At 42.5% G+C, this 144,179-nt stretch overlaps 2 protein-coding genes across 3 annotated transcripts in view; one reads left to right on the top strand and one right to left on the bottom strand.

Moving 5' to 3' along the window:
• The window catches only part of ALDH7A1 (aldehyde dehydrogenase 7 family member A1), a 25,133-nt gene extending 13,957 nt beyond the window's left edge, over positions 1 to 11,176 (top strand). Inside the window, exons 10-18 of the mRNA XM_074953044.1 lie at positions 101 to 142; positions 2,412 to 2,506; positions 4,196 to 4,280; positions 4,537 to 4,643; positions 5,896 to 6,012; positions 6,533 to 6,630; positions 6,808 to 6,881; positions 9,588 to 9,663; positions 10,660 to 11,176. Of these exons, the coding sequence (XP_074809145.1) occupies positions 101 to 142; positions 2,412 to 2,506; positions 4,196 to 4,280; positions 4,537 to 4,643; positions 5,896 to 6,012; positions 6,533 to 6,630; positions 6,808 to 6,881; positions 9,588 to 9,663; positions 10,660 to 10,714 (749 nt within the window). The 3' untranslated portion in view covers positions 10,715 to 11,176. The remainder of the gene's footprint in view (positions 1 to 100; positions 143 to 2,411; positions 2,507 to 4,195; positions 4,281 to 4,536; positions 4,644 to 5,895; positions 6,013 to 6,532; positions 6,631 to 6,807; positions 6,882 to 9,587; positions 9,664 to 10,659) is intronic.
• Positions 11,177 to 38,843: 27,667 nt separating this feature from the next.
• Positions 38,844 to 112,674, bottom strand: GRAMD2B (GRAM domain containing 2B). Of its 2 annotated transcripts, XM_074954032.1 has the most exons (14): positions 112,503 to 112,674; positions 70,041 to 70,163; positions 68,129 to 68,216; positions 66,530 to 66,596; positions 63,701 to 63,804; positions 54,596 to 54,691; positions 53,446 to 53,517; positions 53,243 to 53,323; positions 52,456 to 52,567; positions 48,916 to 49,038; positions 48,640 to 48,727; positions 47,922 to 48,026; positions 43,938 to 44,031; positions 39,949 to 40,120 (listed from the first exon to the last, which is right to left on the bottom strand). In XM_074954032.1, exons 1-14 carry the CDS (start codon positions 112,625 to 112,627, stop codon positions 40,079 to 40,081), a joined length of 1,320 nt encoding a protein of 439 aa, XP_074810133.1. In that variant the 5' UTR covers positions 112,628 to 112,674; the 3' UTR covers positions 39,949 to 40,078. The 2 variants fall into 2 exon arrangements, with proteins under 2 accessions (XP_074810132.1, XP_074810133.1); XM_074954031.1 differs by lacking the exons at positions 43,938 to 44,031; positions 112,503 to 112,674 and adding an exon at positions 91,016 to 91,255 and having other exon boundaries at positions 38,844 to 40,120.
• Positions 112,675 to 144,179: the final 31,505 nt, after the last annotated feature.

Genomic DNA, 144,179 nt, shown 5'->3' with positions numbered 1-144,179 from the left:
GCATTTATGGAGTAAGTATTAGTCACTGTACAGGGACGGTCTATGATTGTTACTCACAACTAGCTTCTTAACTCACGTTATTATTTACTTATTTTAACAGGACGGAGTCTGTTAGAGCTTGGTGGAAACAACGCCATTATTGGTAATACCCAATATAATAATCTCTTCTCATACAAGTTACTTTTAATGTTAATATTAACATAGTAGACTAATCTTTTTATCAGGAATTGTTGTCTTCTGTGTATGGAAAGTATCTAGCATACAGTGAATGCTATTACAGCTGAAGGCCCAGATTTAATAAGTTCCTTAAGCAAATGCCTGACTCGAAACACATGAAATACCCTGCTGAATCAGGCCTAAATAATATGTGAATAATGATCCCTCCCCCTCCACACACACCTCCCTTCTCATGAGCAGTCTTCTACCTCCCAGCTCTCAAGGCTCTACATCCTAGTCACTATCTTCCAGTCAAGGACTAGATGGAAATTCCTTTGGTTTGTCAGTGCCTCTCCTTAACTGGCTAGAGGGATCACTGTGGAACAAAACACCCTTAAAAAGCTGAACAGGCAGCCTCTGATCTTGGCATTGAGGGATGGGGATTATAAATTGCACTCAGGTGTTTCACATGGTTGTGCTGAACATAAATACTGGATCATAAGACTGCTATTTTATAGGGTTTCTCAAGCTAAAAATAGTAAAGCTACTACCTCTGTTCTCTAACTGAAAACTGTAAAATCTGAATTTATTTTTTCCAGTTGTTGCTTTTCCCAACATTGCTTTATTTATTTATTTTTGCATTGCACTCTATTTGGGCGGTAAGTCTAGATTGGTCATTTTTCCATCCTGGTTGTTGTGTACTAGTGCACTGCTGTTCTGGGTTTGCAGTATTCTGGGGGACAAACTAATTTAGGAAAATACAAGTGAAAGGTCAAGAAAAATTTGTCTATGTATTGGGCCGTGGGGATGTGATTTTATTTATTTATTCTGGTACATTCAAATGTTGGGCTGTACACTATCATTTGAGGACCATGTTTAAGGATGGCTTTAATTGCGGGTAGCTGTGTTTTTAGTGTTCTAGAATATGTTTATACTTAAGTTCCAGCCAGGCACATAATTCTGGGAAAACATTCTTAAGAAAAATACCTATTTTCCTCTTTTTACTGCCCAGTAGTATAGTTCAGATTTAAGTATCTTAAAGCCTGATCAAGTGCCCATTGAAGTTGTTGTGAGTCTTTCCATTGACTCCCAGGGAGTTGGTTCAAGGTCTTAGGGAGCAGCTGGGAACAGCTCGGGTAGCTATACACAGGCTACCTCTGCTCAAGTTAATGTGCTACAAGATCAGTGTGGCCATGGCAGCATGGTCTGCAGCTCAGGGTACGTACTTGAGTTTGTATTCAGCAGGTCAGGCAAGATTGTACTTGAGCAGCTAACCTGAGCTGCAGCTTGTGCCACTGCAGCCATGCTGATACTAACACACTACCTCATGCTAGCACATGTATGACTACCTGAGCTGGGAATTGTACCTCCTTGCTGCTATGTAGATATAACCTTAATGGGGGCAGGAGAAATGTACGCGAGTTAACACTTGATGTCTTGGTACACGTTTCCCCTCTATTGCACACTTTTAGCTTTCTTAGATTGTTAAATTTCTAACCATGCTAATGGATATCAAATCCTCTGAAACTTGTTAAGTTTTATTTCTATGTCTTGTGGCAGGAAGTAGCATAGATTCTCTTTCTGTTGTTTTAAACGTACTGCCTTTCGTGGTCATGGGCTTGTTTGTGTGACAAGTGTAAAAGTTGCCTGATTGCTCTTGCCTTTTATTTAATAATCTTGTAAACCTACAAAGTTCCTGCTGGCTAATCTGTCTGAAGGCATTTGGAACAATCACACCCCAGTATGACACCAGTTTGAGCTATATTAATTTTTAAACTTGCCCCTTCTCTTTCTGCTTCATGGTTTTGTTTTTTTTTTTTTTTTTTTAAATTTTATTTTGCTGCCTTGGCTCCACTGAATTAGTCACTTGTGCCCTTCGGCATTGATCCTCCATGCTATCTGACGGCCCTTTGGTGTTGTTTCTCCATGCCATCTGGGTTCCACTCAAGCAGAATGGAGAGGGGAGGGATGCAGGAAGCTGGTTGCAGCGTCTTGATTCACAATCAAATTGTGTTGCTTGGGAACTTTGTTCAAAGTGGCCTGGAGAACCAAATCTTTGTGCTTAATTCCAAATACATACAGGAAACTAGTTTTTAAAGTGTCCGTAACCTATACTATTCATTCATCTCTTTTCTAGTGCTATCTGAAAGGCCTGATAGAGTTTACTATGTTGACTAATTTGTGTCTACTGAATTTAGAGGGGCTTGAAACCAGAAGCCAGTAACTTACACCTTGATGTTCAATTCCTCTTTAAGCGTTTGAAGATGCAGATCTTAACCTAGTCATCCCCTCTGCTCTATTTGGTGCTGTGGGGACAGCCGGCCAGAGATGCACAACTGCCAGAAGGCTGGTGAGTAAATATGTATTGTACAGTTGGGATAGTTAAATCATCCAGTATGAAGTTGGAGAACAGGCAGTATTATTCTTAAAACATACTTCTAATGCATCTAAAGCCAGTGCGACAGGAAAAATGACTATTCACCTGCAGGTCATGATTGAAAGTTCCGGAACTATTTCCTTACATGTGTTTTTTAAAAATACCCAATGACACTAAAACTGTAAAATATAAAATCTAATATTTCTCATCCTTTATACTCATTGAATTTCACTTTGCTTTCATTGCCAAGGCAGTCATCTTCATTTATTTGAAATATACTGCAGTTCCTGCTAGCAAGTAGTGCAGCAAGTAGTACGGTGTTTGGATTACAGCATAGAGGGATTTTCTTTAGTTTTTAAACAAGTAATTTGTCAGATTAAAATTGTTTTGACCATTTCTGTTGATATTATTATTTTGTAAAAGCTTGTTTTAACAAAATCTAAATATTGGAGTCCTAATTTAACTGATGTCCCTTTTACATGAATAGTTACTGAACAAAACAATAATTTGAGCAGGAAAACTTCAGCTAGTTTGCCCAGTCTAGGATTCTAAAACTAATGTGTTTAGCGCTCAAATATTTTGTCTAATTATTACACTTCAGACTTCAAAGCAATTTTGGTAAGAGGAAGTTCTTCTCAAACTTGGTAGAAGCTTTAGAAAGACATTTATAATGAATGAGGGAGATCCATTCTAAATGAATGTTGCAAATTAACCATAAGCAAACAAAGCGAGAATAACATATCAATGTGTTTTCACCATTTATTTTGACTTGTATTTAGTTTTAAATTGATAGTTTATGTACTGGATTTTTGTGTAATCTCTTGATTTTTGTGTAGCATGAGACTTCACAACAGTAATTTGATATCAAACTTTGCTTGAGATGGGGAGTAGCACTTTTTTTCATAGAATCATAGACTATCAGGATTGGAAGGGACCTCAGGAGGTCATCAAGTCTAACCCCCTGCTCAAAGCAGGACCAACCCCAACTAAATCTGTTTTTTTTAAACTGACTGGAGCGTGAAGATTATCAAGGCTCTACTGTACATTTCAGTACTGTTGTAGTGAGAGAGGCTACATGTCTTCAATTTTCCATCCAGTGAGCTGGGGTAGGGTGGGGTGAGAGAAAATATTTCAGAGTTGCTAAATAGATTTAAAATCTATTTATCTTCTCTTTGTATTACTGGGGATTGATTCCTCTTCTACAGGCATTTTGTTGCTAATTCTCACAATGTTATCATGAGTCTTAGGATATTCGGAGGGTTTCTTCCTTAAAATCCCCAGGTTATAGCTCTGTGTGTGCGTGTGTGGGAGGGAGAGGGGTAGAGAGAGAGGGAATCTCAACTTTTCATTTGGAAAAATATGCCTTTTAGACCTTGTGGAGGAAAGCTTTGAAAATGTGACCTGCGCGTTCCCTGAAGACCCAGAAACCATAAGGCAAATTAAGACACACCCCCCCCCCCCCCAGTTAAAAAAGAGAATAGCTTTTAAGCCAATCTCTTGATTTTTGAGGCCTTATTTGCGCTTTTTTTGAACGCTTGAGGTTGATTATATAGCTCCTATTCTGCAGGGTTGCCCAAAGCTCAACACACAAAGTTTTTTTGCAAATTTCAACAGCTGTGACATATTACTAACTGTACATAAAACTCTTGTGACTCTATTTAGTTCTTGCATGAAAGCATCCATGATGAGGTGGTGGAGAAACTTGCTAAGGCCTATGCACAGATTCGCATCGGTGACCCATGGGACTGTAAGTAGGGTTTTATTTTATTTGCTTCTACTTATGGAGGGAAAAGACTGTTACAAAATGATCGAGTTAGCCCCTATTCTAACTGAAGCTGTGAAATAAGAAGGAGGAATCTAATTAATCCTAATTGTTTTGTTTATCTTCCTTTTGTTTGTGGCTATTTTCCCAGCTATCATGGTGATAGGCATGTTAGAAATGTATACAGTTGTCTTAAAATAATGTCTTTGAACTCTATGTAATATGCTCTTTTACTTTTCAGCTACCATTCTGTATGGGCCTCTCCACGCTAAACAATCAGTGACGATGTTCCTTGATGCAGTGGAACAAGCCAAACAGCAGGGTGGCTCGGTGGTGTATGGTGGGAAGGTGATTGTTTTTACTATCCCGGCTGTTAGAATAGAGCATCAGAAAAATGACCACAGATTGGTGGGTCATGGAGAGCATATTCCGACTGAATGTATCCAGTGCTGTCAGGGACTTCAAATATGTAAGTCTATCAAGTCAGACACGTGGAGGGTGGGGATGGCTCCACCTGACGTCTGAGGCAACATGTTTTAGAGAATCGAGGCGAGTCTGGGAAAATGAAATTCTGAATTCAATGTCAGCTCTTCCACTAACTCAGTGTCTGGCACTGGACAAGTCTCTTGCACTTTCCACAATCTGTGGAAAGAGGAGACTGCTTTCCTTATTCCTGTGTTGTTTAATTGCAGTTCACATTTTCACAAAAAGAAAAGCAGCTGCCCTCCCCTCCAAACCCTGGCCTCCTATTCTCAATGAAACACAGGAGTTAGGGCTCTGAATGACAGCCTGAGTCATGTAAGCATCCCCGTGGAGCAGGATAATAAGCTCTTATCCAGGCCTTCCATTTGGATTATTGCAATCTCCCTGACACCCATATTTTCCCAGGTTTCTGGCTGGTGGGTCTTGCCCACATGCTCAGGGTCTAACTGATTGCCATATTTGGGCTAGAGAAGGAATTTTTTCCCAGTTCAGATTGGCAGAAACCCTGGGGATAGAGGGGATTCGCCTTTCTCTGCAGCGTGAGGTACGGGTCACTTGCTGGTTTGAACTAGTGTAGGTGGTGGATTCTCAGTCTCTTGAAGTCTTTAAATTATGATTTGAGGACTTCAGTAACTCAGCCAGAAGTTAGGGGCCTATTACAGGAGTAGATGAGTGGGGGTCCTCTGGCCTGCAATGTACAGGAGATCTGACTAGATGATCATGATCATCCTTTCTGGCCTTAAAGTCTGAGTCTTTATCTCCACCTTCAGTGCATTCAGAACATCGCCAGTAAAGTGATCTTCCCTGCTTGCCATTCACAACACAAATGGGAAGAGAGAAGTTTACCTGGCTGTCTGCAATTTGATTTTGTGTGTATAATTGTGTGTAATTCTGTACATTTTTCTTTTCTATTCTAGATGTGTTACTGAGTAGAACTTGGTACAGTGTGTTCAGTTTAGCTACTCATAGAAGGTTTTCTGTTTCTCACTGCAAGATATAGTTACTGCATCCAAACCACTGAATGGGATGCAACTAAGTGTACCTAGTTCCTAAGCCAAAGGCTGATTTGTCTGAAGCAATAACTTGGCTATCACTTTTTTGTGTGTGTGTTTTGAAGGTTCTAAATCGCCCTGGTAACTATGTTGAGCCAACAATTGTGACTGGCCTTCCCCATAATGCATCCATCGTGCACACTGAGACATTTGCCCCCATTCTTTATGTGCTGAAATTCAAGGTAAAACAAAATAGGAGGAATTAAATGAGCTTTGGTTCAGTGTTGTTTCAATAGTGCATATGTCTTGTATGTTAAATTGAACCATGCAAGGGGGAGAGGGAGGAAGAGAGAAGTATTCCCATGTGTGTGTCATGTTCATGAAACGGTCCTAATAGGTGTATTATTGGCCAATTATTATGGTTCTCAACTGTAGGGGTATCCAGCATAACTGCATGGCTCAGGACTTGGTTATGTTTATATATCTTATTTAAAAAGCACCCAGGCTTAAAGATGGGAGTCTATACAGGACTGTAGATATTTATTGCATAGATTGGGGGGAAAAAAAGCTCTTTGTTATTGCCTTTCTGTACAGCCTGGCATGCTAATAGCTGTACACCTAGTCACATATTTGCCGTGTGATTAACAAGATGCATCATGGCACTAGTTTAAGTTAGCATTCTGTTTTTCATGGTACCATTTTGTTGTGTTCACTGCTTGTCTTCAGTAGTCCTGGCATAATTACTTATGTAATTCCTTCTAGACAGAAGAAGAGGTCTTTGCTTGGAATAATGAAGTAAAACAAGGTCTCTCTAGCAGCATCTTCACCAAGGATTTGGGCAGGATTTTCCGCTGGCTTGGGTATAACTCGTACATTCTTCCTCTTTCTAAAACACAGGATTGTCTAATTTGCAAATACTTAGTCAAATATTACTTCTTCAACATTTAAAGCCTCTTTTAGAGAAGACACCTGGCTCTTTTCCTTACCATGTGACTACAGAAGATCACATCATTTGTCTATCTTGTCTTTGCTCTTAGGCCAAAGGGATCAGACTGTGGTGTTGTAAATGTTAACATTCCAACCAGTGGGGCTGAGATTGGAGGTGCTTTTGGTATGTTAATTACATTTCCTACCTTGATGTTTTGGAACAAATTGATAGATTTAATAGCAGTAAGTCACCACGACCAGATGGTATTCACCCAAGGGTTCTGAAGGAACTCAAATATGAAATTGCAGAACTACTAACTCTGGTATGTAAACTCTCGCATAAATCAGCCTCCGTACCAGAAGACTGGAGGACAGCTAATGTGACACTGATTTTTAAAAAAAGGCTCCAGAGGCAATCCTGGCAATTACAGGCCAGTAAGCCTGACTTCAGTATCGGGGAAAATTGATTGACAGTATAGTAAAGAACAGAATTATCAGACACATAGATGAACATGATTTGTTGGGAAAGAGTCAATATGGCTTTTGTAAGGAGAAAGCATGCCTCACCAATCTATAAGAATTCTCTGAGGGTGTCAGCAAGCATGTGGACAAGGGGGATCCAGTGGATATAGTGTACTTGGGCTTTCAGAAGGTCTTTGACAAGGTCCCTCACCAAAAGCTCTTAAGCAAAGTAAGCAGTCATGGGATAAGAGGGAAGTTCCTCTCATGGATCAGTAATTGGCTAAAAGATAGGAAAAAGAGTAGAAATAAATGGTCAGTTTTCACAGGGGAGAGAAATAGGATCCCCCAAGGATGTGTACTGAGACTAGTGCTGCTCAACACATTCATAAATGATTTGAAAAAGGGGTGGACAATGAGGTGGCGAAGTTCACAGACAATACAAAATTACTCTAAATGGCAGTCAGCTTTGGACTTTATTAATAGTTACAAAGGGATCTGTCACAACTGGGTGACTTGGCAACAAAATGGCTGATAAAATTCACTGTTGATAAATGCAAGGTAAAGCACATTGGAAAATATAATCTCAACTACACATACAAAATAATGAGGTCTAAATTAATTGTTACCACACAAGAAAGTCATTGTGGTTAGTTCTCTGAACACATCCACTCGATGTGCAGCGGGAGTCAGAAAAGCTAACACTGTTAGGAACTATTGGGAAAGGGATTGATAATGAAAGAGAAAATATCATAATGCCACTTCATAAATCCATGGTATGCCAACACCTTGAATACTGCGTGCCGTTCTGGTCGCTCCAGCTCAAAAAAAGATATTAGAATTGGAAAAGGTACAATGAAGGGCAGCAAAAATGATCAGGGTTATGGAACAGCTTCCATATGAGGAGAGATTGAAAAGACTGGGACTGCTCAGCTGAGAAGAGAGATGATTGGGAGGGGAGGACTGTGATAGAGATCTATTAAAATCATGACTGGTGTGGAATAAAGAAGTGAATAAGGAAGTGTTAATTTGCTCCTTCACAACACAAGAACCAGAGGTCACCCAATGAAATTAATAGGCAGCAGGTTTAGAACAAATATAAGGAAGTGCTTCATGCAACACACAGACAACCTGTGGAACTTGTTGCCAGGGGATGTTGTGCAGGCCAAAAGTATAACTGGGTTCAAAAAAGAATTAGATAAGTTCATGGAGGATAGGTCCATTAGTGGCGATTAGCCTAGATGATCAGGGACACAACTTGGTGCTCTGTGTGTCCCTAAACCTCCAACTGCCAGAAGCTGGAACTGGACTAAAGGGCATGGATCATTCGATAATTGCCCTGTTCTGGTTGTTCCATCTGAAGCATCTGGCACCGGCCACTCAGAAGACAGGATGCTGGGCTAGATAGACCAGGGGTCTGAACCAGTATGGCCATTCTTATTTTATGATGCTTTTAGATGATCCTATTATACAGCAGTGGGGCCTATGGTATAAACCTGAGGTTCAGTTTTTTAAAAAAATACTTTTTTTTTTCTTATGAACACACTGTTTTCTTCTTGCATAGCTTCTGGTAAAGACTAGTCATAGCATTGCCACTTTAAGGATTGCTTATTTCAGGTCTTCTGACTTCACTTGGTTTTAAAGGCCAACATCTGCCCAATTTCTTCACTGTAAATATACAGAAATCAATGTTATTGCTCTGCATTTTGCTAGTGCAGCAGAGACTAGAATTTGGCCAGTGGCAAATTTTCTGTTCCATTAAAAAAACCCTTTATCTAATAAAAGAATAGCATATGGAACATTTATTGCTATGAAGGAAAGGTAACACCCATCAACAAGGTATTTTGGATGTTAGAAAAGATCTCACAGCTTAGGAGAACAACCTCTCACTGGGCTGAAAGCACAAACTGTTAAAACCAAAATTCCAATTGCTGCATGCATAAGAAAAATGGCTTTTAAAGATCTGCTGTGCATGTGTATACATCATGCCAACTACTGCACTTCTTCCTAAGGGGATCTGTAAAACATATATTCACCTTTTGCACTTCTCTCTCCTAAACCTCCCCACCCTGCAACAAAAGAAAATAAAACTGCCACAGCATTGCTCTCACACTACATAGTTATTTTCTTCAGTTAAAACCAACCATTCATATAATACAGTTATCAACAGGAAGGCAGAGAGACAAAGTGCGTGAAGGCCAGCAATTTGAACCTGAGTATGTGGAGGTGGGTCTCTGTTTTTCTTCTAAAGTTGGGGAAGGAGAGGAGCTTTTTTACTTCTGAGAGTTTTAACTGAATTTATAAAAAAAAACTCTCATTCTCCCTGCAGTACAAATATAACTTTGGTTGAAGTGTGGGAGCATAAAATAACCACAAAGGAGCTTCTATCCCACAGTGGTGTAACTTTTTTTTTTGTTTTTGTTTTGTTAAGGTGGTGAAAAGCACACTGGTGGTGGAAGAGAATCTGGCAGTGATTCATGGAAACTGTACATGAGAAGGTCCACTTGGTAAGAGCTAGGCTTACATAATTTAGATACAAATCAATGTAAAAATGCACAGGTAAACTTGCTAAGGTTGATAGCTTGTAAATCTTAAGTTGCAAGAGAACTTCCCACAGCAGCAGTAATAGTCCCTTAGTGGTAGTGTGGGCACTACTGGAACTTCCTAGCTAGTAGCAGTCTCAGAGATTGGTCAGTGGTCTGCTGGCTAGACTGCCCAAAGAGCTACAGAGACCAACAGATTATACCTGTAATTGGTTAACTATTTGTTACAAGAATCTGCCCTTTTTTAAAGAACGAAAAGGAGATATATTCTTCCAAGAAGGAAGTAGGGTATTAAAAACATCCAATACAAGGCTAAAAATCTAGATACATCCTTTTTGGAAAAGGGGGAAAAGCCCTGACATCTATAGAAGGTATTATCTTTTTAAATATATTCATTTTAATCTTCCTGATCTTGAACTTGACTGAGTAAAATATAATTGCTCTGATTTGTAAGGAAATCCGTGAGCTGGTCTCTACAGAGAGTAAGGTCACTACTGATAGTGGCAAGTATTTAGATAAATACTTAATTTCTATGAATGTCCATTTTTACTGGGTGACTATTGACACACAGCAGCAAACACATGTCCTAAACCATATGTATGCCAATAACTAACATCCTTGTTTCTGTATGCAGAGGACCACATAGTATAGACGAGGAAGTAGAAGTTGCTTTCAGTAGTAGAAATCTGTCTGCCACAACACACTTGGTTGGAGACAAATGGAGGATTATATCTTCTCTTCAGTCTGGTGAAGAGGAGGTAGTTAGGAAGGGGATGCAATCCTCCCGTGTTGCCCAATTTCTACACTATAGAGATTGGTAAAAATGACTTTTCGCCATGCTTTTTAATTTAAAACAAACTGGCAACTGTGTCAAGGAAGGCTTGTATAATTGAAATGGTTCTTGTAATTGGTTTCAATGATCAAGTCTATTTCCTAAATTCTTCTTGTTTTCTCTTTCAGTACAATCAACTACAGCAAGGATTTGCCTTTGGCTCAAGGAATCAAGTTTCAATAACAACCCTGTTTCACAAGGTTATCCTGAAAACTCCTGACATTTCAGAGCCATGCACTTTCTAACCTTTATGATTGAGATAATGATTTGAAACTATACTGCACCAAAATAACAGCAGCAGCTACCGTACTTCTATGCCAGAAAGCCAATTGTTATATTTTGCATCAATTTAAATAGTGTATCAAATTCTTATTTGATCTTTGGGGGAGGGGTTTTGCATTGGATTAAAGTGGCTTGCAGAATTTTACCATGCCTTTTCTATGTACTGCAATGTCAGCAGAATTTCTATGCCCTTGTCCAAACACTGATCTTGCTGCGGGTGTGGTTGTTAGATCCACGCTTCAGAAATGCATGTTTAGTGTTTAACCAGTACTGGTCCCATATCAGGGACTGTAGTACAGGGGCTGCTGAACCCCTCTTAAATGTATAAATAAAAGCACATTTCAGAGACTCATGATGCTTCTGACTTTTTTTTTTTTTTTTCCACGACTGACATCGGGATAGGACTCTTCACCTTACTGGTCCCATTTTCTCCCTGCTGATAGTTCAGTATCAGAAGTGCCCTTGGGCTGGATGGGCCATTTGGTGTTCCTTGGCTATTAGTCAGCAAGAAGGACCCCATCCCTTGTGTTGGGACACAGAAGATAAGATCATGGGAAATAGTTCCTGCTCCTGTACTCTGGGCTGCTCCAACTTTCCCAATAGTTCCTAACAGTGTTAGCTTTTTTGACTGCCGCTGCACATTGAGTGGATGTGTTCAGAGAACTAACCACAATGACTGGGGATCAAGTCGTGGGGCCAGATTGTCCTTTGTGGTATGGTCCACTCCACAAGCATAAAGAAGCCATAGACCTGACTGCTGGGGAATATCCTTAGGGAAGGAGGAGTCCCAAGGGAAGAGGGGTTTGTTGCAGAGAAACAGGGTGGCCAAAGTGCTGTTGCCCTCCAGATATGCTCAACTGCTGTAATGGCCACTGGTAAATTACAGCAATCTTGAGGGGGTCAGCTACAAGCTAGACCTAGAATCAAAGAGGTGCAAAGGTGGCTTTAAGATGGTCCCCTTTTCCCAATCCCTATGCTGAGCAGATTGTGGGCCAAGCAGGCACTGGGTTGGTGGTAATTTGGTCAGTGTTATAATATACGCAGCTGGGCTGAAGGCTAGTTTTCTTCCCAAACCTCCATGCAGAGGATTCCATAATTGCAGAACATGCAGATGTGTTCAATTTGGGCTTTAGCCCAGGGCCATAACATAGATCTATAAATCATGAGCTATCACATGATTTGGCTACAAATGTCACAATCCTGCTTCTTGCAGCACTAGCTGAGCCTGGGCTCTTCATAGCATATAATAATTTTATATGTAAAACAAGATAGATTATCAACTTAAAATACTTGATAGTTCTATAGCGTGGGAAGTGTTTTGGGTGGCACTTTCTAAAGAACTGAAAGCTGACCTGATTCTGCTACCTGAGCAGTCAATGGGAATTTTAGCAGAGTTAGGCCAATCCCAAACCTTTTTGAACATCTAGCCTTTGGGTTGAAACTGACTTATTTAAATTAGGACATAGCCTTCGTAGAGACATAAAGTGCATTGCTTGAGACATTCAAAACTAGACCACCCAGTCCCTGAGCAGCAGATTGATCACTAGTCATTACATGATTAAACTGTTTCCCCTTCTTGATGCTCCTCAGTTCTTGCAGAGACTTCAGGGAAATTCTCAGTTTCAAGCACCTCTGCCACTGCCCTTGTTCACTGCGGACTACTGCCACCATTTAGCTCCTTTATAGAGAATAAGTAACAAGCACCTGCATATTACTGGGACTATAATTCCATCTAGGGTAGGGGTTTGCTGATCTCACAAATCATGAGGTCAAAGCTCATGTTAGTGTAGTTGCTAGAATTTGATCTGGAATTACAGTTCAATCCTTCACCATATGACTGGCTGTATTTTAACACACTTTCATCAGATCCCTAGACTGCTCCTGCTACCCTTGGGTGATTCTAGCAGCTCTGTAAAAATGGGTAACTAGACTGTCTCTGATTTGGTCACCAGAGTGGCTTTCATTGAAGCTGGTCGCGGGAGGGCGTAAATGATGGTGGGGTAGTTTTTGGCATGGATACCTTTGCCATAGATTAGATGCCTATAGCAGCCATATATATGGTGAATTAATAAGTCAGATAAGTTCAAAGATACCGTGAACAAGCTGTTTCTTAATTTCTGTGGAATTACAGAGTTCACTCAGACTAAACTGTATTAACTGTCATTTGATTGTTGCATGCTGAGGAAGCCAGTTTGAATATTTATGAAATATATGTTGTAGAGCTGCTAGTGAGCTACATAATGCAGTTTGCAATATAATGCAACTGCTGTTGGTGGCTTCTGGTGCATAAACTTGATTACGATTGAATGTGAAACATCAGTTAATTGCAAATGTTATGTGGTCAATAATTAATTTCTTAGTACAGTATCATTTACTATGAAATGACCTTGAAGAGAAGACACTTGCAAATGCCTTCCTTTTTGGGGGGCATTTTTATTTGTAGCCAATTAAACATATACATGCTACTAATGCCTTTTATAAGCAGTGTAGCAGTGGCTTCTGCCACCAGCTAATCATGAAAAATCACCTACAAATCCATGGGAAAGAAATGCTGTTCCTATTACATTCCATTGTATCCTAGCACAGTTTGTAATAAAAGAATAAACTACCAGCCTGATGGCATTGGAATTGCTTTCAGGCTCAAGAACTAGTGGATACTACTAGCTAATAGTGATTGTATTTTTGAACATAGCTGCCCCACGATGCTGAATGTAACAACCTTGCAAGTTTTTGTGGCCATCTAGTACTAATACAACAGCAAATTCAGAATTGCCTATCTCACACATTGTTACACCACGCTGCTCTTGCTGTGATATCCTTCTTACAAATCTGTGTTTTGCTGCTGAACATCGTAGGGATTCAAAACCTTGGGGTTACCAGAACTCTAATTTGATGCCACTGTCTCTACTGTATGAGAAACCATACAACTTGTATTGAAATCAGTGGAAGTCTTTGCATTAGTTTCAATGGAAGCTGTCCCTAAATGGATGGTCATGCTCAAAAGCTCTTTGCCCAGCTTGTCTTGTGAAACATATGTCACGTTTTGTTGGATCATATTGAAGAAGTTCTGTATTAAAATCACAAATGAGTTTGATTCCCCATAGTTTAAGTTCCAGGGTATTACTAATTAACAGGCCTCTTGGTCTTTGGCACTGTTTCTCTCCCTCTATGTGTGAAACTTGCAAGCTGCTAATTGCGTTAGTACATTCTAAGACAGAGTCTGTTCTCAAAGCAATTCTTTGTAATAACAACTACTCACACAGAGAGAGACTCAAAGCAATACTCTGTAACAACAGAAACAGCACCCAGAGACTCCCCGCCCTTTTGTTGTATTCATCTTGCTTTGTTAACAATTGTGACTAAAATAGAGATAGAGGATGTATGTGGATGGATGCTTGGTGTGGATAATAACTGAATGATCAGGGAGGTGCCAGCCTAAGAATCTAGTGTCCATCGGCTGAAGAAGGCATCAAGTGGAAATAACCAGAGGACCCCCGGAGGGCAGACTGGAATCCACCCAACAGCCTCAAGACTGGGAGAACCAAAGAACAAGATAACATCTGGCAGCACGGAGCCATCAGGAATGTGCTATGTGCTGATTGATTCAGCAACAGCATGATGAAGCAATTCCCATAGACTGGCATAGGAAGAAATTCCTATAAAAATGGACTCTAGAAAGTGAGAACTTTGGGGGTCTGATTCTGCAAAGCAACTTCCAGGAGCATGAGATGAGCATCTGACAAGGCCCTGCTCCCGCCTCATGTCCAGGTCACCTGGCCAGTGGCTTGGCATGAGCAACTCTAAGGCTGGTAACTAAGATAACAACCTTGCAGAACCTGTGTGTGTGTGTTTGTATGAATGAATGTGTGAATAAATATGAGTGAATGGAATGTTATAGCTATAACTAACTGCTTACTATGATTCTGTCTGTATTTACAATAAATGTGGTATTTTGCCTTTTCCCCTTTAATAAGATCCTGCTGGTTTTTATTTTATTGGTATAACAATTTCTCCTGCATAATGTAGTTCACTAGATACTGTGACAGGGTCGGGCCAGATGGCTACAGGAGAGTAATTTTTTTTTTTTGAAGCAAAAAAGGTATTTTTTTATTTGCATAACACACTTACAAAACAAAACAACAGCATATTTAATGTGTAACACAGCAACCAATCACCATTGTTTTCTCATTAGCTTCAGGGGAGGGAAGTGTTCAAGCTTGCCTGGGCCCAGAGCGGGGGGCTTCCTCGACTCTTGTGGTCTTCCACCCTTCCGACTTACCTGGTGGTCCAGAGCGAGGGGGCTTCATCGACTCTCAAGGTCTGCCACCCCCTCGAGTTACCTGGCGCCACGCCCGAGTGTCACCAACAATTCCCTCCTCTGAAAGCACCCAACAAAAGGGGCAGGCTGTGGGGTGGACAACCCGGGGGGGGGGCACGTGCACCCACTTGTGAAAGGACCCCTCTAAGGTGGTGGTGTCCGCAGCAGCAATGGCTGGGGCTGGGGTCCCTTACTCTTTCCCCCAGTCAAAGGGTCAAAACAAAGGAAGCCGGCTGGGGACACTGAGCAGAGAGCCTCGGATGGCGCCCACCGCTCCTCAAAAGCATCAAGGGAGTTGGTGGACGCCGCCCAGAGGAATTCCGCCCGGATACGTGAATGGACCGAGGATCAGAAAACAGCCCCACAGTCACAGGAAACTCCATTGGCCAACCTCCGTGCTCTGGTTTTATAGATGGCCGTTTTAGCCAGGGCCAGGAGGAGGTTAACTAGGAGATCCTGCAACTTTGTGAGGCCACGGATGGGGAATGCATAAATAAAAAGGTGAGGGGAAAAATGCAACCAAAAACGTAATAAAAGATTTGTGAGAAGCCGGAACAGGGGCTGCAGCTGGCGCACTCCAAATATACGTGTGCCAGGGTTTCCCTCACACCGCAAAAGGGACAAGTATCTGGGATCAGGGTGAACCGCGCCAAGTACGTGCCCATGCTCACAGCTCCGTGAAGGAGCTGCCAACTGATGTCCCCGACGGGCCTCGGAACCAAGGTGGAATATAGGCTGGCCCACCAGGGCTGCTCACCCTCCAAAGGTGGCAGAAGGTCTCTCCGCTTTGTGTTGGGGCGGGGCACTAGGGTGAGGGTGTGAAGGGTGTGGAGCACGAGCGTGTATAGATGTTTCCTTGGCGCGATTGGAAGCATACCGGCTGCAGTTTATGCAGCTGGCTCGCTGTAAAGGGGTGAGGGGGTCCAATTAAAAGGTCCAGCGGGCCTGGGGTAGAGGGTGGGCAGGGAATGCCCTCGAGCAGGACCCGATCGAGGTAAGCTCTAGCAGCAGGTGGCAAAGCGGCCTTCACCTTCTGAAGTACGCGCCGGGGGGTACGAGGTCTGGAGAGCCCCATGTGCTGAGCGATCCAGCCAGTCTCCCCAGTCATAGTCCAGGAGGTCTCCGACTCTTGTGACTTCTGCCAGGAGCAAGGTCTGGCGCACTGAGTGGGACTCTGCCACCTGCACATGGAGCTGGGGGTCATGTAGCAGGGGCTCCGCGAGGAGATCTACCCCCTCCGTGGCCGCCACGGACCTGGTCGTTAAAAACAGTTTCCAAGTGCGGAGAAGGTCCTGGTAGAAGACCGGCAGCCCGGAGAGGTCTCGTGGAAGACCTCCCGGACAGAGATAAAAGAGCTGCCGGTCATATTGGAGCCCTCGGATGCAGCGCAGGATGGCGTGCGCCAGTATGCTCCACGCCGAACTGCCTGCACCATAAAGGAGCCTCTGTAGGGCCTGGAGGCGGAAGACGTGGACCTGAGTGTGCAGATACTTCAGGCCCTGTCCTCCTTCCTTCAGGGGTAGATGAAGAACCCCTACAGGGGTCCAGTGCATTCCTGACCAAAAGAACACCAGAATCGATGTCCGGAGGTTATTCAGGAAACCCGGGGCCGGGACCAGGGTGTTGAGCCGGTACCAGAGCATGGACAGGACTAGTTGATTAAGCACCAGCGCTCTCCCTCGGAGGGAGAGACATCGGAATAGTCCCGTCCATTTCCGGAGCCGCTCTATCACCCTGCCCTCTAAGTTTTCCCAGTTCTCCGGCGGAGAGGAATGCGTGGCAGAAAGGTAAACGCCGAGGTAGAGCAGTGGACCCGCGCTCCACCGGATGGTCTGAAGCATGGTTGGGAGGGAGCTCGCCTGCTGCCAGTCTCCTACCGCCAAGCCAGAGCTCTTGACCCAGTTGACCCAGGCGGAGGAGGCTGCCGAATAGATGGCCTGGCAAGCCTCCACCCGCGCCAAGTCACCCGGGTCCTGGACCACGAGGAGCACGTCATCAGCGTACGCCGACAGGACCAGCTGCAGCTCCGGCTCCTGCAGCACCAACCCTATCAACCTCCTGCAGAGGAGACAGAGGAAGGGCTCGATCGCCAGAGCATACAGCTGGCCCGAGAGGAGGCACCCTGCCGTACTCCTTGCCCAAAGTTGACCTGTTCGGTCAGGGTCCAGTTGAGCTTCACCAGACACTCTGCGGAAGTGTACAGCACCCGAAGAAAACCCACAAACTGGGGTCCGAAGCCAAATGCCCGCAGAGTGCTCAGGAGGTACCTGTGGTCCACCCTATCGAAAGCCTTCTCCTGATTTAGGGACAGGAGGGCGAACGACAGAACGTCTCTACACCCGAGTTCCAAAAGGTCCCGAACCAGAAATAGGTTATCAAAGATACTGCGGTCTGGGACGGTGTAGGTCTGGTCTGGGTGGATCACGTCTGCCAGCACAGATCCTAGCCGCAGCGAGATTGCTTTCACTATGATTTTGTAGTCCGTGCTGAGGAGCGAGACGGGACACCAATTTCGTAAATCGCGGAGGTCCCCCTTCTTCGGCAGTAAGGCGAGCACACCTGCTCGCCTGCACGAAAGAGGGAGGACCCCACTCTGCAGAGACTCGGCCCAGATGGTGACTAGGTCTGGGCCAAGGACGTCCCAAAACACGTGGTAGAACTCCACAGTCAGCCTGTCCATGCCTGGAGACTTATTAGTGGGCATACGATGGAGGGCTTCCGAGAACTCGGCCAGAGTGAGAGGCAATTCTAGCCAGTCTCGGTCGCTTGCGCTGACCGTAGGGAGCTCCTCCCAGAACACTCTGCAAGCGCCAGGGCCGGTCGGATCTGGGGAGAAAAGACTTGTGTAGAAGGCTCGGGCCCTCCCGCACATCTCCACCGGTTCCATGAGGGGGGTGCCGTCTTCTGTCAGGAGGCAGGTGATGTGTTTCTTGGCCCCCCCTCGTTTTCTCCAGGGCATAAAAGAAGTGGGAGCCGTGATCCATCTCCCGAAGGAGGCAGATGCGGGATCGAACAAAGGTGCCCCGGGCCCGATGGTCCTCGAGGGCCCGGAGCTCCTCCCGCTTCTCCCAGCATGCTCCGCAGAGGAGCGGGTCCTTGGGGCTGGCAGCCAGACGCCTCTCCAGCTCTAAGACCTCCCGTTCCAACTGCTCTATCGCCGCATTTCTCCGTCGGCTGGTTCCCCGGGTGTAGTCGCGGCAGAAAAGCCTGGCGAGCACCTTCCCCACGTCCCACCATCGCCGCGCCGAGGGAAAGGCAAGCCGCTGCCATTGCCAGGCCAGCCAGAATTCCCGGAAGGACGTCATGAAGCCCTCATCCTCCAACAGGCTGTTGTTAAAATGCCAGTAGGCTGGCCCCAGCCTCTCCGCACAGAGGGAGGCTGTCATGGTGGCTAGATGATGGTCAGAAAATGGGGCCAGCCGAATGCTGGAGGAGTGGGCTCGTGAGAGATGGAAGCGTGATAAATAAATTCAGTCCAACCGGGAGTGGCTCGACCGATGGGCTTCCACCTGGACAAAGGTGAACGTGGAAGTGTCATCCGGGTGGTGGTCGCGCCGGATGTCCACTAGGGAGTGATGTTTGACTATCTCCCGGAGGTTGTCTGTGGCGGCCGGGCTCTGCTCGGTCCCCGAGTGGTCCTGTTCCTCGAGGGTGGTATTAAAGTCCCCTCCCTGGACCAGGCACTTGTGAGAATCTAAGGTGCTGAGGAAGGCGGACACCCGCTTGTGGAATTGCAGCCGCTCCGGGCCCGATGTCGGGGCATAGACATTAACGAGATTAACCACGAGCCCCTCTATACGGGCCCGGAGATGCAGCAGGCAACCCGGCACGGCCTCGGTGACCCCTAGCACCTCAGGCCGTAGGTCGGGGGAGAACAGGGTCGCCACTCCAGCCTGTCAAACCGTGGCATGGCTAAAGTAGACCCTGTCCCCCCACTCCAGCCGTCAACTGTCTTCGGCAGTCAGGTCCATATGGGTCTCCTGCAGGAAATACACAGAGTACCCTCCCTCCCGAAGAAAGGAGAGCACCTGGGACCTGCGGAGAGCCATCCTACAACCCTGGGTGTTCAACGTTGCGATGGTGAGAGGTGTCATGGGGAGGGTCGGGGGGGTCCTCACTGGCAGGGAAGCTCGCATCTCCCAGCGGGCCACGCAGCAGTCCGTGACCCATCCCATAGGTGAGTAATTGTTCACGGAAGACGCGGACCCGCCAGTAGGCCGCGGCATCCTGCTTCCCCGTCCCTTTACCTTCCCCCCATGAGGGCCCTTGTGGCCCGGAGGATTTGCGATAAGTCCCCCCATCGCTGGAGAGCAAGTTGTACCTTGTTGCGGGAGCCACGGACATCCTCTAAAAACTTCTGCAGCTCTCCTCGCAGCTCATGGGGGGGTGGGGTTACTGTTTCTCGGTTGTTCCCCAGCGGGGCCCTTGGTGCAGCCCTGTGGTCCACTAAAACGGACAAGCAGGGTGCGGACGCCCGACAGGGTGCCTGATGGGCTGGAGCTTCTAGGCCCGCCTCAAGCTCTGGGGCGATGGGGGCGGTGGAGGGAAAATAGCGGCTCCTAACGGGTCGGGGCAGGAGAACACAAAGGCCGCTCCCTGGGGGTCATCAGTTGGGAAAGGGAAGGAGACAGCCCCGGGGGCGGCAGTGACATTGCAGGAGGTAAATTGGATAGGGGTAGGGGCAGGGGCAGAGGCGAGGTTCTGGGTTTTGGGAGGCAAGCAGCTGGATGGTGGCGCCTCCCGATCAGGCTCAAGGGTTAAGGGGGTGGGAAGGGAGCTCTCAGTGACACTGGGTGCGCGCTCTGTGGTGGATTTAGCAGCCACGGCATCAGGAGGTGGATTATTTTCTGTAGGGCCCCTGCCCGGGAAGGAAGTCGATTGCTCCGCACCAACGGGGGGTGCCCCTGGCGACTCATGTTCCGGCTGCGTGGCGCCGGCTGTCACCTGAGCAGGCTCGGTGGTAGTCAGCGGGGTGCCATCAGCGGCTGGGTCGGTGGAGGAGTCCAGGGGCTCCTCGGAGGTGGGAGCGGAATCAGCAGTTAAGGGGAGGGAGAATGGGGAAAAGAGGAGTGGAGTGAGGTCGCCCAGATCGAGATTTGCTGGCAAAAGGTCGTCCTCCCCCTTGGCGACCGGGGTCAGATCTAAGGCCTCGATCTCCTCGAACATGTAGGAGAGGACGCTTTCCGCCGCCCCGGGGTTCTCCCCGTTGGCACCCGCCACGATGCTTGCCTCGGGGTTCACGGGGGCTTCGGGTAGTCTCAGGACAGAAGGAGCTTCCTTGAGGGTCTCGGAGGGGAGGGTCTCCCGTGGAGGGGAGACACTACCCTCCGGTGCTGCCACGTCTTTCCCGGCTGCCACTGGTGGATGGGACGCACTCGTGGGCAAAGCGGAAAGTTCGGCATCTGTGCCCCCCCTTTCTGGTCTTCTGGGGGGCCTCCACCTCGGGTAGATGAGGTGGAGCTTGAGCCTTCCGCTTGCCTCGCTTCCCCTGGACTAGGGCCCAGCCCTCCATGGCATCATTTGGGGGCTGGTTAGCAGGGGTCGTGTCAGGGGGTAAAGGCGATGGCTCAGGGACTTGGCGGGGGAACGGTGGGGCAGCATAAGGGAGGGAGGATTCTCCCTGGGGCAGGCTCTCTCCCATGCCTGGTGGTATCTCTGCCACACCCTCCTCCATAGGCCCTGCTAGATTGTCAGCAGCGAGGGCGGGGCTCTCCCGCTCGTCTGGGCATTGTAGGGGAGGTGCCCCTTGGGCCTGAGCGGGAGTAGCAGTGGTCTGAAGAGGAGGCGGGGGCGGGTTCGGGAACCGGGCGGCCAGGGGCGTCGGCAATGACGGGGCCGATGTCCTGCCGGGTCTCGGGGATCCCAGGTGCCCCTCCTTGCCGGCTAAGGGACAGTCACTCCGGACATGCCCCGACGCCCGGCAGAGGTAGCACCGGGCTTCCCCCGTGGAAAAGTACACCCGGTAACGGGCCCCCTGGTGGGGGACTAGGAAGGAACCTTCGAGTGCCACTCCATCACTCGCTGCCGATGGCAGTAAAAGTTGCACTTGCCGGCGGAAGGAAAAAATGTGATGGAGGGTGGGGTCCTTGCCACCCAACGGGAGAGGGCTGATAACAGAGTTGGGAGGAGGCCATGGGGAAGTAGCCCAGGGAGTTGTAGCTGTCGCACAGCTGTTCCAGGAGGCACTCTAGACAGCTGCATTCCACAGGGCCCTGGGCTGGAACCTGGAGTAGAGGGCGGGCCCGGGTTCCTCCCAAACCTCCCAACTCCTGGTCAGACACAGGAGGAGTTGTCCTGGACTGTGGGATTCACGAAAACGGCCAAACTGAGGGCTGCCGTGAAGCTCCAAGGCGAGCAAATCTGCCAATAAGTGCAAGACCCACCAAGGTAGAGCCAGAACTTTGTCACAATACACACTACATAAATGTATACTGCTAATGACAAAAATAGACTGCAGGGTGCAGGGGAAGGGGTGGAAGGGAGGTATGAATGATTAAAGATGTATATATTGCAAAGGATGTTGTTCAAGAGGTTATTTCTACACGGGGCAGGTGGGTTGCAAGTACCTTTGCAGTATCCTTTACATAGTTCTCAACGTGTAGTGAGGTCTGGTTGGCTAGTGTTCGTGTATCAATGAAATCTTGCATAACGAAGCTGTAAAAGTGCAAATTCCTTTTCAATGAGAAAAGGAGACTACATCTCTTTATTGACCAGCAAAATTGTGCTGAACTGTGCATGCACCTGGAAGTCGAAAAACTATATATGAATAAATGAATTAGTTTGCCAATCCCAGCTGCTGCTAATATATTTTTTCCAGTGTTAGGCATCTGGCCTCAATTTGGAAGTGATCAGTAATGGATACCCTGTATAAACAATTTACACAGAGTTGTCCATAGCATCATTTTTACATTAAATATTTTGTGGGGGTAGTAATAGGAGGAAGAGAGTGAACTCGCCCACCTATTATGTAACATGGTCAATTTCCAATCTCCTGGAGTAAGGAAAAACACTTGTACAGTGAGCTGTGTGGACTTAATCTTCACTTTGTTGTCCTCTAGGTGGCACTGTTGGTCAGAACAAGACCTACTAAATAGAAGCAGAGTGCATTTGGTTTTTAAGTTCTCCTTCTGACTCATGAGGTCACACTGTGGAACAGCCTTTGCATTCATTAGGCAGATGGGTAAAAACACCAGCCTCTACTTTTATGCGTGTCTTTTACATTCTGCACAGCTGGGAACATTACTTCTTTAGCTGATAATTACAGCTACTTCACTCTGCTTAAGCCTCAGTTGATTAATACCATTCTTATATAAAACATTAGCTCAAAAAAAGTCAAAGATGAAAATACTATTTCAGTTTAATTGCAGTCAAGCACCCATCCTCCATGGAAAAGGGCAAACCAAATTAAATACCTTATTCCATGCTTTACTTCTATTTGTTTTGGGGGTTTTTGTCCCCTTTTCAGTGCAAGAATCCCCCAAACTGGGTTGAGCGCTCTTCTGTGTGGAATAGAAACTGAGAAAGTTCCACTTGTGTACCATAGAGGAAGGAATACTTTTCCAGGAATGCAAGTTTTATACCACCTATGTAAATTGGTAATAATAATTTACACTCCCAGAATATCTTCTATCCAGGGATCTCAAAGCCCTTTGCGAACTGTAATGAATTTAGCTTTGCCATTTCATTGAGGTAGGGAAGCATTATTATCCCAGTTTTACAGATGGTGAAATGAAGGCAAAAAGGTTAAGTAACTTGCCAAGATCACGCTCAGAGACAGAGAGCCAAGAATAAAGCTCTCTTGCCTCTATGGCCTATGTTTAATTCCCAAACCATTCTTGAGTTTTCAAGGTTTTCACCTTGAGGTTTAAAAAACAACCCCCCCCCAACCCCCTAATAGGCCTATGGTCAGCATGTGATTTAGACTAGGCTATAATGATACAATGTTCTGAGCACAATATGTGTCAAACGGAAATGGAAAGTGTCTGAGGATATTCCTATATATCACTGCATTGTCTTGAACTTTAGTCCTAATTTAGAGCAGGCTTCCTCCTTACTGATGCAACACTTATTTTTCATGGACCATTGATGAAATATTGCAATCTTGATTCCAAAGAGTGAACACTTCTAGGTTCCCAGCACTATCTTTTATTATTAAACAATATTTACATGTAGTGCCATAAGTGTGCATAGCACTTAACCTAGGCCCAGATTGTGAACCCCTTGCTTACTCAAGTAATCCCATTGGAGCCCATGGGACTACTCATGGAACTACTTGCTAGCATGAAAAAAAGGTTCACGATGCCAACTCCGAGTGAGTAAACGCATGATCCCTCCTCCGAAACTGATCACAACACGGGAGGGCTCTAAGGCAGATAACAGGCAGTAGGATGGAAGAAGAAATATGTAGATTAAGGTGATGTGTTTCTTGGGCAGTACATTATACATCCTGCTACAGTACCCAGCACTCTTTTTTTGCCTAGGGGGAGTTTTCGGGGGGGTTTTTGGCTTAAAAAGAATTTAGCAGATCATTGTGAAGAAGGACGATGCATGGCATACAGGATCAGGGAGGCCATTCTAAGCATAGGAGGCAGCATAAAAGAAGGCAGGAAAGAATTACGGGAGAAGCAGAAAAGGTGACATGGAGAGAGGTGGATTGATAAAGTTTGGGGTCCGAACACAAGGGTGAAGAGATACAGGCAAGGGCAGAACCTTGAAAGTGAGGATGAGGAAACTGAAACTGATAGGGAGAGAATGATAAAGGGGAGGATGTGGTCATAGTGGTATACAAGAAAGATGAGTTTGGCAGCAGTATTTTCGATAAATCTAAGGTTATGTTAGGAAGGCTACAGTGGAGAAGGTTACAGTAGGGCAAGTGAGAGATTATCAAATTTGGACATGGCAGCAGGAGTGGAAGGGATGGGACTGATTTTGGGTCTGTTAAAAAGGAAGAAATGACAAGATTTAGCAAATGCTTGAAAATGATGGTACAGGACAGAGAGGAATCAAGCATGACATGTAGGTTACAACTCTGGGGAGTGGGCAAAATTGTGGAACTATCTACCATGATGGTGAGAGAATGGGAGGACTTGGGACAGAGTGAATCATTCTGTTTTTAAGATGTATTCTGACCTTTACAAGAAAAATGACTGCAATATCTCTTAGCCCAAGGCTTGTGTAAGTTTGCTCTGTGGTTTTTGTCAACTCTGATGTACCAATCCATGTATTTCAAACCTGGCTATAGCTGTACATTTGCTAACCTTATACTAGCCAATATTTGCCTAAAATACTCCAGTTTGCATGCTGATTAGGTTGTTTGCTATTCCAGTTGATTATCACCAGCTCCTTAAAGAAAAACAAATAGATTAAACTGGGGGCTTAGCTCTGTCTATTCGATATGGCCTGTTCCAACAAAAGGACTAGTGCATGGGTTAGGTGTATTTGTTTTGCAAAAGTCTCTTCTTTTTTAAATTGCACAATTATCTGTTACCTACGGTGAAAAATTCATACTTAAATCTGAACATTAACTTATTTCTCCATTTTTTTTGTAGCTGGATTATGAAATTGGCAAGTGGAGCCCTATTAATTTTGCAAATCTTAAGCAACTTGCCCATAAAGTATGAGTTGAACAGGAAATAGAACATATATTTCCTGCCTTCAAGCTGTATGATTTAACCACTAGGGAAGCTGCTGCTTTGTCATAACGTCCGGTTAAACCACAAAGATGTCACAGTACTACTTTTTATCCCTGATGACAACGGGCCTGAGGCAGCTTCTACTAGAGTTAAGGGGAATTCAGGCCTTGTCTACACCATGCGTTAGTTAGTTTTCAACACACTGGCAGGCACTGGGTGATTTGCACCCAGATGGTGCATATTAAAAGTTCCCTAGCACACATCGATGTAGTCTCATTACAAAACTGCATTATATCAGTGCTTACTGGAGAGCTTCTAGTGTGTGCCAGTGTAACCCATGTACCTCCTGGGTGTGGTGTTCTGTCACATCTAGTGGCACCGAGACCACTTAGAGAGAGAGATAAAATGAGTCTGCTCTACTGCCTTAGCTAACTGCCAGTTGACTTTTACCTCATGCAGTAGAGGTTCATGCACTAAGCTCCAGAGGCACCACGTTCGATCCCATCCACCGACGACTGGGGTCTGTCGGCGTCACACCAGCAGGGTCCATGAGTACAGTTAGTGCACAATACGCTTGTGCACACTATAATTTGCGCCCCAACTAGTGCACACTAGCACATCCTGTAGACAAGTCCTCCAGTCCATCAGCACATTTTTTCAGAAGTCCTATAGACTGAAATACCTTGTCAACAGCAACTATTACATGCCTACCTTTGTTTTAAGCGCTCATAGATTCCAAGGCACCAGAAGGGACCATTTTGATCATCTAGTCTGACCTCCTGTATAATGCGGACCATGCAATTCCCCCAAAATAATTCTTCGAGCACCTCTTTTAGAAAAACATCCAATCTTGATTTAAAAATTGTCAATGATAGAGAATCCACCATGACCTTTGCTAAATTGTTCCAATGGTTAATTACGCTTTATTTTAAAAGTTTACACCTTCTTTCCATGCTGACTTAGTCTAATGACTGTAAGTAGAAGCTAGACAGTGTTTATACCTTTTGCTGCTGAACTGAAGTGCCCATTATCAAATGTTTGTGATTAGAACAGAGTGTTTGTTCACTCCAGTAAAGTGGTAAGTTGCTTATGTACTGTTTGTTGAAAGGGAACAGCAAACTTAACTTCTGTAGGTGTACCAGGAGAGGGCAGGACACTTCAAGGCAGATGGGTTTTGGGGACATTAGGATGGGGAGTGTGTTTGAGGTCACCTTGCATAAAATAAGTGGGTGACAGAGACTAGAGTGGGACTGTTTGTGTTGTAGGCAGGTTGCTGGGGGTCAGAGTGCTGAACCCAGGCTGCACAGCCCGCACACAGGGGCTTTCATGCTTGTCTGCTATCTGTTGGTATCCAGACTGTGAGCCACAGCAACAGAGCATTTAAGGCACCCAGGATTATAGGGCGCGTGGTGACACAACCTCTCACTAATCTGGATTGCACCCCAGAACATCACACCATTGTGTGCTTTATCTGGTAGAACACTGATCCATAAACTTTCAAGATCATTTTCTTCTGAGTTAGCAGTGACTTGGAAACAGGTAATGCCATTCTTGACACACAGTACCACTTCCTCTCCCTTTTTGCCCACTCCAGCCTTCTTAAATAGGTTATATAGCCATTGATTTTAACATTCCAATCATGGGACTCATCCCACCAGGTTTCAGAAATACCAACTAGAGCAAATTTATGCTCAAACAAGAAGAATTAGAATTGTTCATTTGTGTCTGATTGCTGGCCATCTTGAAATCACCCATACAGCTGAACCTAGGAGAGCCTCTCTCACTCCCTCAGAAACTCTCCTGTTAGCTGCCTCAGTTCACAGCTCTCTAGTTTGTCTAGCAAATAACTTTTATATCAAGTCTCCCTGCTTAGCTCAGCTCAGTACCAGGGAGTGACTAGCCATTCAGACACTTCAAAGAGTGGGGTTGATCAAAACTCCAAGGATTAGAGCCTCACATCCTTTACCAAGGGACCAACAAATGGATCTGTCTCAGCTGCTTACTCAGGGGCCTATGGCCTGGCTACGCAACCCATACACAGAGAGCAAACAAACACCAGAAGCCATGGACACTTAGGACAGTGTAGCATTAATAGATATGAACATGTCTGGCAGCAAGTTTCCAGGCAAATATTGCTCAGTTTAGGTGGTGTTATAAGACACAGGCAAGTGGCTTTAGCCATCTGAAAAGTGCAATGATCTCCAATAAATGTACTACTTGGTATGTCTTATTCCTACTAAATTCCTGGATCAGTCACTCTATGTTCTCATTTACTAGCCCTTGAATTGCCCAGTGTTATTCAGACTGTTGTGCAAAATGAAATGCTCTTGTTCTTTTCCTCTGAAATCACCTACACAATCATGAACGCTGACAGCATTAGGAACATTAGTGCCCAGCAGCATTTAACCTTTCAATCAATGATCCTTGTAGAATTTGGCTGCAAAAGTATTAATTTCATTTTCCCCAAGGAATCGCCACATGCAGTGGGCCTGATTTCCTCGCTATGCCTTATCATGTGCAGTCACTTACACCTCTGCAAAGGGTCTATGTTCCTGAGCCAGAATTCTCCACTCACACCAACTCATGAAGGCATTTTACACCCACTTTGACCAGGTGTATGTGATTTTATGGCACAGCCAGAGCTGTAACTAAGCATTTTAATGCCTGAGGTGAGCTATCATATTTGCACTGCTAGAAGTGATGCGATTTCTGCCTTCCATTTAGCACAGAGGTTTTCAAAGTGTGGAGTGCGCCTTCCTAGCGGGATGCACCCCACAGTTTGAAAACAGTCGTCTCCTGCCAGGAGCTGGCAGACTGGAAGCTGGTGGGAGCCACCTGGTCCACTGGGGCCCCCAGCTCTCCACGCTGTGGGAGCTGGGGTGCTGGCTGGCTGCCCAGCAGCCCTCCCTGCCCTGCTTCCCAAGCCAGGCCACCTCTGCACAGCTGAATGCTCCCCAGGCACAGCAGGTGCCATAGCTCCAAGCTGTGCCCCTGACATGCTCTTGCCTGTGCCCTGAAGGAGCTCGGTGCCGGCCAGTGAGACCCCTGGGAGCCGGCCCCTATCCATGGAGCCTGGCTACCATGGGATGGTCCCAGAGGTGCTCCATGCAGTACTCCTCCCACCTGCCTCTCAGCAGCCTGGTCACACCCCTTCGCCTCCCGGGGACCTGCCATTGCAGCTGAGTCGCTCTCCCCACACTTGCTGTGTGCAGAGAGGAACTGCCATTGCCTGCCCTGCCCCACCCCATGACTTCCAGGCTCACAGTCACACAGCCCAAGCTCTGAGCTAGGCGCAGTGCCCAGCCCAGGACTTGCTCCTGCCAGCTCTGGAAACCAAGGCCGAGAGAATGGAGCAATCCCTAGGGTTACTATATTTACGTTCCCAAATAGAGGACACTGCCAGGGGGAGAGGGAGGTGGAGGGGTGTTTGTGTACTGGGAGGGACATTTGTGGGTTGTTGGAATGGGTTTTTGGAGGGCACTGGAGGGGGTACCTACTGGAGGTGGACTACCAGTGCTGGGGGGGGCGGGGATGGGCTGGTTTAATGGTTGCTGCTGAGGGAAAACTGCATGCAGGGTCCCCACTTCCCCACATTCCCGTATCCCCTTCGCTTTCCCATCCCATCCTCCTTCCCCACTGCCCCCCCTCCCTCTGCCCACCCCCTTTCCTCTCCTCACTGTTCTCTGCTCCCTCCCCTCCCCCCACTCCCACATCCCCCTCTCCTTGCCCCATCCTCCTATCCCCTTCTCTTCCCTTGCCCTATCCCATCCTTGTTCCTTCCCCCTTGCCCTGTCCCCTGCCCTCCCAGGCACTCACCTTTGAACAGAAAGCAGGATGAAGGCCATATAGGGCACTTAGCACATGTAGAAGGGGGAGACGAGCGGCACTAGGACCCAGGAGGTGGCGTCCAGCTGCAGAGGCATTGAGAAGCAGCTCTGGACCAGCCCCTCCACTCCTGGCCAGGGCCTCTGTTTGGGGGGGCAACGCCCCCCCCAAACTACATCCATGGACTCCGGCCCACGCTGCTGGGCCCAATCCTGTTGGGGGAGGGGTTGATGCCACTGGGCCGGATCCTGCACGGCCCCATTTTTGCACCCCTTGCCCCGGCTGGCTCTGTGCCCTGGGCAGCTGCCTCTCTCACCCCGCCCTAATTATGGCCCTGGGCACAAGATAGTGGGGAATCAGGGTCTTTGCAGTTGGAGACCTTTGGCACAGTAGGGTCTCTTGTCGTGTTCTGTATTTTTAACAATACTTTTCAGACATTTTGTCCTATAGAAGGCATGAAGTGAAGAGGCTTTCTTCTCCTCCATCACAGTACAGGAAGTCTGGTCTAGCTGAGCATGTCCAGGTCATAGTTTGGTTAGTGAATCCAGCTTGTTATTGTAACCCACACACCCCCTGGGTGTGGTGTTCTGTCCCATGTAGTAGTGGCATCAAGAGAGAGGGAGAGAGAGAGGGGGAGATATATATAATTAAATGAGTTTGCTCTACAGTATTAGCTAATAGACCATTGGACTTTAGCTCATGCTGTAGAGGCTCATGCACTAAGCTGCAAAGGTCCCCGGTTTGATTCTGACGACTGGGGTCTGTTGACATTACACTTTTTTTTTCTCCCATAGTGAGCTTTCTAATTGTTTTGTTGATCAGATTGGTTGTTTGGACTGAACTGATCACAGCTGTGGCTACAGTGGACAAACACCATGGTTTTACTAGTAATTCACAAAGTTCCATTTTCTTTTCCCTCTCCCTCCCCACCAAAAGCACATTTTAATAGTTTTTGAACATGCCTATGCTTTTGCCTCACGCTTTACTAAGCACAAAAGGGTTTTAATCACAGTATGATTGATAACCATAGTTAAACAGAACATTAGCCTAATGACATATAACTCCAGCATGGTTGTTAACTTGTGTACAAGTTTATTCCTTAAAAAGGAACAGAAGTTGCCAGGCTTTAAGTTCAAATGAGTAAAAGACAGACAGGTCCCTCTTGTTCTCATGTGGCTTGCAGCTGTGGCTGTGGAAGCCCAAAGAGAAACATGTAATAGTGAGCTAGTCCTGGGGCATAAGCAGTGCAACTGAATCTGCAGAATAACATGCACATTTCACACCCTCCATGTGTCTGTCCATATGTAGGGTCAAGCAGGCACATGTATGAACCACAACAAAATCCATATAAAGTGAAAAGGGTGTAATGTATAATTAAGTTGTTTTATTATAGGGGGAACTGAACTTTATATTCTGTGTTTTAACCTTTTTACATACAAAAAAGTACATTTCTGGATTTGGGGGGGATGGTAGCAAAACTCCTCTACTGCTAACAAAAAGACAAAAAAATTATACCAAGGAACCCAGAAACAAATCTGTCCTCCTCAACAAAGAAAATTCAGGATATGCTAAGAGCTAATTCAAGAAATAGGAACCGAGTGATTAAGAACTAAAGGGGAGGAAAAAAAAAACCAGGTAAATAGAGGCAGTGAAATGATTGAAGTACTGTGCTTAGTGTTAAATGAACAAATTAATAACTAGTCACTCACAATGACCAAAGCCATCAACTGGGGAGTGTTGAGAATGTGATCATGGTTTCATACGGGAGAACACTATACTGTTCTTAACCTCACATATTCATAAAACTATGCTAATATTATACTTCTTATGGCAGACATTCTTCAGATTTAGATATTAAAGGGCTGTGGTCAGTGTTTTAATCTGGTTTCTGATGGTGAGAGGCAATATAACACAAGGTCTTGCCTCTTGTGGAAAAAAAAATTATACATTATCCTCAGCTTCACATCTTATGAGGGCCTGATTCCTGGACTATAAACAATAGAAGAGTAATGAGCAGAGTTGTGTCGGCAGCATGATTTTAGAGCTCAGTACCACCAGAAATCAGTCTGAAATGATTACATATCTCCATTTCTACATGGAATGAAGTTCTATAATTAAATAGGGAATAAAAAAAGAATAATTGCAGAGCAGTTTTTTAAAAAATTTGCTATGCCAAAACTTTCCAAATCATTTCCACTTACTAGAGGCTGTGGTTGAGTAGTTCCACAGTTAATACAAATAACAGAGGATAGGAGAGAATAGTCTAATACAGCAGTTACTATAAGAGCATTTACTGTTGGTCTCTAAAAAGTGGCTGGCCAAATTATGCTGAATATCTTGTTTTCATTTATTGCATGACATTAAAAGATTGGAATGCATTTAATGTGTTTTTAGCTAACATAACCATCCTCTGGGTCCCAAAGAGATGTTAGGAAGTTGCAAATGGGAAAAGTAGTTTGTGTAATTGTGAATGGGAGGAGAGCTGGCATAGACATACTTTTTATGAAGATGTAGTTCACATTTGTGAGCCTCCCCTATTTAATAGTATCTGTGTTCTACCACTTGAATGCTTAGAAAAGCTGAACATCCACAAATAAACTATACATCATGATTAAAGACTACTGAGAATTGTTTCTGAAGGGAAAAAAACAACACCACATCTGAGGCGATACCAAAAGATTTGGTGAAAGCAAATGTAGGCTTGGTTTTCAATAGAAGACATGAGAGCAGTTCTGGCAATTACTTTCCCATAAGACTAACTTCCATTGCTACCAACATAATAAAACAAGTTTTGAGGAAAAGTTTGAAGAGTAATGCTGGTAGAAATGGGGACTTGAGTGGAGCTGGATTTGCTTACACCAACAGTGCATTTGGTATCACTTTTTTGAACATTTAGGGTGAAATCGTGAGTATTGTTGAAGTCAATGACAAAACTCCCATTGACTGTAATAGGGCCATGATTTCAATCTGAGGCCTTTTCTTCACTGGGAAAAAGGTAGCGTGTGTATATGTGTGGAGGCTAACACCTGTTAGCTAACACAAAATAAAATCCTAGTGAAGGCAAGGCCAGTGTAGTGTTCACATGTTATCTCTTTGAGGTAAATCTGGGCTCTCCCCTACTGTGTACCTCAACTGACTAACACTCATGAAAATGACAAACTATATTGTCTACATGAAGATGTTACCAAATATAAGCTAATGTGGTAAAACTGCCGCCATCCTTTTGGAGCGCTCAGAAAATAAGGGCTTATCTGCATGGGGAAGTTGACTGACAGCTATTTTCCCCATGCAGGCAAGCCTTAAAAGAACCACAGGTGTAAAGCAGCATGGCTTTATAAAGACCAAACCTCAGCCAGCTAACTGGACAGCTTTTTTGATAGAATTAGTAAATTAGTTAATAAAGGGGAGACAATAGATTGAATATTTTGATGTCAGTAAAGCATTTGATGAAATCCCACTTAAAGTAATTCAAATTGGATGGCATGGAAACACTGGGATGTAGATCAGTAAACTGGCTAAAGGGTGAACACAAGGGGTAATGATAAATGGTAAAGTATCTGTTGGGAAAGGTGTCTAGTGGAGTACTACAAGGATCAGTGGTAGGTTTCGTCTTAAAATGTGGGTAACTTGTCAGTACCATGCTCTGTTTCAAGTTGGATACCATGTAGTGATTGTTTTAGACGTAGTTGTTCACATGAGAATCATGAGCCAGTGTCACAAACTGCATTCCATGAGAAAAAGTCAACAGTTCATCACATACGTGTTGGAATTAAACATTGGTACAAAGTGACTTCCCTCAGCTCCAGCTTTTGTACAGAACAAGAACACACTGGAGGATTAGCATAGTCCTTCAAAGTCATGGGCTCTACCATGCTGGTGGAACAGTTCCAGAGCCGTGTTTTGCACCATACACCAGGAACCAGGTACAGCATGTGTGGCTGTAATGAACTGGTTAAGCCACCTGTTAATTCTTTACTTTGGAAAGAACACTTAGTGCTATCTGCAGATGTATAGATAAGAGCTAGTTTTTAATTTTGCACTTGGCAGCACATCCAAATGATTGCTCTCTAATCTGCTACTAAGTACTGGTAAAGTGCCTTCTCAATGGAAAATTACCTCATCAGTATCATTATGTATGAAATGCAGTTGAAGGGCCCCTTCAATCTACAGTCCTATTTCCATGCTACCTACGTTGCCAAAGACCAGGAAACTTGTTTATAAACAACTAATGGAGTTTAATATGGACACTTCCATTTCGTCATGACTTGAGTAACTGAGGGACAGCCTTTCACTGGGCTTCCTGTATGACCAACAAGGGTGGGTTTTTAACTTCTCTGAAATAAATGAGTATGTGACGAGTAACCAGATCAATTCAACACAGTGGAAGACAAAGTGTCATGTACATAGGAAAAAGATAACTGCCATTAAACACAATACACAAGATGATTATGCACACTATTGTTTTTGTTTTGCTATTGTTACTTAAATAGGTACCTGAATATTAAGTGAAAGTTGTTCTGGGAAGGAGAGAGAGAGAATAGAAAAAGTGAGATGTATAGGTGGGAGAGATGTGCATAGCTACACCTTGGGAGGAGATACCTATAGGCTATATGACGTCTTGTAGTAGCTCCTTGTTCTTTCCATGATATATAGGAATAAACTCTCCATGGCAGGGCAACCTCAATGGAAGGTAGTGGTGTCACGTCTTTAAAACCTCTTCTCTGGTGGTCTTCCTAAGCTAGAATTTGGAGTGTTTCAGGGTGCACCATGTATGATCTAGTTATTTAGTAAAGCTTTTGCCTGTTTTTTAGTAAGAGGAGGTTTGCAGGGATGGGGAGGGAGGTTGTTAGTAAGCAACCTACTAATAGGCTATCATCTATTCCCACAATTTTGTGAAACCCTGATTTTACCAAAGTTCGTTCTTCCCTGCATTATAAAATTTCTGCTACAGGTATAGCAGCCAGCAGGAATTTGGGAGGAGCTCACTGATTTCAAGCCACAAATTTGAGAGGCAATAAGTAAGATTAGCCCTTCTATGTATGCTAGCAAATTAAGAGTGTTAAATAAGGGTTCTGCTATTTCTCACCTGGCAAACTGCAATTAATGTGTAGCTGGTGAAATCCTTCCAAATAAAGAAGTCATTGTTACGTTTATAAAAAGCATATGACAGAGTGATAAAAGGCCCAGTTTGTTTGCTTCAGTTTCACTTATAAATAGCCGTCCTTCTTTCATTATCTTTATTGCAGGCTATTCCTCCTTAATAACTTCAAACTCTCAATGCTCTTAAGTGCAGCAGGTCACCAGTAACTGCAGCTGACACGTCAGGTGATAAACTAATAACCGTGCCAAACTAAAGCTTCATCTAGAGATTATCAGATGACTACAAAATCTATAGCTATAAAGGTATGTCTACATAGCAGGTGGAAAGTGTAATTCCAGGTCAAGTACCCATAGACATGCCTAAAAATAATAACATACACAGCAGTACTGGCAGTGGCTTGGGCTAGTGGCTTGAGTACGTACTCAAAACAGTTGTTCTACAACCTGTCCCCTCTCAGATGTAGAAGGAATGTGATGAATATTCTCTCTCTCTCTCACACAGTCATTTCATGAGCAACTCTGATAGAGATGTAAGGCCCAAGGCAAGGGCAGAAGGGTCCCAACAGGTGGACAAAACCCAGATGGAACAGACAGGTGAAACTCAAGTATTCTGCCTTAACATACCTGGCAATAATCCCACATGTTTTACTGCAGCAGGGGATGATCTGATCTTTATTGACTTGACCAGGTTCAGAGCTGTGAGATAGAGGGCCTACGTATTCTTACTAAATGAACCTTGCAGAGATTTTATGGGCCCTTTCCCAGCAGCTCTCTATTTCCCAGTCTGGGGAGGGCATTGCACCGTAATTGGCACTTACACAACACCTTTTGGCTCTAATCCCATAGTGCTATTGAAACATTTATAACACACTCTGGAATAATGGTGGATTACTTCACAATTTACCTGAAACTGAGCCACAAATGATTTGCTGAAGGCAGTGTGCAAGTGACACTCCCAGGATCAGAAGACAAGTATGAGTTCTGACCTTCACCCACAGCAGAGCAGTGCAGTGCAGCACTTACTTCTCCTGCATTAGAAAGAAATTAGGTTACTTGGATTCACTTTACCTTGAATTGTGCCATCTGGGTTAAAGAGACAAGAGCTACACAGAGATCCTCTTCACCCACCTTGTATCTCTCTAATGCAGCCACAACAACACTACAAACAACATGTAGGTTAAAGGGCAGCTAGCAACCCAAAGACCTATTAAAATAAATTTGGATTACTCCTTTACTGCTGCAACTGTTTGTTCTGGTCACTGTTATCTCATATATGTGCTTAGGGAACAGTATGGTTAGTGATAAATCTTTAGCTTACCTGCTCTCCTTCCTAGTCTTCTGTAAGACTTCATTCAGCATATTATAAATATCCCCACAAAGCTTTTTCATAGCAAAAACATGACATACTCGCAGTTATCAGGGAGTAATAGATCTGCTGTGTTCAGTGAGTGGCAATAGTTGCTAGGAAGTTCTCTTGATTTTATAGTACCCAATCATCAGTTTTTAAAGGCACAGTACTTCTATTAACTGATACCTAAAACACTACTACTACTTCAGAGTAAACAGATCTGTCTGGTGGGCATGAGGGAGGTGTTGGGGGATATAGAGCCCATTTTCATGTTATGTCAAAACAACAAAACAAAGCAGAAACTGTTCCAGCTGTTGTGGAACTAGCACAGGGGAGAGGAAAGAGAATCAATCTTGCCCAATTACCCCATCAGTTCTGTAGATGAAAGCTATGGAAATTCTTTCAGTCCTAATGTACCTGAGGAGGGGACAGACACAGGCCCTAGGAAAGTCCAATAGGCCAGTTTGCATTTATAACTAGAACTCCAGAAGAAGTGAGGGCTTGTGTATGCATGAGAGAGAGTGCTGGGAAGCTGCTCTGTGTTAGGCTGGTATAATGTGAGAGCAAAGGGTTATGTCTAGCTAGGCACTTATGTAAAATTAATATTGACAGCTCTGTACTATGGATCAACCTATTCTTTACTTTACATATTCTTTACTTTACATAAATAATTGATGTCATCTTACTTCTTAGCTATTGTTATATTAGCTTTGACTTTTTGTGAGTTTCCTGCCCCAAGTACTGTAAATCGTTAGCAATTGTTACTTGCTTTAGGGTTATGCATCCTTTTCAAGGGGCACCATTTCCCCCACCTGCATGGGTGTGAAGTTGACACCACATTGAATCCTTATGGACCATCCTCAATCCTCATGCTGTACATTATTTCATCCCCAGGGTGAGGATAACAAGTCCTTGCTAGAAGAGTACAGTAGGCAGTCAAAATTTTTAAAAGTGGCTGATGGTTTTGGGAATGCAGCTTGTGACATCTTTAGGGGTGTCTGATTTTCATAGGAAGTTCAACACTTTCTGAAAAGCCCCTTTTAAAGGTGCTTCAAGTTGGACACCTAAAATCACTAGTCACTTCTGAAAACTTGGGCTTCTCCATTACATTTTTCCCCATGAAATTTGTAGGAAACAAAATTACTCTGTAGAGAATTCCAGCAAGTGCATTTTGTATCCATTTGTTTGGGAAGTAGTGTAGTCCTTCTTCCCTGTCCAACTAGTTTGATTTTAAAATCTAAAACACACCATAAAAACCTCCTGATTAGCAGTTCGTCATCACTAAGTTCAGTAAAGATCTCTTCCAAAGTAGGTGTAATCAGAGCTTGCCTAGTATAAAACCCCTCCCCACCGCACTTGCTGTTAATAGGTAGAACTATTTGGTATGGTCTTCAAAATAAAATCAGTTGACCCTGTTTCTGAGGCAACTTTTCTGTGCTTTGTAATTTCAAGAATTGCTTTTAATTGATACCCTCTGCAAATTCAAAGTGAGCTTTTCAGTTGGATGGAGTTACATAGGCAGCTCTGTATAGTCTCCACAAGGTTTGAAAGACACCAGGTTTAGGAATATTGTTCAGATGTATTTGAACACAGACTGTGATAGTCTTTTCTCCATCCTGGGCTCTCTTTGAATTAAATAGGCACATCCAAAGGCACATCCAAAGGCAACATTGGCCCTTAGATCTAGATAATGAATTTTTTTTTGGACAAATAGTTAATTTGCCAAAACATGACTTGAAACTTTATGTGAATTTGACCCAATTAGTTCTCCCTGGAAAAAATTTATTGCAGGCCAGCAAAATAAGACCGAATGTATTTTCCCCATTTTAACTTTTAGCCCAGGGGTTAGGGTATTTGCATGAGATATGGGAAACCCCAGCTTAAATTCCCTCCACAGAGCAAGGACTTGAACTCAGCACTGCCCCCTCCCAGGTGAGTGCCTCAAAATCATCACTAGGCTATAGAGTCATTCTCTTGTGCTGTCTCTCTTTGGCCCACTGAATGTGTAGGTAGGTCCACAAAGTGGACCAGCTTCAACAGGAGAGATTGAGAGCAATGCCTCCTAAAACAGGCTATAGCCTGGTCATTACAGTGCTCACCTGGGAGACAGCAAATCTGAGTGCTAGGCACAGCTCCAGAGGGGGGGATTTAAACCTGGTCTCCCACATCTCAGACAAGTACCATAACCATGGCCCTAAAGGTTATAAAACAAACATATGCTCACTGTTATTTTGCTTGCCTGAAACAGACTTTTCTGATCTGCAGACAAATCCCAAACATTTTCAGCACTAAACCAAAACACTGATTGTTTTTGCCCAACTCTACTTAAAGTTGCCTCAAGAGGCAAAAAAATTTAGTACAATCTCTGTTGTGACATCTCTCCAAGTAACGTCATGGAGAAATCTATTACCAGCATTGGCACACAATTCATACTGCAAACTCTGAGGCCCAGGTCTACTGCTGGCCTACAGCTCTTGTAGACCAGGTGTTTCCAGGGGCTGTTGTGGGATGGACCAGGCTGTGTTAGGGTGAGAGGAGATCAGACTGGGGAGATCCAGTGTTTTGGCCATTCCTCACTACCATAATCCTCAGCAGCGGAATCACATTAGGACAGCTATCGGCAGTGTCCTAGCTTGCACTAGGGGCTGAGCCAGCCCCTGGATAAGGGAGTTGCCTCTCCTGTCCCTTGCATTAAATTCTCTGGTGGAAGTCAGCTACTGCCCTCCATTGCACCCATGCAACTCCACTGACCTCACAAGTGAGGGCAGAGTTTGGCTCATATTTGGGAATGTGAGGTGAAAAGTTGTGTGTGGAAATATCTTAAGATGTTTATCAGTTTGCTCAACGAGTAATATTTATACATCTAAGTAAATATGAAAGACCTTCCCAGAAACTTGACAGCCACAAAGAGTACATTCAGTGGAACTTCTGCCATCTGTGTTTCGGGTGGGATGGAAAGTGGCCACTTGAGTGTGGAACTCTAACTTCCAGCATGCTGAAGAGCCAAGCCTTGTGGTGCTCTCTTCACTGTGGTGTGTATTTGTGGGGAAACCACATCAACCTGAAACAGATCCACTGAATGGGAGAGGTGCCCATGTGCACCATATACGACTGTCCCCTGGCTCAGCTGTGCAGATCGCTGCACCTTGCCTACAGGCTGAGGGCAACAGAGGCTTCTGTCCCACATTCTTCAGGCACAGCTTTTCCCAAGGTTCACAGCAAACATGTTACAAATATTGGCCAGATCCTCACTGGTGCTAGAACTAGGGGTGCTGGTGGGGCTCCAACACGCCTGTGCTTGAAGTAGTAAGAACCACCACATGCATGGTTTCCATCAGCAGCATCCCCACTATAAGAATTGTTCCTGCAAATCCTCAGCTGGTGTAAACTGGCCCTGGTGTTACATGGATTTACAGCAGCTGAGGATCTTCTCCAGTGGCCGGAGATGAGGAAAAATGCATCCACACTGAGAATCTGAATGAAAGCCTTCAATGGAAAGACTCTCATGGCCTGCATTAGGCTTTTGATCAGGCCCTAGTTGCATTGTGTAGTATGATGTATTAGAAGAAGGTTTGAAAACAGATTCTGGAGGTACAAAACAGATTCAGAGTAAGAGCAACATTTCAGACTGCAAAAACCGGTATCAGCTTTGTTTATGGTATAAAACTAACTGCCACATGTGGAATGTACAAGCAAAATTGTAAGCACCAAACTTTTTAAAAGTTTATTTTTTATTAAACAAAATAAGGTACATTTCACAGAAATGATTATAAAAATACATATATAAACATCTGTTTACTTACAGGCTCTATCTTATGCTACTCTAAATATTGCCTCATGAAAACCAACCAACCAACTTGGTAAACCAAAGAGTTAAAATCAACAGTTACTTCATCATTTAAGGCTCTGTGAAAACAACAGAACAATGTAACAAGAGGGACACCTATTTTTCTTCTGTTCACTCCAGTAGAATAGCTTCTGTCATTGTATTTTCATTAACTTGACAGTTCCCATTGTGTAAGGGTGATAGACTCTGTGGGATCTTCCGTGACCAAATTAGCTATGGGACTCCCAGTAACTGGAATGGGAACTGCACAGCTAAGACCTCATGCAACCCTTTGAAAAGCTGACAGTGTGTTAGCACTGGAGGGCATCATGAGCAAACTGTGTTACAATGATAGATTTAAAATATACTGGAGATTTTAAACTGTGCTTAGGTGGCACACTGGGCTGCTATCCTTGTAAACAGTTTGCAGAAGCTACAGTTCATAGTGGGTGGGGTATTCTGTAAAAATTGTGAGTGATTGCATAGGGCTTGATCTTGTCATCTACTGGGCGCTTAATTTCCATTGAAGTCAATGGGCCAGATCCTCAGCTGGCATTAAGCTGGTATAGCTCCAGTGAAGTGAATGGAGTTGTGCTGATTTACACCAGCTGAGAATCTGGCACATAAAGAGAAGAGTGCACTCAGCACCTCAGAGAATCAGGCCCAGAGAGACCAGACATGAAGTTGTTTGACACATGCATAGATTTTGGGGAATTGGGGCAGAAGAGAAGAAAACTAAAAATGGAGGGTTTATTCATAACTACAGTAATATTAGAGAGACAGGTGTCTCTCTCCAAAAGACAACAAGCATTTGCACATGATGGTTCTGTAGCTGTACATCCAGGACCAAATTCTGCTCTGTCACATCCATGTAAATGGAAAAACAGATATCGTGATAAAGGGAGTTACTCCAGATTTACACTGGAGTAACCAAGAACAGAATTTGGCCCCAAACTATAAAAATCACATTGTGTCTACTGATGTGTGACTAGCAATGGAAAGACATTATTGTCAGAATACACAGATATATTTTATTGCACAAGAATAAACCACTCTCCAGATTCTTGAGATAGAGGAGCTACTGCAGGAGTCTAAGTGTGGCTTTAGATTAAAAAAATGGAACACGAACTCCAGCCTGCAGAGTTCACTGCAGTGTTTGATACTGCTTATCAGACGCAGGAGAATGAGGTATGAAGTAGCCCAGAACATGAAGGTTTCAATCACCATCTTCAAGTAGTCTTTGTAAGTTGTTTTGTATCTTAAAGAAGAACAGAAGGTTCAGATAAACTTACTTCTTATTCACACAGTTAGAAGGAATTCTTCAGTGCAAGTCTGAGTGCACCAGTTAATTCTGGCACTGCTATTTATACCCTTTTAAATGGTTGCTATAATGAAGTCAACCCAACATCCATGTGTACCAGCCAGGTACAGAGCTGTCTCTTGGGTACGGCAAATCAGGGCGACTGCCCTGGGCCTCATGCTTTGTGGGGTCCCCACACTGCGATAAAATTGTGAGGAGGCAGGCGGGGAGGTGAGGCGGGAGGGTGAGTGGGGTGAGGAAGCGGATGGGGAGGTGAGCGGCAGGCAGATGGGCAAGGAGGAGCCCCCCTACCAGAACCTTCCCCCAGCGCCTCCGACCTGCCAGCGGGCCCCGCCAATCAGCATCTCCCCCTCCCTCTCAGTGCCTACTGCCTGCCGGGGATCAGATGCTTTATGGCGTGAGGAGGCACTGGGGGGTGGCGGTGGGAGGGGAGAGGAGTGAGGGCACAGCGTGCTTGGGGGAGGGGGCAGAACTGGGCAGGGAAGAGACAGGGTGGAGGTGGGAAAAGGTGGGGTGGAGGCAGGTCCTGGACAGAGCCAGGGGGAAGCACCCTCCCTCCCCCCGGCAGATTAGAAACTCTGCACCTTTGTCCCGGGCCCGCACCCTCCTAGGGATGGCCCTGGCCAGGTACAAACTCAGCTGGAAAGCTGGAACTGAGGTGGCAGGACTTAGGAGCACTTTAGGTAAATTCCATAACTGCCTAAGTTTGAGCTAGTGAAAGAGCAGGGCTACTCCATGAAGAACAGTAAAGTTGGTAAAAAAAAAACAAACAAACCAAAAAACCCAGTAATTAATTTCATTAAAGCTTTGAAGTGATTTATCAATATGTTGTAATTTTTCAAAATTTCATAATTGATCTTTTTTGATAATTGAAAAATGGTGACCATCTTTATAGGTGGCCAAAATCTCAAGAAAACATCTACAGAACTTTTATCAAAAGCCTTTGGGTTTTTCAAAGTGGGAAATTCAAAGTGTTTTGGCAAGCTCAAACAGGACAGGCTTCCCCCTCATCCTATGGACAGTAGGACACAATCTACAGATCATGAGGTAAAACATTCTATGCTCCAGAAATTAGCTTAATCCTTTAAGTAGAAGCAAGGTGGCAGCCAGCACCAGGGAGAAAACACTGGGCTCTATTCTCTGCCCCAGCTGCTTTGTGTTGTTGAAGGCAGTGCAAAGCAGCCAAAATGCTACCCAAGGGAACCACTGGATGTTGCAAAGCTGGCTTAGCCAGCCCTGTGTCTCCTGTTTCTCTCCCCACTTCAGCATAAGGCATGTCAAGGTGTTCTGCCAGCGCCTCAGCTGCCGTAGCCACTGGCTACAGATGGTGTAATATGGCGCTGCCTTAAGGCTGCTCTAAAATTATGCCATGTCCAGTCCAGCCCCCAGTTGACCCAGGATCGGGGAAAGTTACCTTAAAGCCACATTATCATACCTCACTCCCCTCCCCCACACTTTCCTGAGGCACAAACAAACAAACAAACAAACACTTTAAGAAAAAAAAGTGGGGATGGGTTCACTGAGGGAAGGAAGAAAAGAAAAAAATGAAGTCTGCTTCCAGGTTAATATATACAAATTTATCTAGTGCTTGCATTTTAATTTTATTCCCTTCTCAGAAGAGGTGGAGGAGTCAACGGGGATCCTGGGGCTCCTTTATGTGAGGCACACCAGTCCTTTTGGTTTTTAATTTCAAGCATTTGTCTGGTGCATACATCTGGTACGTTTGGCAATCATACTGTATGAAGCCCATCAAAAACAGTCTAGAAGTGCTAGATATTGTGGTACTAAGCCAATGGGAATTCAGTGGCCGACAAGTGTGGAAATCAATAGAGCTGGGAGAACCACAAGATTGCATTCAAAAGAGGTCACTGCAACAGGGTCAAATTCTGAACAGGCTTTCTGAGAGTAGGTTTAAGGCCAGACTTCTGCAAGTCTATGGGGAAGATGTGATGAGGAGAGGAAAGCATACATTAAGTACAGGTACCAGAACTAACTACTTTCCTCATTTAAAAAAAAAAATTGTAACATCAGAGCACAATGTCAATCCAGCAGTAAAATTTTCACAAACCACAAACAGCTCATTATTTCATAATTATTAACTTAGGTACTTGCTAAGGTTTAGCAACTCGTTACTGAAGAGTGCCAGTGCTCGTTTAAGAGAGGTGTGTTGGTATACAACAACCTCTGCTCAGAGGACACTAGGACCATTGTGTTGTAAATTGGCAGCAATCCAAGTGTGATAAGAAGCATAGTTAAGGTATCTTTAGGGGTTCAATTCTTTTGGCCCCAGTTGAGCAAAGCATTTAACTTTAAGCATAGGCTCAAGTCCCACTGAAATCAATGAGACTTCAGAACACGCTCATGTGCTTTGCTGAACTGAAGCATTAGTCTTTATATGAGAAATCCCATTGTAATGATTTGGCCTGTGTACTTGGGTCAAGACTGCAGAAGCAGTCTACTCACTATATGGTAAGATACATTCAGAATCTCCTCTCACTCACTAGTTTTAAACTAGTAAACATTGACACTGAAGTCAATGGAATGACTTCAGATTTACACTGAGGAAAGAATCAAGCCCCATTTCCTTGGTAGCAAAGTTGTTCTGAAACCTTTGACATATAGCTAGCACTGATATTAAGAAAAGGAGTACTTGTGGCACCTTAGAGACTAACAGATTTATTTGAGCATAAGCTTTTGTGAGCTACAGCTCACTTCATCGGATGCATTCAGTGGAAAATGTGAATGCATCCGATGAAGTGAGCTGTAGCTCATGAAAGCTTATGCTCAAATAAATCTGTTAGTCTCTAAGGTGCCACAAGTCCTCCTTTTCTTTTTGTGGATACAGACTAACACGGCTGCTACTCTGAAACCAGTGATATTAAATAATTTCAGTGACATGCAACCTGAAAAGTTTGCTCTTGAAAAACAAACTGTATTAAAGACCTTGGCAAGCTATCAACATTTTAGAAACAAAAACTCATGTGATTTTAGTATGTAGGAATTCAAATAAAGGGTTATTACAGTAGAAATACAACTTACATGCTGTGTCAGTGGAAAAAAATGAAACATCTTAGTTTTAATTATCAGTTTACTGCACTTGAAATATAAATGTAACCAATTGAAAATATACCTTCCTGCCTACCCTTCTTTTGTTTGATTTTCCAGCTGGGGAAAGCAAATACCTTTAGTTCTGCAATTAGTAAATGGAAGAGAGAAGAGGTCATCTGCAGGGAACAAATGGCTGGTGCATTCATGTTACCAAGCAGCAACAGGCTATTACTAAATACCCACTTTGTAGGTGAACACTGGCATTCCAGCAGCTTTTATTGTTTGGACAAAAACAGACTGAAGAAACAGATCACCTAAGAAAGGTAATATCAAAAGTCTGTTGCCTTACCAGCCAAAAATGAAGGTCATTAACTGATCATAAACACAACAAATCACTGGAGGTTTCAGAGTAATTAAATGGCAATTGATCTCTCAACCTCTCATAAGGGAGTACTCACATATACTAACACAGGTTCTCGGGCTTAACTGTTAATTTATGCCATTGTCCAAGAACCATCTCACCTCAGGAAGGTGGTGCACACTCTTCCAGAGATGCTGTTCTGAGATCTACAAAAGCAAATCTTTCCCAAAAACTTTTGGGAAAGACAAACATCAGTGGTTTGACAAGGACCTGCTGTCCTCATCGTGTATGCTGAGTACTGGGCATTTAAGTACTTGCCTAATTTTATTCATCTCAATAAATTACCTTTTCCAATTTTATGAGGTTAGCTGTTAGTTCACCACAGAGGGCATCAGCATTAATTTGCAGATGGGATCCCAGGCCTTGTTGCACTGGCTGGCTGTTAAACAAAAGAATGAGATGTGAAGGAGAAAAGCAAAGATGAGGACATGTAATAGAAATTTTATATAGAGAGCAATGAATGATTTGAATGGGAACATTGTTAGTGCGATACTTATTTAGCACAGTATTTCTGTAATGTAATTTGTGCCCCCAGACTACATTCTTTACCAGACTAATTCTGCAGAAACCAAGATGGAAATTAAGCATTTTTATTAGTAAAATCCCTCTGTAAGTATGCTTGTGTCTTATGACATGGATCCAAACAAAGTGGGGAAAAAAAGTGTGGAAAGTGCACATTAGGATCACTCTATATCCTTTTAAACGTTTGGACCACATTGGAATGACTCTCCCTCCATTATCAAAGTGGTTTGAAGGGGCCATAACAGTCTCACACAACTCTAAATAAGGGAAAAACCAGTGGATGAACAGCTTTCCAGACATTCCAGTTAAGGATAAGGCATTTTTCTCTTCTTACGCCTTTAAATTAATAATCAAGAGCCTAACTCTGCCCTCTGATAGATACACACTACCCCCACTGTCAATGGAACCTGCAGAAGTAACTGAGAGCAGAATTAGACCCTAAATGGTGCAATAGTTTCTCTAAATGGCCTGGAGTGTTTTGTCATGGAATGTTTTGTCATGGAGGACTGCCTCAGGAAAATGGAGTTAGAAGTGTAACGTAACTTGACCCAAGAGATTGGGACCTTTCAATACGTTGCAGACAGGCCCACCCATTCTGGGTACGGCACTGCCTAGTGTTAAGTTTAGCTTTAGCTTTTTGTTGCTTTCTTTGGCTGCTTGCTTTTCAGGGGGTGCTTCGCCAGCGGGCCGACTGTGTCAACATTTCCGGGTACAACACCTGCTGCTGCAGTTTTGCATGCTGGTTTACTATTTGATTTTTAACTGTTTTTTGCATGCTAGATTAGGAAGGTTCACAGTCACATGAGGGAGAGAATATAGTCCACTCTTGAATGTAACGCTAAATAAACTAGTCAGTTTCCCCTATTATATCCACCTGTGAACCCCACTAGCTATGGTTTTGGTGCAGCGACTAGGCGTTGCTATGTCTGGGTAGGATCATAAATTTCTGGGGCTTAGACCAGTGCTGGGTCAGGAGCCATAGCTGAAGCAAGTTGTGCTCTGCCCTGCTGTGGAATAACTATTTCTTCTCTAATTGGCTCTCTTAAGGACAGCTATCTCCCTCCTGCTGGGTCCCATTCCTTCCCTGAGCTCAGGAATCATGTGCTTCCAGCAGACAGAGTGTAGGAGGAGCCTGGGGAAAAATCTGTATTGTCAGACTTTCATAGAGCCCCCAGCTGCTCTGTGCTGAAGACCAGGTTGGCTCCCGACAACAGGTAGGTGCAGAATGAGGTTGGCAAAGGAAACGTTATTTGTTTTTGTTTATAAAAACAGCAAAGAAATGGGGCCTGGAGAGGGAACTATGATGTAACGAGGAGCAGGCCCTGTGTTTGCTTAGGTACCTCAGGAGGGTCAGTGAGTTGCTTATAAATATACTATGTACGTCACTGCCTTTTACCCAGGATGACGAATGTTTATTTGGAGGGTCCGAAAGGTTAATCCAAACTCTCCACGCACTACTTACTTTTTATTGCCTTTTCCATTAACTGAGGCCATTGTTTTGGTGCATGGAAATCTATTTTAAACCACCTGAAAGTGCAGATGAGAGTTTATTGGTGTGGTATTGGGGATTGTGCCTTCAATGGCTGAGATTACCAGACAGAGTCTGGATGGGGCACCGTGAAGCTCTTGTTAAGCACAGCCAACTGGAAGCAAACACAGAATAAACTTGATCTCTTGCAAGCACCTTAAGCACTGAATGATCCCTGAATACCACAATGGCTGTACTAGAAATAAATGCTTATTAGATCTGACGTCTTATATGTTTTTAGTGCAATATAGTCCTATTCAAAGTACATACTAGTCAGTAAGAATAAATATTCATGAGTTAGTGGATTAGGTTAACTGAATTACTTGTATTTTCCTAAAAAGAAAAGGAGTACTTGTGGCACCTTAGAGACTAACAAATTTATTTGAGCATAAGCTTTCGTGAACTACAGCTCATTTCATCGGATGCTGTAGCTCACGAAAGCTTGTGCTCAAATAAATTTGTTAGTCTCTAAAGTGCCACCAGTACTCCTTTTCTTTTTGCGAACACAGACTAACGTAGCTGCTACTCTGAAACCTTGTATTTTCCTAGCTGCTTCTCCCCTTTCCCCATTAATATATTTTACAGTTTAAGGCTAGGTCTGCACTTAAAAGTTTTGCTTGGAGACCTATGTCAGTTAGGAGTATGGGGAAAAAAATCAAGCCCCCTACCAACATAGCTATGCTGACAAAGCCTTAGTGTAGGCACAGTTATAATGACAAAAATGTCCTTGAGCTGGTATAGCTTATTTTATTTGAAAAACTGGTATAAGATATACCTGCAAAAAGACCCAAAAAACAACCCCACCCCCCCATCTATATAAACTATGTCCCCAGTACGGGGGTTGCCAATATAATTATACCAGTATAGCTATACCAGCAAACCCCTTCTAGTGTAGATCAGACCTAAATCTATGAAGCAAGAAAACAGCCACTGGGGACAAATTTTTCCCCTGACCTGAGCTCTGCATGCTGCTGCAACATTGAGGGAATGGAACTGGGCCACAAGGGTCATGGGAAAATTCCCCTAGCGAACGCACAGCAGACATAAAAGTGGCCTTAACAATTTCTGGTGGAGGGGGCAGGCCCATAGTGCACAGCACTATGGGGGGTTCCAGCCTGCTCTGAACTGTGTAGCAGTCTATAGGTGCCCTTCAGGAGGCTGCTGTAAATTAAAGGACTTTTTGCCTACTCTAATTTATGCTGATGATGGCCACCCTGGCACTCAGAGCAGTCCAAATTCTTGAGGGAGTAAACCTTTTCCTTTTCTTTGTGCTACATCACAAAATGGGGTACTGGTGCAGCCTGAAGATGAAGGTAGCCCATACCTTCAGGAACCCTCTTCCCCACAGTGCACACAATCAGACGAACCTGCCTACAGGTTCTGACCTGTCTAAAGCAGGGATCTCAAACTCAAATCACCACGAGGGCCACATGAAGACTAGTACATTGGCCCGAGGGCCGCATTGCTGAAACCTTTTCATACAAAGATACAAAAGCGCCCCCTTCTGCCCCCGGCCCCGCCCCCACTCCATGAGGACCTGCCCCTTCCCTGCCCCCATTCCAACCCCTTCCCCAAAGTCCCGACCCCCTCCCTGCCCCTATTCCAACCCCTTCACCAAATCCCCACCCTAGCCCCGCCTCTTCTCCACCTCCTCCCCTGAGCGCGCTGTGTCCCCACTCCTCCCCCCTCCCTCCTGGAAAGTCTTAAGTGCCGCCAAAGAGCTGTCTCGGGGACATGGTGTGCTGGGGCGGAAGGAGGAGGAGGTGGAGCGGGGGGTGAGGGGAGCTATGCTGAGCCACAGGAAATAACTCGTGGCCTGTGGGCTGTGTGTTTTAGGTCTAAAGCTAGCCAGATAGCACCTGGAGAATACAGGTTTCCTTTGCAGAACAGCCAGTTTCAGGAACTCTGAAATATGCCTCTTTGAAGGGAGGGTACAGTCCAACTCTAGATTGTCCCATAACACCCTGTGTCACCTTTAGTCCCAATTAACTGAAATTTGCTTAAATCCAGGTTATACCTAAATTCTCTTGAAAAACTTTTACCCCAATGCTCCTGAGAAACAGAAGAAGTTATGAGATGAGACTAATGCAGGCTCAAGAACCGCATCGCACTAAATTGTTGTCAATTATCATGAGGTTTTGAAGAAGACAGGTGTTCAGCAGGGCTTAGTGTGTAAAACAGAAGATTATTATTCTCCTTTAAAAATGATGTCTTCTTACTCATTAATATGGGAGGCAACAAAGGAAGCCATGGAGACTAGCCGTTCCTCCAGAACATTGATTTTATATCTCATGTAGAAGGTAGACAGGACTAGGACACAGACACTGCAGGGGAAAAATAAATGACAAGACAGCTGCGTTAGTTGGAACATAGTACCCTCAGACAGATGTATCTGAAAAGAAGTTTGATAATACTTGTCATTTTAAAAATCAGTGAATAAAGTTATTTGTGCACTGTACAATTCCAAGCGTGGGATTTTCAAAGCTGCCTTAGAGCATTGGACTCTCAATTCATCTGGTGCCCACATGTTTCAGGTAGCTTTGAAAAATCTCATCCTTAGAGTCTACAGCAGTGCTAAGTGTTATTTGGGTGGACATTTATGTAGTGTTCTTAAACTTAGCTGTCACAATCACCACAGAGGTTTCTCTAGGGCATAAGCTAGAAAATCCACCCCTACCCTGAAGCACTTCTTTGAGCAATTTAGAAAGTTTACAAGAAATGGTATTCTGCTGGCTTTTATGCAGCAGAACACATTTTACTGTAAAATCCTATTACTGGTACACAAACAAGGAGGAATGAAGAAACCCACTTTTAAACATGCTTCTAGTTTTACACTGGGTGGGAGTGCAACTCCATTGAAATCAGCCCTGTTGTAAGACTGGTGTAATAAAGGTATGAGGAGACTCTGATGGTCTTGGTAAAGAACTGTTCACTTACAGAACTGCATAGATAACAAGTATGTGGTTCAGAGACAAAAATCTGTGGAACTTCACTCTGTGGAAGAATCCAAAGGCTCCAGTCTGGCCTGTTGTGAGAAGAACAGAATTATTTTGATCAAACTGGACTGACGTAGCACAACAAAAGAGACTTTGCAAATATGTGGCAAAGGATGTAAACAGTAAGAGACAGATACCCTACTGATGTAAATTGGCCTGCACTTATGTGGAGCTACACCAGTTTATACCAGCTGAAGATCTAGCTTTGGTTCTTTACCATTTCTGGGAATGTTCCTGCCTGTTCCTTCAGGCATATGTTTACTGCGTAGGTCTGTATGGATAGACTTTGCTTCTGCCTTGGCAACTTTCAGATGAGTCTGGGTCTCAATGACGTGATAATCTGTCAAAAACAAGACTGGATTTTAAATTAAATGAAGCACAAAGGAAATCGTTAAGGTCAGCTAAGACAGAGTTTCCCCCAATATGAAGATCTGAAGGGAAGCCCTTCTGGGATCTGGATACAGGTGGCTTAATTAGAAGATTCATCTTAAGATTTTAATACAATCTGCATAGCAGTTCAACATATTTTACAAGCTTTAAAAAAAGCAGTGGTGAAATGCTTTGCTATAATGTATTCAAGTTTCAAGTTCCTTTGGCAAGTTTAAAGTTTAAATTACTCTCCTATCTCCTCTTCAAGAAGGTACAAACAAATATTTAGTCCTAAAAGAAGGTTTCCTATATTATGAGTGGAAGTGACATGTTGATGACATGGTTACTAATCCTAGAACCTGCCCTTTTGAAACCAAGAGCACTGAAAATAATAGCTTGCTATTTTGGTAAAAACCACTATCAGGTCAATGTGACTAAATCACAAGTTCTGCCATTAGTCACACACTGACCAGCCATTCTCTTTGACTGCCAATTTATTTTGCTGGAAATTGGATGGTAGTTATATTTAGGAATCCAATTAAACTAATTCTATTCAGTTCAGGTTCTTATAGCATACCTGTAACTGTGGTATCTGAGTATGTCGCAATGATGCATTAAGCTAGTTTTTTTAAAAATGGGATGCTGGGCTTTTACTTGTGAAAGCAGGTTAGAGAAGTGCACTTTGAATAGAGTGGTACAAGGAAGTTCTTAGTTCCTGCAGGACAGAATTCTACACTCTTGAAGCAGCCTAGAGAATGCAAGTATTAGAAAAGCTGGACATATAACTGGGGATATAGCCATACTGCCATGGAAATGTGAGCTGAAACTGAAATGTGTTCAGTGGGTGGTAGCAACACAGCAGTTTAGTTGTTGCTCCCTAACACCACCAAATAGTCATTTCAGAAACCCACGTGGTAAACCTGGGGGGAAGGAGGGGGGAAATAAAACTTTGTGGCAAGTAAAAAGCCCTGCTAAATTAAACCTAACCCAGTTAATAGATTCATAGATTCTAAGACCAGAGGGGACGATTGTGATCATCTAGTCTGACCTCCTGACTAGCACAGAACAGTTTCCCAAAAATAATTTAGGCTATTCTAAACAAAAGAGGATTGATACACTGCTTCATTTGAAGTTACTGTTATTAAAATGGCTTTTCATATGATACAGATAATGATTTGGAATTGCAAGTTGGAACACAGAATGGCCCAAGAGGTGTAAAATAACTTAAGTACTAGACACTCAGGGCACATTGGCACTACTTACACTAGTGTAACACAGCAGATTTTTGCCTTATTTCTTTAGATCGCAAAGATTGACACTCCACTAGTCCCATTATAATTAAAGGATGCAACAAAATCCTCTCTGCCTCCCGCCTTCCTCATGCAATGTTTTGGGATGACTGGTTACAGAAAGCAATTACATCAAGCAAACACAGAGCTAAGGAAGGATAACTTTGTATATATTGAGGCATTCGCAGATACTGTTCAAAGAACCTTGAGTGAATAAGCTCATATGGCCAAAGCCAGCCACTTCTAATAAAATGGTGGAAAAACTGAAACATCTGCGATACTTCCCAAGGCTTCAAGGATACATAGTTTTTGTTTTGTCTATCTGGCACCATGACACAAAAGCACATATTTACTTAAACTTATATGGGATAAAGCAGGAATTCAGCTGTTCATATTAGGAATGGATCAGCAGAGAAGGAGAAAGTTACATTGCTACTTGACATATAAAACTGAAAATTAATGCAGTAGACAATACTTCATGAACTTAATCTGGTTTCCTGTACAAATGCATATACAAATCACCCCAGTCACTAGAAGTGAAAAGTAAATTAGGTTCTTGATCCTAGGAACAGAGTTTAATGCCCTTAACTCTGCAAAGACAGACCGAGCCTCAGGACAGGAGACCAGGATGGCTGCCCTGAGTGCCAACATTGCAGGGTGGCAAGTTACCATGCTTGGGGGCACAAAAATATTTTGTGCCCTGTGCGACAAAAAACATAGGGCTGGCCCTGTACAAAAAGACTTACAATGTAAGTGCAAGTGCTTCACTTTGCTTCCCAGTGTGAGTAGATAGACACATGCTAGCTCTGCTTGAGTGAATGTGCTAGAAATAGCTGTATAGCTGGGGGTGGCAGCTTGGACTAGGTGCCCAAATACATACCGAAGGGGTCCAGGTGAGTTTGTACTCGGGTGGCTAGCCTGAGCCACTGCCCGTGCTATCAGGGCTACATGGCTATTTTTAGCATGCTCGATTGAGTAGAGCTAATGCATGTCTTGTCTACTTGCCCTGGGAAGCATGCTCTCAGCTGGAGCTTAGACATACTCTGAGAAGCCTAGCAAATGGGAATACCAAGTAGAAATAGGGAAGTGGTCTTATCTCTATATATGGTATTGCTGAGACCATTACTATCTATCTAAGGTGGTTATATATGTCCCATTACCATAGTAACTGAGTGCCTCATTCTTTAATGTATTTATTTTCACTCCATCCCTGTTAGAAATGCTACTACCCTATTTTGCAGATAGGGAACTGGGAAACGAAGTCTAAGGTCCCACAGGAAGTCTGAGGCAGAGCAGGGAACTGAATCCAAATTCCAGTCTAGCACCTTAAACTGGATCATGCTTCCTCTTGCTAGACTACTGGGTTCAGTTCGGGTGTTCAGACTTCTAAAAGGAGGTTAAAAGATTGGAATGGATTCAGAAAAGAGCTACAAGAATGATTCAAAGTGTGGAAAATATGCCTGAAGCAAGAGTAAAGCAGCTTGATCTATCAGCGTATTTAAAAGAAGGTTAAGAGGTATCTATAAGTACCTACATGCAAGGAAAGTTTTTGATAGTAGAGAGTGCTCTAATCAGCAGACAAAGGGATAACACCGCCCAATGGCTGGAAGCTGGATGTAATGTTGAAGGCTACTTATCTTAATTTATCCACCTTCTGTCCTTTCCTCTCCTCCACCCAAACCACACTTTGGGAAAACATGGTGTAGATCTTCATAGTATGATACTTCCTCTCCATTCCTAAATGATTTGATGGGGAATGTGGATATCTAAAGCATGGTCATTAGCATCCGATTTAGCACCCACTGAAATGAATGGTGCAATTCACACCTCAGAACCATTGCTTCAGGCTGCCAGCAGACTTCGGCAGATGTCGTTGCCTTCGTTACACTTGCATTATGTTCTGAAGGTTTTCTTCACAACCCAGGATAGCTAGACACAATTTTTTTAAATCAAAGCTGAGACTCTGGAGAAATTGAGACGTCCATCTGCACTCTCAAGGCTAAACTTTCATGTCACCTGACCTTTGGAGGATGTACCCCACATTTTGGAAAATACTGCTCTAAATACTTTCAGTCTTAAAATATTGAGATTATGCTGACCTTGGAAGTGTTCTGATTCAGGGGTCTGAGAGCCAGTACTACTAGACTCTTCCAACTCTTGTCTCCGACGGTGCACTATAGCATCCAGATCTGAGTAGTCTTCATTGAAATCCTGAAGGGACGAAAAAGTCATGGAAAAGAACAGGCAAGGCCTAAAATTATGAAGATTATATGCTTTTACTCCATTACTTTGGGTTACCTGTATCTGAAATCCGTACCAAGAGCAGCAGAAATTAAAAAGGTGTCACTCTATAGATGAAGAATTTAGTATAGCTATAGCTTGAACTATTTGGTTATTGACGGCAGTGCACGTCAGTTCCTGAACAGCAGCTTTTCTTCAGACCAACGAACTGACCCGGCATATAGGGGAAAGTTTGCAAGTGGAAGCGTTGAGAAGCCTGTTATTCTGCCTTCAGTGGCAAGGGAAGCCACTTACTGCAACTCTAAATTAGCACAGATGATAGTGAAAGACTGACTGCTGGAAATATAGGCATGTGGAAAGGAAGAAAAATGCAAGTCAGTGCACAGCCCATATACAGACCTTAATAACGGGCACTGTTATATACACAGAGCACATATACAGACATCACATCTATTCATGCATCGTTCTTGTGGAGAGAAGATTACATCTGTGCTGGTATCACCGACCATTTGCAGTTTAGTCAGAGATTTCTGAGGTGACAGAACGTGTGTGTGTCAAGCTTTCCTTCAGTTTGAGACATAAGAGTTTGGACAATTTGGACTTTAATAAATGGAACTTTATCAAAAGCAAAATAAACTATCTTACCAAAGACAGGGTCATAGGGCGATTGGCCCTGAAGCTGTTTTCGGCGGAAGAAGGATTGGGACTGTTGCCAACACTTATATCCTGAAAGGCAATTTTTAAATAAATTATATATATATATAGTTATCTAATTGCTATTCTTTAAAATAAAAAGCAGTCATAAGGAACATAACTGAGCTTCACAACTTCACTCTGTCAATACTTACCTCTAAGTGTCTACAGACAGATTTTAATAGCTTGTAGGTTGTGTCTCTGGAGAGTAAGGAGACAAATATGTACTGAAAGACAAAAGTAATAATTTACATAATTATTGTTTGAAAAAAGATATTTTGCACTAGTTTCATCTTATCAGTTATTAACAGGGTGCACTTGCTGGTTCAGCAATTACTTTCAAAGGCCTGCAGATAGTAAAGCATGGCCTAGAAGATATGAAGTAAAGAACACAGTTTAAGAGTTTTACAAAGAAATGTGGACAAGGCTTATCATAATTTGCCAAAGCCTGCAGTCCACACCCAGGTAAGATTCAGAAATTTTGCTTGGTAAGGACTATAAGAATAGGTGCAGTATAGTTTCCCCATCCCACTCAAATTCAGGGGTGGGGGCGGGGGGGAGAAATCAACTTGCCTTACCCTTCCCTCCTTGGTCAAATTATATTGAAAAATCAGACCCCTTCCACTGATATTGTAGGAGTTCTCAGATATTTTTAAAAAGACAACAAAAAAGAAGAAACAATCCTGAATACTAACATGGGCTGCTATTATGTTGGAACTGAACTAAATTAGATTGTTACTGGTTAGACAGGAGATCACCAAGCAGAGTCGGAGGTGCTGTAGGAGGTGGGGCTGCTGATCCAGTAGATGATACTTTTCCCTCCAAGCCCTGCTGCCACTGGACAGGCCTCCCTGCAGCTTCATAAAGGACCCCCAAAATAGGTTCATTTCCTCAGCTGTTTTAGCTCCATCCTGGATTGCCATCTAGTAATCTAGGTGGTTTGCAGGTCCATGGAGAGCTGCTGGTGCCCTGCTTCTCTATACCCCTCTCTTCTCTCAGTACCCTGAAAAGCTGCATCTTCTGTGGGTCCCAGCGGAAATATGGTACTCTGGAAGATTGAAGCACCCCTTTCCCACAGGACAGGCAAAGAGAAGGTCCCCTCAGAGGGGTGCTTCAGGCTGTAGAGTTGGTCAAATCCTGCAGGGCTAGGTTTTGTGTAACACTAAAATGGCCACATGGGACTGGTGTGTGCCTCTATATTCTAAACAGCCACCTGGCAACTGCTCCCTCAAGATTCCACCATGACAAATTCTAGGAATAAGTAGAGAAGAAAGCAAGAACGGTCAAAGATAACCCCACACTTACCCGGTCAGTGACTGTTGCTATGACCAGAGCATTTGGCACCAGAAGGGCAGTTTTGGTTTTCTTTATTAGTGTTATGGAGAGCACAGGAATACTAATCTGAAATGAAATGATCACATTGTTAGAATGCCAAAATAATATAATACTTCAGTCACCTTATTGGTTATATACAAGCAGCAGTTCGTGTGAATACCAATCCACTAACATAGATCAAGAATGTTGAAACACTAGCTCATCTTTTCCAGGGCCTCGTTTTGATTGTTACACACAATAGGTGTGGGTTGAGGTAAGGAACTCTATTTTTTTTTATCTCGCTCAAGTGTAAATGTTAATTCATCAGCTATGTTTTACTCTAACAAAAGTTTGTGAAGCATGTAAGAAACAAAAGCAATTCCCCTCCCCCTTTCTGGGGTCTAGAGTTTTCAGAAGAGGTCTGAATTTATTCTAATTTTGCAGAATATGCGGGTCAGCAAACGGTGTAAAAGAAGCAAGGTCCAGTAGCAGACTATTTAGGAAAAGAAACATTCCAGAACATAGATTGCAGGAGATACAGGTCAAAGAATCAACATATTTCAAACTCTGCCCCACTACTTATACAGTGCCTAGTTTGTGACAAGCAGCTGAGTAAACGGTTCAGATCTTTCAGCATAACTAAAAGGATTTAGCTAACCCATGCTAAATATAAACACATCTCCATGTATGCTGTTCATCCTTTTTGCAAATACACCTGCAAATTATACTTTACATAGGTCAGTACTTTCAATACTTTTCCTTCCTATAGTTCCATACAGCTTCATTAGCAAGATCATATGCTTGCTCACAAAGTTTGGTTTCTAATGAGGACTTCTCTTAAGTTTCAGGGTGTTTAAATTCAGGAGTTTGGTATGGGCTCCACTTCGAAATCCCATATTACTAGAGAGAGCATGAAAGGCAGGCTCTATTTCCAATAAAAGACTGGCTGGTAGCAAGACAGGCAATGTGATACTTTAGGCTATACAGAGGATGGAATGGTCACCCTGTTAGAATTCCTGTTATTTACACTTCTCTCTGGACTCTGCATCAGTCAGACTAAGGGTATGTCTACACTACAAAATTAGGTCGATTTTATAGAAGTAGATTTTATACAGTCGATTGTGTACGTCCCCACTAAGCGCATTAAGTCGGCAGAGTACGTCCTCAATACCGTGGCTAGCATCGACTTATGGAGTGGTGCACTGTGGGTAGCTATCCCACCGTTCTCGCAGTCTCTGCTGCCCATTGGAATTCTGGGTTAAGGTCCCAATGCCTGATGGGGCAAAAACATTATTGCAGGTGGTTTTGGGTACACGTTGTCAGTCGCCCCTCCCTCCCTCCGTGAAAGCAACAGCAGACAATCGTTTCACGCCTTTTTTCCTGGGTTATCCACGCAGACGCCATACCATGGCAAGCATGGAGCCCACTCAGTTCACCGCTGCTGCTGTGAGCATTGTAAACACCTTGCGCATGATCCTGGAGTATGTGCAGAACCGGGCTAAGAGACGCCAGCACGAGGACGATTGTGATGAGGACATGGATACTGACTTCCTGAAAGCACGGGCTGTGGCAATTGGGACATCATGGTGGCAGTGGGGCTGGTTGATACAGTAGAACACTGATTCTGGGCCCGGCAAACAAGCACAGTCTGGTGCGACCGCATAGTGTTGCGAGTATGGGATGATTCATAGTGGCTGCGAAACTTTTGCATGCATAAGGCCACTTTCCTTGGACTTTATGAGTTGCTTTCCCCTGCCCTGAAATGCAGGAATACCAAGATGAGAGCTGTCCTGACAGTTGAGAAGCGAGTGGCAATAGCCTTGTGGAAGCTTGCAACGCCTGACTACTATCGGTCAGTCGGGAATCAATTTGGAGTGGGCAAGTCTACTTGTGTGGACTGCTGTGATCCAAGTAGCCAATGCAATCATTGACATTCTGTTCTCAAGGTTAGTGACTCTGAGAAATGTGCAGGTCATACTGGATGGCTTTGCTGCAAGGGGTTCCCTAACTGTGGTGGGGTGATAGACGGAATGCATATCCCTATTTTGGCACTGGACCACATTGCCAACCAGTATGTAAACCGCAAGGGGTACTTCTCAATGGTTCTGCAAGCACTGGTGGATCACAAGGGACATTTCACCGACATCAAGGTGGGATGGCTGGGAAAGGTGCATGATGCTTGCATCTTTAGGAACTCCGGGCTGTTCGAGCAGCTGCAAGAAGGGACTTACTCCCCAACAGTAATTTTCTGGTCTGGGAATGTTGAAATGCTTATAGTTATCCTTGGGGACCCAGCCTACCCCTTGCTCCCATGGCTCATGAAGCCATACACAGGCAGCCTGGACAGTAGTAAGGAGCAGTTCAACTATAGGCTGAGCAAGTGCAGAATGGTGGTAGAATCTGCCTTTGGATGTTTCAAAGCTTGCTGACGCTGTTTGCTGACTAGGTTAGATCTCAGCGCAACCAACATTCCCATTGTTATTGCTGCTTGCTGTGTGCTCCATAATATCTGAGAGAGTAAGGGGGAGACGTTTATGGTGGGGTGGAAGGTTGAGGCAAATCGCCTGGTGCCAGACAGCAGGATGATTAGAAGAGCACAGCTAGGCGCACTGCGCATCAGAGAGGCTTTGAAAACCAGTTTCATGACTGGCCAGCCTACGGTGTGACAATTGTGTGTGTTTCTCCTTGCTGCAAACCTACCCCCTTTGTTGATTTTAATTCCCTGTAAGCCAACCACCCTCCCCCCTTCGATCACAGCTGGCAAAGGAAATAAAGTAACTATTGTTTTGAAACCATGCATTCTTTTTTTTTTTAAAAATTAATAAAGAAAGTGAGATAACTGACAAGGTAGCCCGGGTGAGAGAGGAGGGAAGGACAAGGTCACATTGCTTATTGTAGCCACACTACAAATCAAAACTGTTTGAATGGCAGCCTTCTGTTGCTTGGGCCATCCTCTGGAGTGGAGTGACTGGGTGCCTGGAGCCTCCCCTCCATGTTCTTGGGCATCTGGGTGAGGAGGATATGGAACTTGGGGAGGAGGGCAGGTGGTTGTACAATGGATGTAGCGGGGGTCTGTGCTCTTGTTGGCTTTCCTTCAGCTCCAACAGATGCTTCATCATGTCCATTTGCTCCCCCATTAGCCTCAGCATCGCCTCCTGCCTCCGCTTTTCGCGCTCACTTAATCCTTTCCTGGCCTCTGCCACTGAGTGCCTCCATGCATTAAGCTGTGCCCTATCAGTGTGGGAGCACTGCATAAGCTTCAAAAATTTTTTTTTTTTGCCTTCTAATCTGCGATAACCTCAGGGACGGAGATGATAGAGGGAGCATAGAAACATTTGCATCTGGGGGGAGATAAAAAGGGAGAGTAAAATTTAAGATGATACATTTCTGAGAACAAAAGGGAGACTCTTTCACAGTGAATCAAGCAATTCACAGCAGACAGCACATGTGCTTTAGGTACAAGATCGCATTTTGCCTTTTATATTGAGCGCCTGCTGGTATGGTGACATATCACAAATGGCTGGGCAACAGAATTTGGTTTTCAGGCAGCCATGGTAAGCCAAAGGGTAAACGGGGTTGGCTTCTTACACCTTCATAACCATAGGCGCCGACTCCATGGGAAAAATTGGTGGGTGCAGAGCACCCACCGGCAGCTCCCCGCCCCGCCAGCTCACTTTCACGCTCTGCTCCACCTCCACCCCTGAGCGGGCCGATGCGTCCTGCTTCTCCTTTCTCCCTCCCAGCACTTGTGCCGCGAAACACCTGTTTCGCATGGCAAGCCTGGGAGGGAGGGGGGAGGATGGGGATGCAGTGTGCTTGGGGAAGAGGTGGGGCCAGGGCAGGGATTTGGGGAGGGATCCAACAGGGGCAGGGAGGGTGCGGAGTCGGGGTGGGGCCAGGGTGCAAGCACCCACCGACACCAACAAAAGTTGGCACATGTGTTCATAACATGTGGGAATGGTTTCAAACTGCAGTGCCATCCTTTCCCATAGCAAGGAATGCCGGTTGGTTTCACATTTAAAAGGAGGGGCCGCAGTTTTCGGGTGAATGTGCAGCACACACCTCCTGCCACCCCACTGCATGGCTATTCTCCGGGATGGTCCTTTTTAGCCAAACACAAACAACCCAGCATGAATGGGGTCCTTTTACTGTTCCCTTACAAAGATTCCCCTATTTCAACCAGGGATGAATGATATCCCTCTCCTGAGGCTAACACAGAAAGGTATAGACCGAATGTTGCTTGAATACAACCAAAACCCAGGACCATTCGCTGCCATGCTTTGCGCTGAAATGATTCCAGACTTCTTGCTACTGGCTTGGTGTGGTAAAGTGTCCTACCGTGGAGGATGAAATGAGGCAGCCCTCCTCAGAAACCTTCTGCAAAGGCTTTCAGAGTTCCTCCAGGAGAGCTTCATGGAGATGTCCCTGGAGGATTCCCGCTCCATCCCCAGACACGTTAACAGACTTTTCCAGTAGCTGTACTGGCCGCGAATGCATCCTAATTCTTCAGGGCAAATCAAACATTAAACACTATTGCTTTTAAACCCTGTACTGTAGTTACAAATGTGCACTCACCAGAGCCGCCTTCTCCGGCTTCAGGGTCGGGGATCCCGCTTTGGGAGGGTATTGGCTCCAGGGTGAAGAAAAGGTCCTGGCTGCTGGGGAGAACGGATTCACCGCTTGCCTGCTGCGCATTCTCCTCCTCCTCCTCTTCCTCATTCACAAAATTCTCCTCCCTGTTGTGTGAGACTCCCCCCTTTTAGGTGTCCATGGACAGTGGTGAGGTAGTGGTAGCGTCCCCCCCCCAGAATGCCATACAGCTGATCATAGAAGCGGCATATATGGGGCTCTCACCCGGAGCGACCGTTTGCCTCCTTTGTCTTTTGGTAGGCTTGCCTGAGCTCCTTAACTTTCATGCGGCACTGCTGTGTGTCCCTGTTGTAGCCTCTCTCCACCATACACTGTGCGATTTTGGCATATATATATTAGCATTTCTTCTTTTTGATCGGAGTTCGGCCTGCACAGATTCTTCTCCCCATACAGCAATCAGATCTAGTGTCTCCCTTTCGATCCATGCTGGAGCTCATTTGCAATTCTGGCGGGACTGCATGGTCACCTGTGCTGCTGAGCTTGCCATGCTGACCAAACAGGAAATGAAATTCAAAATTTCCTGGGGCTTTTCCTGTGTACCTGGCTAGTGCATCGGAGTTCAAAGTGCTGTCCAGAGCCGTCACATTGGAGCTCTCTGGGATAGCTCCTGGAGGCCAATACCATCAAATTGTGTCTGCACTACCCCAAATTCGACCCAGCAAGGTCCATTTTAGCACTACTCCCCTCACTAGGGAGAAGTACAGAAGTCAATTTTAAGAGCCCTTTAGGTCGACAGAACGTGGTTGGTTGTGTAGACGCATTCATTTTAAAATTGACCTAACTCGGCTAAATTCGACCTAACCCTGTAGTGTAGACCAGGGCTAAGACATGCGAGAGATTAGGAGAGAGGGGAATGTGTCTAAAATTTGGCTAATAAATGACCTTTCATAGCACTGAATTGAAAGTATAGTACTGCAAACGAAGAATTATAATAAATTGAAATAGGAGACTTTATTTATGGAATAATCTATCATCTTTTAGTTGTTAGCTTCTGTTTATGAAGGGCCTCTAAGGAAAGCAGTACTGAGACATGAAATGGTCTCTCATTATGTTTTGGCTAACCTGCCTATCATCACGAATGCTTTTGCTTATATTTAGCCTGGGTATGACATTTTGTCAGTCACCATTTTAGGGATGGCTAATCAAATGGATACTCTACCCTCACCCTAAAGGCTAGAGAAGAGGTCAAGGCCACTTTGATCAAAAGCCATTGCTAATAAGTTTATTGATAAAAGAGATGGGCCTGAATCAAAGCTTCATGTTCAAAACCCTTGAGGGTTTGGGAGGCTTGGATCCAAAATTTGCAACTCTGGCCCACCTCCAGTTCTCAATTTTGTGTGTGTGTATACATGAACTTCTACTTTGCCTGCTTACTATGCTGTTTTCACATCAAGACCAGAATGCCTCTAACCCACTTCTTTAAAACTCTACTGAAAATTGCCTGTCTACCTCAACCTGCTTTCTTTACCTTTCCCCAGGGATGCTAGACCAATTTGTCTGGTGTGTGTGCTGAGAGCCATTGAACCAAACTGTAAACCCTGTATATGATGTAAACCACTTCAAGCCAGGGGGTGCAGAAGCACCCCCAGAACTTCTAATTCCAGTGCCTATGCCTTTACCCCTTGTTTGTATCATATGTTGTGTAGTTAGATGGTAAGAATTTCTGAATAGGGCTTTGTTTGTAAATTTTTTCTGGAAAATGACTCCATATCAGCATTATCAAATAAATATATTTAAATAGAAATAGGTCAATTAAAAAGATATTCTGCAAACTTCATCAAATATTCATCATTCCTACTGTGCTAAAATTTAATGAAGTTTCTGCTTCATACTATTTTGGTGGCCGATATTAGCTGTGACATCCTAGTTCAAAAAGAGGGAAAAAAAATCTAAGTGGGATGGAATACCCATTTCCTACACTTTTATGCCAGCAATTGTTTACCAGGGAGAATCACTGTGAGACCATTTCACTTCTACCCATCTGTGCTATCCATCTGCAATACTCACTGTCCAGAGGACAGAAACTGTGGACAACTTGGAAAAAAACAAGTAGAGAACTACGCAGGACAACCTGATACTGTGATTCAGAAGTGTGATTCACTCTTGGGAACCACACTTGTAGCTGTTGCACAGCCCAGAAGAGGGCCTGCTAGGCTCCAGTACCAAGATGTGGCTACCTGGAGAGGCACCAGGAGGAAACCTGCTAAATCATCATCTTTTGAGGTTTAAACAGCATTGCAATAAAAACCTCTTACTTATTCAACAAATAGGGCTTTGCTACTCAGAACAAATCAGTCATACCAGAACTTGCCACTTATACTTCATACTCTGAGAACTGATTAGTTGAAATAGCTACCTTTCTCAGGGCTTAAAACAATACTTTACCTTACAGAAACAGAAGTTAGAGATAGAAAACATCCATTAGATTGTGTAGTCCAGCTCCTTTTCAGTAAGGAATTGTTTCTTATGACAAGTTTTCCTGTTTTTGGTCAGACTAGTTTCAAGAGTTCCAAGCAATGGAACGTTATTATATTATTCCTAATTACATTTCCTATTCTCTTCCCCTTTTTGTTGTTGGCACCTGTGAAATATTTGTAGGCTTATCATGCACACATACAGGTTCATTAGCTGCTGCTTAGCAAAGTTATGAATGTTTATTTTAAGTCTTTTCTCGTAGGTCAGTCCTTCCTGATTGCTAATCATCGTTACTAGTCTCTGAATTCCTTCAATTTCTCAATATCTTTCCAACAGGTAACTTTGGTGCAGTTGCATCACAATCACATACAGAGACACTGTATAGCTCCATGCACTATGATGGGATGTTTCTGTGTCCCATATGTCACCCCCAAACTATAATGTATTTTGAAATCATAACACATTGCTAAATGTCTAATTCCTAACTCTCTTTCCGCATTACTGACTTCCCAGGTTTATCCCTCCCATTGAGTGCGTGTCAGATTACATTTCCTCATGTATGTTAGCTTGCATACTTTAAAGCTGAACTTCAGTTTGGGCCAAAATCTGCCACTGATACTTGTGCTGAGCATCAGCTTACTCTACAGATAGTCTCATTAATTTCAATGGAACTACTTGCCAAGGAAGTTTGTACTCAATGAGCAAGGGTGGCACAACATGACCCTTTTGTTAATTTCAGCTTCCTTATTTGCTCTCTATGGCTGTTATTAAACACTTGTGCCATTTCCCCATTCATGTCAAAAAATTAACTATGACTAAAGCAATCTATTAATTCACAACAAACAATAACTCAGTTACCTAAGTCATGTAATAGCACACCTTGCAAATGCAATAAGCTACTATTATGAACCACAATTTATCATTCTTTAAATCTATTTTACATTCTGAAAAAAAATTCCTCCAAATATCAGGTGTGTCCTATTAAGGCCTTTGACCTGATTTCCTTCCTGGGCTGATAACTTTTTAATCCGTTTCTCTAACTAAGTCAAAAGGTATGGCATCAGCACCCTAGTAATTATAGGACGAGGAAAGGGTGTGCATCTAAATCTGATTCTCATTCAAGGAAATGTACAAGTATTTTACACGTTCAGAGCACAGTATTCCCACTAAAAAGAACAACCCCCCAAAACTCAGCTACACTGATTTGTTTCAGTGGGAACCCAAGGACAAGAAGTCAGGGCAAAATTCATGTTGAAAACAGAAATCTCTTCAGGCAGGGACCTTCTCTTATTATCCATATGTACAGTGCCTAGTGTAACAGGGCCGAAGACGTACTTGGAGCCTTCATACCTTGATATACAACAACTAGATTAACTTCAAACATGAAAATCTCTTTCCCAAAACAGCCAGTACTGGCTACAGGGATAAGTCTGTACCTCCACAACCCATCTCTCCCCTTCCCAGCATACCCACAGGCAAGAATACAGAGCACTGGGTCCAGTGGCCTCCCTCAGTCACTCCACAGAGGGAGTAACAACAGTGGTTGGGAGAATGTGTTTCCCCTACCTTCCCACACCACCTCAACTCCCAAAACATACCCTGTCAATTGTGCTTCTCCGCTTTGTCTCCTCCCTCCCCTTTTTATTTCTCTCTTCTCTTCCACTTCTACCCAGAGCGTACCCCCAACACCTCTAGATTTGTAGTGCAAGTAATTATAAACAAACATTAAAAAAATATTCAGACATGGAACAAACAAGATGTGGGGTTGTCAGTACTGTGATCACTGCATACTGAATGCCTTCTCTTGCTTTCCTCCCCAACTTTGACTTTGGGCTTTTGAGACTGCACACAGCACAATGGCTGACTGGTGATTTTGGGTATTACTGCAATATAGTTGTTAGTGTTCAGTAATGCTCAGGCAAGAAGATAAAAGGCTTAACACCACTCGTGCATATTAGAAGAGTGTCAATTTCTAGAAATCACCAAGATCCCAGAGAATTTCATTGCTTTTTGTACACAGATGCTACTAACCTTGGTGTCTTTACCAAAGACCTTGGAATGAAAACAAATCCAGTTTTCAGATATAAATAACTTTCCTTGGTACAGAATTTCTTTCTGTAGAGCACAGGTAAAACCTATAAACATTAAAAAGAATAATAAAAAAAGGAAAATAAGGACAATCCAGGGAATTACAGACCAGTCAGCTTAACTTTGGTACCCGGAAAGAGAATGGAGCAAATAATTAAGCAATCAATTTGCAAACATCTAGAAGATAATAAGGTGATAAGTAACAATCGGCATGGATTTGTCAAGAACAAATTGTGTCAAACCAATCCGATAGCTTTCTTTGACAGTGTAAAAAGCCTTGTGGAGGTGGGGGGGGGGGGGGAGCAAAGAGGGGGAAAAGCGGTAGATGTGGTATATCTTGACTTTAGTAAAGCTTTTGATACGGTCTTGCATAACCGTCTCATAAACAAACTAGGGAAATGCAACCTAGATGGAGCTACTGTAAGGTGGGTGCAAAACTGGTTGGAAAACCATTCTCAGAGAGTCGTTATCAGTGGTTCACAGTCATGCTGGAAGGACATAATGCGTGGGGTCCCACAGGGATCAGTTCAATATCTTCATCAATGATTTAGATAATGGTGTAGAGAGTACACTTATAAAGTTTGTGGACAATACCAAACTGGGAGGGGTTGCAAGTGCTTTGGAGGATAGGATTAAAATTCAAAATGATCTGGACAAACTGGAGAAATGGTCTGAAGTAAATAGGATGAAATTCAGTAAAAGGACAAATGCAAAGTATTCCATTTAGGAAGGAACAATCAGTTGCGCACATACAAAATGGGAAATGACTGCCTCCGAAGGAGTACTGAGGAAAGAGAACTGGGGGTCATAATGGACCATGAGCTAAATATGAGTCAACAGTGTAAAGTGGTTGTCAAAAAAGAGAGCAAACATCATTCTGGGATGTATTAGCAGGAGTGTTGTAAGCAAGACACGAGAAGTAATTCTTCTGCTCTACTCCGCGCTGATTAGGCCTCAACTGGAGTATTGTGTCTAGTTCTGGGTGCCACATTTCAGGAAAGATGTGGACAAATTGCAGAGAGTCCAAAGGAGAGCAACAAAAATGATTAAAGGTCTAGAAAACATGACCTACGAGGGAAGATTGAAAAAACTGGGTTTGTTTAGTCTGGAAAAGAGAAGACAGAGGGGGGACATTATAACAGTTTTCAAGTATGTAAAAGGTTGTTACAAGGCGGAGGGAGAAAATTTTTTTTTCTTCCCCTCCGAGGATAGGACAAGAAGCAATGTGCTTAAACTGCAGCAAGGGAGGTTTAGGTTGGACATTAGGAAAAACTTCCTGTCAGGGTGATTAAGCAATGGAATAAATTGCCTAGGGAGGTTGTGGAATCTCCATCATGGAGATTTTTAAGAGCAGGTTAGACAAACACCTGTCAGGAATGGTCTAGATAATACCTAGTCTTGCCATGAGTGCAGGGGACTGGACTAGATGACCTCTAAAGGTCCCTTCCAGTTCTATGATTATTCAGCACCTATAATACCTGCAGTCCAGCTGGGGTTGCAAATTTTGGTTGGGATGTATTCCTGGAGGTTTCATCACAGGACATAATTTTAATTAAAGATTATTTTTTAATTCCTGGAGACTCCAGGATGATCCTGCAGGACTGGCAACCACAAGATGAGCAGAGGTGCTTTAAAAATATCCTGTGCTATTCATAAAAATAAATTGATACATCTCTTTAAAGCACATGAAAGAGTTAGTTATGCACAGAAAAAATCTTTAGAGAGCTCAAACCTTCACGAGTCTGAACTCTGATAAACCTTCAAGGTATTAAAAATGCATTGTAAATAGGGATGAGACAAATGAGTTAAGAAGAATTCAGGAAGTTTCTTACACATTCTGAACTTAAATGTAAAACCTTCCATTGAGGAGTACAGCAAGATACACACTGTGAAAAAGCTTCCAAAGTACCTTACACAATGACTTCCACTTACTTCCTATGAATACATTATGCTCATTTCAGGTTACCACATACGGAAAACAAGAAGAGTTCTTGGGTGTGTTAGCCACTTCTCTCTCTAAACCCACTAAATACAATATGAATCCTGTAGATTAGTCCCAAAGCAAATTGAGAGATGCGCATTTGAATAGGATGTGTTTAATGTTACGGCTACAGAACAATCCCACCTCCCCCATTTATGCAGTGTATGCTGACCACACACTGAGTTGCTAGTCCTTCTTTTAAGGTGTTGTCACAAGCTGTGCATCTTTTGTGCTCTGATATAGTTATGGCTGTATATAAAAAACTTTTAAAGTTTAACACCCTCTCACCCACTACTTCTCTTACCAACACGTGAAATTTAAAGGGATTGGGCTTGATCACTGTGTATTTCCAGGTAATAGGACACAAAGTTTGCCAGAACTTTAAGAGTTTTACATACTTTAATGTCTTCAGAATGAACTAGTCATTTGGTCAGTTCTCTCAGACCTCTACTGTAGGTTTTGGTAATATTAGTCAGCAGTAACCAAGTAGAATGTGTAAATCTTGGTTATTTCTATTTGGAAGTGCAAAAGAGTCACATCACAGGTTATGATTCACAAACTTCTCCTGACAACTGAAAACAAAGGAATGATGCGTTTAATTCTACAAGATTCCCACTGGATCACTGAGTAGATTGAGGAACAGGCCTTATGAATATAAAAATCCATTCAGCTAAACTGCTCTTATAACAGATGTTCTAGATCCACTACGTAAATGAACTGACAGCTTCCATTGTCCTGTCATGGATTCACTTTGCATTCTGGGACAGATAAAACAATGGTGTGGTACTTACTTTGCTTCAGTGGCTCTGTAGTTGGGACATCCAGAAATAGCTTGTGATAGTGAGCATTTGCCTTGAACTAAAATTAAACAAACACAGAACACATTTTGGTTATTCCTTCGTTAAAATATATTTACCCCCCTTAATCTGCACACTTGCTTTCTCCTTTAGCATCCTCTATACCACGGGTGGGCAAACTTTTTGGCTTGAGGGCCACATCGTGTGCGAAACTGTATGGAGGGCCGGATAGGGAAGGCTGTGCCTCTCCAAACAGCCTGGGCCCTGCCCTCTATTTGCCCCTCCCACTTCCCGCCCCCTGTCTGCCCCCCTGAAAACCCCAACACATCCAACCCCCCCGCCCCTCTCCTTGTCCCCTGACCACCCCCTTCCAGGACCCCTGCCCTTAGCTGCCCCCCTGGAACCTCTCCCCCTATTTAATCTCCCCCCATTCCCTGACTGCCCCCCTGAACCTCTGCCCCATCCAACCACCCCTGTCCTCCGACTGCCCCCTGGGACCTCCTGCCTCTTATCCAACCCCCTGGCTCTGGCCCCAGCCTCCTTACCATGCCGTGCTGCCCAGCCAGAGCCAGCCCCGCTGCCCTGACTGCTGCCTGCGTGGCGGCAGGGGAGGGGCCGGGGGCTAGGCCTCCAGGCCAGGGGCTCAGGGGCCCGGCAGGACGGTCCCCCGCGGGCCGTAGTTTTCCCACCTTTGCTCTATATCTCAGATACTATGGTGATTAGTGCTACAGAAATGCAGTTAAATGAATAAATACCCCCCTTATTCTCAAATTCACCCGTTCTGGAAGTAAAAAATTGTCTTATAGCTCTTCTTTTAAACACCTTAAGAGAAGAGAGCTCAATGGATATTTTATCTGTGTTTGTACAACCTTTATACAACAGAAAGATAGCACTAGTTTTAGTGGTGCGAGAGTCGTACATCTATACTGAGCTTTTCACTAACTTTACAGAGAGTCCTCCAGCTCCGCTGTGTGAATAAAGCACTATCTTCTGCAGAGATGATAGAGAAGGAGACACTAGTAACTCCATAGTTAGAGGTGAATTTTCTTCTACAGCTGTACCATCTGTATGTGATGTGAAGAAATTCACAAAGGCAGGGCAGGAGGGGAAATAACACTACTCAACTCTGGGGGCAAAACTACATCCAAACTCCAGCTTAATCAGAGGACAGCAAACAAAAAAAACCTCAAAGAACATTTCAAAGTGAGAAATATAGGTTCTAGATGTTGCCACATGAGCGTATCTGCACCAGTAAGTAGATGTGTTATATTTAGAATAGATATGCAAAGGGCAAGGGAGACGAGAGAGAGACTATCCCACGGGTGAACTTTTCCAAAAGAATGACATTCTAAAATCTTTTGAACTAAACTGGAAAAGTCATCTTCTGCTCCTGTTAAAGATTGTTCCTTTGTCTCAAATCCTCAGTGGCTGTACTTGGTAGTAAGGCTTCACCTTTTGCACTTACCATGTTTCACTCAATCTCAAAGGCACTGTAAATATCATTACAGTACAATGAACAGTGCTGTTACTGGGCCAGACAATGATAGTATAGTAATTTACTCTAACTAAAAACACATGTTATCTCTATATTACCTGATTTGAGGCATGTTTTTTCCTTTCAGGCTTGGAGTCACTCTTGATATCTGTTGTCAGGAGGGGGCTGTCCACACTGATCTTTGTCCTGAGGGTAAGAAAACATTCCTAATACCATGCGTAGTGTCATTTCATTACCATCTGGATGTATATTTCTGTCTATGCACATATTCATCCTTTATTAACTGTCATTCTTATTCTCCTGTCTCTTGATGACAGCAAAGCGGATAAGGATAGCTAACATTAATTTCAGAACATGGCAAGTCTCACAGATCGATGAAAAACCTTTTAACGTTAGAGGGAATGTTCATTTGTGGTTTGGAATAAATTAACTACTGTTCATTTCTTTTGTATACTTTGTTCACCTTATAGGCAAAGACTATGACTTTTCTTTGGAATAGAAGAACATGAGGATGCCCTTACTGGGTCAGAACAGTGGTCTATCTAGCCCAGTATCCTGTCTTCTGACAGTGGCCAATGCTCGATGTTTCAGAAGGAATCAACAGAACGGGGAAATTATCGCGTGATCCATCCCCTGTCGTCTAGTCCCAGCATCTGGCAGACAGAGCCTTAGGGACACCCAGAGCAAGGAGTTGCATCCATGATCATCTTGGCTAATAGCCACTGATGGACCTATCCTCCATGAATTTATCTAATTTTATTTTAGCCCAGTTATAGTGAAGGCCTTCATGACATGCCCTGGCAATTAGTTTCACAGATTGAAGTACTTGTTCACAAAATGCACAGTCCTTATATATGTTTTTAACCTGCTGCTTATTAATTCCATTGGGTGATCCCTAGTCCTTGTTTTAAGGGAAGTCATCATGTGTGTCATTTGATATATTCACTATTGGATTCAAATCTTGAATGATGGTAAGAATATTGACCCTACCAAAAAAACAAACAAAAAAACAACAACACTGTACAGGGACCGTCTGGTAAATTTTTCCTGGGACAGAAATGTCTGACTGGAGAGGTGCAGTTTACCGTGGATATTCTTGTACTTCCTCAAGAGTTTTACATGAAGAAGCTGGGAACACACAGTATGTGCAAGAAGATGCAATAGGCTCATGTGTGTTTGCCTCGGAAGCAAATTTGTGATCCTAGGTTGGTTGTTGCATTGGTCATTTAAGGAACAGGCAAGAAGACAAGGCATTAGGACTTACATCCCATGGTTGTGAGCAAGTCATCTAGCTGTTTGACTGGGATTTTAAAGCCATCACAGCCTTTGTTTTGTAGGAGTTATTGTATTCCCTGCCACCCAAACTCTTTGATTTATCTTTTTTATAAGACCTAATATATCCTGCTACAGATATTTCTATCATTGAACTCTGTTTCCCTGTAAGAATGGTGTGACTGAGGGGCTGAAGAGACAGAAGATTCTTACCACAGGGATCCCATATTAGGGCTCAGTTATACCTTGGTCATGAGCAAAAGGACTCTACAACATTGTGCTGCACCAGGAGTAGCTCTGGAGCCAGACACAGCCTGGCTCCCAGTCTCTCCCTGTTCTGCAATGGAAGTAACCTGCATCAGGTCTAGATCTGTGCAGTGTACTTCCCCTGGCATGCCAGTATAACTATGCTAGCTGGTGCACAGAAGGGCTTTGAAGCCATGGTTCTGCCCACTACCTACCTCATTCTGTCCTCTCCCACCTACTTGTATAGGAGGTTGAATGTAGGAGCCCCAAAGAGGTTGCTCTTCCCCTGAAATGCTCCTTTCTGTGTTCCAATAGCTGGCACAAGTGAGCATCAGATATCCCATTTATTCCCTTGTGCAGCTGCACAAGCAGGGCCACAGTCAGGACCTTATGTGTACTAAATATTTATCTTGTTTCTCACCAGTTTTCTGGGATGGGTCTCAGCAATTTTTATTGCTGCTCAGTTTCTGTTAGTCAGTTTTCTGACATTACCTAGTGGCGCCAGCTTTTTTCCGGTCATCAAAACATTCAGCCTCACTAGTAGGGGTCTGTGGCAACAGGCTGGGTGATTTTCCACCCTTCTTTTTTTCCTCTGCACCATATTCTCCATCTGAACTGGAGAGAGAGAGACAGAGAGAGAGAGAGAAGTTCCCTTTATCTGAGGGTCAAAAAACAATAGCCACTACAAACTGACCTAAAAAAGAAAATTGTCTGCTATGTACTTCAATCATTAATTTTAGATTTTAACATATAAAGATTTTAACAATAGGTATTCTTGTATCTTTGACCATACTTGGGAAAACTAAAAGCAAAGTCTCCACCCTTGTTTACTTAGAACTTTAATCTAGTCAATCTTTTCCTTTCTGTCATACTAACATAGAAACTTAAAATAACCTTCTAGATCAGCTAATGTCTACATAGCACCAGTCACTGTTGTATCCAAGTTCTCCTTTGAAGATTTTTACTGTTTTGAAATTGACAAAAGTCCTCCCCCCCCCTGCATTTTTCTGATTAGTTCTATAAATAGCTAACATAAATAGATAGTTTTTTCTGTTAAACCCTTTCCATGATATGCATTTCAAAAAGTTGTCTTGTTTCCTAGGATGCAGCAAAATGCACAAAGAGTGTCGCTATAAAAAGTCTTATCAGGGCATATGGTAGAACCCACCAATAAGCCCCAAGTTAAAGACAACAGTAAAAGAACACAGAGCAATTTCAAAGATCTTTGTGAGGATTCTCACTAACATGCGGGAAAGTTTAAAAACAAAACAAAACCCAACCCAACCCCCCTATCATTTTGAGAAAAGCACCAATCTAGCCGAGGGATAACTTCAAACCCTACATATGAATGTGGGACTGCTTTGTTTTCTCAAGCAGTGTTCAAGTGTCGTACTTTATAATGCTTTCAAAAAAAGCAAACAAGGAGCCTATCTTGTTCCTTGTACTCAAGTATACAGCAACAGCTCTTAAAATCTATTTAATTGGGAAATTTAATGCCAGCAGAGCTATCAAAATATGAGTATTCAATGTAGAGTACACTTTGATGCAAAAATATAACTATTTAGTACACACTGTTTAGTGTCCTGGAAAGAATCTTCAACCACAGACCTGATATCATCTGAGCAACATGAGCTGTCGTATTGAAATTCTAGCAACGGGGGAAAATGACCAGAAATTAAAGTGCTACTATCACACAATCAGTCATGTTTGTTTGTGGTTCCAAGTTATAAAGGAATAAATCTAAACTAAATGAGTTCAGTGCTTCATTGAGTCAAGTAGAACAGGGAGTTAGAATTTTTTAAATTTTCTAATCAACCTACAAGCAATATGTTGTGCTTAACACATTCTTTATAGCCAATTATAATAAAAGGAAAATCAAGTTAAGGCAGAGTTCCTCTTAACTGGAACCTCCAGGTCCCATTTGACCCTTCAGTCACTACTTACTGCAAAGTTTCCATGAAAGCCTTTTTATTGCATTTTATTTTGAATGTGAAGCAGCATTTGTCAGGTTTATGAAGGTGACCTAGGTCACAATATAGGATCTGTGTTTAACAGCCTGCATATCAGACTGAAATCCATCTTTCCCATGGCAAACACATATACTACCATACTAATTAAGTTATATAGTAGCCAAATTTAAACAAAAACACAACCCTTTGCAAAATTTGCCCTGATGCTTAATACTATCCTAGATTTATATATATATATATATATATATATATGCTCATGGGTTCAAGTCTAAAGGCAAAGGAGGAGGCTGTCCAACCATCTGTATTTTTAAGCCTCTTTCCCCTGTCCCCATCCATTGTTTAAAACTGTACTATTCCACGTTGGAAGTTGATATTGATTTTTTTTTTAAATGAAAAAGGTATCAGTTGAGGGTAGAATCCCCTGGTATGCATGGATTTTAGTTATAAAGTTGCTTAGGTTTTTTAGTAAGCTACCACATACATCTCTTATTTTGGGGATAAAATCCTAGAAAGATTAGACATTTGCCAACAAACAGCAAGGAAAATAAGAAGGTATGGTAAACGTTGAATCTGTCAACATTAACTGTGTTCCTTAAAAGTGGTCCTGGATGACCTCAATTTTCAAGGGACCTCTCAGTGTAGTATTTATAGATCTGTATGCAATTTTACAATGGTTATACAGATGGCAAGGCAAACACAGTCCAGACCATCAAATGTCATTGGATATTGACATTACACAATGTAACTTCAATTAAAAGTTTTGGCAGATATTTTAATTACTATACCAAGATCAAGGCCATGTATTTCATATTAGCATCGGCCTTCTCAGACTGACTTTAATCTCATATTTTCACTTGGAATTGCACAAAGAAATCAAGAGAACGTCTATGTGATGTTGGCTGAGTGAGGTCAGGAGAGAAACATTGCAAAATGCTTGTGCAAATCTCAGCCAACAACTGATTACCAATGTTTATTTTCTAGGACACAAATAATCAGAGTCTTATACCTTATTTACATTGGGATTTATAAATTTGAAAGCTTGAGAGAACACCCACCTGTTGAGCAACCAGGTCCCACACCCAGTGAATTTAATGCCTGTGAAAGAGATACCAAATTGACATTTGCTAAGGAAAATTCCATTTACCCACAGAACAGCCAAAGCACAGGGATCAACACAGCAAGTTTCCACGCAGTTCCACCAATGGGCACCAGTTTTACCAGAGGTAACAGCTTTCAGTGACTCTGATCTAACCTGAACCAGCAATCTAGAGGTGTTGGGTAGCACAAACCTTTTACATCAAGAACCCAAACCAGCAGTTTTATTTAGTTTGAGGTTCCAATAGGCATGAACCTCAAAGAGGACTTTGGTCAGGCCCCGGGCTGGCCACGGATGCTCCCTCCCACTACAGACCAGGTTGTGGCTATCTTACGGGCATAGAAGGGCCTAATGGTCCTTTAGCCACTTCTTATGATGGCTTCAGGAGGTAGTCAACTGTCTCTCTCCCTCTCCCCCCCCCCCCCAATGCTTAAGCTTCCCAAGAGAAGTAACTTGCTAGAGAGGGAAGTAGGCAGTGTTGGGATTGGGGAGCGTGGGTGTGCACACACCTTGAATTTAAGTAACCTTTTACTGGATGTAAGATTGTTATTTATGTTACTGCCATGTTGAGAGGCTCCCGTGGGAATCAGGTTCACACCAGACTGGGCACTGTAAAAACTATGTAAAGAGGTTACAGTGCTGCTTACAGAGCAAGTTGACAGGACTTTAGTGACACAAAAACAACAGGGAAGGAAGGATGGATGAGGAACAATGAAGCATCATGCAGTTATTCAGGATTTCTCATGGGACTCAACAAGATAAAGAGAAGCAGTTAAATCTCTGTATAATATACAAATACCCTTTTCACCTCTTCCTTTCTCCTGTAACAACTCATAAGAGTTCCTGCCCAAATCCTTAACAATCTTAAAATCCTTTACAACCTATGATCCATTGAGTAGTTTTGGTTCCATCTTGTTTTATTTTTTTCTTTCAATTAATCCCTCCTCCCTATTTAGTTTAACTGCAGAACGGTGGCATAAATGACTTCACACCTAAAATTCCCTTTCCCTGAATCGGTCCGTCATTCAATCCCTTGCCTTCTCTCCCGACAGCAACTCCACCATACTATGTTATTCCTGTTACTTGTTCTGAGGCATTTGGGGGTGAGCTGGGCTCAGCCCAACCTGTTCACCTTCTCTCTTCACTGCATCTCTAAAAGCAACCAAAATCCTTTTTCCCCCTCAGGCCTTGCCTCCAGGAAGAAGAGGGAGAGTCCTGCCCATGTATGGATGCACCTGATTAAAATAAAGAAGTTTAAGCAGACTCCATTCCGGCAAATGTGTGTTCATGGGTCACAGCTACAAATGCCTTCCTATGTATGCTTCATATATACCAACACCACTGCCACATTCACCTAGCTCATGCAATCAGAAATTCCGTACAAAGGAGTAAATCTTCATTTCCTCTCATATGAGCCTACAGATACCAGTTCGCTAAAGCTGAAATCTCTGGAAACTAACTCATCACAGCTGTAAAATATCAGCAATTGCGTGTAATTTCTCTGCCATTTCAGGCGCCTTAGACACTGGTGGCACCTTAGTCCATCCAGTTCTCTGCCTGTGGCACATAGCCTAGTTCCTGAGAGTCTCCTTTCAGTTGTTGGATTGAGTGTGATAGCCTGTTATATACAGGAGATTAGACTTAGATGATCTAATGTTCCAAAGTTTTGCAATTTGAAGATTTCACCCGAGGCTAATAGAGCAATTTTTGAGAGAAAGTAGCCCACTCCACCTCCAAAAAGACAAAAAAAAAAAAAAAAAAAAAAGGTTATGGTAGGTGTCATTTTGCTTAACAGGATTTTCGTGCAAGTGGACCATTTTTTAAATATCAAGGTGAAATATCAAGATTTTGAGTTTGTTGTGAATATATATATTTAAACGCACAACTCTAACGCTAATAGAATATCTGCTTCAAGATGAACATGCAAAAAAAAATCTACCTACTTTTCAGACACGCCACCCCCTTAAAAAAATCACTTTCAGGTTTATTATGGCACAAAGGAACTATATTTTAATGTTGGATAGATTCATCTTCACTGATGAGTCACACAATTAAAATGACAACATAAAATTAGTGACATTAAAAGGATATGAACTCTGTATATTAGAAAAACAGTTGGTTACACTACAGAGAATAATATACACCAAGAATGGAACCGAGGAACATAAGATTAACTCAGAGCAAAGGAAAAAAAAGAGCAGAGAAATATATTAACAAAAAGCAGTGTACTGAATGTCTCTCTAATGAAGTGTACCGACACACATCATTAGTCAACACATTTAAAAAGTCATGGGAACTAGATCTTGTCTCTTTTATACACTGTATATAAACACAGAAAACTAGTGACAGATCTGGGAGCCCAAGTTCTTTATGCTACAGAAAGAAAGCTCCTTTTGAACTCAAAAGAATGTCTTCTGGATTAGAACATCAGCCACTCAGACTTGTAGCTAACCTATGCTGCAAAAATTGTATTAAGTTGATTACAATAGAATTTTTCAAAGGAAAACAAATTCAAAGAAAGCTACTATTATGAAGTATAATTGCTACTAAAAACCTCTGGTACATCCTGTTCCCTTTGCACTCACCAAAGGCCACTTTCTGGGTTTTTTTTGGCAGATGTTGAATGAAAGTTGCTTACAAATATTCAGTGTTATTTGACCAACAGGTATGTTAAAAGTTTAATAATAAGCGGCGTTAATGCATTAATTAAGTGTTCTGAGAAAGGTCCAATAAATTTGTTTTTTAGTTCTCAACACATAATTCAGCAAAAATGAAATAATCCCTAAAACACACAAAAGCGTATTATGTAGATTCTTAATATTCTGTAGGTTTGCTCATATTTCCTAGAGTGGCTATTCTCGCCTTCCAAGTCCACCCTCTCTTGGAGATCAAAAGCTATCTTAAGTAGTGTCCCAGTAGCTGCTTGTTTAATAAGCTGTCTCATCCATTTAGAGCAGAAACATGCTGCTCAGATGACCAGTTCTGAAACTCCACCACCACAAAGGCTGCCATTTGTTCACGTGCAGTGTTTGTTCAGAATTAGAAAATATTCAACAGATTAGAAAGCGACTTCTCCGGTTTGCAATGCCATAACACATGTCATAAATATAAAGGGAAGGGTAACCCCCTTTCTGTACACCATGCTATAAAATCCCTCCTGGCCAGAGGCAAAGTCCTTTTACTTGTAAAGGGTTAAGCAGCTCAGGTAACCTGGCTGGCACCTGACCCAAAATGACCAACGAGGGGACAAGATAATTTCAAATCTGGAGGGGTGGGGTGGGGAAAAAGGCTGGTCTGTCTGTCTGTCTGTATGATACCTTTGCCGGGAACAGATCAAGGATGCAAGCCCTCCAACTCCTGTAAAGTCAGTAAGTAATCTAGCTAGAAAATGTGTTAGATTTTCTTTGTTTTGACTTGTGAAATTTGCTGTGCTGGAGGAAATGTGTATTCCTGTTTCTGTGTCTTTGTAACTCAAGGTTTTGCCTAGAGGGATTCTCTGTTTTGAATCTGACTGCCTGTAATATTACCTTCCATTCTGATCTTACAGAGTTGTTCTCTTATCTTTTTTTTTGTTCTTCTAATAAAGTTCTGTTTAAGAATCTGTCTGGGTTTTTTGGGTCTTAAAAATTCAAGGCTGTCTGTGCTCATCTTTCAGAGTAACAGCCGTGTTAGTCTGTATTCGCAAAAAGAAAAGGAGTACTTGTGGCATCTTGTTTATTTTCAAGCCTCCCCAGGAAAGGGAGTGCAAGGGCTTGGGGGGATATTTTGGGGGGAATAGGAACTCCAAGTGGCCCTTTCCCTGATTCTTTGTTAAATCACTTAGTGGCGGCAGCATTTTACCTAATCCAAGGGCAAAGACTTTGTGCCTTGGGGAAGGTTTAACTTAAGCTGGTAGAAATAAGCTTAGGGGGTCTTTCATGTGGGTCCCCACATCTGTACCCTAGAGTTCAGAGTGGGGAAGGAACCCTGACAAACCCCCAATATTTTGACTAGTTTTGAATCCAATCAGTTCTGTCTTGAATGCTGAAAACATTGCCTCTAAAGATAGACTGTCAGGGACTGTCTGTCACTGTCTACCTGTTACCCAGGTTACTCTTACTGTTTTGGATATTTAAGGACTTCCTTTGCAACAGCCTAAAGAGATGCTGTCTACTGTTAAATTTAATCTGCCAAGTGAGTAACGTGTGGTACATCGTCCCTGGCCCATGTCTTTATTGGTTTGTGTATGATGAACTGGGAAATATCTGTATTATTTTTATGAATATGGTGCATGCAACTGTGGGTATGTCTGCACTGCAATTAAACACATGTGAGTGGCTGGTGTCCGCTGACTTGGACTTATGGGGCTCGGGCAGTAAAACTGTGGTGTAGACTTTTGGGCTCAGGCTGGAGCCCGAGCTCTGGGACCCTTCCCCCTCACAGGGTCACAGAGCTGGCCCGACAGTCTACACTGCAATTTTACAGCCCCACAGCCCAAGCCCAAGTCATCTGACATGGGCCAGCTGCAGGTGTTTAATTACAGTACAGATGTACCCTGTGTGTTTTGTTATGAGGGGTTACTTGATGTGGTGTTGTTAAAGGGACCAAGCAGTGAAAGCAAAATGACGACACAGGTAAGAGCCCTTGAGGAAACCATGGGAAGCTGTTTATTGGGGAATACCTCCTACCGAGCTCCAGCCAAACTAAGAATGATTTACTCTTCCCAAGCCTAGGCCTAGGATCAAACAAAGATACTCAATCATTACAACACACAGAGCCTAGAAAAGAGGGGGTTTGGGTGAGCCAAGGGGGGCTGCCCAGCAAGAGCTACTGGCATACAAGGAGAGACAGAGAGCATGCTGCAAGCAGAAGAGTGTGCTATTCCCAGCCAGAAATGAAGGTAAGTAGGCTAGATGAAACGTACCAAAGCTTTCAAGGAAAGGTAAATATAGGGAAAATATATGCATACAGTTTTACTGTTTTTATCCTTCACTTTGCATGCTGTGTACTTGGATAAGAGAATAAATAAATACTTTCTTTTGAAGATGCTGGCTCTATGGCCCTGTGAACTTGTATTGTCACAGGCTTATAGAGAAAGAAGGTTTACAGGTGCCAAACCCGGTTGGACTTGTTGTGTTACCATGTTTGGTACTGCTGTTTAGAGATCCGGACCAGAGCAATTGAACAATATAGTTCTGGCCAGATACGGGTGAAAAGAGCAAGCCAAAGGGGTATATGTCAGAAGGACTAAAAGAGAAACTGCATTTTGACCTGTAACCATGACAGTTGGCATCCTATCTTTACTAGGAAAGGATGTGGTGAGTCACACTGAAGCAGACATGCCACTAACACCATATAAAATCCATAACCATGCTCAGCATTTAAAAGGAATAGAATCTGTTTATTCTGAACTGTCCTGTTGTCTGGCGTTAAACATCTAAGCTCTGTAGCGTACACCCATCCTGCTTCTGGGGTATAACACACACACACAGGTATTGTGATTTTGACAGTGATTCAGAGAGCAAATACTATTGAAACATGTTCACAACTCCAAGCACAATACATCTGGACTAAGAGTGAAGAAATGAAGAGCTGCTTAATGGGGCAAACAAGAAGCTAAGTAGACCAATGGTGTACTCAAGTGGATGGAGTAAATTTAAATTTAGAACACAGTAGTCTGGCCAGTACATACAAAAGCCCAAAATTGAGCATCTGATTTTGGAAGGATACCATTTCAGTTGTATGTTGGAGGGGTAAAGTTGTCAGACATATCTTTATACACGTGAGGAGAGAGTGTGTTCAAAGCTTAAGGAATTCAAGAACACTACAACTGGGGGTCAGCTTGTTATTACAAGTGGATACAAAGCTAAAGATAGTGGATGCTCTATTCCAGGGGTTGGCAACCTGCGGCACACGTGCCAAAGGTGGCACGTGAGCTGATTTTTAGTGGCACTCTGCTGCCAGCCAGGGTCCTGGCCGCCGGCCCTGCTCAGCCCGGTGCTGGCTTGGATGGACGGAATCCTGGGCTGGCAGCGGGCTGAGCCAGGCTGGTGGCCGGGACCCCAGATCTGGGGTTCTGGCCACCGGCCCCTGCCAGCCGGTATCCCGGCCACTGGCCTCGTTCAGCCTGCTGCTGGCCCGGGATTCTGTCCATCCAGGCCGGCAGCCGGATGAGCGAGGCCGGCAGCTGCCCGTGCTGCCATTCTGGGATTTCGGCTGCCGGCACCGCTCAGCCCGCTGCCAATCTCGGGTTCTGTTGGGGGGCCCTGTAAAATTTATTACTGGCATGCAAAACCTTAAATTAATGAGGACTTGGCACGCCACTTCTGAAAGGTTGCCAACCCCTGCTCTATTCTTTTGTAGCAGACATTAATGGTCTGCATATCTTCAGTCCTTTTGAGAGCAATGCTAGGAGACTAATTCTCTCATTATAGAAACAACTCACTGAGCCAAATATAAACACAACAGAGTGAACCTGCTATATAGTTGATGTGACTATATTTGAGTTATACCCTCTGCCCTCCCTCCAGCTATCCCTCTCTCTTTTACCAGATCTTCTGAACACCATTGTTTTGCTCAGTGTCAGCCCTTCTCAGCAGTCTGAGAATGCACTGGGCCTATGATTGACTGCATTTCCTGACAGGCATTGCAATGTGTGCAGCAGGTATATTTTGCCTATGAAATGGCTCTTAGGATAACACAGAAGGGATTTGGGGACATTAGCACTGCAGAGTTTGCTTTTCCTCACTGCTGGTGGTTATTTTTTGCTACAGATTATATTTGTGAGGGTGAGGAAGTAGAGTTATTTGAATATTTATTGATGTATTCTCACTTTGCAGCAATACCTTTAAACATAGCAATATACAAATTTGGTTTGAAATTTTGGTATCCTTATATAGTATTAGAAAATTTGAATACATTTTAATTTTAAACAAGTAATGAATTTTGTCTAATAAAACAATTAAATTGTCTAGTCATTAAGCATGGACTATACCTTTTAAAACAGCAAAATAAAACAAAAAGGAAAGGTATCTTATTTTATTGAACTTTTTTAGCCCAGTGGATAAACACTTCACATAATAACCAGATCAAGTCTCACACCATAGTACCTCAGCAGACAGCAGTAAGGTCATTGTGACATTGTGGACGTCATTAGCATGTAAATTCTCAGTTCTTAAATACCATCTATTATTAACAGGCAGTATTCCCTGTCTAATCAAAGACAGACTGCTATCAAGTTCTATGGGAAAATAGAAACAAATTCCTTGTGCCATTAAGTGAGAGACTAATATTTTATAAAAATAAAGAACAGAACAAACCAGGAATGTAAGCCATTCTGGTTGTTCTATCTTTCTTCAGATTGTCCCCAGTCCATCTGTCCACTTCAATAAATAAATAAATAAATAAATAAAAATAATAATAAAAAAATCACTCCAAAACCTCACCACTGCAACTTTCCGGCTAGCCTCAGCAGAAAGTCCAAGGACAGAGCACTATTCCCGAAATCAAAACAAGGCCAGATCCTGTGGGGCAGCCAGGCTCCTGGTGGAGCTGAGAGCCTGCACTCTCAGCTCCCCACACTGCGCCCTAAGGTCAGTGGAAGTGCTCCTGGTGAAGATAAGTGCCACCAACTGAAGGCGGGTAGTGTGGACATGAACCACCGCAGTAATTACTGTGGTGGCTGTAAACTGACCTAATATAGGTCGACTTAAGGTTTTAGTGTAGACATGCCCTAAGTTTTATTCAAGATCAAGAAAGGGAGGGATGAGGCACCTGGAGGTCTGAGCTTCCAATTCTCTTCTGCCAAATTAAATAAGAGAAAAATGCAGTTGCCTGAAGAACCTGCTAACAGTCATACTTACAAAAGGGCCTGACAAATATTCATGGTTTATGAAAATCCATGGCTGCCACCTAACAATGCAGTCATTTGTGGGCATCGTCACAGGAGCAAACAAGTGAGGAAACGAAAGCTTGACTTCACCACTGGAAAGTCTTCTTCACATGACTGTGAGCCAAGTTTTCAGATTTAGCTGTGTTTATGCAAGAGATTTGTGGCACGAATATGGTAGGTTTTTCTATATCCTTTTAGCAATGGTTAGTTGTACCAGGTGCTTTTAAAAATACAGATGCAAGGAATTCTTTTTTTTTTTTAAACTTAACATATTCAAAGAATTTTAGTGAAAAAGTCCTACTGGCTCCCTTTTTAAAAATGGTATAGTTCAGCACTCACAGTGAGAGATTAGGCTGCTAGATGCAGTGTAATCAGGATCTCTTCTCTTTTACAGCACTTTTTAGAAGGATTCTGTTTTGACATCAGAAAAGGAGTACTTGTGGCACCTTAGAGACTAACCAATTTATTTGAGCATAAGCTTTCGTGAGCTACAGCTCACTTCATCGGATGCATAAAGTGGAAAGTACAGTGAGGAGATTTATATACACACAGACCATGCAAAAATGGATGTTTACCATACAGATTGTAAGGGGAGTGATCACTTAAGATGAGCTATTGCCAGCAGGAGAGTGTGGTGGGGGGAGAGAAAACCTTTTGAAGTGATAATCAAGGTGGGCCATTTCCAGCACATTTCCAGGAGTTAACAAGAACGTCTGAGGAACAGTGTGTGTGTGTGTGGGGGTGGGGGGTGGGGGGGAGAAGGAATAAACAAGGGGAAATAGTTTTACTTTGTATAATGACTCATGCACTCCCAGTCTCTATTCAAGCCTAACTTAGGCTCAAATAAATTTGTTAGTCTCTAAGGTGCCACAAGTCCTCCTTTTCTTTTTTCAGAGTAGCAGCTGTATTAGTCTGTATCCGCAAAAAGAACATGGCTGCTACTCTGAAACCTGTCATTATGTAAAGTTCTATAGGTTGGACTCGCTGGAAGTAGGCAATTGTCTACTAGGCAATTGTCACCTGTGTATCTTCTTCCCTCAGTTGAGACTCTCTTGCTGTTTTGTCAATGAAAAAAGGACAACGCGTCTGTAAAGGCCTCTGGCTTTTTACCTTGTTTGTGAGAAAGCATTGAGTATTTCTCTCCATTTCATTCAGCTATTGCTCCCTGAAGAGCTTTCTTTCTATGGAAAATACAGAGGCCGACAGAAGCTGCTGTACTTGGCTATCTGCCTTCTACATCCTGAGCCAGAGCTTCTTGTGCAATATAGCATTTGAGGAAATAGCTCTGGCAGAGAACATAATTGTATCTGGAAGTTGTCAAAGAATACTGGTTAAGACAGTTTTTTTCTTATTGATTTTATCTTTGAAGGTTGCTAGACCAAGCAACAGCTCTTCTAGCATAAGGGCTGGCAGTAACACATGCCTGCATGGTAAATTAAATTTATACTTTCTTCCTCAAGGGCCTGTCAACTCATCTCTCTGGTCATGGGTGTGCAGAGTGGGAAGAGTCAGCTGAGTGGCAGTATTAGATCCCACTGCAACATCTGCTTTGGGAAGCTGTACAGAGTTCATATAATTTATTCTTCAAAGAGATATAGAGCAGCTTCCAAATGAGAGCAGTTTTGTATAGCTTCTCTGATTAAGCACAGTAGGGTTGGTTTGGTTCTCTTGGTAACTGCTTGTTGACAATGAGGATCTGTTCTAGCCTCAGGAAGGCAATGTACCATTATTCCAACTACAGGATAGAAGCGTTTGTGTGGCTGGGATGGGGAAGAGAAAAGATATTGGTATTATATTTGGACATCAACTGGCAGATATGACACTCAGAGGTCCTGTGGCCACTATTGAACATTAGAAGAGAGCCCCAATTATAAAGCTGCTGTCGGGGCTGTAGGCAGCTAAGTCTAGTGGTTAGAGCAGGAGTTGGAGTCAGGAAGTCGAGCCAAGGGTCAGAGGTGGATTCGGAGACTGGGGAAAGGATCAAGAACAAAAACAGGAATCAGGAGCAAGGCAGGCAAGTAGGATTCAGGAGTCACACAAGGAGGCAGGGTCCAACGTAACAGCCAGGTAGAGCCCAGTTGTGGAGACAACTTCCTGTGGATTTAAATAGGAAGCCCAGTCAAATCAGAATTCATGGTGTTTCTCCAATCAAGCCTGGGAAGTCCTCCCCGAGGTCACTTCAGGTTTCATTGTCTCTCCTGCTCAGTGGCAGCAGAGAGGCAAAAGTCAACTGGGGACCCTGTGGACACATCTTGAAGACCTGTAGGGTCATGACAGTTGCCAGAAAAAATTCTTCATAGACAATCTGTGTGTGTGTAAGAGTAACAGTGGTACAAAAAGGGTTGGAATCTTGTTATTTTAAGAGTTTAGTCAACGGGACTAGCTGGTGTAAAGCAAAAGCCTACACAAACTCATGCTCCTGTATGTGACATACACAGTAAGAGGAGATAAGATGGATGATGTAATAACTTATTGGACCTGCTTCTGTTAGTGAAAGACAAGCTCCTGAGCTACACAGAGCTCTTTTTCAGGTATCACATAGTAAGACACAGACAGGCAGCTTTGTACTTTTGTGTGTTGACAGTATACATGACCTGCGGGGCAACCAGGGTAAATTTACATGGCCTAATTTTCAGGAGTACTCAAGAGCCACAACTGCAAATGAAGTCAGACAGGTGCAGGTGCTCAGCACTTCTGAAAATCAGGTCCAGAGCATGCATTATAGGCAAGGCTGGGAGCACCGCCTATTAGTAATATTGCCTAACACTTCCCATTGTAAAACCATGGTATCAGTCGCTTATAGCTTTGGCAAACTGTTTCAGCTGAAATTTTCTATGCCAGGTATCTGCCTAAGGTGGATTCATTTCTGGGAAAATTTCAGACAAAATAGTTCACCCATTTCCAAGACTAAGGCTAGGAAAACACACATTGTTTTCTCCCTATAAAAATAAATCAGACCAGCTTAATTCTAGTGTTTCCTAAGTTGAGGGCTTGCAACCTTAAGTAATGTTCTTTTACGTGTAGTTTTTGCCTGTAGTATAAGAGAGGATTATGAACATGGTACTATTGATCAGAGGACACTAAACCCTTCCATTGCAAAGTTCCAAGCATGTAAGTGTAGTACAGATGCACACTTAAAAAATAGAAATGTGAAGAGCAGACATTTAGCAGCTACTGAGCCTAGCTGAAGATTGACCAGGTTAACTCTTCATAACTAGAAACACTAAATTGCAGTCAGCTGCCAAAACCCTTCACAACAAAATCAACACACACCAACAACCCCACGTATACAGAAAGAGATGGGAGGAGGGTCTTTACCACAGTTTCAAACTCTCTATCCCTTGCATGGCCCTACGTCACACAGCTCAAAGTACCGTGTACTGCCACATGAACGTCAGCAGACCAGGGCCCCCCATTTTTTCCTTCTCCCAACCCATGATTATTTATCAAACAGAAATTGAAGTGAGCTGTAGCTCACGAAAGCTTATGCTCAAATAAATTTGTTCATCTCTAAGGTGCCACAAGTCCTCCTGCTCTTTTTGCGAATACAGACTAACACGGCTGCTACTCTGAAACCTAGAAATATTTAAGTTACCAATTATTATCTACAGTATACATATAATTTTATCTGATATGCATTATGACACTTTCTACTCCTAGCAGCACACAGTTTTTATGTAATTATTTTCTACTGCTCTTGGAAGCACTTGTTTTTGATATTTTCTCTCAGTATTAAGGAATACTTTTGCTTACCCTACCTGTAATGCCCTAAAAAGACCTGCACTCATTTTTAAGTTAAAACCCTTCATTTCTTAAAAAGTCTGGTGCACCAAGATTAGCAAGACAAAATTTGTCCTGTGCTGTTATCATTAGTGCATGGAATGTACCAGCTAATACTAGAACCTACTACTCCAGTGTGCTAGGTCACAAATACACACCACATACTGTACGAAGAAAAGGAGTACTTGTGGCACCTTAGAGACTAACCAATTTATTTGAGCATGAGCTTTCGTGAGCTACAGCTCACTTCATCAGATGCATACTGTGGAAACTGCAGAAGACATGGTCTCTGTGTATATAATGTCTTCTGCAGTTTCCACTGAATGCATCCGATGAAGTGAGCTGTAGCTCACGAAAGCTCATGCTCAAATAAATTGGTTAGTCTCTAAGGTGCCACAAGTACTCCTTTTCTTTTTGCGAATACAGACTAACACGGCTGTTACTCTGAAACCACATACTGTGTTCAGCATAAACCAATTATGTACTGTTTTAACTGATGTATTGTCTGGAGTTTTCTATCCCAGACAGATTTAAAGACCATGGACCTGATTCTCTCTTCAGTATAAATCAGAGTGGCTCCATTGAAGTCAAAGGAATTAAGTATATGTGAAAGGAGAATAAGGCTCCATACATTACATACAATGTGAGAACCAGATACTTATGACCACAAGGAATTTGCATCACGACATCAATGACAGGAATGCCAGTTTGGAAGCAATTTAAGGAATCTTGATGTGTTTGGGAAGAGCTTCAGAGAACAACTTGTCTGAGGACTATAGAGAAGAAAAAAGAGTTTAACGTATGAAATGATGGCATAAGATACTTTAGCTCAGCATTTCAGGGGAAAACCCCATCCCAGAACCATGGACTGTGAGCTTGGCACAGAGGCACGGTGAGAAGAGAGGGATGCTTTTTAAACACCACAGGAGAGTACACATTGAAATAACCAATGTGAACACATTTAATGACACTTGTTTAAGTACCATAGGGTTCTAGACAGATAGTTACAATTACATTTCATAGAAACAGCAACAAGCCAATCCCCAAACAAAGCTTCCATACCTCAGATCCCACAAAACCCTCAACCCCACAGAGCCTCACACTCCTCAGCCATCCCCAAGTGCTGTTTTACAGACACTGGCTCTGACAAATGCCCCAAGATTAGCGAAGGTAGATTATTGTGGACCAACAGGCATGGGGATAGGACCAATTTCCTGTTCAAGGGGCCCCCAAGGAGTCCAACCAGCAGTCCTCTCTTACAAACCAAAGTACCTCCAGTTGGAGTGCCTCTGCTGATTGTCAGCTGCACTGCTTGGGCACATGGAGTGTGGGGGTGGTCTCTCTTACAGACAGCTCCCAAGCTACTGGGGACACAGGCCATGGTGAGCACACTGCCTCAGAGAGCTAGGAGCAGCCTGATGGAGGGTTTTGAATATCAGTTGGATTGCATATTCAGTGGGAAGCCAGCACAGATATTTGAGCACGGAGGCAGTATTACATAATTACTCCTTTTTTAATAATTGAGCTCTTCTTTCACCATATGGAAATTTGTAAGATTAATTATTATTTAGCAAAGCATCAGAATGGTTCAGTGATTTGGGCACTAGCCTGGGACTTGAGAGACATGGGTTCAGTTTTATGTCCTGCCACAGACTTCCTGTGTGATCACTTAGCGTTTCTGTGCTTTGGTTTGTTCTCTGTAAAATGGGGATAAATAGCACTTCCCTACCTCATAGGTTTGTTGTGAGGAGAAATACATTAAAGATTGTGGGGTACTCAGATACTATGGTAATGAGGACTATATAGAGTCAGAGTGTTATCCCACCTGTGTATCAGGAAACCCAAGTTCTCTTAAAATTGAAGCTTTGCCAGAAAAGCTTATGGGAAGGAGAGAGAGAGAGAAAGAAAAAACAGGTCTGATAGCGTTTTAAAAACATGATCTAATGTCATAAGGATTGTATTACTTGCTTCTGCAAAAACACAACATTACAGAGTTTCAAGTGACATGAAACCCTTTGATGGCAGGGTTTGTTTACATCCTTTGCACTCACAAAGTCACACACTTCCACAATTAATGTGACACTTTTTTTTAAAAAAAAAAATATGTTGTCTAGTGCTCTGAGAGTTCTCAGAAATCAGATAAACAAGGCACCCAACTCCTGCTTTAAAAAAATAAAAAGATTGCTGTAGTAAAATCAAACAAAACACCCTTAAAAGGAGTGTCATTTAAACTACAAATGTGCACTTGATTTTATGTGCTACTGTAACTAGAAGAGGATCTCATAGGTATCTTCTATTTAGACTCACACAGCCTGGTGCAGTCCAAGTGTATGTATTTAGTCTAAAATTCACGTATTATTCTATGCAAAAAATTACTATATGATTAACAAACATAGGTCCCAATTCCACAAGTAGATCCACATGACCAGACCTTCGCACCATAAAAAGCACCATTGAAATTAATAGGTATCCACCAAAATGGATCTGTATGCACAGTCAGGGCCATCAGTTGTAAGAAGTCAGTAAGCTCAAGAGTGATTCAGGGAACTGCCCCTCATTTGTATGGGATATAGTTGCTCCCTGCCTCACATGGGAACAGTACTGGGTTTACAATGGCTCCATTGGCTTCATGGAGCCAGGCCCATGCTCAGAAGAGCCTGGCCTGCTCTGCTTGCACTGCGCCCTGAGACCCTGCTGGCTCCCCCCCGCTCCTCTCTGCCCCCTGGCTGGACCCCAGGCATCTCTGACTCTGGGCAGTCTCTGCTTCCCACCACCTGTGGGGCCCCACCTGTCTCCTCAGAGCTAAGCCACCTGGGACTGGTGCAGAAGCCTGGCCAGTCTCAGCCAGGTGTGTGTGTGGGGGGACCAGTGTGGGGGGCTTGACTGGGCCCCTCCAGGAAAGTGTGTCTTGAGGGACCCTGGCTGATCATGCCACGCCCGAGGGGACGGACCGATTCCTGGTCCTGGGACCAGCCCTGGTGGCTCAGCCTGGCAGACACAGTCACCTCCCAGCAGGGCCAGTGAGTGCAGCCAGGAGACAGAGCATGGGGGAGTGGGGAGTCTGGGGGCATGGGGGGGGGGTGCTGGGCTGTGACAGGGCAGGGCAGATCTGTGTGTTGGGGCACTAGAGGTTCTGTGGTGGGGCTGTGGGCTGGGGTGGTGTTGTGCAGGGTGCTGTGCATTTGTGGGGGGGTCTGGGGGGATGCTGGGCATAGTGGGTCCAGGGGGCCTCTGGCCATAGGGAGTTGGCGAGTGTTGGGCGTGGGGTGCTGTGTGGTGTGACATGGGCCCACCTCTGAGGGGAAGAGGCACGCTGGCAGCACAGGGCCAGGTGGGCCACTGTGCATCTGGCAACTGCCAGTTTGTAAATAGTGCCCCTCCATTGGGCGAAGCAGGGCCGCCCCTCCATGTCCCATTGCCCCTGGCTGGCCCCTCGCTCCGGGGACTAACCTCCCCCTGCCATGCTCCACTGCCTCCATGGGGAGCCCACAAACATGTTTGGCCCTGGGCACACAAAAGATTAATCCGGCCCTGCATCGGAAGGGGGAAAATGTGGAACATGCCTCTTTAATTTCTGAAGCATTGCCTACGGAACAAGTTATTTCTACCAATGCATTTCACTGTGGGGGGTATTTTGGGAGTGCACCTGTTTGGATCAGAGATACAAGTGTTGGAAGTGTATACCCTTTCCAAAAAAATAAGATCGCTGCCTTTTGTGTTCTCCATCCTCCTCAAAGTGTTTACAGGACTGAGACTAGAGTTGGCTGGAAAAAGGAATGATCCTCTTGTGAGAGATTTCAGTGGGTTAGACAAATAATTTAGTTCCAACTCCAGATGAAAAGTCAAAGATTTAAAATTTTTCACAGGTGGGAACATTCTGAAAAATTCCATTTTAAGAGAGCTGAAAAATTCAGTTTCAGTTTTCTCCCAGCTCCATAGACAGCTGCTTTTCCATGGTGCCCAACTCCCCAGGAAGTTGGAGTCATGCCCAGGCAGGATGACCCGCTTTCTTGCTTATGTGGTTTCCATCAAAAAAGTGTTGGCACACTGTTTAGATTCCGTCAAAACAGCATTTTCTGACACGTGAGTGTTATGTTGGAAAATTTTTAGACCAGCTCTAATCATGATCTGTGATGGGTAACTGGGAACTGTAATTTCCAACAAGGATGAGGCCATAAGGTGCAAAATTCAAACTCTTCCAAATTCAGGTTTCTTTGTATCTGGATATTTGGTTTGAGTAGACCTCTAATCTCTGGGTGGCATGTGAGTAACAGTGTTCATATCTTTCTTCAATATTTTAGTGCAAAATAGGGCATCAAGTATTTTCAACTTGTCAAGAATATTTTATGTTTGAAGGATCTCAGACTGCTTCACAAGCTACATACATACAGCACACAGGAAATGCAGCCACCTGTCAGGCAGTAAGCAGAAGCTAAAACAGTATACAGCACACTGTACAACCTTTTGGTAGGGAAGGACAACATGGGAAATTTTGACCAAGAAAACCAGAGCAAACCACTCCCTCTATAAGTACCACGATGAGGTCTAGCATATTCAGGCAAAACAGACAGGAGTTCAGTTTTAACTGATAGTGCTCCATGTGGTTTGCATCATCAGTTATACATGGAATTATGTATATGTCACAAATTACTTATCTATAAAAAGCCATACAAAGATCTTATCTTGAACTAAACAGAGTGGGGGTAAGGCTAAATAGGGAGGGGATAAAGAGCATATTTTGAAATAGTGAAAGATCAGTGTGTTGTGTATGTATTATTAGTTCTTTGGATTAAAAAAGATGTAATTACATAAATATATTGAGGAGGTAGGGGGGACGTTCAAACAGCACCCAAAATGATGTTTGAGGTGGGTTCTTCTTCTTCATGAAGGAATGCTGTCGTAAGTGTTAACAAGAAATTTTAAGGAGGAACTCTCTAATGCAAAGTTAATAAAAAAATTGAACTTGTATATGAACTCAAGTTCTAGTCCTTCTGGCCATCACTGCGTATACACACACACACACACACACACAGTCTTCCTTTGCTCTTTTTTTTTTTTTAAAAAGGTTTCAGATAACATTTTCAAAAGCGCTCAAGGAACTTAGAAAACTAAGTCCCAAGTGACTTTGGATTCTAGTGCCATTGACTTTCAGTGAGGCTTAAGAAAGGCTTTTGAAAATGGGACTTAGCTTCCTATGTTACTTAAGCACTTTTGAAAATTTTACCACCATCTTTCTCCACCTTCTGCTCCCACCTGTATCACAGACATTTTAACACAAGCATTTTTTCCATAGTGAAGAAATAATTATGTAAAAAAACATCATGAAGGCATGATTTAAAAGAAACACCAACCCTTTCAGGAGGAACACATTTCTAGCCAATCTCACTTATTAATGTTGTATTTGTAATGGCCATTTTATCTTTAAAGCTTTTCCCCCTTTCTAAAAGTAAGCTCAATATAAAAAAGGTCACACACTATACAGAGTGCAAGAGCCTTCAAAGATTAAAAGGAACAAGAAATTTAAGTTTGAATGAGTTCCTGGGTATCACTGCCACTAAAGGATATAGTTAACACAGATTACAGAGCTGGAGATACTGATCTTTAGAGCCCTGCGCGGTTTGTATCCGCTTCCGATCTGCAAACATGGTCCGCGGATATGCACATCTGCAGATACATGCAGATTTGCAAGGCTCTCCTGATCTTTATGCAATACGATTTTTCTGTCCATTTTCTATTAGTCAATTGTTATTACACCTCCCCCACCCCAACTTTGGGATCAAAAGCAACATAACCCCTCACTCCCCTTAAATACGGAGTACCACTAAATTAGGGGAACCGGGGAAAAGGGAAGCAGCATTTTGGTTACCCCAAATGAAACTCTGACCTTTCACTTCAGCTCCATTTACAGATAAGGAGCCTCATTCTAGTATGATTTACACCTGTGTAACTGTACCGAAAAATCAATGGAATTATACCAGTACAAAACTGTTCTCAGGGGAATCAGGACTATGATATGCTGCCTGCAAACCAGCATTAGACCCCATAAAGTGACCTGTGCTTTCAAGGAAACTCACAACAAGATGATTAGAGGTTTTTCAGTCTGGATCTAATCATCGTTCCATTACTCTGAATGAAGGTGAACTTAACCTTCCCCAATTTCCTGTTCTGAAGCTGGGGGAGGGGAGAGATTCAAATCACTTTTAGAAAACAAAAGTGAAATAATTTAAGATAGCACATCATTGTTACTTTAATGACTAGACTTTGTACAATACAAGCTTTGTTGAAGGCTCCCACTGGATACAAACTTGAAGATAAATTCTGGCAGGCAGAACTCTGCTGACAACATATACATATATTTACAATGTTCTTCAGATAGCATTCTAGTCTCCTAGCTTTAAAGAAAGGCAGACTCAAGTTCTGTTTAGCTCTAGTCGTGGTCTTTGAGTTACCAAACTAGTCACGTGTAGTTGTACTATAAACAGTTCGCAACTGGCGTTCAAATACTTTCTTAATTTCACACGATCAGACCGAGCCTGCATTCCTGAAACTTTGTAGGCTCTCTACTACGTTCCAGCGCGAACAGCTGTAAAAGGAAACAGCAGAATCACGAGGCAGCCAGTATCAAAAGTTAAGAAACAATGTAAAATTTGTACAGGAATTTTTCCTTTTGATACTGTGTAGATAGTTCAGCTCAGCCCACAGCACAGCCAACAGGCGCAGAGACTTTCCACGCAATACATCGGATACTTACAGGAGTAGGACACCTTTGTTTTCCCTTTTATTGACAGCCCTTACAGGTTTTAGTTCTTCCACATCAGACTGTTGTCCAGGCATTAGCACCGCCTGCAGAAAGCTCTCTGTGAGTATCCACAGGTCTCCTCCTCTACCCCTTACCACCACCAACTGCAATAACTCACTCCAGCTTTTACCTCCCTCCCTGTCATACAACTCTCTTTTGAAACTCCAGAGAGCAAATTAAGCCCGGCTCTTTGTCTTTGGCTAACCTGAGCAAGCTGAAACTGGTCCTATCAGCGGGACCCAATGGTAAAGGGAAGGCTGAAGCGGGAAAGGGAGGAGGAGGAAAAAAGAAAGAAAGAGCAGAGACCTCCTTTTCTCCACCCCACCACTAGTTGGGGGTGGGCGGAAGGGAAGGCGGGGAGAAAGCCTGTTCAGCAAGTCTTTCTGGGAGAGGAAACTAATGAGCCAAGCAGGTGAAAACACGGTGATAACAATTCACAGCTGCTTTACTTTTTAAACCAGATATTTATTGGAATGAAGCTATAAAATAGGATTTAATGATGTTAAACATAATTACAAGCACTGACTTTATATAACTCAAGATGTGAGTTACATAAAGTGACACAGCACTGAGGCAACACACGCGTCTTTCTAGATTACACCAGGCAGCTAGTCTTTTACACAACTTAAATTATTCAAACAGGATGTTGCCTCATCGGGTACTGCCTCCTGATTACGTTAAACAAAAGGTCCCTTTAATGTTTTATATGGGAATGACAACGACGACAAGAGACGCAAGTGGCTGTGCCATTAGCCCTTTGCTGCCCCAAAGAGCCAATTTTTGTTTATTTTCAGAGCAGACAATAGGCATGAAGCAGTGGTCCCAACCTGGATGACTAATAAGCTGGCCATGATGATTTATAACAACAGCAATAATGTATTGCATTTTTATAGTGTTTTTCATCCTGCAGGATCTCAAAGTGCATCACAAAGGACACCACTGGTCTTGCAAATTGTTGTATCTGTCTGCATGGAGCTCTTTTGAAATCAATAGTGTTATGTATAGCTACAACAGTCTTCCCATATGTAACAAGTTGCAGAATCGGGCTTATGTACTTATGCATCATGAAGGGTGGCAGTCAGCCAGCAGGCAGTAAACTAAATAATAACTGGGAGTGGGAGGAAGGGGTAAGAAGTGGGAATATTGTTGAAGAACACTGGGACAAACTTCAATCTACATTTACAAAAAGAGACTTGGGTTCTTTACAGGTGGAAAAAAAAGAGCACATTTTGGTGTCTAAACAAGGCCTGAGAAGGGATAGGGTTTTATTTTCCTGCTTGTACATTAGAAACTCAGGTATCTCTAGACTGAAAATTTTTATGGTGTCTGGAGAATGAGTGCAATGGTGATATCACAAAGGCTAGGGGCTTGATCCTGCTCCCATTAAGTCAATGGCAAATCTCCCATTGATGACAATGGAGGATGATCAAGAGAGTGAAAGTTGAGCAAGGGAAAGCAAACTGTTTAAAATTCATTGTTTTGTGTGTGTTTTTTAATTTGAACATATTTCACTTCAATGACTAATTCACATTTTGGATAAAGGAAGTCTCTGTTGAAGTTCATCGCCTTTGCTCCCTCAATTAGCATTTTAGATCCCACAATATACATATCTGAGAGCTCTTAAGGTTCTCCTGCAAACCCAGGGAAGATCAAACTCTACATTCCTGATATTTCTAACATAAGCAAACATGGACATTTTGGGCACTTCTCATGAGACACTCAGCACTTTCCAGGTTTATGTTCCAAGATTTACCTGTGATTGTTAATATAGGGAGTACCCTGAAGGAGTTTGCATATGTGCCAGTGGTGTGAACCCTCTATATTAGGATAACTCACTAGAGCTGATGTTTTCACCTATACTGGCTCAGATAAATCTGTTTTCTGCTTCTGTCTAGCAACACTTTAGGTTGGCATGGCAGCCCCAAGAAACCATCTAATGTCATGCAACAAATATACAGTAGGATCAAATGTCAGAACCCCCACTTGTACTCAGCAGGATGCTATTGAATTTGCAGGCAGAGAGAAACATTAAATGGCAGCATCTCACACAGGGGCTTCTGCATGCTACCAATGAAATATAAATGAGAGTATCAAAAATATTCCAGATCTCTGATTGTATTTCATAATAGGTAACAGGCCCAGGTAGAAAATATATATAGTATCTTTACATAAAATACCATAAGTTTAAAAGTGTGGATTGTATACCTATTTACATATATATTATAAGGACTAAAATAAAATAAAAATCCCCAACAAAACTGGCCCAATTTCATTACATTTAAAATGTATGGTATAAATACATGTTTAAGCCTGTATCAGAATCACCACCCCTGATCCTATAGAGTCATCGAGACTCCACACAGAAGAAGAGGTCTTTGCTAGTGGATCCCAGAGTAGGATCTGGACATTTGTATGTATTTCAGATTTTCTTCTTTATGTAGTACCAATACAATTCTCAGCTGAATATTGTCTGATGATGGGTGAAGCCTAGTGCAGGGTTTCTTATAGCTTCCTCTGAAGCATCTGGTACTGTCCACTCTTGGAGAAAAGATTCTGGATTAGATGGACCACAGGTTGCCTATATAAAACCTTGGTCCTCCAAATACTTAATTTTAAGTATGTCTGTGTGTTAAGGACTGGGGCCTAAATTTCTAGCCATTACATATAGCTATTATAGATTTTGCCCCATATCTCCAGGAGTAACAGACAGTGTAAAGAAATATGTATATTCTTCTGTGACTTGGCACCCTTTCCTGAAGCTCATCCTCATCTGAGTATTCTTACTGATTTCAACAATTGTTGTATGCCCTTTAGTTGTAACTCTGTTGGTCCCAGGATATTAGAGATACAAAGTAGGTGAGGTGATATCTTTTGTTGGACAGAAGTTGGTCCAATAAAGATATTACCTCATGTGAAGGTTCCTTCCCCACTCTGAACTCTAGGGTACAGATGTGGGGACCTGAATGAAAACCCCCCTAAGCTTATTTTTACTAGCTTAGGTTAAAACTTCCCCAAGGTACAAATTATTTTACCTTTTGCCCCCGGACTTTATTGCTGCCACCACCAAGCATCTATATATACAAACAAATATATAACAGGGAAAGAGCCCGCTTGGAAACGTCTTTCCCCCCCAAAATCCTCCCAAACCCTACACCCCCTTTCCTGGGGAAGGTTTGATAAAAATCCTCACCAATTTGCATAGGTGAACACAGACCCAAACCCTTGGATCTTAAGAACAATGAAAAAGCAATCAGGTTCTTAAAAAAAGAAGTTTAATTGAAGAAAAAGTAAAAGAATCACCTCTGTAAAATCAGGATGGTAAATACCTTACAGGGTAATCAGATTCAAAACATAGAGAATCCCTCTAGGCAAAAGCTTAAGTTACAAAAACAGGAATATACATTCCATTCAGCACAACTTATTTTATCAGCCATTTAAGCAATCTAGTTAGATATGTATTGGTTTCTGTTTTGTTTATTAGCCCTTTACACGAGTTCTGACCTACATTCCTGCTCTGGTCCTGGCAAAAGCGACAGACAGAGAGAACCCTTTGTTTCTCCCCCCTTCCAGCTTTAAAAGTATCTTGTCTCCTCATTGGTCATTTTGGTCAGGTGCCAGCGAGGTTATCCTAGCTTCTTAACCCTTTACAGGTGAAAGGGTTTTTTCCTCTGGCCAAGAGGGATTTAAAGGTGGTTAGCCTTCTCTTTATATTTATGACACCTCATCTACCTTGTCTCTCTGATTTCAACAAGACAGCTCAAGTGAGCTGCAAGATCAGACCACTTGCTGACTAGCCTTGAAAAAGTCTCTTAACCTCAGTTAGTGCCTTATTTTTCTTGTTTTTAAAATGTGGATAATAATGCTAACCAATCACCAAGGTTGTGGTGAAGATCCATTCATTAGTTAGTATTTATACAACAGTTAGAAATGTAAAGTACTATGAAAGTACTGAGTATTGTTATTAAATATTTATTAATCTAGTAAAAGAAAAGTTTCTGTAATAGAATCATAGGACTGAAAGAGGTTATCTAATCCAGTCCCCTGCACTCATGGCAGGACTAAGTATTAGTTTATGAAGTATACTATATGTAAGAATAACTATGCATACTATGAAGCTGTTACAGAATTCACACTTGCTGGGACAGAATGAGCTCTAGGATTCTGCAGGGAGATGCAAGGCTTCTGTTGCAATCTCATGCTGCTAGCCTGACCAGGTGAGGCTCATTAGCTCTAATCCAGAAGAATTGAAAAGGCAGGTGCCTCTCTGAGTAGAGAGGAAACAGAGAAGCTTGGGGGAGGAAAATCAATTTATGAATATACTTGTGGAGAAAGCATAGGATGAAGTTTAGGGCACATTTTGTAGCTGATTTGTTGTTTAATTTAATTTAAAAATAAAGGCAAATATATGAAGTGGTAACCTTTAGCCTATAGCCAGTGTGTTTAGATTGTTCAGAGTAAGGTGGTAATTGCAGTGGGATTCTGGGCACACCCTACACTAGAGGAAAAATGGAACATGTCCTACAGTGGGAAGAGGAACTCAGCAGTGGTAGTCCAAGCCTACCGCTGCCCTACAGATATGGCTACAAGCCCAGGCTGCAGCCCAACAGGCTTTGTGCATGTGTGCAGTTTAGGTTGTTACATTCATGGCATACACAAAGAGAAGTTACATAAAATACTCTTTCTGGAAGGTTGCAACTTAACATGACTTTATTTTAGGCACCCAAGTCTGAAAATTGGTGGCCTTAGTTAATACCCTGCCTCTGGAATTATTTTAAATGTCTGTATGGATCAGCACATCTGGAAACAGAAGTGAAAGTGCCAATGTTAAGAATAGTTTCTCTCTAGGAGAGTATGTTGAGGCCAAATGGAAGAAGGAAGTTCCAGAAATCTAGTGAGAGAACCTGCTGTTTTGTTGAAATTTCAAAGCTAATTCTGGAGACTCTAAAGACCAGATTAAAAATCCAGGGCAAGATTCCTGGTTTGTATATATTGGTGTATCTTCACCGATGTCAATAGAGCTATGCTGATTTACATCAGCTGTGAACTTGGCCCCTGACCTTCCAATACTTAGACAAATGTAACCTTCATTTTTTGGAGGGTTTGTTTACACGTTGAGCTGGGGGTGTGATTCCCTGTTCAAGAAGACCTACCTGCTCTAGTTCTGGTCAACCTAGAGTGCTAAAAATAGAGTATAGCCACAGGAGCAAGTGGCTGCTTGCCCTAACTATGTGTCTTTGCTCTCAGATGGATACTACTCAGGGCAGCTTGCCTCTCCTGTTTCTTATGCTGCCACAGCTACGCTCTACGTTTAGCACACTAGCTCAATCAGAGCTACCATGAGTATGTAGTGTAGATGTACCCTAAGAGTTGTCCATGTTGTAGGTAGCTACGTAGCTTTCTATATACAGAATCTTTAAACGTGAGAGGTTTGTCTACCAGAACCAGGACTGTGAAACTGTTTAAGGAGCGGGGACTTAGAATGGGGGACGTACTCTGCTTTCTCTCTGGTGGAAAATTTACACTTCTTCTTTTCTAGAAAGGACGGTCCAGTGGTTAGGGCATTAACTTTTAATTGAGGAGACCTAGACCCTGCTCTGCCACAGATTTGCTGTGTGATCTTGGGCAAGTCACTTTTAAAAATCTGCCCCTTATTCTCTGTGCTTCAAATCCACATCTCTAAAATGGGGATAACAATACTTCCCTAACTTACAGGGGCATGTGAGTATAGATAAGCTGAAGACTGAAGTGCTCAAATATCATAGTGATAGGTGCCCATATACGTACATTAGATTTTTCTTAACCTAAAATAAACCATCTAGCCTGAATGTATATGTGGTGCTCTTTGCATAATGCCTATATGTTGTGATTTTGTATGTGTGGTGGGGGAAAGGGAATAGCTTGTGTCAAGGTCCTTCCCCACTCTGAACTCTAGGGTACAGATGTGGGGACCTGCATGAAAGACCCCCTAAGCTTATTCTTACCAGCTTAGGTTAAAAACTTCCCCAAGGTACAAACTTTGCCTTGTCCTTGAACCCTATGCTGCCACCACCAAGCGTGTTAAACAAAGAACAGGGAAAGGGCCCGCTTGGAGACGTCTTCTCTCAAAATATCCCCCCAAGCCCTACACCCCCTTTCCTGGGGAAGGCTTGATAAAAATCCTCACCAATTTGCATAGGTGAACACAGACCCAAACCCTTGGATGTTAAGAACAATGAAAATTCAATCAGGTTCTTAAAAGAAGAATTTTAATTAAAGAAAAAGTAAAAGAATCACTTCTGTAAAATCAGGATGGTAAATGCCTTACAGGGTAATCAAATTCAAAACATAGAGAATCCCTCTAGGCAAAACCTTAAGTTACAAAAAGACACAAAAACAGGAATATACATTCCATCCAGCACAGCTTATTTTACCAGCCATTAAACAAAAGGAAATCTAATGCATTTCTAGCTAGATTACTTACTAACTAACACAAGTTCTGAGACTGCATTCCTGATCTGTTCCCAGCAAAAGCATCACACAGACAGACGAACCCTTTGTTTCCCCCCTCTCCTGCTTTGAGAGTATCTTGTCTCCTAATTGGTCATTTTGGTCAGGTGCCAGCGAGGTTATCTTAACTTCTTATCCCTTTACAGGTGAAATGGTTTTGCCTCTGGTCAGGAGGGATTTTATAGCACTGTATACAGAAAGGTGGTTATCCTTCCCTTTATTTTTATGACAGCTTGGAAATGACTTAGTGGAGAGGATAATAATTACAATGCTTTCATATTTTAAAAATCTGTTTGTTTCCTTGGAGGTTAGTTTGTAGCTGCTTGAAACTAACTTAGTTCTCATGTCTAAATTAATTAAAGGTGACTCTCTAGCAAAACATAATTTTTCAGGAAACCCAAGCCTCTGTGGGCTACAGCTTCAAAATTAGGCACAAGCTGAACAAGATGCTTGTGCTCAGATAAACTGGTGTCTGCAAACTAGACATTGGAAAATGTATTCCCAATCTCTGCTCACAAATAGGTGGTAGCACTTTGTTCCATGGCACATCATCTTATTCAGGAAATGGCTCTTGGCAAATTCTCAGTGCACGCCATTTCATTGACAAAATGCTATGTGACAGCCTTCACACAATGCCTTTTCATTAAAATGAAAATGTAAAATCTAGAATTGAAAATAATCCAGGCACCAGACTATATATATAAGTCTGTGACCAGGTCTTGTCAGGGGAATGGTTGGTGCAACAAATACATTCTATAGTAACAGGTTTCAGAGTGGTAGCCATGTTAGTCTGTATCAGCAAAAACAACGAGGAGTCTTTGTGGCACCTTAGAGACTAATAAATTTATTTGGGCATAAGCTTTCATGGGCTAGAACCCTCTTCATCAGATGCATGGAGTGGAAAATACAGGAATAGGTATAAATACATGAAAAAATGGGAGTTGCCTTACCAAGTGTGAAGTCAGTCTAACGAGACAATACAATTAACGGTAGGTCTGTTATTGAGTGACTAGGGAGATTGAAGTGTTCTCCTACTGGTTTTTGAATGTTATAATTTCTGATGTCAGATTTGTGTCCATTTATTCTTTTGTGTAGAGACTGTCCGGTTTGGCCAATGTACATGGCAGAGGGGCATTGCTGGCACATGATGACATATATCACATTGGTAGATGTGCAGGTGAACGAGCCCCCGATAGTGTGGCTGATGTGGTTAGGTCCTATGATGGTGTCCCTTACCTTCTTGTCAACTGTTTGAAATGGGCCACTCTCATTACCACTACAAAAGTTATTTTTCCTCCCTTGGTATCCTACTGTTAATTGAACTGTTTCTTTAGACTGACCTCACACTTGGTAAGGCAACTCCCATCTTTTCATGTATTTATACCTGCTCCTGTATTTTCCACTCCATGCATCTGGTGAAGTGGGTTCTAGCCCACGAAAGCTTATGCCCAGATAAATTTGTTAGTCTGTAAGGTGCCACAAGGACTCCTCATTGTTTATTTTATAGTAAGGTATTTAGTATGGCCTCTGATCACAATGACACAGTTATATAAGAATGAGTTCCCTTTCTGTGTTAAGCTATTGGATGTGCAGGTGCTAATGTGGCTTTTATTTTGATATTGTGGCAAATCTTCTGACATAAAGGAGAAGGCACAGTGGAGCTTGTGTTGTTATGCAGTTATAATTGGTGCAATAAGGAAACTTTATAATAGGTGCAGTAAGGAAACTATGTGAAGATCAACTGCTGTCAGCAACAGAGACCTGCTGTTATTATATAAAAGTCCATATCCTAGTGTGTCTAATAGTAATTACATAGCTTTTAAAAAGTGCTCTTGGAAAACATAGATAACATTGTATTATAAAGCATAGTTCATGGCTATTTCACGTATGCTGTGCCAAGAAGCCTTACAGGCAAATAATAAAGATGTGTACCTGCTCCAAGGAGTCTACAGTCTAAGGTCTTGATCCTGACACTGGGTCTACTAGACCAGGGATTGGCAACCTTTGGCACGTGGCCCGCCAGTTCTTCTGGATTAGAGCTAATGAGCCTCACGGTTTGTTTACCTGCAGTGTCAGCAGGTTCGGCCAACTGCAGTTTCCATTGGCTGCGGTTTGCCGTGCGAGGCCAATGGGGGCTGCGGGAAGCGGCGTGGGCAGAGGGACGTGCTGGCCGTCCCTTCCCACAGCCCCCATTGGCCTTGCACGGCAGCGGGAGCTGCGATCGGCCGAACCTGCAGACGCTGAAGGTAAACAAACCGTCTCAGCCCGGCTAGCGGATTTCCCTGGTGGGCCGCATGCCAAAGGTTGCTGATCCCTGTACTAGACCAACTTACATGATCAGGACCTAATCTGGATAAAACACAGTGTAGGATGGCAAACTAGAGTGGGATATAAGAAGGATGTGAGATGCAAGAATAAAAGATAATGAGAGGCATAAGGTCCTTTGTCTGACACCCTTGCTAACCCTGGCTTCTCCCCTCCTTTCTTCCCAGAGGGTTGGTGTAGTGCTGCTAGATCAGTGGGCTCTCAACCTTTCCAGTCTACTGTATCCCTTTCAGGGTCCGATTTGTCTTGTGTACCCCCAAATTTCATCTCACTTAAAAACTACTTGCTTACAAAATCAGACAAAAATACAGAAGTGTCATAGCACACTATTACTGAAAAATTGCTGACTTTCTCATTTTTACCATATAACTATAAAATAAAACAATTGGAATATAAATATTGTACTTATATTTCACTGTATAGTATATAGAGCACTGTAAACAAGTCATGGTATGAAATTTTAGTTAGTACTGACTTCACTAGTGCTTTTTATGTAGCCTGTTGTAAAACTAGGCAAAAATCTAGAATAGTGGATGTACCCCTTGGAACATCTCTGCATACCGCTAGGGGTATGCGTACCTCTGGTTGAGAACAACTGTGCTAAATGAAAGCCACATTGAACAGCTACCCCTAATGGTGCAGTTTGTTTCCATTTAAACAAAACTGAATTAATATTGGTTTAAACATAGGATATAAATATTAATATACTATAAATAAGCACCTAGGCCCAAAATGTGGCCTCATATTTCCTCAGCCCTACATGTACTTAAAAGACAGTGAGCTATAAGATATTCTGAATGCTTCCGATAGACTTGCTGTGAACAGTGCTGCAAAGACTAATCTGTATTTATTGTACTTTAATTTTGCATCTGAAATATTAGATCCATACTGGTCTTTTTTTTTTCTTTACATTGAAAAAATTCTGATTTCTGAAAAAGAATCCTACCATGATAGGTGGTGACTAGAATAATGTTATTGACCATCCCAGGACAGGTCATCTTCTTTCTAGTATCATTCAGATACCACAGTCACTATTACACAATCTACATTGTAAAAGCTGGAGAATTCATAACTAGAGTTGGTCAAAACACTTTCAAAGGAACAGTTTTCTGCTGGAAAATTCAGTTTTGTCAAAATCAAACATGTTACATGAATGTTTATTTTGACAAAAAAAATTTATAGGAAAGTCAAAATGATTCCTGTTGTTTTGTTTTGATAATGTTGAAATATCTTGGTTCCAATATCCATTAGATTCATTTTGTTTATACTTTTACATTAAAATAATACTGAAATATAAAAGTAAAAATGAGATATTTTGATATTATTGAAACGAAAAGCTTTGATGGTTTCAAAATGAAACTTTCCAGAATTTTTGTTCTGAAGAAACATAAAAAATTCTGCTTTTTTGTTTCAAGTTGGAACAATTTTTTTGGTTGAACAAAAAAACAGCTGTAGTTAGAACCCTGCTCACCAACGCTACTCTTACTGCTCAATAGTACATCAGGTATATCTGAGAACCCCTTGAGTACTGCTTGCCAGTCTTCAGTCATTCATATAGTTACTATCTGAGATGCTGCTCCTGTCACAGGTGACACAGTTTTTGCCCATCCTAAATCTCATAATTAGAAACTCCATAACTACTTCTCTGGTACCTTTTAGAGTGCATCAGCAGGACCTACCCAATTAGTGGTCTAGATATCCGGCCCTGGAGAGCTGTTTGCTGTGTTGGGTAGACAAGCCCTAAGCTTTTACCTCAAGTTAGTTAAGAATATCTTTTCTGTGTGTATGTGCATTTTTTTTTTTGTAGTGAAGATATGGCCTGAATTTCAAAATTTTGGCCACTCTAGCAAGCTAGCCTAGGCTTCCAGAAACTGAGTTCAAGGCCCCGCTCTACCACAAACTTCCTGTCTGACTTTGGGTAAGTCACTTAGACCTGGATCCACAAAGGGACTTAGGTGTGCAACACTCAGAGGTGGAAGATCCCTGTTCAAATGCCTTCTTTTCATCAGGCAGAGGGGGGAAATTGAACTGGGGTCTCTCACAGCATGGATGAGTACCCAAACTGCAGGCCTAAAGTTTATAAGGAAGGCCTCCTCAGAGCACCCCTAATAGACTACAGGTTAGATAGGCAGGACAATCAATGCCTATCTTCATCTGGTTTGAGGATTGCACTGGGGCTTAGGTGTGAGATTGGTCTTGGGCGTCACTGCCTCAGGCAGGTGCCTGATGCCTGAGGCAGAAATTAGGCACCTTAGAAGACTTTTACAGCAAAAATTTAGGCACTGAGTGAGTCTAGGAGGCAGAAGAGTGGGGTTTTTGTGGATCTCAATGGCATCTAAATCTCTTTGTGGATCTGGGCCTCAGTTCCTCACCTGTACAATGGGCACGTCCCGACCTCACAGGAGTGATACGAGTCTTCCATGCATTTATTCTGTGCAGCATTTGGATACTACGGTAATGGGGACCATGTGAGTAGCTGATGTATCTTCTTTTCCTCTTTTAAAAGAAGGTTGATGTTTGAGTGGGAAATACACATTATCATTCTGCACCTTCATATATAGAGTTGAAATACAGTAGTTACATCACAAAATAGAAAGATGCCACATTATAGTCAATAGTGTAGCAGCTTTTGGAGCTCCCTCCACACCCAAGACAATTTAAACCAGGATTTCTTGTCTACACTGGCAGCTACTAATGAGGGGTGAATGGGGCTTAAAGGAGGAGATTTAACAGATGGGGATATTTCTTTAAAGAAATAAAAAGCCTCCATGGCAGTCGCCTCTTTTTCCTCCCCCAGCCTCTCTGTCTATTGTAGTAGTGGAGAGAAGGGAGAAAGTAAAACTTCAGGGCAGCACTATACAGCACAGTCAGGAGAGGGAAGAGCTGGCAGCATCTTCAGCACAGTAGCACCAGATAATGCAGTCCAGGGAAGAAGAAGCCTCCAGTTCTTAATCCTCCTTATCCTGAAGTACACAATAGTGCAGAGAGCCGCACATGCTCATGGGATTCACTTTTCAGTCCTCTTTGGGGACTAAGAACTCTGGTCCCAAAGAATCATGAGTCCTTGACATGCATCCTCTTTGGCAGGGGTCTCCATCACAATGACAGGTAAAGTGATCTCTGCGAACTGGCCCAACAGCACATCGGTAGGTCAGACCCAGGTTCCATTTTTCCCAAACTCCTGGCAGGTAGATTATTGCAATAAGGATGGTACTATTTTAAATGCTCATATTTTTGCAGCTATGAGGGTTCACTGCATGCTTTCATATGTGGGTTTTTTTATATCTCTATTAGTTTTGAGAAACCAAAACCAGGCTGATGATGTTTTGCAAAACCGAAACAATGAGGTCTTACAAAACCAAAACCATCCTGGCTTCTGCTCATCCCTGTTAAATTGTTAGGTACAATATAAGAATATTTAGTATTCGGATTATGTAAAGGAGAAACTAATAATAGTTTGCAAAGTATGTGCGTCACTCCCTTCTGGATTCCAAGGGAGGAAAATAGTGGACCCTGCGCAGACAACTATTAATGCTGGTTACTAGTTGTTTGTACAGGTCCACTGTTGTGTGTGCCACTGCCGTCCATAGCATAGGTAAAACATGATATACAGTACACAGATACAGCCAAGAGTTGTGCAAAGCTTAATAGAAGTGTTTGAGGCAGGAAAATTTTGGGAAATGCAACAAATAGGTTAGAAAATGCTAAAACGGACTAGTGGAGAACCACAGTGAATACAGTGCATAAAGATAGGGGTGTGTGTGTGTGGCCAACTGCCTATGTCACAATATAGCAGTGGCCAGAGTCCTCCATAACACTGCCATGAAACTTTACAGAAGAATTTGTCTAGCAGTAAACACTAAGTGCCAAGGTAAAATCGTGATGCTTGGAAAGTGTAAGGCAAACACAGACCAATAATTAAGAAAAGAGCCATATTTTTTGGTTGTCTTGCACACACCAACATCCACTTAGAAAAGTCCATGGATAAACAAGCAGTGACCTGTAAGTACCCTCAAAGTAAGATGCTTAAAGCCAGCCAGAGAAGCAATATGATCACCAGATTATGCTTGGGGAAGGACCTGAACCCAGGAACTCCTGGGTCACAAGGCCACATGTACAGTCATGTGCTGTGCTTTCTTCCATGTAGGAATTCTCTGTAACTTGAAGTCTTTAAATCAGGATTTGAGGACTCCAGTAACTCAGCCAGAATTTATGGGTCTATTACAGGAGGGGAGGGTGTGTGTGAGGTTTTTTGGCCAGCAATGTGCAAGAGGTCAGAATCTAAAGGATATTTCACAGAATCCTACTATCAGGGTCATTTCAAGGACAAAGATAAGATTAGATAAAGACTTTTCACTAAGCTTTACACATGTGAGACATGGGCAGGCTCTAACCACAACCACACAGATATAAAAATTGTGCTGGCAAGACATGTGGAAAGATGTTGAAACAGCAGCACGACTTCTAATTCTATCACACATGCTAAAGAGACACGCCTATTAGGCATACAAGCAAGTCAGTGAAGGGTTGTGAAACATCTGCAAGTCATTTAGCATACAAAATATGTACAAAAGACACAAAGTAAGTCAACTATGCACACACTCATAGTCAGTATATGTGCTGTTCCCTGTGGATTGCCATAAGAAGTCAGCAGGTACGACTATGAGACATAAACACTATTATCCACAAGTGGAAATGTGCATAAAATTAATCCCACAGGCCATCACACAAGTGCCTTCTCACAGTGATAACACATAATCAAAACCTTACACCCATATCATCAGCACTTCTCTACAAAGGACCCACAGGCATATCATATGCCAAATCCATCCTCTGGTAAGGATCAGGACAGCATTGTTATCCATTATATAAACACTCAAACTACTTGTATAGTATGCCTTGCCCATTAAATGTCATCAACACTACAACAGGTTAGTTGGGTTTGTCTTTTGACCCACCTTATTACGTACCAGACGGGGAATCCTGCAGAGAGATTCTAATTGACCCCTATTGATTTACTGTAGCAAGTGCAGCATGTTAATACCCTGGACATAATAGAGGTGTGAATGGCCTCTGAGTAATCCTAAGGGAGGAACAACTGCATTTAGTAAGAAGGATTGGACTGATGTTCATATTATTTGTTTGAACCTCCACAGTATGTTGGGACAGCTTTGTGGCAGGATGCTCACAAACTCATCTGACGCAAGTGGCTGAATAGCAGTTTAATAACATTCACCCAGTATGGAGTGATAGAGAGACCTTTATCCTGAAAGTGGGGTAAATCACAGCACAGTTTTCGCTACAGGCTCAGCCAAGTTCACATAGCTTAGATAGTTTTATTGAATTCCTTTCTTCACAGTCATGCTTAACAAGCATGAACTGCATGTCTTCTTTTTTCCACAGCTCCTCCACTTCAGCTTATTAAAATATATTGCTCCAGTTCATATGATGATCCCACACTACAAAAATATGGATTCCCTCCGTCTCGCTGATGTCCTCCTGGATGTTATGACTCCTATCATTATCATTACCTGTGGGCTGATCCTTCCTTCTTTTATGAGGCATGTCAGCAGAGGTGCTCTCCTCAAACTGTCTGCTGTTTCTCTTGGTGGATACCAACATCATTGCAGTATCCATTCTTCCTTCTGGGTAAAGTTCCTTCTTGTGAATAAAACTCAGCAGTGTCTGGATTTCAGGCCCAAATACAATATGATACCTGAGGTCTTCTTGGAGATAATTACCAAAATGACAGGTTGGGGACAGTTTTATAATAATAATAATAATAATTAATAACAATAATACCCAACTCTTACAGACAGTGAAACTTCTGCTAATAAGTTTTTGTACCAGGTGAAATACTGGCCCCATTGAAATCAATAGCAAAGCTCTCACTGACTTTAGTAGGGCCAGGATTTCTCCCATAGTGCTTTCTAATCATGTCAGTTAAGTCCTTGCAGATCATGTCACCCAGTGTTTGAGGGAAACTTAGTCTGTGAGGACTACAAATATCAAATCAAGAATTAGGAAAGTAGATTATGAAAAAAATATGTCTTCAGTGTATATTGTTGTATCCTTTATACCTAAAGTTCAAAAATCTCATCTTTTAATCACAGTGGAACCCAGCCATTTTAACCTTTCTTTTATCCAAAGACCTTTTCCTTTCTGCTATTACTACTACTTATTTTTGTTTGTATTAGAGTAGTGCCTAGAGGTTCCAATCCACGTCCGAGCCTCACTGTGCTCGGCTGTTTATATATTTATAGTCAGAGACAATCCCTGACCCAAGGAGCTTAGAATTTATAAATAAAATAAATAAAAAAGACATACAAAGGCTGCGAGAGGAAACAGAAACTGAAAGTAAGGTGACCTATCCAAGTTCACACAGCAGATCAGTGGCAGAAGAAGGAGTAGAACCTAGTACAGAGGTGGGCAAACTATGCCCATGGAACCATCCTGCCTGGCCCTTGAGCTCCCGGCTGGGGAGACTAGCTCCCAGCCCTTCTCCTGCTGTGCCCCTGCAGCCTCAGCTCGCCATGCCGCCAGTGCTCTGGGCGGTGGGGCTGTGAGCTCTTGCCAGGCAGCGTGGTGGCGTGGCTGGCTCCGGACAGGCGGCGCGGCTGCCAGTCCTGCTGCTCTGAGCGGCATGGTAAAGGGGAGGGGGGGGGTTGGATAAGAGGCAGGGGGTCCCAGAGGGCAGTCAGGGGACAGGGAGCGGTGGGATGGGGCGGAAGTTCCCGGGGGTGGGGTAGGCGGTCAGGGGACAGGGAATGGGGTGGTTGGATAGGGGTGGGAGTCCCGGGGTGCCTGTCAGGGAGCGGGGGTGTGGATAGGGGTCGGGGCAGTCAGGAGACAGGGAGTGGGGGGGGGGCGTTGGATAGGGGGTGGGGTTCCGGTGGGGCAGTTAGGGGTAGGGGGTTGTGGTGGTCAGGGGACAAGAAGCAGGGGGGATTGGATGGGTCAGAGGTTCTGAGGGGGGCAGTCAGCAGGCAGGAAGTGAGAGGGGATGGATAGGGGGCAGGGGCCAGGCTGTAAGGGGAGACACAGCCTTCCCTACCCAACCCTCCATTCAGTTTTGGAAACCAGATATGGCCCTCAGGCCAAAAAGTTTGCCCACCCCTGTCCTAGGACCATGTTGCCTCTCTTGCTGCTGTAGTGATTGTGCTGCGGTTATAAAAAGGATCCTATCCTCATCACAAGTTATTTTCTTATGTCTCCGCATCCAACCAAGCCAGTCATGCCTGTTTAATGACCTACAATGACTTTAATTGGATGAGGCTATTATTATTCATTTATTTGTTTTTGGTAGCTCCCAGATTTTTCTAGATGTCTAGGAAAGGAGGTTCCTACCATGAGTTGCTCAAAGTGTAAGGAAAAACTCAGAATGAGGAAATAATATAACAATGAAAATGAATTGCATATATAACAATGAAAATGAATTATCGAGTCAGCTCCTCCCTGTTTTTACAGCAGAGAAGACTGTGGATAACAAACTGTTCTACTGAACTATTTATTTCATCTGAGGCAGAATTGGTCTCAAATTTTTTTTTTTTTTTTTGCTTTTGGAACCTGTAAGAAATGTGTCTCAGATATAACAGGCCACATCAACCAATGCTTCTCCTGGAGAAGTTTGGTGTGTTAAAACACTGTGAACTGTTTCACTGCTCAATAAGTTGTCATAACTGGGCTGCAAAGATAGCACATGTTTAAGATGAAAGGTGGCCCCTCTCTTTACTGCTTCAGTTTGTCTGAATGATGCCTTGGCAACACAACGGAGTGGGTTGGGCTGGTCTCTGAAGGATACTGTTATCACCACGAGAACTTCATTTTTGTTAAGTGAGAGTTTACATTCTGAACAAATATAGGTTTCAGAGTAGCAGCCGTGTTAGTCTGCATCCGCAAAAAGAACAGGAGTACTTGTGGCACCTTAGAGACTAACAAATGTATTAGAGCATAAGCTTTCATGGGCTACAGCCCACTTCATCGGATGCATAGAATGGAACATATAGTAAGAAGATATATATATACATACAGAGAAGGTGGAAGTTGCCATACAAACTGTAAGAGGCTAATTAATTAAGATGAGCTATTATATCCGATATTTCACGAAATATCACAATAGCTCACGAAAGCTCATGCTCAAATAAATTGGTTAGTCTCTAAGGTGCCACAAGTACTCCTTTTCTTTACGTTGACAGAGTTGGCATCAGGCTTTGTTGCAAGGATAGGTTCCTGGGTTAGTGTTTTTGTTGTGTGGTTGCTGGTGAGTATTTGCTTCAGGCTGGGGGGCTGTCTGTGAGCGAGACAGCCAACATTCTGTTCGCTTTTTTGACCGCCGCTGCACATTGAGTGGATGATTTCAGAGAACTATCCACAATGACTCCAAGATCTCTTTCTTGTGTGGTAACAGGTAATTTAGACCCCATCATTGTATACGTATAGTTAGGATTATGTTTTCCAATGTGCATTACTTTGCATTTATCAACATTAAATTTTATCTGCCATTTTGTTGCCCAGCCACCCAGTTTTGTGAGATCCTTTTGTAGCTCTTCGCAGTCTGCCTGGGACTTAACATCTTGAGTAGTTTTGTATCATCTGCAAATTTTGCCACCTCACTGTTTACCCCCTTTTTCCAGATCGTTTAGGAATATATTAAATAGGACTGGGCCCAGTACAGATCCCTGGGGGACACGGCTATTTACCCCTCTCCATTCTGAAAACTGAACATTTATTCCTACCCTTTGTTTCCTATCTTTTAACCAGTCACCAATCTATGAGAGAACCTTCCCTCTTATCCCATGACTGCTTATTTTGCTTAAGAGCCTCTGGTGAGGGACCTTGTCAAAGGCTTTCTGAAAATCTAAATACACTATATCCACTGGATCTCCTTTGTCCGGATGCTTGTTGACCCCCTCAAAGGATTCTAGTAGATTGGTGAGGCATGATTTCCCTTTACAAAAAACAAGTTGACTATTTCCCAACAAATTATGTTCATCTATGTGTGTGACAATTTTGTTCTTTACGATAGTTTCAACCAATTTGCCCGGGGGGTACTGTAGTTGCCAGGGTCACCTCTGGAGCCCTTTTTAAAAATTGGTGTCACATTAGCTATCCTCCAGTCATTTGGTACAGAAGCTGATTTAAATGATAGGTTACAGTTAGTCGTCCTGCAATTTCACATTTGAGTTCCTTCAGAACTCTTGGGTGAAGATCATCAGGTCCTGGAGACTTATTAGTGTTTAGTTTATCAATTTGTTCCAAAACCTCCTCTAATGACACCTCAATTTGTGACAGTTCCTCAGATCTGTCACACAAAAAGAATGGCTCAGATTTGGGAATCTCTCTCACATCTTCAACAGTGAAGACTAATGCAAAGAATTCATTTAGTTTCTCCGCAATGGCCTTATTATCCTTGAATGCTCCTTTAGCATCTCCATCGTCCAGTGGCCCCATTGGTTGTTTAGCAGGCTTTCTGCTTCTGGTGTATTTAAAAAATGTTTTGCTATTACTTTCAGAGTCTTTGGCTAGCTGTTCTTCAAATTCTTTTTTGGTCTTTCTAATTATATTTTTACACTTCATTTGCCAGAGTTTATGATCTTTTCTATTTTCCTCATTAGGATGTGTCATAAATATAAAGGGAAGGGTAAACCCCTTTAAAATCCCTCCTGGCCAGAGGAAATCTCCCCTCACCTGTAAAGGGTTAAGAAGCTAAAGGTAACCTCGCTGGCACCTGACCAAAATGACCAATGAGGAGACAAGATACTTTCAAAAGCTGGGAGGAGGGAGAGAAACAAAGGGTCTGTGTGTCTGTCTATATTCTGTCTTTGCCGGGGATAGATCAGGAATGGAGTCTTAGAACTTTTAGTAAGTAATCTAGCTAGGTACATGTTAGATTATGATTTCTTTAAATGGTTGAGAAAAGAATTGTGCTGAATAGAATAACTATTTCTGTCTGTGTATCTTTTTTGTAACTTAAGGTTTTTTGCCTAGAGGGGTTCTCTATGTTTTGAATCTAATTACCCTGTAAGGTATCTACCATCCTGATTTTACAGGGGGGATTTCTTATTTCTAATTACTTCTATTTTTATTAAAAGTCTTCTTGTAAGAAAACTGAATGCTTTTTCATTGTTCTCAGATCCAAGGGTTTGGGTCTGTGGTCACCTATGCAAATTGGTGAGGCTTTTTATCCAACATTTCCCAGGAAAGGGGGGGTGCAAGTGTTGGGAGGATTGTTCATTGTTCTTAGGATCCAAGGGTCTGGGTCTGTAGTCACCTAGGCAAATTGGTGAGGCTTTTTACCAAACCTTGTCCAGAAAGTGGGGTGCAAGGTTTTGGGAAGTATTTTGGGGGGAAAGACGTGTCCAAACAGCTCTTCCCCAGTAACCAGTATTTGTTTGGTGGTGGTAGCGGCCAATCCAAGGACAAAGGGTGGAATATTTTGTACCTTGGGGAAGTTTTGACCTAAGCTGGTAAAGATAAGCTTAGGAGGTTTTTCATGCAGGTCCCCACATCTGTACCCTAGAGTTCAGAGTGGGGGAGGAACCTTGACAGGATGTATCTTCCACTTTTTAAAGGGTGCCTTTTTGCCTCTCACTGCTCCTTTTACTTTGTTGTTTAACCACAGTGACTCTTTTTTGGTTCTTTTACTATGTTTTTTAAATTGGGGTATACATTTAAGTTGAGCCTCTATTATGGTGTCTTTTAAAAGAGTTTCCACACAGCTTACAGGGATTTGACTTTTGGTGCGGTACCTTTTTAATTTCTGTTTCACTAACTTCCTCATTTTTTGTAGTTCCCCTTTCTGAAATTAAATGCTACAGTGTTGGGCTGCTGCGGAGTTTTCCCCGCCAGAGGGATGTTAAATTTAATTATATTCTGGTCACTATTACCAAGCGGTCCAGCTATATTCACCTCTTGGACATGATCCTGTGCTTCACTTAGGACTAAATCAAGAATTGCCTCTCCTCTTGTGGGTTCCAGACTAGCTGCTCCAAGAAGCAGTCATTTAAGGTGTCAAGAAACTTTATCTCTTCATCCCATCCTGAGGTGACATGTACCCAGTCAATATGGGGATAGTTGAAATCCCCCATTATTATAATTATTGAGTTTTTTATTTTAATAGCCTCTCTAATCTCCCTGAGCATTTCAGAGTTACTAACACCATCCTGGGCAGGTGGTCTGTAATATAACCCTACTGCTATATTCTTATTTTTCAGGCATGGAATTACTATCCATAGAGAGTCTATAGTACAATTTGGTTCATTTAAGATTTTTACTTCATTTGATTCTATACTTTCTTTCACATATAGTGCCACTCCCCACTAGCATGACCTGTTCTGTCCTTCCGATATATTTTGTACCCTGGTATCACTGTGTCCCATTGATTATCCTCATTCCATCAGTTTTCTGTGATGCCTATTATATCAATATCCTCATTTAATACGAGGCACTCTAGTTCACCCAATTTATTATTTAGACTTCTAGCACTGGTTTCAAAGCATTTTAAAAACTTGTCATTTTTTGGCTGTCCCCTATTGCATGACATAATTGAAGGGGACTTTTTTTCATTTGACTGTTTGTCATGAGACTTTTCTAAAGTTTGGGGGATTTGAATGTATAGAGATTTTAGAGAGAAAGGTCAGCTGTGAAGTTCAGATCTGCATTGCTCTTGCCAGTTATTCTGGCCTATACAAATTGTTCCAGCATCCCTGCCCACAGAAGGGGCGGATGAGAGGATCCACATAGCAGTGGACCCTCTGGCCTTCCCCTTTCTGTTTCCTTCACTCGTGTAAGCTCCTCCCACTCCACCCCTGCTCAGAGAAGAGTGCATGCCATGCCATGCCATGCAGGAAGCTGTACACCCACTGTACAGTCCGCCCGGCATCCAGAACCTTCACTGGCCAATGGAACCACACTGATAGTGTGGCGATAGATAGTAGTGCTGCTTGGGAGACCTCTGTGACTGCTGAGGAGGAGCTGGATTTGGCACTTAGAATATGAGCTTTTCCAGTAGAACATTTTACTATAAAGCCTTTATGAAATGTCACATCACACAAGCACTTTTTGCTATTATGCAAATTTAAGAATTTCTCTTAAAACTCAATTTAACAAGCACTATAAAGTTGCCCACAGGCCATAATGCTTGAGAAAATATTTGACCTACTTCCCAGTTTTAGTACACTTTAAATCCACTTTGTATTCAAATCCACTTTTACTTTCTAAATAATACTTGCACCCTCACTGGGCTGGCATGAGGCTTAATGACTGCAAAGAGCTTTGAAATCCTCAGATGGACAATGCTATACAAATTCAAAGTCCTACTTATTATTTTTTAATTAGTCTTATTATTGCTATACAAAAATAAGGAATTGTAATCTCATAAATCTTGTGCTCCCCCATAAATTCCCCCACGTGGCTCCCTTCAGACTAACTCCCGCATACCAAGTGCAGTCTCTAATCCAACTGTAATCGTTATCACTGTGTGCTTTGCCTTTACAAATTAAACGTCTTTATTAGGGTTTCCAGCAGTGTAGGTGTTATGGTGCCATCCCACTCTTTTGCTGCTACTCTCGCTCCAGATATAAAATAGGTTCAGAATGCTCAATCAGAGTCTGAAACATACTGAGCTTACCTCATAAACACTGATCCGATGCTATCTGTAAGGCTGAGTGGAGAGCCATCACCGGGCTTTGGGAAGCTGTTCTGATTCGCATAATGAAAAACTGACTTATCCTGGGAATGCCTTTTTCTCACCATTTTAAGGGAGTTAACTGCAGAATTCAACAAATTCAGCCGATCTCCAAAGTGATCCTTTAAAAGCTCAGCCTTTCACTGCGGAAGGAAGTGCATTCTTGGTGTGAATCCAGCTCAAGCTAGTTTTTTTTTTTAAAGACCTGTTAATAAGTAACATATTAGCATGACATCACAAGTTGGTTTTCCGTTTGTCCACAGTGGTGTGTCCATACTGTGTGGTGTGATATGACTTTAGAACTTATGACTACTAGTCCTATTCCCTAGCTTGTATATACTACTTTTCATATGTAGCTCTAATACTAATAGTAATAATATTCTGCCATTTAAATAAAGAAAATGAGGGTATATAAAAGAATTGCACTTTTTCAAATAGTATTTCTTTGACAAGGTTAGCATCAGAAACAAACAGAAATACACTCTAGCATATGGACTATTTTAATGGATTATCAGCCTGACTCTAATTACCCAGAAGGAACAAGAAAGTATACTTTATATACTATATGAGCTATTATATTTAAATCATTTTGCATATCAAAACTATTTTATTGCACACCCACATTAACATATGTATATATGTGAGTATAATTATCGATATATGTAAATGTTTTAAAGTGAAGACATTGCAGCTCATTTAAATATGGATAAGCCTTTAACATTCAAATCACCAGGTAACAATGAAGTATGAGCAAAAACAATGAGGAGTACTTGTGGCACCTTAGAGACTAACACATTTATTTGGGCATAAACTTTAGTGAAGCTAAAACCCACTTCATAAGATGCATGGAGTGGAAAATACAGTAGGCAAAATATATATACACAGTACATGAAAAGATGGGAGTTGCCTTATCAATTCTAATGAAACAATTCAATTAAAGTGGGCTATTAACAACAGGAGGAAAAATCACTTTTGTAGTGGTAATCAGGGTGGCCCATTTCAAACAGTTGGCAAGAAGGTGTGAGTAACAGTAGGGGGAAAATTAGCATGGGGAAATCATTTTTTAGTTCTTCTAGTGACCCATCCACTCCCAGTCTTTATTCAGGCCTAATTTGATTGTGTCCAGTTTGCAAATTAATTCCAGTTCTGCAGTTTCTCGTTGCAGTCTCTTTTTGAAGTTTTTTTGTTGAAGAATGTACGAGCAGTTTGCTTACCCTTTCTTTCCAGAGGCAGCTGACAGCCATTAACTGCAAGTTGCACAGTTTCCTGTTTGCTGAAGATGGTGGTAATGATTGTATATAAGAAAACTATGTACACGGTGAAAAAGTTTGTTTTAAATATAACTTTTTTAATCATCCTGGACAAAGGCCTCAGTCCATGCAGAAAGACCCTTATGCCTGTACCGAGTCCCTTTACCTTCAATCTGGATAGAAGGATCCAGCTATGAGGATTCCGTTGCCTGATGGATTCTAAATCTATGCACCTGACTTCTTATTCTAAAGTTCCATAGACAGATTCTTTAACAATGCAAATGGTAATGAATTTGGACTATTCAATCAAAATAAATGTTGTTTAAATTATGATGATTTTCTGTACAATTTACTTTTGTTTCTTTGTGTAACTAACACCCTCCCCCCCAGCCTCTTAGTTTTAGAAAACAAAAATCTGTTTTGTGATCAATGTGAAGCAAACTGTAATTACATCTACTAGAAATGACAGAAAAAACAGAGGGGAAAACAAGCTATGACAACACCATGATTATCACCACAAGGGAGGAAGCAAAGATCAATACAAACCAGAACATCCCTTTGGAGGTAAAAACTCAAAATCATTAAAAAAATATTAAAGAAAAGATAAGGAAGCTAGGTTCACTGTGATACAAGAAAAAAAATATGAGAAACAGAAATACATATCAAACACAAAATTGGCATGTAAAAAGATTGTAGATAGAATTTTATGAAATGAAGTTTTAAAAAATGAGTGAAATCTATACTGTTGATCTCCTTAAATATTATCTGTGCAATAATAGACAATGATCGCCCCAAAAAAAGGAAGTTATTTTAAATTTTCTGCTCCCCTGAGTTAAACTTTCTGGAATTCCAATGAGTTAGATCTTTTCAGAACTATATTTTACATCTTTGAATTCCAGCCATCCAGATCTTTTAGTTGCCCAGGGTTCTGCTGGATGGAATTGATTTACAATCACCGGCTGATTACCCATACTGTATCTCTGCACTTTATTCCTCTTCTTGGAAAACAAACAGATAAAAAGGTACCCTTCAACAAACAGAGCAAAACCATGACAATGCCATTAGTTCTTTAAAGGAGACCAAAGTTTTCATAAAAGAATAGGGTGGAAGTGACCAAAAGAACAAAGCCATGGCCAATTCACGCCTTGTCTTGGTTTAGCCACTTCTGTTTCCTACTCCTCCGAGTTCATTCAGAGGCTAGGTGACTGCTGCTGCTGCAGCTTGACAACCCAAGCACAGATGTCTAGCCTTGCCAAGCCCCAGAATTAAAAAATTGTGCATCAGGCAGGGTAAGCTCCTGACTGTTCTTCAGAACTGCTTTCTTGGCCAACCATCTTACTAGAACTGAGCCTGAGCCAGCTGCCTTTCAGCCAGAGTCCTGCTTCACTCAGACATTTCATGCTTGCTATAGATCCATAGTGTTTGAAACAGTGAAATGAAGTCAACTCCAGTGTGGAATGGCAGTATTATGTTTTAGGTAACAGAGGTAGGTGACAGGTTTCAGAGCGGTAGCCATGTTAGTCTGTATCAGCAAAAACAATGAGGAGTACTTGTGGCACCTTAGAGACGAACACATTTATTTGGGCATAAACTTTCATGGGCTAAAACTCACTTCATCAGATGCATGGAGTGGAGAATACAGTAGGAAGATATATATACACAATACATGAAAAGATGGGAGTTGCCTTACCAGTTCTAATGAGACAATTCAATTAAAGTGGGCTATTATCAGCAGGAGGAAAAAATCACTTTTGTAGTTGTAATCAGGGTGGCTCATTTCAAACAGTTGACAAGAAGGTGTGAGAAACAGTAGGGGGAAAAATTAGCATGGGGAAATAGTTTTTAGTTTGTGTAATGACCCATCCACTCCCAGTCTTTATTCAGGCCTAATGTGATGGTGTCTAGTTTGCAAATTAATTCCAGTTCTGCAGTTTCTCATTGGAGTCTGTTTTTGAAGTTTTTTTGTTGAAGAATTGCTACTTTTAAGTCTGTAATTGAGTGTCCAGGGAGGTTGAAATGTTCTGACTGGTTTTTGAATGTTATAATTCTTGATGTCTGATTTGTGTCCCTTTATTCTTTTGCATAGAGACCGTCCCTTTTGGCCAGTGTACATGGCAGAGGGGCATTGCTAGCACATGATGGCATATATCACATTGGTAGATGTGCAGGTGAATGAGCCCCGAATGGTGTGGCTGATGTGATTAGATCCTATGATGGTGTCCCTTCAATAGATATGTGGACAGAGTTGGCAATGGGATTTGCTGCAAGGATAAATTCCTGGGTCAGTGTTTTTGTTGTGTGGTGTGTAGTTGCTGGTGAGTATTTGCTTCAGGTTGGGGGGCTGTCTGTAAGTGAGGACTGGCCTGTCTCCCAAGGTCTGTGAGAGTGAGGGATCGTCCTTCAGGATAGGTAGTAGATCCTTAATGATGAGCTGGAGAGGTTTTAGTTGGTGGCTGAAGGTGATGGCTAGTGGCGTTCTGTTAATTTCTTTGTTGGGCCTGTCCTGTAGTAGGTGACGTCTGGGTACCCTTCTGGCTTTGTCAATCTCTTTCTTCACTTCAGCAGGTGGGTATTGCAGTTTTAAGAATGCTTGATAGAGACCCTGTAGGTGTTTGTCTCTGTCTTAGGGATTGGAGCAAACGCGGTTGTATCTTAGAGCTTGGCTGTAGACAATGGATTGTGTGATATGGTCTGGATGAAAGCTGGAGGCGTGTAGGTAAGTATAGCGGTCAGTAGGTTTCCGGTATAGGGTGGTGTTTATGTGACCACTGCTTATTTGCACTGTAGTGTCCAGGAAGTGGATCTCTTGTGTGGACTGGTCCAGGCTGAAGTTGATGGTGGGATGGAAATTGTTGAAATCCTGGTGGAATTCCTCGAGGGCTTTTTTTTCCATGGGTCCAAATGATGAAGATGTCATCAATGTATGCAAGTAGAGTAAGAGCGTTAGGGGACGAAAGCTGAGGAAGCGTTATTCTAAGTCACCACATGAAACATGGAAAGCCAGTGGTGTACACAAAGCACAATGACACTGGCATAGACATGTGAACCAAGTGTAATGCGTGGGATAAACACCATGAGGTACTAGATCAGGGTTGAGCAAACTTTTGGCCCAAGGGCCACATTGGGGTTGCAAAACTGTATGGAGGGATGGGTAGGGAAGGCTGTGCCTCCCAAACAGCCTGGCCCCTGCCCCCTATCTGTCCCCTCCCACTTTCCGCCCCCTGACTGCCCCCCTCAGAACCTCCGACCCATCCAACCGCCCCTGCTCTTTGTCCCCTAACTGCTCCCTCCCGGGGCCCCCCATCCCTAACCGTCCCCGGGACCCAACCCCCCATCCAACCCCCCTGCTCCCAGTCCCTTGACTGCCCTGACCCGTATCCACACCCCCGCCTCCTGAAAGGCCCCCCAGGACTCCCATGCTTATCCAACTCCCCCTATTCCCCGTCCCCTGATTGCCCCCTCCCCCAGAACGTCCGCCCCATCCAACTGCCCCCTGCTCCCTGTCCCCTGACTGCCCTCCGGGACCCCCTGCCATTTATCCAACCCCCCAGCCCCAGCCCCCTTACCATGCCAATCAGAGCAACATGTCTGGCAGCCACACTGCCCAGCCGGAGCCAACACGTTGCCGCTTTACCTGGGAGGAGCTCACAGCTCTGCTGCCAAGAGCGCTGCCTGCGTGGCGGCGTGGCTGCTGGGGAGGGTGAACAGCAGGGGAGGGGCCAGAGGTAGTCTCCCCAGCCGGGAGCTCAAGGGCCAGGCAGGACGGTCCTGCAGGCCAGATGTGGCCCGTGGGCTGTAGTTTGCTCACCTCTGTACTAGATGATGATTTGTACCATGGGTATCAGTGAAACACCAGCCACAACTACATCCAACAACAGTAACAGGAACAGGCCAGCTGCAATATAATTAGGCTTGGAAGGATTAAGTTTTCATCAATAAATGTTGATAAATGATGATTTCATCGTGCACACACAAACTGATGAAAAAATATTTCCACCAATAATAATCAAAATTCACAGACAGGCAAAGTAAGAGTTGGATTTGAGGATATTTACTTCATATATTTTGACATGTGCTGTTGACAATTTGTGTTTCTATGGTTATAAAGCTTTAACTTTTTGAATCATGTCTGACCCCCCCCACCTAATTTCCTGCAACTGTGAAAATTTAAATAGAAACAAATAGAAAAAATGCTTAAAAATAAAACATTATTCATCAAAATTATATTAAAAAAATCAAATTCTGCCAACCCTAAATGTGACAATACAGCAAAGAGGTAGCAAGGAGACCTGAATTTAATTCTTGATTCAAAGAAAAATTCTCATTAACTTCAATGAGTTTTGATCAGGGCCTTCATCAGAGCAGCACAACCATGACTCAGGCAGTCCTGTACAGCAACAATGAGCCCAGCCTGTAGAGAAGAAGCACAGGAAAAAAACAATTAAGAGAAAAACTGAGGCACCTACACCAATCAATAAACACAGCTGGAACAAATCATGGGTTTGATTGCTTTGATTCTCTCAGGAAGTGGATAGAGGAGCATTTATAGAGACAAAGAAAGAGAAGGCACTAAGCAGGCCTAGGAAATTCTAGAATGCTTAAAACCTTTCCTTTCTTCTCTTCCATAAGAAATATTAAAATTTTTCATTTTTCTTCCTTTGGTGCCTACAAGCCCAGTCAGAATCATGGCATCATTGTGCTAAGCACTGTATAAACATATTGTACTATACGGTCGTTGGCTAGAAGATTTTATCATCTAATTTTAAAACAAGACATAACTAAGTGAGTTTAACAAACAATAAGAGGGAGGACAGGGGAGACAATGAAAAGATCACTTTGCTACATAATAGCACATACCTTGATAAATCAGACTGAATTAAATGGGTGGGGAATAACTTTATTTTAATAATTATTTTGTTGTTTCCCGTTGCTTATCTTTTTAAAATTTCTGTTTTTACTAGAAGAATCCCCTTCCTCCAAATCTCTGCTCTTGCCTGTTTCTATTTTTTTAAAATGTATCTTAAAAACTCCTTCTCTATTCTATCATTAAGAAAATAAACAGACAATGCAGACAAAATATCACATGGAGTTTCCTGGCTATCACCTTTTCTTCTTGACCACGGCCCTCCCAAAATGCAGTCACTGCTATTTCTTCTCAGAAATAATATCATATGTGTCTACAGACATGTACCAGCCTTAAATTCAATATACTTGGGTTTCTTCCTGCTTCAGGGAGAAAGAACTTATAAACCCTATACATTATTGTTTGTTTAGTAGACTGCACCTTCAAAGCAATTGTCTTTTGATATGTACTGTTTGGAAAGGGTGTGCTTACCTATATTTTGTCTCCTTTGTTTGATTAATTTCCTAACTGCTAAGGCTCTCTCTTGGGGGATGCAGGAACTGTTGTATATCCCCCTTCCTACATACAGCACTAATTGCTATATCTACCAAGTGCATCGATTGAATCCAACTATCTCCCATCTTTCTGTCACTTACCACTTATCACAATTTACTACAGTCTCTTCCACTTCAGTATTTAGTAATTGTGCATAGAGCTTGGCCTTTGATATGAAGGGTGAGGTGGCCTAGCCTCCTTGCTGGTCTCATTTGATTTAACGGTGTTAGTACCAGGGCACTTTCGGAGAAGTGTGACTATGTCTACACAGCAAAGAAAGATCTGCAGGCTGGCCTGTCCCAGCTGCCTCAGTCGTGTAGGATTTGGGCCTGCGGGACTGTTCCGCCGTGTAGGGTTCGCAGCTCGGGCTGGACCCCGGGCTTGGGGACCCTACAGGGTGGTCCAACCGCATTTTTTTCTTTGCTGCGTAGACATATCCTGTGTGTTCAGAGTCTTCTAATTCCCCTATACCACACTATTTCTTATACCAACTAAACACATTTATTGGTCTCTGAGGCTCTGTCCCCACCTATCGCTGTTCACAACAGCCATTAGCACATGTTTTTATCATATTAATTTTATAGTAGTAATTTTATGTGTAAGTACACGCATAGTCCTAACTGGGAAGGGCATGACAAAACATAGAAAACCAGGCAATCCCTCTTTTCCTCTTTGAGGCCCCTTTGGAGTTGGTTTAGCTATTTGAGGATGAGCCTGAAAAGTGGAAAACCATTTGAGGGAATGAATGGGTTATGGGATTTGTAGAGATGTAGAACATTTCATTTCTAGGTCACTGGTTTAATTCTAACCAAGTGATTGGTGACAAGAAGTTGTCTCTGCTTCCTGCTTGTTCGGTGGCCAGTGTGAGATGTGTTAGTGTTCTCAACCCCGTCATTGGCTAAACCACCACCCTGATTGTCTCTAATTGCCACCTTTGTAAGCATTCCCAGGAAAGAGGCTTAAATGGATTGAATGACATAAAGACTAATTCCCTGTCACCTTTATTAAAACTCCTTCATCCGGAACATGATTGAGGCACATTGGTGGGGCAATGTATGGAAGCATGCACTCGTGCTGCTGTGTATTTTTGGGGGAGAATAAACATGGGACTTTAAACTCCACTCTGTTAATTGGCAACTAATGATAGCATTAAATTCACTTGAAAGATTGATCCATTGGTTTTCATGCCATTCATCCTCTTCCTTTGCAAGTTATTATTTATTTATTTATTTGTATTACAGTAGTACAGAGAGCTCCATCAGGGCCACATTCTCCTAGGTGCTGCATAGACTTAAGAAAGACAGCTTCTACCTCCACAGAATTTACTGTCTAGGTTTAAAACACTGAATGAACAAATACGTGAGGGACAGCGTGTAGCAAGAGAATATTATTTTTTTCATAGACCTGCTCTGTGCACAATTTGTAATATAATCAGAAAGATTCTTGAGATATAGACAGTTTCAATAAAAGCAGATTACTGTACAATACTTTGTAATTTAAAAGAGAATTGTCAACTCTATTGTTTAAATTAGAAATCCATGATACACAAGTTATAGATAATCACAGAAAAGCCCCCTTTAAGGTAACAATATTTAGCATTTCATCTGAGGAAATCAAAGTACATTACAAATATTAGTTAATGAAATACATGCCACCCATGGGAGGTAGGTGAAAAATATGTTGTTTTATCTCCATTTTACAGTTGTGTAAATTGAAGGACAGAGATTTAAGGGTGGATTTTTTCAGAGTGCTCAGCAGAGGTCTAATGACAATTCATTGACTTCAGTGGGAATTGAGTTGCTGAGTGCTTTTGAAAATCTTACCCTCTTACTGACTTGCTGAAAGTCACAAAGCAAAGTCAATGATACAAGTGGGAATAGAACTCAAAATTCCCACTCCTCTGCTGTGACCACAGTACAGCACGCCTTCCCTTGAGTGACTACTTTGTGTCATGAATTACTGTAAAAAAAAAAAGAGCTAAAGAGAAAGCAGAGCTCCTTTTGGCTCTGCTTTCAGTTGACAGCATTACTAGCAGGATCAGAAGCATAGTTCTGGTCTATTCATTTCTGTACAAATCCCTAAGGTGGTGGTGACAGGGGTTAGATTTTTAACGAACTGCTTTACACAGCTCCACTTTAATCTCCTAATGGCATTTCCCCCCTAATCCCTTGCAATGAGATTGAAGAAAGATATAAAATAAATGAAATTAATGCTACAGAATTGGGAACTTGCAAGATAACGTTTGTAAAATAAAATAAAACACATTAATCATTAATATAGATTCCCAAACATTTTTACATAAGAAAGCATATTTAATCTTTGCATAAAAATCTGCTTTTGTGTTGCAAACATCATTTCATACTTTCTGGTGATTACACAGCTAATGGTTTAGAATCAGACAATATTTTCTTCAGTATAGGGTATTACTCGCTATGGAGTTACCATTTTCTATAGCAAAAATAGACTGGCTGGTAAGCTGGTATCTAACTCACCGGCAAATGGAATGGAAATATCCATCTTTTAAATTTAAACTTCAGCAAGGGGTGTGCAGAGCAATGGGAATTTTGAGTTCTATTCCCATTTGCATAATTGACTTTGCTTTGTGACTGTGGGCAAATTCATGATGATATGCCAGAAGACCTCAACTGGTTTATTTATACCTTATTGTCCAGGATAAAACAGTGAACTAAGAGTAATCAGTAAACAAAGTCTACAGTGTGTTTGTGTCAAATAGTGCAATAATGACAGGTAGTGTATATGTAAAATGGGACACAATATTGCCATGCTTGCAAATATTGTTTTGAACTACAGGCTGTTCTTTAGAATAATAAAATTAGCATTAAACTTTAAACTGTCTTCAGGGTAATCAAAACCAGCAGAAAATATTGAGACCTGTATTAAGAAGTGAGAGAAAAATCTTTTCCCCACACTTAATGAATGAGTCGACTAGATTTCTGTTAAAACAATTAGTTTTGCATTCACTGTTTCGCCCCTCCCTAGTTAACAAACAGTCTGTTAGTGACTTTCTATATAGTTAAAACTAATTGAAAACTCTGTAAATAGGTATATTTGAAGAAATTAAGTTATAATTAGCAAAATTATTGATTTTTGTTAATGTGTTATAATTACAGCCAGAACCAGTTCTACAGCTTATGTCATTTTTAAGTAGTATCATTCTAACATTAGAGGTGACTCAACCAATCATTACCATTCCTCTTTAGGTAATTTATTATTTGTGTTACTGTAGCACCTAGGAGCCCTAGTCATGGACCATGGACCATTGTACTAGGAACTGTACAAACAGAACAAAAAGATGGTCCCTGCTCCAAGGAGCTTACATTTTAAGTATAAGACAAGAGACGACAGATGAATACAGACAGGCTGATGTCAAAGAGACAGTATTTGTCAGCATGATGGGCCACTGCCTCTGCACACCAGCACCCTAGTCATTGTCAAGTTTTCTGTAGGCATCAAGGAGAGTTTTTAGGAAGAATTTGAAGATGGACAATGAGATAACTTTGTGGATGTTTACGGGAAGTGCCTCCCAAGCATGTGGGGGAGCATGGGAGAAAGCATGAAGGTGCTTGTTTGTAAATGTAACTGTGATGGGTTGGATCACAGAAACCCCCTTGGGACTGCCATCTGATGTGCCAAGACTACTTCTGCTCCTGCTTTCCTGCCCTGTCAGCTTAAGACTTCAGTGCCCCGCCTGGTTTGAGCCAGACCTGCTAGCCTGCTGCAAACCCAGACCCAGGTCTGAACCACATCCCCTAACAGCTGTAGGCTTAATTGAAAGCAACTTAGGAAGTGTTCCTGCCTTTAACACTCAGATGCTCAACTCCCAATGGGGTCCAAACCCTAAATAAATCCGTTTTACCCTGTATAAAGCTTATACAGGGTAAACTCATAAATTATTCATAAATTGTTCGCCCTCTATAACACTGATAGAGAGATATGCACAGCTGTTTACCCCCCCCCCCCCAAGTATTAATACATACTCTGGGTTAATTAATAAGTAAAAGTGATTTTATTAAATATAGAAAGTAGGATTTAAGTGGTTCCAAGTAGTAACAGACAGAACAAAGTGAATTACTAAGCAAAATAAAATAAAACACGCAAGTCTATGTCTAGTACGGTAATAAAACTGAATACAGATAAAAACCTCACAGTTCCAGTAAGCTTTCTTTTACAGACTAATCTCCTTCTAGTCTGGGTCCAGCAATCACGCACACCCTCTGTAGTTACTGTCCTTTGTTCCAGTTTCTTTCAGGTATCTTTGGGGGTGGAGAGGCTCTCTTTTTAGCCAGCTGAAGACAAAATGGAGGGGTCTCCCATGGGGTTTAAATAGACTTTCTCTTGTGGGTGGAGACCCCCTCCTCTCTCCTATGCAAAGCCCAGCTACAAAATGGAGTTTTGGAGTCACCTGGGCAAGTCACATGTCCATGCATGACTGAGTTCCTTACCAGCCAAGCCACATTCCTGGGAAAGCCCAGATGTGGATTGGCGTCTCCAAGTTGGCTTAAGGGCTTCTTGATTGGGCACTTACTGAGAATAGTCTTTTCTCAGGAAGCTGATAAACTGCTTCACTAAAGCCTACTTAGAATCAGACAAGTATACAGCCAATATTCATAACTTTGAATACAAAAATGATACATGCATACAAATAGGATTAACAGATTCAGCAGATCATAACCTCCACAGAGATATGTTACATGGCATATGTAGCATAAACATATTCCAGTTATGTCATATATATATATATATATATATTCATAAGCATATTTCCATAAAGCCTTATGGGGGGCACCATCACAGTAACATGTGGGCAACAGAGGCTGGAATCATGGGCCAACTGGAGGCAAGCATTGATAGCTCAATAGCAAAGAAGAACTGATAGATAGGATGGGGATTGACTGTGAAGGGCCTTGAAAATGAACATCAGCAACTTATGTCTGATGCAATAGAGAAGAGGGAGCCACTGGAGGGATGCAAAAGGAGAGGTGATGCAAGGGTTGTTTTAGCCATGTTGAGCTTGAACTGATGGCTAGTCATCCACAAGGAGATGTCAGAAAGAGAGGCTGAGATTTTAGTTCCATGCTGTAACTTTTTGTTTGAAATGAGGCAGTGGTGTTGAGGTTGACTATATGCATACGTCAAGAGTTCTCATTACTAGGTTACTTGAGTATTTGTACACAAACAGAAAGAACACTGGATTAGCTCCATGCCACTGGGTCTGACACATCTGGTTTATCTCTCCTCCCAGCTGCATCCTTGATTCAAAGCACAGATGCGGCTGTACTTTTCCAGGGACAGAGTCTACAATTGCCATCTTGAGTTCCTCTTTTTCAATTCTATCCTAGATGCTCACCAATCTGGCTTCTGCCCTCTACACTTCCTGGGAACCACTCTTGCCAAAGTCTCTAATCACCTTTTCCTATTAAAATCTTGGGACCTGTACTCTGTCCTTATCTGCCTCGAACTCTCAGCTGTCGTTTCCCATTTTAGCTTTTGTGATTCCATTCTTTCCCAGCTTGCCTCCTACCTGTCGGGACCCTCCTTCCGCATTTCATTCAGTGGGTCCCCTCCTCACCTCTTCCTCTTTCAGTGTGGATTTTACAGGACTCCATCCTTGGTCCCCTCCTTTTCACATTCTATGCCTTATTTATGGGCAAAGTTATCACTTTAACCTGGCTTCAACCATCATCTCTACACCAATGACTACACAAATCTATCCTTTCATTCTGTCTCCCTCTGTCCAGTCCACGCTGTCCACGTAGGGATGCCAGTGCATCCTTGTTGAGTTTCATCACTATAACTGTAAGGAGAATTTGGACCATTGCTTTGTTGCCTTAAAATTTCAAAGTCTGCAGCATATTCTTGAAAGAAAATTGTCCTCCTTTCGTGCAGTAGATCTGTGTCTTATCTAGCCACATATATAAACTGGAAACATTTAGAAAAAGGGTCAGAATGAAGGATAAGAATATGATAGCAAGATATGCTGTGTGAACATTTCAGTGTTTTTTTTCCCCTAAGACTGCACAGCCAGAAAGTTAGTGAGAGACTGAATTCTGTAGTTAAGTAAAACTGAATTCTACCATCTGTCAAATCCTAAATATGTGGCAGACTAGCACCACCTAGTGGATTATAACTTTAACTTTGTTGGACTGGATGATTTTTGTCCCTCTTGCACCCTTAGGAGAATTACTACGGTACTTTCATTTTCAAAGGGCTGGAAAGAGATTTATCTGAGAGAAGCCCATGATAATAGGAGTCACATGACTAAAATCTGCAGAGGCCTGGAACTTGATATTTTGGTTCAGGAAGGTTTTGATTCACATGAGCTTCCCAGGTGCCAGGGGCCCATCCTGGGTATGCCTTGCTTGTCCACCTGTGAGGAGCAGCAGCCCTAGAAACTGGGTTTGTGGATTTCTGCTTCCATGCTGCCACCTAACAGCAGAAACACTTAACCGGTCATGAGTCTCAGGATGTGGCCCACAGAGGGCCTAATTGACAGGACATTCCCAATTGGTCCGGACATATTATTTAAGCCTGGGGAAGATACAGGAAATTTGACTGTTCAGCTAGGCGGAACCTCAGCTAGCTGTTGCTACAGACCCTGCTTCCTCATGCTGCTCCTGACTCCTGATTCCTGACCTTAGCTTTTACTTCCTGGCTCTAATACCTGACTCGGCTTTGTCTCTTGCTTCTTACTTCTGATCTCGGCCTTACCTCCTGACACTGACTCCTGGCTCCTGATTTGGTTTTGACTCTGGCCCCTAGTTCCTGACCCTGGACTCTACTTCCTGATGTCTGACTCTGGCTCTGTCCTGTAGGCTAGATGTCAACAAGCCAGCCTTGACACCACCCCAATGTGATCAGTAGTTTAAAGCCACAATCTGCCCATGGTGTGTAATTAGCTTGATTTACACAAAAATAAAGTACCTGGTTATGACCATGTCTCTATCCCAGCCTGCTCTAAAACAAGCTCTGCACAATGAGTGGAGTCAAAAACTCACCCCTTTCTGAAGTCTGGCTTATTAACAAATAAATTAACAATAAGATAATGTAAAATTTAGCTAAAGACGTCTTCTGAAATTTGGGCTCCTCCCAGGGTTTCTCCCTCAGGACTGCTCAGCCTACATCCTATGTCGTCTTTCTCATTAATGAACCATCTTACCACTCAAGTTAAGAGAATCCCCTTTCCCAGCAGGATCAATGCCCGATGACCAGTTTTTTCTGCAAACACTGCAGTCTGTTACACTGATGAAGAGATCTTATTTTACATCTATCCCTTCTCCTGCATTGTAATACATAAGAAAAGTCACTGTTAAGTAACAGAACAGTTCCAATGTTAAGATGTATGAATGTCTACCTCTGTATAATTTGGCTATATGTTACAGGGTTTATATAGGTGTGAAATATCTACATTAATCTTTCTATTAAGTAGACAAATAAATGGAGAAAATGAGTGTCGATTGTCATTACATGTGAAAGCTGAACAGCTGGTGTGCAAAATGAGCAATCAGCTTATATGTAAGTGAGGAAATCATTCCTTAGTCCAATAGCAATGAAATTAGAGAAGTAAATGATTGAGTCTATATATGCCTTGGGAAGCATCAATAAATAATAGAGATAAGCCCAAATTACAAAATTCAGGTCTAGACTGGAGGTAAAATTGGTATCAGAGAGGTTAGAATCTGGCCCAGTATGTTTGTAATTTACTGGTGAAAAATGCTTGAAGGCTTCTCGGGTCTACAACAAAAGCGTATCTAAAAAAACAAAAGGGCAACGTGCCTCACAGAAAGTACAAAGGGGGACCAAGGGAACACATAAGCCTCTAATATAAATACACACAAACAATCTAGAAAACATTAAAAAGGAAATAACACCTGAGCTTTCACCCAGGGGACTTTACTTATAATTTACTTATAGCCTATATAGTAGAGAATTCTAGAATTATGAGGCCTCTATTGAGCACTACATCAGCACTACTCATCCTGCTAATTTAAGTGGCCTCATGGGGGAAAAGTGAAAAGTAGAACAGGGCTAATATCACAAAACATCTTCTGTAGGTATCCACTTAGAATTAAATAATAACAACACCTAGCTCTTCTCTAATGTTTTAAATCAGTAGATTTCAGAAGTGCTTTACAAAGGAGGTAAATCTCACTTTTCCCATTTTACAGATAGGGAAACGGAGGTACCAAGAGGCAAAGGGATTTCTCCAAGGTCACCACGCAGACCAGTGGTAGATCTGAGACTAGAAACCAGGGCTTCTGATCCTCAAGCCAACATACTTTTAAGTAGGATATACTGCCTCTCTGAGTTTACTTCAGCTTGATCTGCTTTGGTTTTCTGTGAATGTTAAAGCGACTGAGTTTTAATGGCAAAAGTGTTCATGGAAAGCAAATTTTAAACTTGCATGCTCCAGTATTCACATTAGAAGTGGTGTAGTTTATAAGGAATGAGGCATTCATGACACAGCAGGGTAAAAGATTTAATAAAATCCTTCCTCAGAGCCCAGGCGCAGAGGCAATTAAATGAGATAGATAAGGATCTGACCCTAGCCTTTGTAGCTAGGATCACACATGCAATTATTTTGTGTCAATAACTGTGGTGATAAAAGGAAATTACAAACTAGTAAACACAGGCAGTTAATATAGTTTGTATGGGAGGTAGTACACTGCTTAACACAGCAGGATGAGGTATTTCCAAAAACCTCACCAGAGCTTTGGCAAAGAGACAATTAAACAATCCATATAAGGATCTCAGAGCACCCTTTGCAACTAGGACTACATGTATCATTATCATGTGTGAATGCAATGAGGAATTAAATGTAACGTCTACACTGAGCACCCTACAATAGCCTCATTTTTCTAGGAACAATGCCAGGTTTGTGTGGAGAAAGGAAAAGGATTTAACATTTTCTAAAATTCTGCAATTGTAGTTCTGTCCTACTCGCTTTCCCTGTAGAATTAAAGCTCTCGTGGTTTCTTCAAGTCCTCCTCCCGATAATGATCCAATCGAGGGAACTGCAACAAAACTATGAGACTTACATGGCCACTCTACGCAGCTGAAATTTCATATACTGAGTACTGAATGTTTGCAACAAAATGTTGGCGATTCATCCATAAAGTAAAGAAACTCTCAGAAAATTCATCAATTAAATCTGAAAGTAAATAATCGGCAGGCATTCTGGTAACAGAACATTGCCTAATAAATTATTCACTTGGCTCTGATGAATAGTGATGGCAATAAAAAAGTTCAGAAGTTATAAGCATTTTTTTTGCTTATACCCAAAATATCCTTTACTGTGCTATATTTATTCTGAACAACAACTTTCTGAGACAATGCTGAATAAACTCAAACGTAGTAATTGCCATATTGGAGCAGAATATTTGTCCACCGAGTCTGAGGATTAAGGTGTCCCCTGCCTCTCCTGTGGCTAATTGTGCAATGTTCGTACCTGGAGGCTTGTCAAGGTAAATCATGAGGGAAGTTATAAAAGTTTCATGGTGAATCTGTCACTCAGACTGACTGTGTAGCAAGCAAAATGCTTGTGTAAAACTCAGCTTGAGCCTACATAGGAAATAACACTTATTTTGTTTACTTGGGGAGTAGGAAACTCAGAAATGGCTCATCAGGTGCTTTTTGTTGCTGCAGAATGGTTATTGAGTTTTTGCCCTCCATTAGCTTCATGTGCCTCCCAGGGTTTAACCTTTCAGGCTCTGCAGGAGGTTTTTTGAGCATTTGCCTCCCCGTATGCTACCGACTCAAGTGCAAAAGCCTCAAAATGTCAAGAGTTCTGGATATTAAATAACACACCTAATAACGGTGGTATGAGTTACCCCTATGATAATTGTGACAAATATCCAGTCTTGATTTTGAAACACAAGACTTGAGTAGGTCCTGAGAATTCCATTGCATTTCCTTGCAATAGAAAAAAAAATTGTGTTCAGTCAGAGAAGGAATTCTAGATCTAATATTTGAATTCAGAAAGAAAAATCACTTTTATGTGTATGCAAGGAAGTTGGTGCTCGGATCACAAGCCCTTGGTGACAGTGGCTGCACAGCCAGTAAGTCTGCCTACACTTTGGAATAAATTTGTTCCAATAATGAGCAACAATAGAGGATGCCTATTGTACAACATAAATTTCAGAATACGGTATAAGCTGAATGCAGGTCAGTGATAGTTCAGAAAATGCTGCCAAACTGCAGTCACAGGGGCCCCACTAATGCTAGTGTGAGGTTTACTTCCTACATAACACCACACTGCAGTGGAGTATGAGAACTGCTATCTGTAGCTGAGAGCTCTGCAGGGATAAAAACTGGAGCCCCTGAAGAATTAGGCCATGACCTTGCTGGTGTACGCTGCCTCTTTCTGTTTAACATGAAATCTCCATCCACTATTTCCCTAACTCTCTCCACAGACACCAATTCTGGACCAGTTACTTACTCTCTCGCTAAATTAGCTCTGTGTAGCTTTCAAAATATAGGAGTGTGAGTCAGGTGGTGAAAGGAGTTCACACATTGAATTTTGGACCCTCCAAACTGTGAAGTAGCTCAGATTGTTGTGTAAGGATGTGGGCATGGCTGAAGAGGCACAAATTGTCCTCAGTAAGCTGCAGGCTGCAGTTAACTCCAGGCTACGGTTGCTATTGTGTTACGGTTATGTAATGTTTAAATAAAAATAACTTTGCTAAATACACTCGTCATGCCTGAAAAAGAACATGACCAGACTGTAATAAGAGTTTGACACCCAGGGGTGCTGTCACATGGCAAGTGTCCACATACACTGAAAGCACTGGCTATAGTTAAACAGATATAGGCCCAAATCAAAGGACTTTGTAGCGGGCCCAGATTTGTTTGACCAGTCCTGATGCAGATGCATTGGCTTGATAGCCACTCAAGATTTTCCAAGTTTAGGGGGTGAAATGGATCTGCGGGTTAGTACTCTAATTTTATTTCTGAAGATTTAGGTTCAGATCTGACTTATTTTTGTGATGGATAAAAGTGCAATAGCTTTGCTGGTTTCATCATTGTCCCAATTTAAGCACTCAGAACAGATTATTCTCTATGATGGGACATCTTTATGCCATTCTGCCGGTGCAAAGCTGCCCTAAAGCTGACTTAGTCAGACACAAAAGATTCACCCCAGTGTACGTTGCTTGAGCCAACTGAAGTCATGCACACGAACAGCATCAATATTTTTCTAGAGAGGGATACCCTCGAGCTCTTTGCATGAGGCGGTCTGTGTTTGAAGAGTAAAACGTTTTCTTCTGATTAAGTAATTTAAAAACAATTAAGAAAAACATAAAAATTTTTGTGGGGCAAGGAGGGAATATTGTGACTGCCTTTTCCTGGACCATGTCCAGAGATTTTCAGAGAGCTTGTTACAAATATAGTCTTTTCTTGAACAGGTTACCCAACATACAAGTATCTGACCTCATTGCAGACTACAACAGAATCTAGCTATGAGGGGAATAGACAGGAGCTGGGTTCAGCTTCTGGTGTAAAAACCTGAGAGAGAAGCTTTGGGAGAAGAACTGTCTTTGAGGATTCCTTACCATGATCTCCCCACATCATCCTTTTGGGGCAGGATGAAGGAGTTGTGGGTTTTCCTTCCTTGCCAAAATGGCTGTGGGGCTCTCCCCAAATGAGGCGGACCTCTGGGGATCTACAGAAGGCCATGACTATCTATGCCTTCTATATCAGCTCATTGGGACTCTTGGCTCCCTGGTGCCAGCATCTATTGGCAGCCCAATTGGGGCCTGCATGGAAAAGATAATATAGGCTGATTTCCAAGGCGATCAAGGAGAGATGATATGCCATGGCTCTAGCTTTCCCACTTCTCTTCACCAAGTCTCCATCCTGTCCCTGGACTGCACAGAAAGGCCTCTACAGGGTTCAGACAGGTAGAGGGGGTGGTATGTGGAGGTGCGTAAGCACTTCTGCACAGAAGGCGAGGATTCAAGTGCAAAAGTTCCTCTTCAGGAGCAGATCTAGGGTACATGATCTGGTCCTATGGTCTCAGTATGGTTACAGTGATCAGGAGTAACTCCTGTGGAGTCGATGGAGTGACATCATTGTAAAACTGATGTAAGAATAGAATTAGGTTTTCTATGTGAAATCTTAGCCCACTGAAGTCAATGGCAAAATACCAATTGACCTTAATGGGGTTAGGGTTTCATTCTCTGTGTTTTCTCTTTCCTGTCTTTCTGCTTCTTTCCCTCCGCTGCTACAGTTTTCTCCTCTCTTCCCCTTTTCCTGCCCTTTGCTGCAAAGCAGTCCACTCTGGGATATTGCGAGTATCTGTCTGTAAAGTCCTTTTGGTTTTTTTTTTTTTTGTAATTTGGCCTTTTGCCTTCATTAAAGAGAACCTCAGTCCTCTGGGTTTTTTCCTCTATCACCAAACAGTTGGCTCATCTGAGTATTCACAAATCCAATTAAGGAGAATAGAAGAAGAGTATTTGTAAATTGTTACCCAAATGTATAAATTATTTGCATAAACTGCAAGTACTGTACTGGCCAAGAAAACCAAAAGCGTGTGTCTGTAAATGGATAACAGCAACTTGTAACATTAATGTGGAACACCTTGCAGCACTGAACACACCTGAAGGCTATATGTATATGTGCTGATTAAATATGTGTGCAAAGGTCACTAACTGTACATCTCTTGTTTTGGAAACAAATTCACATAAATTACTATCAGCTATTTTTTTCCAGAACAAAATTCTTAATTGATAAAACAGACTGTCCATGACACGCTTCTGGTTTATTTTGTAATTTAGTCTGACATTAAGCAATGTATATTTGCTGTATAAATAATGTACTGTATTTGTCACATACTTAAAGGCCTATCTGAAATTCCTGGCTTGTACACCGGTTAAGCGTTAATAGAAAATTAATTTTCTGGCTGGATTATACTGTAACAAATGTATATTTAAGACTTTTCCTCCTGAAAGCACAGAATGACACTTGCTCTCCCAGTTCTTTGTTACAAGTGCCTGAGGATGAAACTGTTCAGGTGTCAAAGCAAGTGAACTTTTACACTTTTAATTAAAAAGTAACTAAGAAATAAATTTTCAGTCTGATCTAGCCAGAACTACGCCAGTAAACTTCTAAAGGAGCCTATTAATTTATAAGGTTCCATAATGCTTTCACAGTTTAACAAGGAGGTATTTAACATCTTCTTCTTTCATTCTGTTCCTGAGGAAAGTAGTTCTTCAGATATTTCTGTGCTGAAAATGACTTTTCACCTGTTGCCTCTGCCAGAGGCAATGTGTTAACAGACTGAACAAAGAAATGCATGTTAGGAAAGACTTCAGGGTGCAATGATCTCATTATGGGCTTAATATCAAGAATGTAGCCTCCATGTGAAGAAAAGCAGAAGCATGTCAGAAAACTGTATGCCATAGTCAACTCCATTTTCAAGAGAGAACTATGGATTTGACAATGCTTGCCATATTAGTCACAGAATGAACTTCATTCCTCTAAGCAGAAAGCATTTCCCCCTGCTTGCTGTCAGTCAAACTGCAGCAGAACGCACAACAGCAAGAATGCTGTGAGGAAACTGGTCTTTTATCTCATGCTGAACTGTTGGAAATAAATCCAAAGTACATTGGTGCTGATATGTAATCTCCATGGCCTATTGTAAAGTCAGAGAAATCTGCTAGTTGAACATGTTTGCGTTTGGTCCTTCTGCTCTAGAGAACCTGAACTGGTGTTTTAAATTCACTGTGCCTTGCTTTCATTTTAGATTTCAGGCCATTCAATATTTGGAAGGTTAGACAGGCTGATGATGAAGATGGCAATGAGAACAGTCAACTGAACAAAGTCAGACAGTTTGGACTGCAGTGCTTGGCCAGGGGGTTCAGGACCAATGTTTGTTCCCCATAATCTTTCACCACATATTGAGATGCATGAGAGTAATTCATTTCTAATGTTGAACTGAGTACCTTTATAGTCACATCAGTTCTTCCGAGGAAAAAGTTGCCATCGTCTTTTACTTAGCAGAGCTGATGCCTCTGCATTTTCTTAGTGATAGTTTCATGAAGTATGCCACTCAATTAAACACCCATGAACCATTTACACAGGGCCAGATCAGTTTTTGGCTCAAACACACTAAAAAGTCATCACTGGTTCAGATCAAATGTTGGGCAAAGGTGTGAGTTGAGGCTGGTTTTATCAGAGCCAGTTTATCCATCCTGATTTCTAATAGTGTCATGCTGGCTCATCTTAAACTGGATCTGGAAAATCAACACTGTAACTGTGATCGTGATCTGACCACGGTAACACAAGGAAAGCAAAAGCTCACAACTGTTTCCACTGTCAGGTCTGCAAGGGCATGGAACCAGACTGGGATGGAGAGGTTAGGTGGTTGGGGAGTGAATACAGCTGTGGCTGATTATACTACAGGGCCCAGCTGATATGCATAAAATGAGGAATAGGAACAAGAGTAGGGGAAAGGCTGGACTCAGAAAGTGGTTTAGCTGTCTTGCCTTACATATCAGTGACTGAGAATGGTGAGAACCTTTTTATTTTTGGATCCTGTGCATCCTGAAGGGTGCTGAATGCTCTCACCTCCCCCTGCCTTCAGTAGACTAGAGGGTGCTGAGCAACTTGCAGGATCAGACCCTAAGTGATTGTGCTTATCAGTTGAAACCTACTTATTCTGATTACCTATTAAATATCGATGATTGGCTACATTCTATACTCAGAACATTCAGACATGAAAGGGTACCGACTTCAAAAATAAAAGTAGCTGTATGTCAGGAATCCTGGTAATGACTTGAAGTAAAAGAGAAGTGAAAAAGACATATTTCATAACTACAAGTATATGTCGTAGTTCCTAATTATGTAGCACAATCCAGTATACACTTGTACAAATATTTATATTTTATATGGGTTAGATTGAGCCTTTAGGCTCAGACCTGAACAAGGGATACCTTGTTGTTTCTCCCATTCGAGGAGCAGCCCTGGGAAGGAATTGTGACTCAGAGTGGTAGGGAGGAGGGATGTTACTGCAGTTCTTGAAAGGGTGCACCTAACTTGCCCCCAGGCTTGGTCAGCTACTCTGGTAGTGAGTGGGGGGTTGGAATGAGGGTTGGGGAGTTCACTCCTACTCACTGCCTGGTTGCTTGCAGGGAGAAGTATCCAGACAGCAGGTGCAAAATCTGGATAAATTGAACAAGGGTTGAAGGGCCTTCCTCCCCTGCTTGGTGGAGTAAGACAAGGGCATAATATGGCTGTTATGTACGGTAGCACATTTACGTTATGCAACAGTGAAATGTAATGCCTGTTGAACCTATAAGGGTCATAGGAATTGCCATACTATATCAGACCCGCAGTCAGTCTAGTTCACTGTACTGTCTCTGACTGGGACAGGGCCAGAGCCTTTAAAAGAATGAGCAAGAAACTGTATGATAGATAGTTATGGAATAACTTACTTATAGAGAAATGTATCACTGTCTTGAGTTTGGCTTCTGCCCTGAAGTGAAGGGTTTATCTTCCTTCCAATTCCTATCTAATGTAACTGTGAGTATTCTCATTCTCATACTGAGCTGTTGGCCTCAATGTCTCGTGACCGTGGGTCCCACAGATGAATTATGTGTTGTGTGTTTAAAAAAAAAAAGTGTTTTCTTTCATTGGTTTAAATTTATTGCCTTTCAAGTTCCTTGAATGTCCCTATTGTGTTTTGTGAGAACAGGAGCACCTGATTTGCCTTTTTTTCTATTTATAATGTTGTATACCTTTTATCATATCTCTCATGTCTCATTTCTAATTTAATTTCTAACACTGAAATCTTTCCAGGCCTCTAGTCATTTTTGTTGACCATCTCTGGACCCCTTCTATTTATTTCTGTCCTATCTTTTTAGATGCAGAGTGACCAGATTATTATTATTTTATTTCTTTGTATTACCAAGGTGGCTAGGAACCCTAGTTATGAATCAGGATCCCACTGTGCTAGCTGCTGTAAAAACACAGAACAAAAAGATAGGCTCTGTCCCAAAGAGCTTACAAAATAAGTATAAGACGAGACAACAGATGTATGTAGACAGACCAATTCAGGAGTACAAAAATCAATAAAGCCGTATGGTCAGCATGATAGGCAATAGTCTCAGCATACCAGCAGCCATTTTGTGTGTGTGTGTGTGTGGGCAACACAGCAAAGGAGAGTTTTGAGGAGGGATTTGTTAGTGGATCGTGAGTAGGGCTGTGTGTCTGTCATGGAGCTCACGGATTCTGTGACTTTCCATGACCTCTGTGACTTCTGCAGCCGCTGGTGCTGGCTCAGGGGCCGCCCAAGCGGTCAGCCCCTGGGCCAACAGCAGCAGTTTGGGTATGGGAGGGGGCTCAGGGCTGGGGCAGGGGGTTGGGGTGCGGGGGGCACTTACCTGCGGGAGGGGGGTCCCTGGCTCCCACCGGCATGTTCCTGCAGCTCTTAGGTGGACAGGTCTGGGCGGCTGTGCGTGCTGCCCGCACCTGCAGGCACCTCCCCTGAATCTCCCATTGGTTGTGGTTCCAGGCCAATGGGAGCTGCGCCTTCAAAGCCGGTGCGTGTGGAGCCCTCCTGGCCAGAGCTGTGTGGACACATGGAGTCCAGTAGGGAGCCTGCGAGCCCCACCAATCCCCATCCCCAGCAGGGGTCCCCTGGGCCATGCACCATGGCCTGCCCCCTCCCCCCAGCACCAGCGGAGGTCCCAGGCCACTCCCTCCAGCAACCGCAGTGCCTCCGGACCGCGCCCTCCGCGCCCCCCACCCCCAAGCACCCAAGTTTTAGTTAGGGGTATATAGTAGAAGTCATGGACTGTCATGGGCCGTGAATTTTTGTTTACTGCCTGCGACCTGTCCATGACTTTTACTAAAAATACCCATGACTAAAATGTAGCCTTAATCATGAGGTATGGGGACATGGTATTCCAGCTGAGAGCATGCCATTGATTTACATAAGCTTCAGTGTTCATTTCTAACCCATTCTTTTTGCATCCCAACTTTTTTTTTTTTTGGATCAGTGGTAGGCTTTAAAGAGATATTTTACTGGGTTGCCCACAAACAACACCTGGGCTTTTTGAAACTCTAAATATATATCAGTTGCTTCTTTATTTGCTATCTTGCTGATATGCTCAAAGAATTCTTTTTGATTAGAGAGGCATGATTTCCCCCTTTTTAAGTTGTGAAAGGCGTGTATTACTATTTATCAGTATTATGATTGTGCCCAAATGCACCAGTCAAGATCAGGGCTCCATTGTGCTGAACACAATACAGATGTATAATAAATGACACCCCATGCCCCATCATATCATGATAATTTAGGTGTTTTATAATTCTGTTTTTAATGACCATTTTAACTAGTTTTTCTGTTATTGAAGTAAGACTCCCTAATCTGTAAATCCCAGGACCATTCCTTGTATCTTTCTTTGAACTTACATTTACAGTTACATTTACAACTTCTTAGTCTTCTGGTATATTTGCATTTTTGCAGTTCTAAAGTCATGATTTTTCTTTTTTTTTTCTCCCATGACAAACACCGAACTTTAATGTGATAAGAAATAAGATTTAGTGGAATATGATTTGATTTATTCAGATACCATTTGATTTTATAGCACCTTTCGTATTTCAAGTAGGTCAAATAAATTTACAAAGAAGTGAGTTAGATATTGGCAGGGGAGTTAATACATAGGCAAATCTAGCAGGCATGATGTCTTGGCAATAGTGCATACACAGGCCTGGTCTGGAATTCAATGGCACTCTGCATGGGGTCCACCTGTCAGATGGAATTGCATGATCTTAGTGTTTTTTAAAAAAAGAAGTCTTAATATTGTGGGAATAATTTTGTGTCCACAGTTACGCATGGAAGCCTTTAATTACAGCCACAGTTAAACCCAGGCAGGCGCCTGTTTGTCTGACAGTACCCAGAAATCAGGGAGCTAGACATCTAAATGAGTTCAGTTGCAGGCTCATAATTGCAACCCCACCACTGGAGTCTGGGTGGAAGCCCAAATAAAATTAGGTGCTAAAACCTGTTTTATTGATATGGGCATTAAAGCCTCCTCTCAGTAAAGGACAAAGGACTATTTTAAACTCCCACCTAGACCGGTACTGGAGATGTACAGAAAGTCCCTTGATTTAATATCTTAACCGCAGAATGATGCCTGCGTAGTCCTACAAGTGGCACTGTAGGTACTGCTTCTTAGTGAGACTGAGCCCTTGTGTGGTGCTTGAACCTATGACTTGATGGCCACAGGTGACAGTGATAGTAACAGAACCATAGTGTCACAACCACTATATGTAGATCCAAGTATGACTTGCAGCTCTATTATTTAATAGATGTAAATTCATCCCTCTCAGCTTCTCTTCTGCTGCTCTTTTTCGTCTCTGACAGTCACTATCAAAGCATCACTGGTACAGCATGTCCTTGGTTCAGTGCAAGGCCCTCAAGACAGAGCCTAAGTATCACAGCAAAACCAACAGCAGGAAAAGTAAGGACATTTAAGAAATAAAAAAAGGATTTGGACTCCATATCTAAAAGACCTAGTTTAAGGCTGAAAATTGTGTTGGAATCAGACGTGCTGTGACTTGTAAAGGAGCAATTCAAGCAGCCTTATATGAAATTCAATCCTTTTAAAAGCACAATTGACAGAAAACCCTGAGCCTGTCATTAATCTTTCTTATCCAGAAAAGGGCTAGATTCTCTTCACAGCACACTTGGCAGTCTCTTCATTGACTGACACAGGATTGAGTTAGCAAGCACTGGAAAATGAAAGGCCATATCATGCTGGGACCCCCCAGTAATCCCATTAGCACAGTTTCTGCCAAGGGGCTGCCATCTTCAGGAGACATTTGTGCCACTTCCAAGGTGGCAGTAGGCAGCTTCTCCCATTGATTTCAATATTGAACCAGCAAGTGATGACCCATGCCATCATCAAAATTACAGAATGACAGAGCCTGGGAAATTGGATGGATGTCATGGGGCAGCTGTGTGCCTTTTCAGGTATCAGACAGGTTAGGACAGAGTGGAAAAGCTTATATTAAAATTGCTCTTTCCAATATATCCTGGACAGTTCATGCACTTAGATTATACATGCTCCTTTTCCTCCTCCTCCCTGGCTCTATAGACCATGGAGGTCTAGAGCTGGGCGAAATAATGGATTTTTTAATTTTTTGCGGGTATCTGGAAATTCCAAAAAATTGAGAGAATTTTTCAGGTCGTACTGAAAACAAACTTTTCTGGAAACTTTTGGTGAATCAAAAATGTTTTTGTTTCAACCCGACTTGAATTTTTTCAGTTTGATTTTTTGGGCATTTTGACAAAAGCAAAGGAGGACTAGAATCACAAAAAGGCATGGGAGGGGAAGGAGGAAGTGGCCATCCTTATAACCTTTAGCCTAGTGGTTAGGGAACTCATCCAGGATATGGGAGACCTAATTTGTGGGTGGGGCAGGGCAGAAAGGCTAATTAAGCCATTACCAGCACTCACAAATAGGCACAGGAAGGAAGTGGAAGTGGGAAAGCAGGCAATAAGGGAAGAGAGAGATTGCTCTCCCCTGCTTGTAACAGAAGCTATGTATATTATGAAGGTGGTGGGAATACATTGGTAAATAAATTGCACAAGGTTTTGGAACAGCACAAGGGTCTCTGCATAGTTTGTAGACTGAGACAGAAGCAGGATCAAGATGGCCCTTTTACAGAAGGGTAGAGCCATAGCACTAAGCATTCTGATCAGTCCTTGGCCAGTGGAACAGCTCACTGGGAGCCATGTTTACTCCTGTAATTTTAGAGCAGCCCTGAAGCATTGGCTCCAGCATGGCAGGGATGTAAAGAGATGTAATGCCATCTCTCCTTCAGGTGCATTGAGTTCATCTCAGGAGCACGTGAGTATTCAACCCAGAATCTACAGAACTGAGGCTTTACTTCTAGAAAAGTTCTTAGCCCTCTTATGTTCAGAGAAGGGATCAAGGGAAACAGAAGGAGAGTCAAGATATGGAGGAATTGGAAATGACTAGGGAGCTGAGTGAGGGTAAAGAGGACAGAAGCCAAGAGAAGGGCCAGGGTTACCAGTCTCTTCTGAGGCCCCACTATGTTTGGATGCTATAATTATCACATATTGCTAAAGACATTTGCTATTCTGCCTGACATAAAACTACTTGGGACTGTTTTTTACATCACTGTTGTATACCTGAAAAACTGATGCAATATGGTGATTGAGGACTATTTGAATAGACTAGCTTCGATATTTCTTCAAGAATTGGCCCAAGAAATGAATATTGCTCGTTTACATTAGGAAACTCAGAAAAGTTAAGGCAAATCAACTAGAGGCATGAAGTCAGTCTGCATAAGTTAAAGTGCATTAACCCTCCCTTATGTGGGTTATCCTTTATGTGGGATACTTTCATTCACGTGTAAAGTGGCCTTATTTCCCTTAATTTAATCTTCCTCCAAATCTTTTTTTTTTTTTGTCGCAAGTCTGAATGTTTTAGATGAAGGAAATGTTTGTCTAGCTATTGTGCTTAGGAACAAATAGTAGTGCTGAAATGTCCCCTAATCACAGTATAATTATGCCATCTACTGTTCTGTTTCTAGTATCACATATGAATTGTCTTGAGAAGTCTGTTCAGTGAGCACACTTAATAAACTGACAGGTAATTTATAGACAAGCTGCATTTCTATGGAAGTAATGTCCAACTTTTTGCATGAGGAAAGTATAGAATGCTTTTTTTTTTAAAGTACACATTTTAGTGAATCATTAAACATCATTTTCCTCATGCCTTCTTAATCCCTTGACAACCTTTTCCAAGACAAAGTTTTTAAATATAAATGTACCAGTTGGATTATTACTTTTCCCTTTCATGATTCAATCCCTGGAGACCAAGGTAAAATCCAGATTTGCAGAGAACTGCACATTAATCTGACTGGATTCTGCCCGCACGTGACATTGTAATGCAATACAGACCGCTCAGGTTCAAAGATCGCTGGGAGGAGAGTCAGAAGAAAGAGGTGATAGAAAGGAGACTTCCTTCCTCTGTTGCTTCAGGAGAACAGAACATGTGATTCTGAATTGCCTGAAATACAGGACATCCTGCCAGAACTCAACTCATTCAAATGGCTACTATTCATAGGACACTGACTTCCTAGTTGATGGTTTGAATTTAAGTTAATACAAGAAAATGAATATATTTTGGCACCTTTTTGAAAATGTTTGTCACTTAACAGATTAAACTATTCCTCCTTTTAACATAGTGAAGAGCTGTATTTTCCAAAATGATGCCTTCCCTCCTCCCCACCCCCAAAGAATGGATGGCCTTGTGGCTAGGGCACCAAATTGGGATATAGGAGACTTGCATTCCATTCCTGACTCTACTTCCTTAGTGACCTTGTGCTAATCACTTAATCTCTATGTGCTTCAGTTCCCCAGAAAATGGGATAGTACTACTTCCCTACCTCACATGGAGATTGTAAGGATACAGTTATGTCTGTGAGGCACTGAAATGTTGTGGTGTTGGGGATCATGTAAACAACTGGAGAGACAGAATGAACACAAACCATCTTAGAAGCTCTAAAGTTCCACCAATTTTTCCTTTTAACCCCTTAACCCTCTATCCTCCCGGGGTATTGCTTCTGAGTCAGAAGTATTACTTCAGAATTATATATGTCCCCAGTTCTGTGATCTCAGAGACTCATTATATAGTTTCTCAGCACCTCCTATCCCGCTGAAAAGAGCTCAGGACACAAAGGGCTAAGCTAAGCACGCAGTATGCTCCACTGCTTGGAAAGTTAGATGTTCTGGGTTCTATTCACAGCTCTACATCTGACTTGCTATATCATCTTGGAGAAGTCTCTTAACCCTTCTCCTTTCCCTCCTTTGTAAAGCACCTTGGGATCTATGGGTGAACCGTGCTAAATATTATTATTGTTATAACTAGAGTCAAACTTGCGTCCCACTGGACAGGCCATATGACAGTATTTCATATGCTTTTTTGTCTGAAAGCTGTATTAACAGTGAACACATAACAGGGAGAATGCTATGATAGTGAAAATGGTAAATTTGGAAATACAGAGAAAGGGGGACTTACAGTAGTATCCTTGCAAATAATATTTTGGGGACTGTCTGCAATATAATGAATAAAATACTGGGATTAGCGGGAAGGGGAGCGAGGATTTTCATTTTGTGTTTGCAAACTCTGAGGTATCCTATTTTTGCCTTTGCTAGGATAGTGGAATAATGAAATACTTCTTACTTTCGAAGTTTCCTCTGAACATTTGTGGCTTGACCTGAAACATAGGTAATTCTTATCCCATTCTTTGGACTATTGGGAAAATTAGCTGTGACACTGCACCCCATATTTGTTATGGTAATATTATTATGATAGTATTATGGCATAAGTATGTATTTTGTACAAGATAAGTCATGTGAGGTGTCATTGAAAAAGTTATGATTTGCTGAATATGATTATCCTATTAGTATGCATGTATCACTTTTGTATCTGAAGTTATAAATACTGACTATGTATCTGTACTTCAAATGTAGTTACACCTGGGTAACACCCACTACACAAGATGCTTTCAGTCTAGTTAGCTGGTTGGGAAGGGCCTATTCAGGGCAATGAACCATTAGAGAAAACAATAAGCCTTACAAGAAGCTTATCTCCCACCTGGTGAGCCTTCCTGAGAACACTTGAGACAGCCTTTAAGTAATGGCTGCTATGACTCTTCAAGTACATGTGACCAGGACACATAATTCCAGACTCCATTTTGGGATGTCATTGTTTTTCCACAAACTGGTCTGGGAACCGAGCTTTGAAACAAAGGGTTCCCGCCATATCCTAAAGCTATATAAGGCAGGGAGTAACATGATTTGTGGTTCTTCACTTCCCACACAGTAAGACACTTGGAAACACCTGAGGAACAAAGACTGAACTGAGGGAAGTGCTGGACCAGGCTAAAGGGATTTCTAGCCTGTGTATGAAAGACCTGGAGATTCTAAGCTGTAAAGCAAGGGCAGCTTGTCTCATAAGAATCTGCAGCCTGCTGTCTCATCAGCCAGGGTGAGAATTTGCTAGTTTATATCCTGTCTTTCTAGTATCTTAGACTTAGTTTGCATTTTGTTTATTTACTAGGTAATCTGCTTTGATCTGTTTGTTATCACTTATAATCACTTAAAATCTATCTTTAGTAGTTAATAAATTTATTTTGCTTTAATCCAAACCAGTGAACTTTGACTGGAGTGCTTGGGGAAAATCTCTGCTTGGTTACCACAAGTGTGCATTGCTCTCTTCACATTGAGGGAGAGGCAGACTGGGTATTAAACCCATATACTGGCCAGATTTGACCAGAGCAGGACAGTACTGCTTTGGGGTCATAGGCTGAGCAGCTGGTGGTTAGAAAGCCTGCATATAACTGCAGCTGTGTGTGTCCCTACCTGTGTGAATGCTGGTGAACGTGCAGGCTGGAGGGCTTTGCAGCTTGTTACAGCAGCACAGTGTGAGAGGGAGCCCAGGCTGGTAGGTCACAGGGCTCTGTGGTACCCCAGTTCCAGGGGAACCTGTCACACTAGCATTTAAAAAAGAATCTGCAAACCCCAGTGCATTTTCATAGGAAAAATACACATAGAAGCATACAGCAAACCAGCCCCTGTATTGCAAACATATATATCAAAGCATGAAGTATGCCAGTCTCATGACAAAAATATATTTATGCCAGCAAGCAATATCCCATTTAAAAAATTCATACAAGAGCACAGAATAAGTCAATTTCTATTGCAAATATACATAAAAGAAAATGGCAAATCCCACTAGAGCTGGCCTGGGTTTAATGAATCCTTATCACATTGACACAGGGAGATTTCTTGGTGTTTGGGGAAGCAGCCCCCAACTTCCCCAAGGAACAACAGGGGAATACAGCAAATAGATGGGGGGCGGGGGAGGGGGGAAGAGTGCAAAGTAACAGTGAGGGGAAAAGATCTGTTTATGGCTTAACTACTTCCTGGACTCATTACAGCTCTGTGTATATTGTTTATTGAAATTGTTCCTCTGAGGCAGGGTGACACCCATTATGTACCTTCCCTCATGAAAGCTAGAGGCAAGATTTTGGATATCTATAGCTGATTATTCCAGACCCAGCTGCTGTTAAACAGACTCCACAGACCACGTAAATGCTCCTCTGACCTATGAATCCAGGCCTCTCACGCACCCTGGATAGCGCTGCTTATTAACAAAGAAAAAGGGACCCACTGGCTTTCATTTCATGGAAGTTTCTGGTTTAATAACTTTTTTGGTATCTCTTACACTGGGAAATATCTTTCAGTTTTTTGTTAGACTAGGGGATTCCAGACCAGATAAATACACTAAGAGAAAGAGGTGTCAGTGTCTCCAGAAAGAAGAAACATAACCCAGTTGACAGAAAGGAGGGGTGGGTTTTATGGGGCTTTTCCAATGTGTTTTGGGACCACGTTAATGTATACGGCATGATCTTTTGTGATTCTCACTACCTATGTGCAGCCCTTGCCTGAGCTTTCAGAACCCCACACCACGAACTATATAGAAACTCCAATATGCTGCATGGTGTATTAATGTGAAATTAGAACTCATTGATTGTATTATAAGAGCTTTAGTGACTATGGCTTTGGTATGGAAATAAAGGGAAAATACCAGCATGACATAATTTTATGAAAGAGGCAAGATCATTGAGAAAATACAATTGCTTTGTGTTGATATTTCTCTCTTTCTCTTCAGTCATACAATGTCTCTTCCTACCTCCTGAAATTCTGAGTTTTATTGTATTTCCATTGACTGACTGACAGGATATCCACTAATGAGAGCAGAGGGGATCTGGAGCTGGCTTAGTTGAACATATCCAATAAGCTGTTAGTAGCTTCAGCAGGTGCTTTTTTTCGCTTAGACTCAATAGATTTGCCTTTTAAGAGGTATAGCCAGCATGAAAGAGAGACCTGGAAACTCATTGCATAGCAGGGCA

Source organism: Natator depressus, chromosome 5, assembly GCF_965152275.1.
Source record: "Natator depressus isolate rNatDep1 chromosome 5, rNatDep2.hap1, whole genome shotgun sequence".
NCBI lineage: Eukaryota > Metazoa > Chordata > Testudines > Cheloniidae > Natator > Natator depressus.
This window is presented reverse-complemented; position numbering and strand designations above follow the sequence as displayed.

Bases quoted from the DNA above. Each gene is read 5' to 3' on its own strand.
- GRAMD2B (XM_074954031.1), bottom strand. From the start codon at position 91,098: ATGCCTGGACAACAGTCTGATGTGGAAGAACTAAAACCTGTAAGGGCT. The intron at 68,217-70,040 runs GTAATGTCAGAA...TCTTACCCTCAG, and splicing joins AAAAAAGCTGGCGCCACTAG to GACAAAGATCAGTGTGGACA. The intron at 66,597-68,128 runs GTAATATAGAGA...GTTTAATTTTAG, and splicing joins AAAAACATGCCTCAAATCAG to TTCAAGGCAAATGCTCACTA.